The following is a 144,179-nucleotide window of genomic DNA, read 5'->3' as shown; positions in this document are numbered from 1 at the left end:
CTGAAGACAGCTACACCACCCGCAACATAAGTAATTATCTCATTTTAATGTTGGTACCTATAAATCCATTATCTAGTTGTTATTTTTTCTATATAGGTTAATACATGTGAAAAAATAGCATTCAATGCAACGATATATTTGTTTTTAAATTATGGAACTAAAAACATTATTAATAATAACTTGGTTTAGTGGTGCAATGATTTGGCAGACAAGGCTTTATTTAATATTTTGTGCTTTTGTCTCAAATTCACAATGCATATCCTTACACCTTCAGCTATCCAATAGTGCCATCTACAGGTATAAAGAGAATTAAGATTCTCATCTGTACACTAAAATAGTTGCCTTTATTTTGTAAGTATTCATTTTTGTTTCTTTGAACAAGTATTACTAGGTCAAAATATGAGCACCGATAGTTAAGCATCCAAATAGATTACATTTCAGATATGTTATGAAGCATATATCATGCCATAAGGAGTTTTCCACTGGGATATCCTAAAGCCCAGGTGCTATATATAAATAATATTAATTGTGACATATTGGGATTGCTGAAAATAAGAAAAATGTCAAAAGTAGGTATGTTTTTGGTATCCCATGCATCTTCCCTATCCAAACATGCTGGCAGTTATAAACTCTACGTACAACTGGAAATATAATCTATTTTATTTATTGTGTCCTATGATAATAGGTGAGGTTAAAGGCAAGTGAATAAAACACTATTTGGCATTTGTTGGCTTAGAACCTCTACTTTGCATCATCCAGACTACCAGAAAAACATTTTGAGCAAAGGACATTAAAGGAGGCAAATATAATTTTATGAGATAAATTTGTACATGTTGTTTGCCAACTAACTGATTACCATATAATAAATCTATGGAGTATAGCCTATCATTAGTTTTATGGCCAATCTCCATTTTAATATGCTAAAGCTCTTGAGCTGGACGCTGCAGCTTATTGGTTAACACTAAAACACTATATTGTAAAACCAAATGTAAAATTACAGTGATTTAGATAAAAATAACATTGGTAAAATAAAATAGCCTACAGTGTACCCACTAAACTCAAATGGATACACTGTATAGGTGTGTTAAACATAACATAGTATAATTTATGCACAGAAATGTTAATTTTCAGCATTGGATTATATATTTTACTGTTTATGCATTGTTCTAATTTTAGACCGTTTTTTCATACTTTTCTGGAGCTAGTTTTTCTTTTTATTAACTATCTTTTCATTTTCACTATCATTTGGAGCCCATCATGTAAGCAATGGGAACACAGTACCTTATTTTATTCTAAACTGCAGCTCATGAATGCAGTATTTATTATTATTTTTATTATTAATGCTTGTATTTTAATATTATAGCTTTATTTATTATTAACTTCATATATAATTATCTCTAATTATCTCACAAATCTCTAATATTTAAAAAAAAAGAAAAAAAAATGCATATGTATATTTGTTATCTTTAACTTTCCATAGAACCATTTCGTCCCAACAGTAAAAACTTAATATCTATTTTTAAAACATTTTTAATTGTGGTGTTGCATACCTTAAACATGTATTATCTCTTTTTGGTTTTCTTTTAATAATTTTCACTTACATGTCCCTTTTGCAAACTGCTGTTTTGGTGCATTTTCCCTACTAGACTCAGAGGTTATTGTATGAAAGCTAGAGATGTGTTTGGTGGTTATTCTAACCTTTTCATATTATTACCTTATGAAACTTGTTCCACCAAGCAATTTGCTAATGACTTTCAGAGAACAAAATGACCATAATGGCATTCACTGACTATGCATGAGAATATATTTTACTGGGTAATTTCATTCAGACAAATATATGTACATACAAAAATAACTATGTCTTTAAAGTTCATATTATTTATGTTTTTTAATTTCAGAGGGGATCAGTAGCATGTAATTTACAGTCAGTATGCAACATTAATCTTTTTAGTTCATTTAAAATAAGCACTGCATAAAAAAATGAACTACCCTAATGAATGAAATTTGTTTTGGCAGGATACTTAACACGCTAAGTTTTATTTATTTGAGAATGTACTTTTTGAATAAAACCTAGAGGACATTAAATGTAGTTCTTATAATAGATAGATTCCACCATAAAATATTATCTGTGAGAAATATAAAACCGATGCCTTATTTTATTATGTTTTTACTAGCATTTATACGACTGTAGCGGGAACAGAACAAGTTGAAGAGCAAAACAAAATGTAAAATAATCACGAGTAGCAATGGGTAAAGATGTAAACAGATATAAGAACTATGTTGCAATTTCAAATGTTATTGCTGTCCCGGAATACACTATGAATAATTCTGTAAGAATCTAAAATGGGTCAAAGGTAGATTAGGAATGTGAAGTTGTATATTGTGAATTAAGGCTAAAAAACCTTCTTCAGGAGATGGTGATTATTTTCTAGGGAAGAGCTGGTACCTTTTAAGCTGCAAGGCAAATGCAACCACTAAAGCCAAATCACATAACACTGTGTTTCTTGACCCCAAATAAACGTATGCCTGCATGAGCTGACATGACAGTTCTGTTAATATATTAAAGCTTATTCTATATTATTCTTGGTTAAAAAACTTCAAGGTTAATCTGCAAGTAGAAGAACATAAACAGTTTGGATAACTTTAGAATTTGGAAACAAAATGGTTTCTCAAATAGGTGTGAGCTATAACTCATTTGCAAGCAGAGAAGTTTGATTCTGGTTGAATCAGGTAGTTAAAAAAACTAAGATGACAATAAAAGTGAGGTCATCATTCTGGGGGGGTAATCTTCCTAAACACTGCACTCATGACATCACATGCACCGTAGCATAAAATGCAATCAAAAAACTGTAGATGCTTTAGATATGTAATCCATGCTTTAAAAAAAAAATAGCCGCTTTATCATGAGGTGGCTTCACGTATGAGTTGTCTGATGTCAGATCAGGCCAGGATTGTATTACTAATACTGAGAGTGTGCTTTGTGTTGCAACTTAAAATACCTTTTTATTTTTCTTTAATATTAAAATTCTTCTACAAATACAGATTACTTGAGCTTTTTATGGTTTATTTACCAATGTTTAGTGAAATTACAGATCCAGAAAATTATACTGTGCTTAAAAAGGTATCGACTATAACTAAATATAGGAGTTTTTCAATATAACAAAGATCCAAAAAACTAAATTGCCACAAATATGTCCATAGTTGATTTGTTCATTGTATTTTTGGACATGTTCTTCTGTGCATAGAATAAAATTGATAATTCATGTTTTTTTATTTGATAATATATGCACCTGAGTCTGCCTAAGAGAATGTACAGGTCTCATTAACCCCTTAACGACAATTGCCGGTCCTGGCACGACACGGAAAAGCATGTGCTTTACGCCAATTGACGTGCCAGGACCGGCACGTCTTTAAACAGGTGCAGAAAGCGATCTGTTTTCGCTTTCTGCACCCAAAAAACGTTGCTGAATGCCTCGACCTCGAGGCATTCAGCAACGCCGCGATCGGAACGAAGGGGCCATCTCTGGCCCCTCCACGGGGCGTCAACATCCGCCATACTTTGTATGGCGGCGGACGCCCGTTTTAAAAGCGTTTAGGAGGCGATCGACGATCGCCTCCTAAACTTAAATGGTGTCGCTGGAATGCCTCGATCAGGAGGCATCCAGCGACACCAAACACTTACCTTTCGATGGGCTGTGACCGCTCCGGAGAGCCATCAAGCAAGATGGCCGCTGCCCTGTAACAGGAACCAACAAATTTTAAAAGTTCGCTAGATGGTCCAGACCATCTAGAGAACTTTGGCTCCACTTGCAGGTTGAATACAGGTACTGCATCAAGCAAGATGGCCGCTGCCCTGTAACAGGAACCAACAAATTTTAAAAGTTCGCTAGATGGTCCAGACCATCTAGAGAACTTTGGCTCCACTTGCAGGTTGAATACAGGTACTGCATTCACCATGCAAGTCAATGGAACCCAGCTTTCTAATCACAGTGTGATTAGTAAAAATAAATTAAAAAATAAAATAAAATTAATAATAATTAGAAAAAAAATAGTAAAAAACTAGTAAAATGTAAAAATCATTTCCCACTGATGTCACTATCAGGGGAACCTCCAAGCTGAAAAAAAATGTTAAAATAAAAAATATATATATATATAAAAAATATATTTTTGTGAGCAAGTCCTAAAATTAGCATATTAGCTTAAAACAATTCTCGCATGGAAAGAGTTAAAATACTGGCATATTAAATGCCCGTGGGGTGTCTACTTTTAAAAAAGGTATGATTTGATGGGGTAAATTGAATTGGCCAGGTTCAACAACGTCCCAATTAACACCGGGGGAAGGATGGCCACACACCTAATTTCCAATTAGAAAAATGCACACGTACCAAATGTGGCCTTTTAGTTCCCACAAAAATGACAAACCCATGCATGTGGGGTATCACTGTACTCAGGAGATGTTGCTGAACACATTATGGGGTGTCGTGTGACAGCGGCATATACCAGGAGCTGTAAATTCATACATAAAGTAGGTGTGTGTGGGAAAAATACACACACAAAAATACTACTGCAAACTTTGAAAACATGCTGGTGGTAAAATGTGTGCATGCAAAGAGTTAAAATACCAGCATTTAAAATACCCTGTGGTGTCTAGTTTTGAAAAATATATGGTTTTGTTGGGCACACTGAAATGGCCCGGCTCAAAGATGTACCAAATAGGGCATGGGCAGTGGATCCCCAAATGCCAAAGTTCAACATTGAAAAATGCGCATGCCCCAAATGTGGCCCTTTTGCCCCCAAACGGCCAGGCAAAATCATTCATGTGAGGTATCGCTGTACTCAGGAGATGTTGCTGAACACATATTGGGGTGTTTTGTGATAGTGACATATACGAGAACTTTTTAATTCATACCTGAAGTAAAATGTGTGTGGAAAACCAAATGCAAAAAAATGACTACCACAAAGTTTGACAAAGACTGGTGGTAGATATGGTGCATGGAAAGAGTTAAAATACTAGCATTTGAAATACCCTGGGGTGTCTAGTTTTCAAAAATATATGGGTTTATTGGGCACACTGAAATGGCCCGACTCAAAGATGTACCAAATAGGGCATAGGCAGTGGATCCCCAAATGCCAAAGTTCAACATTGAAAAATGCGCATGCCCCAAATGTGGCCCTTTTGCCCCCAAACAGCCAGGCAAAATCATTCATGTGAGGTATCGCTGTACTCAGGAGATGTTGCTGAACATATATTGGGGTGTTTTGTGATAGTGACATAAACGAGAACCTTTTAATTCATACCTGAAGTAAAATGTGTGTGACAAAACAAATGCAAAAAAATGACTACCACAAAGTTTGACAAAAACTGGTGGTAGATATGGTGCATGGAAATAGTTAAAATGCTAGCATTTGGAATACCCTGGGCTGTCTAGTTTTCAAAAATATATGATTTGATGGGGTAAATTGCATTGGCCGGGTTCAAAGATACCCGAAATGGCACATGGGGGGAAGAATTACCAGATTTGGAAAAAATGGCTTTGAAATAGCAAAACGCTACCTGTACTTATTGCCCCATAATGTGTAGAAAAAAGCAAAAAAACATAAAAACATTGGGTATTTCTAAACTCAGGACAAATAGTAGAATCTATTTAGCAGGTTTTTTCATTACCTTTTATAGATGAGTAAAAGATTTTTCAACTAAAAGTTAGAAACAGTCATTTTTTTCTAAATTTTTCACCATATTTTATACTTTTTTTAGTAGTAAATAATATGATACAATCAAAACAATGTCATCTAAAGAAAGCCCTTCTTGTCCTGAAAAAAACAATATCTAATGTGTGTGGGTTCAGTAAACGGGAAAGAAGAAAATTACAGCTAAACACAAGCAGCGCAGAAATGTTAAAAAGGCCATTGTCACGAAGGGTACAAAAAGTAAAATCAGCCTTTGTCACGAAGGGGTTAAAGCAGCAACTTACTGGAGATAGCACTGTAACTTGCAGTTTGGAACACTAGAAAGACCTTGGTTCATTTGTTGCACAAAGGCAACATGATTAAATGGTAGTACCGAGGACAGGGGCCTTACATGTCACTACTGCTATCCAACACTATCTTCTGTCTATCCGACAGTATCACTATATTTTGCCAAAAGTGTTTGATACCTGATAGCGGACCAGCATTCATATGGAAAGTAACTTACCCTGGGTTCCATTATGACTTGGTGCCTGGGTTTGTCAATCCCTAACATAAGTACGTATATGTGTGTGGATTTGTGGAGCGTATATGTCATCTGTCATGCGCATAAATAGAATACATACACTTTTATGTAATTCCCTTCATTTGGTATATACCTTAAACTAGACCACGATCTACTATTACAGAATGAGTACAACGACTGCTGTACTGTCAGTGTCACAGGGTAATTGTATAATAATGAAAAAATTGTTGTAATTACAGCTAACTAAATGAAGTGACAGAATTCCATTTCTAATAGATATACAAATTAGCAATGATGTTTTCTATAATATGAAAAGCTCATATTGCCACTGGAGGTTAATTAGCATTAACCCATTCTGCCCTGCCAATTAAATGCTAACAGAATGGAGGAACAAGCTTAATGTCAATCTTTTGTGTGTTAACAACCAATAGGTTAATAACTTTAAATGTGGGAAGTTCTAATGAGTTAAGTTTCCCTGTGTGACTGCTAAATGTGTAAATTGAAACCTATATACAACAATTAATGTCATTTCATGGAACCTCATAAGCTACAGGTACCCTTGGAAGTCCTTTTTATACAAACCAAGGCAAGTAAGGTTAAAAATGGCCAGAAATGGTACACTTACAGACTTCTCTTTTGTGTCTGATAGAGGTGGGGTCCCTCTCTGACAAACTCTGCAACCTGTACTCAAAGAAACAGAAATCCCAAGCATATGCTCTCATGTAATGAGCAGGCCTTTAAACTGATCTTTTATTGAAAGATGTGTTATAATATTAAATAGTGAGAAAATAGTCATTATTTGGTTAAGTTAATTAAAAATAATACTCATAATTTCCCACTGTCTATTGTAGAGTGAGTGGCGAAAATAAGGGACAAAAAAATATATATGTATCTGTTGGTTAGTGTAACCCTTATGGTATTCAGATGAAAATATCCAATGCCATTTACACTCATCTAGAGTTTATACCAGACCTATCACAGACCTACCTGATCTCACAAATGAGTAGCACAATTTTCTGGAAATCCTGACAATTTTCAGCAGAATAATTCCACAATTCTTTATTATGAGCTGGCCTTAGACAGGATTGATCACATATTCACTATTTGCATGATTACTAATATATTGCTGTACAAGTATTTTCCTGATTGATCATGTCTACACAAAAATAGTTAATAATTACTTTAATATTAATAAGAATATTGTCACATTGATTTAACTATGTAGCAATTATAGCAAATATAAAATATGAGTACAAATATGAAGCCTGCATTTATTAACGATAATTTTGTTCTAAAGGCTGTTATTTAAAATGTATTAAGCCAGAACAGTTATGATAAATGTGTTATGTGAGAAAGCAACTTAAAAACGGAGTCAGTATTTGCATTTAATGGTGATTAGTTTTTTTAGCAGAATGTTTTTGTGTTTTTTTTAAATCCATTGAAAATGTTTCGCCCCTCCTCTTATGGGGGACACCTCTCTTGAGCCGAAAGCCTCCCGGGAGCTCTTGAGTAAATCTGCAGAACCTTCAGAGTGGCAAGCGCAGATATCTGGGAGAAGTAAATAACACACACAAGGTGTTCGTTCTCAGTCACTTCTCAATTTATTCATTGTTGCGAGCGGGTTTAAATACTATTACAGGGGGACTGCTACAAAACCATTCACAAAGAAAAATGTAACACTCAGCATATAGTGGGTACAACTAATCCACATCAAACATAGACTAAGGTAAAAAGTTCTTATTTACACAAGAGTAAATATCTTCCTAGCATCCAGACAGGTAAACATATGTTATCGCGTTACTTAAGGACGAGAAAGAAATCATTAACAAGACTCGTCGACGTTGGCAAAAGTGTCTACAACAACATGTATATTTAATACAAAATGGTGTTCATTTAAATTTCATATTTACATCCTTTAAAAGCAAAAAGGGTCAAACATAATGTTAAATATTATATCTCTCAACATCTATGCTGCTAGACAAAAAGGGTACACCATGTCTTGGAATTTTCCCAGTTTGGCCAGAGGCTCCAGTTTCATAACTTGTTACCAGGCCTTTTCTAGCCAGCCAGCCCTGTACATAGACACATTTTTTTACCCCCTGCAGGGCAAGGATTTGACCACGGTGCATAAGCCAGCCACACATGCATGCACAGTATATGGTGTTAGCAGAATACCACACTAGCAGCGTAATCTTTATTTTTCAATATTATCCCAGAAAACTTAGAAATTACCCACGGCAATGTAACTTTGATTGTGTATCAGAGCTGCAGGATCTGAGAAACTTGCTAAGTATTTAAGGAACCCCTGGACTTGATTTTTGCCTCTGCTGGGTTGGTAATATCTATACCAGCACCTGTATATCTTATTTTTCTGATCATCCATGCCGACCATGGATAGAAAAGGGGTTGCGGTAAATAATAAATCAACCTAATATAAACTATTGTAAACAAGTAAATAATAAATCAAAATAAATATGCATATTTATTTTGATTTATTATTGTATACTAGTGTATTCTTTCATTTTTAATATTTCTTTATAAATACCTATTAGCTTTGAATTTTAGTGATCATTTAAAATATGTGGGTGATTCTTTTAATTAGCAGTTTACATTTCTTACCCAGGTGAGCGATCCCTTAGTCTGAGGATCCAACAAGGTAACCTTACATTTTGTTTATTTTCCTAGATTTAATTATGTAACTGACCTGAGCTTTTTGGATATAAATCTACATCTCAATTCTGCTTAAAATGACAGTTATTCAGATGATGTGTCAAAATTGAGGTTTTAACATTACATTTCTGAGAATATTAACTTGCATCCCACAGGGAGAATGAATGCATTGTACAGTCAGCAATCAAAGGTGCATCTGACTGGGGTCCTGAGGCATCAACATCAGATAAGGATTAAAAGACATACATCCACTATCTTAAAGCATAGGTCTGACAACCTCTTTGAAATATTAGGTGCCAGAGGATATTACAGAAATATTTTTTCACAAAATTAGCTATTTTAGGAGAATTCTGTAGCATTCCTTTAGTGACGCAAAATGATGAAAGTAATGACATGCAGAAAAGTGGAATAAATTACTGCCTCACACTGGAAACATATTTAAAGTTTTGTAAGCTTTGAAGACACTTTTTCCATGCATGAAATGCAAATCATAATAGGAATTAAGACAAAAAAATCCATTCTATCCCCCAACCTAAACACGTTAACTTTATGCTGGTTTCCATTTTTAAAAAGGTGGAGAACAATGATTTAGTGAATTAAGGAATTCATCTTAAATAAGAGAATAAAAATCATGTTTAAGTCATTCTTTATAGTACAAGCTGATTCATTTCTTAACAATTAACTTTCAAGTAGGATACCATTGGCTAGTAGTATTAAAACACTGCATCTTTATGCATTAAACTTCTACATGATAATACCTTTAACTATACAGAAAGGGGAGCACCCAAACAATTTAAAGCCTTCTCTGAACACCATTGAGGTACCTGCGGGCTACTCAACCTTAAAGTTTGGCCAGAAACTGCAAATATGCACAGCAGAAAAATATATAGATAAAGTGGAGCACACAACCTAAAAGACATACACATTCAGGTTCTCGGGTTGCTGCAGGAATAATAAGGACCAATAAATATACGAAACAATGAAATAATTCAGCAAATACTATTCAAAGAACATATGAGGCACAAATATGAGCAATATATGGCCATCTAGTGTGACAACATCCCCGATATATGTGCCTTAGAAGTTAGGGGTTTTTTTTAATGGTATTCACTGGGTATGCACAGAATGTGGTGGCTTTTCCTTTTCCTACTGCATTTACTCGCTTACTCATATATGATAGAGTTCCCTCGGTAACCTAGGCAGAAGTCTATCCATCCTGTATGGTGGGAGCCCTTAAAGAGCAATGGTTACTTAGTAGTTAGATTTTACAGGTCAACACATATCTAGAAACAGCTAATTTAAGATATGATAGAAGGTCAAAATTGTCATACATTGGTTATTTAATACCAATGCCTTGAAATCTGGCTTTAAAATGTAGGTTAAAGCCTACTCCATGAGTTACTAATAGTAGCCTAATATTTGTATTGTAATGAAAGTGTTTATATTTGTTCCATAGCACTGATAGAAGGTCAACATGAAACTTACGTTTTCAGCTTTGCAAGGTCTTTGTGATTATGATTGAAAAGTTATGCATTATTAAAGATGTGGTTGCACTGCCATCACATGTCTGTCTGTCATTGTCTGCTACTGCTTGATATTGCATAATTATTTATGCGCTCACCCCCTGATGCTTTGCCAGCTGTTGAAATTACCCTGATTGTTTTATTGTTATAATGCTAAGTTATGATTCATAGTCAATTACTTACTTCTCTTTGTATATTTAGTCTTGCAGTGTTTGTTGCAATAGCATGTGCATTTAGATGATAAAATAATGCATTTTGTTCAATAATAAATATGGCTTTTATTTGTAGTTGTGTTACAATAATAAGATATAATAAAATAAATAAACAACATACATATGTATATAACATGTGAAAATATCTTAGTTTTATAGTTTACAATATATAAAACCCTAGGTATCTAGTGTCCTAGCTGTCTTTGCTGCCCATTCTACACTGCAATCCAAGAATGCTGTGCATTTTTGTGAGTAGGAATAAACAGAAAACTCTTCTACTCACGTAGACATGATGATTAATTTAAGACTTAAGTAAGAACTGTTAAAATATGTACTATTGTGGTGGGCCAATTCAAACAATGTATAAAAGGTAGAGGTAACATTGTAGCTTTCATAGCAGATTTTCCATAACATAGTTTTGTAAGAATTAAATCACATTGATGTTTCTAATATGAGTTTAGAATTATTGCTTACCATGGTATTCCCTAACTCAAATAGCCTCTCACATCAGTAAATGTGTTCTCAGAATTTCCATAAGTCCATATATTTTAATAAAATAGGTTAGTACAGGGACATAACCTAAACTTGCATGGAAAAGGAGCTAGGTCAAGTAAAGACCAAAGTCCTGGACTTCAAGTAGATAAATGGTCCAAACTATATATGGATTGAATGGCTCTTATCTGCTATCAAATGCTACCTTTCATTGTTTTCAAATTGCAGTAGTATATTCAGCCAAATGGATACCAACAGTTGCACTACCATACAGTCTACTACAAAATGGATGTACGTGTTAATTTGTTGTGAGGCAACTTGGATGAAGTTGTTTTGTCTACAGATGTTTCTGTGAGGTTGAAAGCAAGTACATATGTCGTATCACTCATTGTTCTACCCTGCCAGCCATCTTTCATTTACCGGTATATTCGGTTGACATGCCCAACAGTTTGAATAAAACCTATGAATTCCAAAATACTAATCCTTTAGTTGTCCTTGTAAAATAATGTGTGCATTCAGTCCAAGTCCAACCTCTGCATGTGTTTGTACTAATGTTTTCATTCTATTGAATAAACAGTAAAATGACATCTAATGAAACTGTGCAGCATTACCCCTGGATACGCTAAGCACATTGATATTCTATAAACAATCTAGCATGAAATCTCATTCACTGGTATGGAAATATTAAACATATTTTAACATGCCTTTAGAATATTTTTAAAACTGCAGATGACCCTAGGCATTAGAAATGTCATTAAATTCCTGTGCACTGATAGGGCCATCTGTTGCTTCCGAAGCCAGCTATTCATTAACCTTATTAGTGCCTGCCCTGACAGTCTTGAATTGACATTTCCCTGGTTAATAAGACTTGCTTCCTATCACACACCGAAAAACTGATTAAAGCATTTATACGAATTGTCTAATAACTTCTGTGGTAGCAAGTAACAGCTGCCAGTCAATGCATATGAGATCCTATTTACGGAATGCTTGCTTTCAGTGTGCTCAGATCTACCACAGACAAATCCTTCAAATAATAATTCACTGCAATTACCCATTGCACAGGATAACACAGATTATTATTTATGTATTTATTTATTTAGAAAGTGTTTCACCGGGAAGAATAAGTTGAGATTTCTAGTTTTCAAGTATGTCCTGGGGAATGGTACCGATTCTCAGGCATAGGATTTATAATTAACTGAACGCAACTTGGAAAAATGCAGTGCGCTATGTGGCAGTGTGTAATAAAATATATATATGGCCAAATACAAACTTCAAATAATTGGAACACATATAAATGTATGTGCGTCAAAAATAGGCAGAGTCACTTAGATGCAAACAAAGGTAAAACATTTAATACGAACAAAAATAGACGAAGAATATAAAAAGTAGATAACAAAAATACGAAACAAGTCTTACAAAAACTCGGAGAGGAATTTAGTTCATGACATCTGTCCTATGCATTCCTGAGGATGGAGGGAGGGAGTGTTGGGACGTGAAGAGTCCGTGGATGGCAAGTACATCTTCTCTCGACCTCTCTTCCCATGCCTCTCCATGTCTTACAAAAGCCTAGCTTATATGTGGATTGGATAGTGATGTCAGGGTATTGGTCTTCACCTAATTGGGTAAACATGCTCACTAAGATCTTTGTACGTCGAAACCCTATTTTAGGTGGTCACTCTACGTATACTGTAATGCCCTTTTAGAGTTACAACTATACCATGCATTAGCAAGCTTCTATCCTATCTATAGAACGCCTGTTCAGCAAATCCTTCATTCTACATTTAAGGTCAAGGAAACCTTGAAGCCTATCATTGAAACATATTAATATATCTTAATAATCATTTATTTATGAACAATGATTACATATCTTTGACTATTGCCTATACCAATAATTATATATGGTCCATTTCATATTACTAGGGTTAAAATAGATGTTAAATGTGTTAGAATCTTTTACAATTCCCCCTGATGATAGGATAATATCCTTATCATATATTTTCAAATACACATTTACTCACCATTCGTATCACATTCGTATCACATTTATACTACAATCACATCATACTTTAACTGGGACCATATGATAATCATTAGCATGAGACACCCTTTTCTCTACATTTGTTATGGAATGAGAGGATTGTGCTCTTTTTATCATTTCCCTTAATATTCCATCTCCCTTATCTACTTCATACTTAACTTGTTTATACATCTTACTTACTATACATAAGAAAACTTTGATAAACAATACATAATAAAACAAGTATAGCTATAATAACAATCGGATTTGACAATATATTACCAGCTGCGGATTTTACCGAAGATTGTGACCACATATTTACTGATTTTTTTAAAATTTGACCAACAATTAACTCCAGACATATCATTCCATTGATGTTGAATTTGTTCTAATTCACCTTGTTTATGTTGGAAAACAATTTCTGCATCTTTCAATTGTTGCTTTAATATGGCCAATAATCCCTTATCTTTCTTTATTTCCTCTGTCCATGTTTTCCAAGGAAAATGGTCTATCTGTGTCAGATTAAATTGCTGAGGTAGTGTTCTTAAACGCTCTGTACCTATAGTGGAGACATTAAACTTTTTCCCATCTATCTCCAACTTTTTCAAATCACCTTCTATGCAATATAATCCTCTGTGAAGAGTATCATTATGCATACAATTTGAAAAGAATGCTCTGACCAATGACTCCTCCTTCATTACATGAAAACAAACTTTCCCTATCTTTACTTGAGTCATTAATTCATGCATAGATGTAACACTTTCAATCCTGGCCTCACATGATGAATGATTGTGAAAACAAGAATGATAGACAACCTTTTCTTGCCCTGGAAGACATATTACTTTAGAAACAAAATGAAGACAAGCTGAAACATCTAATTGTTCCAGATTTTCCCCATCAAATACAAAATCTGTATGTCTTAAATTATAACGAATCTAATTTGTCCAACAATGTCTCTTGATGTATCAATGTCCAATATCAGGAGTTGATCCACCCGAACTTCTCTTATCTTATGCAATAACAATATCTTCTGTGGTAAATCCTTTGTCTGATCATCAATTTCAATTGGCTTTTGGTACTGTTCAAACAACACAGCTATCAAAAAACTATGCTATCTTGATGTCACGATTCTTGTATTGCTGTTTCTCTGGAGGTTCTCCTTTCAATAGTTAACTGCTTTGTTTCTCCATTTTCTTGCAGAACTGTGTTCCTGCAAGAACAGAATTTAGTTAGAAACATATAATTTACACTGGTCAACATGTACCCACAGCTTCTGCTGCCTACGGGTATTTTTCACAGTCTTTTCTGTTTTTGAACAAGGATCATAACTTGACCCATAGTGTCGATTATTTCAAACGGTCCTTCCCAATTACTTTCCCAAGGTCCTGCCTTCCTAAAAGTCTTAATCATTACTGATGCTCCTCTCACAAATTTAGAAGAGTGAGGCGGTACCATACGCTGCATTCTAGATGCTGCATGGGGAAGAATTGTTTTTAAATTCTCTTGAAGTACCTGTAACCACTTAGTTCTTGCAATGGCATCTTTCTGTGGAGTAGACAAAAATGGTTCATAAGGAAAGATCAATGGCATTTTCCTTCCTGTCATTAATTCAAAAGGTGTATACTGGGTAGTTGAGGAGCTCGTTCCCCTAATACTCGTCAATACTAGAGGTACTGCATCAACCCAACTATTTCCTTTATCAAGTAACATTTTTGCAATTCTAGACTTAATCGTTCTGTTCATTCTTTCTACAATACCTGCGGACTGAGGATGGTATGGAACATGGAATTGTTGACGTACCCCCAGGATTGCGCAAACAGCCTGCATGACTTTGCCAGTAAAATGGCTCCTTCTGTCAGAAGCAATCATCCTTGGGATTCCCCAAGTACAACATGATTCCTTAATGCTTTTGCCGTAGACAAAGCATCATCATTCCTGACAGGCTACAATTCTACCCACTTATAAAATACATTTACCACAACCAATGCATACCTGAGACCTTGGTTACCTGAAGTAGGAGACCTATGTAGTCAATCTGCAGTATAGACCACGAACCATCTGCAGGTGCAATTCTTAGAAGTGGAGACTTTTGTCCTTTAGGCCTGGGGTTTACTTGAGCACAAATGAGACATGACTGAACAACATTTTGTACAGAGTCCACCTTTTTGTCCCAATAAAACTTATCTTTGAAGTTTTCCAGCAACTTTTGCTGACCCACATGACCTAATCTTTACATCTTATAGCGGGTGAATTCCGTCTGCAAGTGTTTAGGCACAACTGGAAGTAAATTACCTTGCATCTCATAACACACCACTCCGTTCTCACAAACAAAGGGAGGTGTTATTTTATTCTTACATTCTATAATGAACGCATCTTTCATCTTTATCGATGAATGAAGGTAAATTTGCTTCCTTACTCTTTACTGGTAGTACTTCCAACCGTTCTAGTTCCATCACTATCTCTTCTGTCAAAGCTGCTTCCTTTACTAGAGAATCTGCTTTCTCATTTCTCAAAGCTAAATCACTAGTCCCTCTGCTATGGCCTGGTACCTTGACAATAGCATATCGGTTAGGATTTTTAGAAGCAAGCTCAAAAATAGTCTGCAATGTATCAACATGATTTAAGATTTTGTTAGATGAATCCACAAAACCTCGTTTTTTCCACACAGGTAAGTAGTCTGTTAGTGATCATACGACATATGAACTATCGCTATAGATTACCAAAGGATCATTGCTTTCTTTCTCGTTAATTTCCAATACTGTTTTAACAGCTTCAACTTCTGCTCTCTGGGCAGAAAAATGTAGTGGTAGTCTATGCTGAATAGCTCGACCTTTCAAGCAAAATCTAGAACAATCTACAAATACAGGTTCATCAGTTTCCTCTACTTCTTTTCTAAAAAGAGATGGATAATCCCCCTGAAATATCTCAACACATGTGATTTGGATTTATCAAAACTCCCAAGTACTGAACCTCTTGTTTCAGTAATTGGACCTTCCTTGGATTTAATTTCAATCCTGACTCATACAACAGATCAAACAATTCTGCTAACAAGATGAGGTGTTCCTCTCTACTCTCTGTTGCCAACAAGATATCATCAACATACTGTAGAATACAATCTTGCCTTGAGAATTTTGATAATACTTTTGCCAATGCCTGATGAAACAGACTAGGTGACATGTGTGCCCCTTGTGGTAATCTGCAAAATACATATCGCTCATTCAGAAAAGTAAAAGTAAATTTGTATTAACAACTCCTCTCTATCTGAATACTGAAAAAACCATTACTGATATCCAGTACCGAGAAAAACTTCGCTTTAGCATTCAATCAAGACATGAAGTCAGGGGTATCTGCTACAATTGGTGCCACATTTGGGGTACATTTATTAAACATACGCAGATCTAGAAGCATTCTATAAGAATTATCTGGTTTCTTAACTGCCCATAACGGATAGTTTGTCACCGAATTTGATTTGCGTATGACGCCTTGTTGAAGTAGTTCTTCAATAATTTTGGACAAAGGCTCAATTGAATCTGGAGGCAATCGGTACTGTTTCTGAGCTATGGGATCTGTTCCTTCCACTTTGACAACAACATCTTTCATCATCCCTACCTCATTCTTAGATTGAGCCCATAACGAGGGATGTTTCTGCACAATTTCTACAAGAGTCAAGTCATTACAATCCATTTGTGGCCATACATGATTTGGGGATACCTCCTCAATTAAATTGATGACGGCCACTACACTGTAGTCACTTGGATCAATTACTACAGGCCCTTTAAGGTTATTACTTCTCCAAATCACTTGATTCCCTAAGTCAATGACCCAGCCTCGTTCTCTCATTACATCAGCCCCTAAGATATTTTCTGAGCTAGGACAATGCCAGATATCAATTTCAGTACACAAATAGCCAGGAATCTCAAACAAAACACCAGTAACCAAAGTTGCTGAAGTATTACATTTTCCACTAAAACCTACAATTGTGCAAACAGGTGAGTTAGATATTATAGGCAAAGCTTGATTAGTCACACTTAATTAAGCTTCTGTATCAACCTTTGGTTAGTAGTATCAATTTATTCAGAATTAGTAGGATTAGTTTGTGGCTTGTGACAGTCATTCTGAGTTAATTCTAGCCGTTTGTCTGTCCATATCTCTCTCCAAGTTCTCTAATTGCTGAGCTAAAACAAAACAGTCGGGACAGCTGTTAAAGTCGTCAGTACTGTCATCAGGGTTAGATTCTGGTACAACTTTGTTAATCGTGCAAATACTTTGTCTAGGTTGTAAATCCTCCACAATCAATTCATTAAACGTTTTAAACATGCTTAGGACATTTTGCAGTTTCTTCTTAAGTTTATCAATACATAACAATTTCTTATCCAATTTCATATTCTCTAGCTCACATTGTTTGTACATACTAGCCCATAACTGTGCATTAGTAGGACAATTATCAAATTGAAAAGTTATTTTACTTTTGTTAGCATAAGTTTTTATAAAATCCATGACTTACCCTGTTTAGTGAACTCTCCGTGAGTGGCTGTTGTTTCACGCTGTATGGCTGTCTTGCGTCTGCCGTCAATAGCGTCTCTTAGCACTTGTTTTTCCAATAAAATCTGGAAGTCTGTATCCTCAAAGGTTCTTTTCTTAATTATCTCCCGACAGTTTGCAAAAAGTGTACAGATATATCTGCCCTTCCCCCTGAGCAAGCTGGAGGGCAAAGGTCAGGAAGAAATACGCAGGGCTGGCACGCCAGATATGTAATAAAATATATATATGGCCAAATACAAACTTCAAATAATTGGAACACATATAAATGTATGTGCGTCAAAAATAGGCAGAGTCACTTAGATGCAAACAAAGGTAAAACATTTAATACGAACAAAAATAGACGAAGAATATAAAAAGTAGATAACAAAAATACGAAACAAGTCTTACAAAAACTCGGAGAGGAATTTAGTTCATGACATCTGTCCTATGCATTCCTGAGGATGGAGGGAGGGAGTGTTGGGACGTGAAGAGTCCGTGGATGGCAAGTACATCTTCTCTCGACCTCTCTTCCCATGCCTCTCCATGTCTTACAAAAGCCTAGCTTATATGTGGATTGGATAGTGATGTCAGGGTATTGGTCTTCACCTAATTGGGTAAACATGCTCACTAAGATCTTTGTACGTCGAAACCCTATTTTAGGTGGTCACTCTACGTATACTGTAATGCCCTTTTAGAGTTACAACTATACCATGCATTAGCAAGCTTCTATCCTATCTATAGAACGCCTGTTCAGCAAATCCTTCATTCTACATTTAAGGTCAAGGAAACCTTGAAGCCTATCATTGAAACATATTAATATATCTTAATAATCATTTATTTATGAACAATGATTACATATCTTTGACTATTGCCTATACCAATAATTATATATGGTCCATTTCATATTACTAGGGTTAAAATAGATGTTAAATGTGTTAGAATCTTTTACACAGTGTATTCAGAATTTCTATAGAAATTGCTTAATAAAAATGTAATGTTATGGTAAATTCTAAAGCATGGCATACCTCATTTCTCTAAATGCATGTAACACAAAATCTGCAGAGACCAAATGTGTATGTAAAAGCAATTAAATCCGAAAATATATATGAGGCATCAAAGTTAAAAATGCATAACTACTCTTGTTATCATTCTTTTTAATTATGTAGTGGCAATGCATAAAGTTGAGGTTGTCATCTTCAAAAAATTTGAAATTAATCAAGAGGTCATAAAAAACAACTAGCAAAATGTGTTTGGGGCTAGATTTACTCTTGTGCCTCTCAGCTTGATTTGGCTTTTTACGAGCAGCACAAATATACAATAGGCAAACTATGATTAAAAATGGGTGGTGATCTGTCAAAAAAAGGAGATATTATGTGGAAGTAGGTGTCTAATGTTAAGATCTATTCCTTTTCGCAACCTAAGGTACATATAAAACCAAGGCTCTAAGGGCTAATGGCTTATTTTCCTAGTGGGAAAGATAATGAATCAATTAAAATAAGCTGCTGCTGATCGCGCGCCCTTCCAGGGTAGGAACTTCTGAAGGTCCTGAGTCAGGGGGCAACACAAGCATTGCTTGGGTGCTCCTGACATTATTCCATAAGAACATGCAAATAAATGCTCATGAAAAAGCTTGTACTTAGCAATGTGTATCACATTCAGAAAATACATTTAAATATATAAATACTACTGTAAGCTAATCTTGCAAATAGTTAGTTGAAAAGGTCCTCACCTAAATGGGCTATGTAGGAGCAATGTCTTCTACTGCAAGAGATGTAAATACATTTTGTATTTGTTGTTGTCCTTATTATCTTGTCTTGTATGAAGTTCCAATGATTGTAAGTTATGTTTGTAAGTATGTTTTAATGTGTGGTAACATAATTGTCATTTTAAATTGTCTGTTAACATTTTCACTGTCTACTATTGTAGTAGTTCTTTTCTTTATTTCTGAAAACACCGACCGGTTTTGGCGGGAACAAACGTCCTTGATAAGGGCGTTTGTTCACGCCGAAACCGGTCTGTGTTTTCAGGAATATAGAAAAGAACTGCTTTGACTATTATCCTGTCTGATGTTTCTACTTTTTCCTCATTCATGATTGAGAGTGATACATTTGTATCCAGTGAGTACCTACTCCTCCGTTTCCCCTGTCTCTCTCACTGAGAGCTTTTTGTATATTCATTGTTGCTACCTACCGAGTGGAGTCCATGTTATAAGCAGCTCCGGTGATCCTTTGCTATACTATTGTAGCAGTGCCATGGAATATGTTGGCACTATATAACTAAATGTAACAGCATATCATTGTAAATGAACTCACCCTACATCGCCACAAAATAGTTTGACATATAGCCTTTACTCACCATGAAAAGTCTTTTTAATCTATTGGGCTATTTAGTGTTTCTCACCTCAATAATATTTTACAAAATTAAACTTGAAGAGGTTGCATTTTTTGCTAGAAGCAGTAAATAACAGAACACTGATGTCACAGGCTTAACACTTTATTAAGCCTTTCCTAAAAATAACATCACTTAAGGTTATAATGAATGTTATCTGATGAATGTTGACTTGTATTACAATTAATGAGGTATTAGAAAACATGTGGCACTATTCTTTTATATATCTATAGCAAACAACGGGAAACCTAGTACCCTTATCATATATGCACCAGTCCACTGTATAGTAATAGACTCTGCTATCAAATTGGTGTGACAGAATTACATTCTACAAGACAAGCTTGACAACTGAATGGGAAAGTGACTCAAATCTATATTGATGTTTCATGAAAATCACTAAACCTGTGTAATCTGGAATACATATTTGTAGCTGCCGTTTAAAAGATTATTCCTGTTTTAGAATACTTATACCTTTGTTCCATTGTGTAAACTACTTAATTATCCTTGCTGATTGGCAAGTTTTATGGGCAATGCAATTAGGTTGCAATGTAAAAATAGAAGACATCTAAACTAAAAAAAAAACATGAGATAGGTGTGGGTTTGTGCTTGTGTGTATGTCTTTCAGTCACTCTAAAATTATTTAATATTATTGTATTTGGTCATGTTTACTTACAGTGAACATATTAATGGATATTCCTTAAAGAAACTGAATATGACAATTTTAAACTAGGGTTCATATGCTCTTTGGTTGTTTTGTAAGGTAAAATGAATCGGGGATAAATAATGATGCCATTGAGGACCTTTTTGTATACTGTTCAGTAATCAGTAAACTGTTCAACAACCTCAGTGTTCATAACAGTACATATAACCTGCTTCATTATTGGACTTTTCTCAGAAGCTTTTCCCTTTTCATACATTTGACTGCATATTAATAGCGAGATAGAATTCTATTAACATTAAAAGATTTTGCCTCTAATGGCAGCTTATATTCTAGCACTCACTGCATATCCAGCTACATTATTAAATATTCACATAAATCTTTGTAATTAAAACATGTTAAAATACCATATTTTGTTTAAAAAGAAATGTTGTTTAACTTAGGCTAGGTTTCCACTTGGGTTTTTGTCCTGCGTTATTTTCTTGATGTAAAACGCCAGGAAAAACGCCAGGAAAACTGCCACTGCATTTACCTGAGTTTTGGCGTTTTTTCTGGAGTTTTTTCTGGCGTTTTAGCCTTTCTGTGGAAATTGCTTTTTTGACCTTAGGCAGTTTTTCCAGCTTTTACACGTTAGATTTTTCACCCAGCTAAAAGGGATTAGAATAAATGGCAAGTATCTGCCCCCTCCTGATGTCATGTCCTTGGTAGAGTTCTACTTAAACACGCCCCGGCGGACCCTTTTGTCTCTTTTCTGTGGTTTGTAAGGCATGCTTTATTCCGAATGTCTGCTCCTCTAGGAAGATTGGCCCCAAATGATGGTGCAAATTGTTTGCTGTTGCTTTTGGCACGCAGGATCCAGTTGGGTATGTTTATTTGTAATGGCATGTTTGTTCCAAATGGTGTAAAATTCAATATGAACTTTATTTTGTGTGAAACTGTTTGTTTCCAGCCTATTTCTCGTAGGGCACACAGATACTGGGTCCATCCTCTGCATTGTAACTGTGGAAAAAAACGCCATAAAAAACGCCAAGGCAAAACCCACATGGCTTTTTCATGGCGTTTTTTCTCTCCCATAGACTTCTATTGGAGAAAAACGCCAAGATTTCCTTGCAAAAAACGCCAGAGTGTCAACATGCTGCGATTTTGAAAAACTGCCACAGAGCCCAAAAAAGCAGAAAAACGCCAAAGAGGACTGGAAAAAACGCCAAACAGAAAAACGCCAAGTGGATATGGCATTGTGCGATTTCCTATTGAAGAACAGCTAACATCTGGCAGTGTGGCTGAATTGGTGTTGTTATGGGCGTTTTTAGCAAAAAAACCCAAGTGGAAACCTAGCCTTATACATATAATACAACAGCTCGACCATGATAAGCTATCATAACATAAACATCCATATAACAATTATTATTATTTTCATCATCTCATAATGATTTGAGTACAAAATAACCCCTTTCTAAAGGAGTGACTTTATATTTTAATACGGATTCATTTGCATAGCACTTCTCTCTATGTAATATATAAACACATAAACGTATGTTAATGAGTGGCTATTGAGAAAATATGTTGCAGGATTGAACAATAGGAAGCAAGCGCTTTAGTGCCTAGCAAGAAAGGTGAGTTTACTTTGTCAAAGGCAAAAGAGGTATCCAATAACATGCCAAAGCTCTATGTAAACAAAGTTATGTAAATTACACATGCCCTCAGAGTCAGCAGGTATAAATAATTTCTTAGAAGATAGACAACTGTGTTAATCTCCTTCCAGCTTAATCCCTGTGTATCTACAAATCATCATGTTGGCAATTTAAGCATTTTTAGATGTGACTGAAATCAAGAAAAGGGGATCTTGGGATGCTGAGAGTGATGCTGGTAATTCTGTTTGTGGGGAGAAAGTAAATCTTACATATCTAACAAAAGGAGCCCTCTGGCCCAGCCCTGAGGATCAAATCCAATTCTACCAAGATACACATTAAGCCCTGTCTATCACAGCATCGCCCTTGAAAAGACGAATAATGACGAGATTCACCTGACTCTTTCTGTCTCCAGAGAGTTGGGGGAAAAAAACATTTAAATAACCTACAGCACAACAAAGCCTGAAATAAAAATCTGTATTTGTCAAAGCTTCCATAAGCAAAGACATATAAATTATACCACTGTAAACAAAAGCATATTTTAACACATCAAAATACTGTGCAGATATTTAAAATATTTTTTCCCCTAGTATAATAGGTGTGTGATTAAAAAAAACGAAAAAAAAGACCAGATGATTTACAAAATAATTGTAATATGAAATGTATTATATTATCTATATACTGTGATGATCACAAAGATCATGATGTTTCTTTACAATGTGCATGCATTGCACGATAGAATGTAAAATAAATTGGTTACAATGTTTTGGGATTATCGTTTTTTTTTTATCTTATACAAACTTTAAAAAAAAAAAAACAATGAAATGTTCTATTTTAGCCACATGACCTTTAGTTACAGCAAATACCTCATGCAGAATCGCATTAAAAAAATTGATGCATAATTTCAAACATAACTATTTTTTTAACAGCAGGATATTGACAAGACGAAAAAAAGCTGCCTAAATATAAATATAATGTTAAATATAACAAAGGGGACATGAATATTAACAGTTATGTAAATATTTCTATAAATCAATTATAATGAAAATATATTTATAAAAATATCATTTTAACTGGGTAGCACCATTTAGTAAAATATTTAGGTTTGAAATTGTTAAACAATAGTAAACACTAAATAAAAAATAAAACCTAGTTTTAAATTACCATTCATAACTGATGTTAAATTTAACTAACCATATTATTTTTTCGATTATTTAAATCATTTGTATCACTCATTGCATAACTAAATATATTTTAATTTCATTGTTTTGTGTTTGTTTTTTTATTATCCAGTACAGTTATTTTGCAAAAAACGTTAAATATAGATTTTTCTTGCCTATCCCAATTTATGGCAGGAAATGAGCCCCCACAAACCCCCTGCTGTGAGCACACCATACTATCTGCACAAAATCGTGTTTGTCATAATAATACATATGGACATTTAAATTCTCATGAGCTTTTGCGTCTCATATTCCCCATCTGTGTTAAAATGTCCATCTATTTTTATGTGGCGAGTCTGCACATTCCCATGTGAATACAAGAACAGATTTATTATTCAGCATAATTTCTGAAAAAGTGACTGCAATCATTTTATCTATTTTTATCAAGTTTTAAACGATATTGAACCACGTTTTTAATCTCTGTTAGACACATAAGAAATGTTTATAAGACCATATTTTAGAAGCTGGAGAAATTGTTTACTGAGGATATTTATGGAGTGTTATGAAAAAAAAATAAGCAGAAACCAAATATAAGGCAAAAGAAAATAAGATGTGGAACACAGAGATGAGTTAGGTTCTCAAATGTTAATAACATTGGTTAATAACTATAGTGGTTAATGTGGTTAAAACAAATGCCTAGTTTAATTTTATTCTAAATGTCGGTTTACATTATGTTTATTGATGCTATATTTGTTGTGTCATTTTTTCCCTATTGTGTGTCATATCCATAGGCATGCCTTTATATGCCTGTGTGTTATGCCTCACTACTGAAGGTATGTCAGTCATACCAAAGAATTTCTTAGGGTAGTCCCCCAAGACCACTCCCTTCTCTTAGGGAAGTGTGGTGCTAGTCACATGTTGGGGCAGGGCTAGCCACATGTTGGGGCAGGGCTAGCCACATGTTGGGGCAGGGCTAGCCACGTGTTGGAGGCAGGGTAAGCTGTGCCCTTGGTAAAGGCTAGGCCCAGGCAGCTTTAAGTAGGTTGAGAGTAGGAGGGGAAGTGAGAATGCCATTTGCTACTCCCCTTCCCAGAGAAAGATGAAAGTGACACAGAGACTGAGGAAAGCAGTGCTTCACCCAGAGACTTCTTCTTCATGCCATAGTGCTCTGTCTCCGACTTGGTACACTCAATCCCCACACAATTCCTTTCTTACAATCATGTAGTTTTAAGCTATCTGGGGATAGCCCAGCAACTCGAATTTCTAATCCTGCCCATATTTGTGGGTAAACCTGTGCCTCACTAAGCCACTCCCCCACTAATGGAGGGCTCTGGGTAGCCTATCCTGATGACAATATATTATTTTATTAATATATATATATATATATATATACAGAGCTGGCCCAAGACAAAATGGTGCCTGGGGCGAAGTTTAAAATGCCGCCCCGCCCCCCCATTATCTACCCTTCCTCCCCCCCCCCCGTACTTACCTTTCAGCAGTCCCGTGGTGAGTCTCCCTGCTCGGTGCCGGCTTGTAATGTTGAGCGCCGGAAATTACGTCATCTTCCGGCGTTCAACATTAAAAGCCGGTACCGAGATCGAGCTAGAGGGCTCGCAGAGGAGAGAGAGAGAGGGGCGCCGAGCGGGTACTGACGACTTGGTAAGATAAAACCACTCGGCGCCCTCTCTCTCTCTCTTCTCGGCTTTAAAAAAAAAAAGAAAGGGCTTGGGGCTTGGAGCGGTTGCCCCACTCGGCTCCATTGTCGGGCCGGCCCTATATATATATATATATATATATATATATATATATATATATGTATATATATATATATATATAATCCGCATTATTCTGGCCCCTCTGTGCACTTCTGTGTGTGCCCGGAGGCTTCTCTTTTCTGTGGACGTTTACCAGGAGGCCATGTCCTCGGAGGACAGGACAAAAAAAGAAGATACGAGCAGTAGACGGAGATAAAAGAGAGACGAACAAGAAGATTCAAGAGAAGAGGCGGAGCTGCACTGCAAGGAGACAAGGACATAGAAGTGAACAGCAAAAAAAATAGGCAGACATTCAGAGACAGCATGAGAGTGTATGAGAGTGAGAGTGCATGAGTGAGATTAAAAAGAGTGAAAGAACCAATAAAATCAAAATTAAAATTTAGAGCTCTTTGCTTTGGTTTTGTTGGTTTTTTGTTGGGGGGGGTCCTCATTTTTGTAGATTCCTATGAATTGACGAGATTGGGAAATTTCATTAAAATTGGGCTGGGTTTCTCACTGCCAATGTGAAATGGTTTGCACTGGACTCACTTTGTCCTTATATGTCCAAAAGGAGAGTTTGTGTTAAATAAGCAAATCTGATATATTGCTACTGATGAAAATGCTAGAGAAGCAAAAGACTTTTCAAAATGCATATATAAAGTAAAACAAAATCAGGAATGAAAGGCAATGCTATAAGAATATTGCTGGTCAAAAAATGGTGTATTCTATCTACTGAACCAATTTCCATTAAAACAGTTAATTGAGGTCATTTCAATAATTGCATCTTCGCAAAATGAATACCATGCTTCTGCAAAGGCAAGGTTGTAGATTGACTTTTTCAGTGAATGGGTAGGAGAAGAAGTGTAATAATAGCCTGCAGGATGGACTCTGTTGTTAATAAGTCTTCACATTTAAGTTCCACCCATTTAGAAAAAAAGCTTTCTGTGGCAGTTCAGTTAATCATTAACCTATATAAAATGAGAATTCTTCCTTTTGCATTAAAAATTTGATTTTTTATTCTTGAAATAGTGAGTGTTGGAAAGGTGGAGTGGGGGTTGCTCCTATGATCTGCTCTTAAAGGGAGTGCTCCTAATCTCAGCTTGTTACCTAGCTGTCCAAGGATGTAAGGGACAAGATTGTAGACCTACACAAGGCTGGAATGGGCTACAAGACCATCGCCAAGCATCTTGATGATAAGGTGACAACAGTTGGTGAGATTATTCACAAATTGAAAAAGAAACACAAAATAACTGTCCCTTGGTCTGGGGCTCCATGCAAGATCTCACCTCTTGGAGTTTCAATGATCGCGAGAATGGTGAGGAATCAGCCCAGAACTACACGGGAGGATCTTGTCAATGATCTTAAGGCAGCTGGGACCATAGTCACCATGTCAGACACCACTAGGTGTCTGTGTTCCGTTCAGAGAAGGAGCCCAATATGCAGGACGACCAAAGGAATAGGGAAGCAAAAACAGGTGAAGTTCAGACTCACTTTACTAGGTACAGTCCAGGGTCTGGATCAAGCACAGGTGCAGGTGATGGTACAGGTAACGATACAGTGCAGGCACAGGTATAGGCGCAGGCACAGGTATAGGCACAGGTATAGGCACAGGCACAGGTAACGGTACAGGTGCAGGCACAGGTTTAGGCGCAGGCACAGGTGCGGTAACGATACCAGTTCAGGCACAGGTTCAGGCAAGGGTTCAAGCACAGCTTCAGGCACAGGTTCAGGCACAAAATAGGGCAAGGAGCACAGCACTTGGGACGCTATGTAGCATACAGAGCGTCTCAGAATCTCTGAGCACTGCTGAGAGGGAGCTTGGGGCTTTTATAGGGATCACAGGTGTGACGAATGGTGTCACGCCTGTAGATCCAGCCCTAGTACCGCCTCTCACACAAACTCTAGAGGGAGACGGTGTTGGAAGTGCCGCCCCTCTAGCAATAGCCTCCTCAGTCTCACCTCCCACCCTCTCCTGCACACAGACGGCAGAAGAAGGAGGTGCCGGAGCGGCATGTAGAAGCGCCGCCCCTCTCTTGGCACCCGACGCAATCCGTCGCTATCTTCCCCAGCTCCCCGCGTGGATGTGGGGAGCGAAGAAGCAGCCGACCGAGACGACGCCGGCACCAGGGATCCGGGAGAAAGCCGGCGCCGACCCTGCGTGCCGGTACGAGCGTGACACACCAAGAAAACAATTGGTAACACACTACGCCATAAAGGATTGAAATCCTGCAGCACCCGCAAGGTCCCCCTGCTCAAGAAAGCACATGTACAGGCTCGTCTGAAGTTTGCCATTGAACATCTGAATGATTCAGAGGAGACCAAAATCTAGCTATTTAGCATCAACTCAACTCGCCGTGTTTGGAGGAGGTTGAATGCTGCCTATGACACCAAGAACACCATCCACACTGTCAAACATGGGGGTGGAAACATCTGTTAAGGGGACAGGACAACTTTACCGCATCAAAGGGACAATGGATGGGGCCATGTACTCAAATCTTGGGTAAGAACCTTCTTCCCTCAGCCAGGGCATTGAAAAATGGGTCGTGGATGGGTATTCCAGCATGACAATAACCCAAAACACACAGCCAAGGCAACAAAGGAGTGGCTCAAGAAAAAGCACATTAAGGTCCTGGAGTGGCCTAGCCAGTCTCCAGACCTTAATCCCATAGAAAATCTGTGGAGGGAGCTGACGGTTCGAGTTGCCAAACATCAGCCTCGAAACCTTAATGACTTGGAAAGGATCGGTAAAGAGGAGTGGAACAAAATCCCTCCTGAGATGTGTGCAAACCTGCTGGCCGACTACAAAAAAACATCTGACCTCTGTGATTGCCAACAAGGGTTTTGCCACCAAGTACTAAGTCATGTTTTGCAAAAGGGTCAAATACTTCTTTCACTAATTAAATGCAAATCAATTTATAACTTATTTGAAATGAGTTATTCTGGGTTTTTTTGTTGTTAATCTGTCTCTCACTGTTCAAATAAAGCTACCATTTAAATTATAGACTGATCATGTCTTTGTCAGTGGGCAAACGTACAAAATCAGCAGGGGATCAAATACGTTTTTCCTTCACTGTAGTTAGTACTTCAGCAACAGGGCAGAGCCTCTGAGCACAACATGAGGATTGCGTATACAATAAACAAAAACTGTGCGCTTCTCACCCTAATTGGGGGTTGGCAACAAATATATAAACATAATATAAAGGAGAGGTTTTGATTATATGAATTGGCCAAAGCATAATTAAGCTCACCTACCTATTCACGGGCACGCTGGGCAGGGGGACAATGTTAACATTTAGGCCACCCTAAATGTTAATAAAACAACCTTTAATGCAGGACAAAAGCCCGCATTAATAGTGATCGCAGGGGTCACAACCCCCGCGATCACTTCCACAGAGGCCCTGACACTTACCTGTGCGTTGCTCGCTGTGCGTTGCTCGCTGTGCGAGCAGAGTCTCTTGTTCCACCCAAGACAAGCAGGAAACCAGCGGAGTCAGATGACTTTATGTCACATCGCATGACTCCATCCCTGCTTTCCCGGGCGGTACAAGAGAAGAACGCAGAGGGATGCAGTGGCTCCAGTTCAGGTAAGGGAGTGGGGGAGGTGGTATGAATGAGTATGCGTGATTGAGGAAATGAATGAGTATCTGCCAATGAGTGAATGAATGAGTATCTGTAAATGATTGGTATCTGTAAATGAGGAAATGAATATATGAATGAGTGGATAAATGTGAATAATAAATGAATGAATGAATACGTGTGTGATTGCATGGATGTGTAAGTAGGGGGAAAACATTGCAAAGGCAGGCTGTTTGAGGATACCACAGGCAGGTTGTTTGGGGGCAAAGGTGGGAAGTCCTATGTTTCCATTCTGGGTGTTGGGCAGATCGTGTGAGTGAAATCTGGGTGCTAAAGGGGGAGGTGCATTAATTCACAAGAGGGTGCTGGCTGGAAGCATCACATAAATTAATATTAAAGGGGGGCTGGGCGGTGGGATAAATATACAATGTGGGGCTAGCTGGGGGTAATACACAAGAGTGGGCGCATTCGGGTGACTGCATTGGCCATGTTTTCCAGGATACATATAGCTTTTACATTCTGCTGACCAGCGCAGATAAAATTCTGCCCTGCAGTATGGCGGATTTATAGACTCATGGAACAAAATAGTCAGATATACATCCCCCATACTGCAAGGCTGCATTTTATCTATGCTGGTGGCATCAATACACAAGGGTAGCAACTGGGGCCATTACACAAAAGGGGGCAAAAACACTAAAAGGGGGTCAACGACAAAGCAGTGTGGAAAATACTTTTTTATTATTGTTGTAGCTTAGCCCCTCTGTGCCTTATCAAGGCACACTCTCAATAGGGTAAGAACCTACTCTCACCTCCTACATAGTGGGCACACAAAGCAGTTTATACTGCCACCAAAACCTTATTAATGTTGCAGAGCTACTACATCAGGCCAGGATAATGCTGCAGAGAGCCAGGCCAAATTGACCACCAGAGAAGACAGGAGAAAGAAGAAACAGAGAAGCAGAGTGAAGGAGAAGCGGAGACACAGAGAAGATAGAGAGACATTTACAATGTGTGTAGGAGAGTGAGAGCGTGTAAGAGAGGGAGACTGAAAAAAACAAATGAACATTTGGAGCTCTCTGCTTCATTTTCGTGTGTTTCATTGGAGCCCCTCCACATTTACGGACATTTGTACGAATTAATAAATTTGGATTCATAGAATTTCTAATCTTAACAAATGTCATAACCATATGGACCTCAAATCTTGCGTAACAAGGGAAATAAACCTCACATTTGCACTGTATCCCTACTGTGCAACCTATTGTAGCTTTATACAGTACCTCTAAATTAAAGTGTGTTGGACTGAACTGGATAGTGCAAACTCTGTGTACCCATGAGCTTAACCTCTGGGAAAGGAGCCCCAGTGACCATAGATTATCTCTGGAGAAAGTGACTATAAATAGTTAGTTCTCAGTTGTGTTCTCCTGTCTGTAAATCCAGTGTATAGTGTAAATTATTAAAAATCCATTTGTTGCCAATTATAGCTGAATTATAAACAAAAAGGGTTTGTATAGATAACCTAGTTATTTAAACCTCTAGTCTAGTAGAAGGAACATTTTTTGGTGGATTATTGATATGTAAATTAAAAGTCATAAAGTATAAATATTAGCCCATTAATGGGTATCGCTTGCATTGCATGTTATAGTAAATATTAACCAAAAGTTTAAGTAACAAGAACTTTTCCTAGATGCGCTGAAGTAGGGAGAATTCACGGCACAGTGACAAGGACTTAACACAACCTAAGTGAGGGGCTTGCCTCCTACACTTCTACTGAGGCTCTATGATGATCCTGATACATAACGTTTAATGTTTCTTGCTGAATTGTTGTTCCACTTTTATTTCATAACAAGCTATATTATTTTATGTAAAAGTGTCTTGTGAAAACAAGCTGCTCTAACTATAGTATTGTAGTCCAAGTAGATAGTTGTATTTGTAATGGGAATTCCTTTACATTTTGTATTAAAAAAAGGATGAGTTCTATAAATTTTTTGGTTTAGGAAAATGTTTAGTACCTAGTTCCCTAATGAAAACCTAATTATGTTAATTGTTTTATCAAATGATTGTAGTAATTAATTATGCTCCTTTTTTAGGTAAATTGTGTTTGCATCTTGTTAAATGACAAAAATAAACTTTTAATATGTCTATTTTGAAAGAATTGTTACTTTGCGCAGTACTGTATGTATACACCGATCATCTTGTTTTCATAGCAGCTGTCAGTGGGTCGGATATATTAGGCAGCAAGTGAACATTTCGTCCTCAAAGTTGATGTTTAAGAAGCAGGAAAAATGGACAAGCGTAAGGATCTGAGCGACTTTGACAAGGGCCAAATTGTGATGGCTAGATGACTGGGTCAAAGTATTTCCAGAACTGCAGCTCTTGTGGGTTGTTTCCAGTCTAGAGTGGTCAACACCTATCAAAAGTGCTCCAAGGAAGGAAAATCAGTGACAGGGTCATGGGTGGCCAAGGCTCATTGATGCACGTTGGGGGACGAAGGCTGACCCATGTGGTTAAATCCAAAAGATGAGCTGCTGTAGTTCAAATTGCTGAAAGGGTTAATGCTGGTTCTGATAGAAAGGTGTCAGAACACAAACTGCATCGCAGTTTCTTGCCTATAAGGCTGTGTACCTGAAGAGCAGTCAGTGCCCCCATGCTGACCCCTCTTTACTGCAGAAAGCACCAACAATAGGCACGTGAGCATAAGAACTGGACCACGGATCCATGGAAGAAGGTGGCCTGGTCTGAATCACATTTTTTTTTAACATCACGTGGATGGCTGGGTGTGTGTGCGTTGCTTGCCTGGAGAACACATGGCATCAGGATGCATCCATGGAGGCCACACTTTGCAACTTACAGAACTTAATGGATTGGCTGCTAACCTCTTGGTGCCAGATACCACAGAACACCTTCAGAGGTCTAGTGGAGTCCATGCCTCGATGGGTCAGGGCTTTTTGATGGCAAAATGAGGACCTACACGATATTAGGCAGCTGGTCATAATGTTATGGCTAATCGGTGTGTGAATACAGTATACAGTATACTCAGGGCCGGACCTACAATGGAGCCGACTGGGGCAATTGCCCCAGGCGGCACTTCAGAAGGGGCGGCACTTTGCCGCCCCAAGCGTTTTTTTTTTGTTTTTTTGAAGCGGAGGAGAGAGAGAGGGGCACCGAGTGGTTTTCGCTTACCCGCTCGGCGCCCCTCTCTCTCTCCTCTGCGGCGAGTTTCCCTGTTCGGTCTCGGTGCCGGCTTGTAATGCAGAGCGCCGGAAGTGACGTGAATTTCCGGCGCTCAGCATTACAAGCCGGCACCGTGGCAGCACAGGGAGACTCGCCGCAGGACTGTTTAAGGGTAAGTACCGGTGGGGGGGTAGATAATGCCGCCCCCTCCCCGGCGTTGGCGGGGGGCGGCATTTTAAACTTCGCCCCGGGCGGCGTTAAGTCTTCGGCCGGCCCTGAGTATACTGTATACATATATATAGATAGATAGATATATATACACACACACACATTTGTTTTTCCGGAACAGTTAATCCATAAAAGATAATTTGCCCATATAACATCGTTTAAGTGCACTGCAGAATTCTAGTATATAGATTTAATAAGTAGATTTAATGGTCATGGTTACTTTAATTGAAATGTCGCTGATTTTAATATTGTTTTCTACAATAATAACTAGACTGTTTGACTATTATCAGAAAAATATAAGGTTTGGAGCATTTGGCTGTATAGTCTAATGCTGGTTCTTTGTGCGCATGAGACCAATGAATATTCTGTATTATTTTCTTTAGTACAACATCTGCCTACAGACACCTGATGCTATATTGAATTACAACTTCCATGAATGTCCCTGCCATGATCAATTTATCAGCATTTCTTTAAAGCTAAAGGATGTGCCATTAATTTCTCAAAGGAGCAACCACATTTATATACTGTAGGCTATAATCTTGTGCTTAAGTATCATAGGTTTCATACAGTACATTTCTGATCACCTTATTTCCATTTTATTACTTTGAACATTTCCTTTCCCACTGAGAGGCTTTTTTGTTAGCACATACTATTAAATAGCAGTGACAATGGGGAATAACAACACCTCGCTTTCCCTTTTGAACTTTCAGCTATAGAAAGCTCTTAGTTTTCGAAGAGACTGGTACATATTCTCAGTAGCTCAAAGTCCCAGGAATACCAGCCTTCCATTTTAGTTATAACTTTGAAGTCTAGACCTTCTTAAAAGGTTGCATGACCCAGACACTTGCAACTCAAAGCACCTATGATGATTGCCATGATCCGTATTCTGTGCCCTCCAGAAGGAACATTAAATAATTCCCACTGTGAAAGAAATTGGCTTTTTACGTCGACTTTAGATCTCAACTACCTATTCGGAAAATAACAAACAAAACATTTCATAACTTGAAAGGATAATTCAAATGTTACTAATGCAACATGTTATTATTTTGGATCGTTGATGTCCAGGTCAGTTCACATTAAATTCACATATCCTTTCTGACACTTACAAACATGCAAAACGATGCCAGATGCCCTGTCTTGGGTGCCATAAAACCTTATAGGGGGCCAGGCATTGGGGTTACACAGGGGATGCAGCACCTACCATCTACAGAATTATGATTTAAGAAAAATTGTTACATTTCGATAGTAGAATCACATGAAGATATTGTGTGCTGACGGTGCGACCTTCAGAATGAGTAGGAAACATGGCAGGAGGGGGTTAAACAGAGCCTAAGACGTAACAATGAGGAACCTAGCTGACAGGGAGTGTTTGGTACCTGTACAAGCGTAATAACATCGGGGACAAGATCACCCCAGAGGTATTAACATAAAAGGTACTTTACCACCAAAATATGGCATACTATAATATCAGGCAGGAGTTTGTTGCCAATTTCTATGACCCAGCTCATTAGGAATGTCGTAAAAGTGCCTGGACTACACACATCCCTCTCCATGTGACACCAAAGGGGTGTCTCCCACAGAGAGAAAGGTGGAGATTCCTATAAGAATGGGACTGGTAATTGTATGTAAGAATTTCCGATTAAATGTTCAATTAATCAGCTCTGGTCTTTGCTCTCTAATATGAATTTACTACTCTGAAGAAAGCCCAGTGAGAACACATTACAATAAGGGTTAATTAAATATATGGATTATTAAGGTGATTACTTTTATACTGTACTGGCAGTGATGACAAACACAAACTATAAAATACAAAAAATATTCAAATAATAAACAGCTGAACAGAAATGTAATTATATTTTATATTTATATTTTTGTTTGTTTCGTTGGGGGTCCCTCCTGTTTTCATTGATTCATAGCAATTCATGAATTAGGCAAAATGCATTCTGAATGCACAAGTTCTGTACATTAACATACACACACTCTAATACCATATGCTGACACACTCACACCATTCACTTACTCTAACCTCACACAGTAACACTTGTTACATTCTAACAGCATCACAACACACATGCTAATACCAAACAATCACAAATGCTAACGCTATACAATAGCATATACACACTCTGACACACACTCACGGTAGCCAATACTATAATCCAATAAAATGTACTAAATCTGCTATTTTTATATGTTTAAATGCATATATCTCCTAGATATTATAATTGTTTTGGCTCCTGGACTATGAACTATTTGAGGATTATAAAATACGCCTGCAAAAAATACGCAAAACATAACTGGAAATTATCATCCTCCAAAAATACAGTGCAAAGGATGAGTTATGCTTGCAAATGGTTGCACTGCATTGCACAGGTCTGTGTCGTTCTGAGGGTTAAATACTACAGATAGAATGGTTTAAGTTGTCTCCTTAGCAGAATGTTTTGTCATTATTGGATTTCCACACAGTGCATGTATCACTGAGTTACTCTCACTCATGAGGGCTGAAGCACATCAATACTCAATCATGCACACCGGCCCTCCATCACCCAAATAAAGATCACTCACAGACATTAACAATACAAGTGTATATATCATTCTAAACAGCTCACATTCATCTGGAGCAAATGTCAAGTGTACCTAAAAACCTTGAAAAACAGCGAGAAGTGACAGTGGTGTGATGACTTCTCGTTGCTAACAGCCAAAAAAAATGTATGAAACATATTTTATACTTGTCCATATCTAAAATTCAATAATACTAATGAGGAACCTTGACTAATATCTAAGAGATACTAGAATTTGCATGCAGGTAGTACCTTTTTCGACATTTAGAGGGAATATTCAGATGAGCAGAAGATTGCAAGAGGGTCTCCATTTCAACTCACTGACAAGTCAAAAATTGGTCACAATGCATTTTAGGGCAAATCCCTGTGGCTGTCTTCTATATGAAAAGCTGAACTATTTAATACACTGTTAAATCAGTGATATTTCTTTGAAATGCCTACATTAAATTGTGCATTATGCAGGGTCAACTCAGCACCGCATGCAAGAGAAACCTTTCAGCTTTAGCCTTTCATAATGAAGTCAGGGAGACGGCATTGATGTCTAGCATCAAGTCCTTTCCAAAAATGCACGTACAGAAAAAAAATGCATTATAAACCCATAAAAGGAGAACAGAATGGACCCAGTCAATTATGTAAAAGCTGCCTTTGTTACTGAATACTCAAGATGGGCTGGTATGTGGAAAAGCAAGTATAATGCATTAAAAAAAAAGCTGAGGCAGTGGTTCAAACTAGCACACCTTATGTCCGAGACACATTTATTTCCCAGTTGTATAAAACATTGGCAAAACAAGGGTCTTTTAAATGATAAAATGTGTATAACAATAAAAGCTTTTCTCCAATATAAACCATCATTTATTGTATTTTAACAAGAATTTTATGCCTCTTTTTTACATAAATGGAGAACTGCAACAATATACACCTTTTTAACTAATTAAAGTTCAGCTTGTTATACTGCACAGTTTTGCCCTGTATGACATTGCAGAGTCCACCTGCACATTCACATACTTCTATAGCCATGTGTCAAACTTTGTAGAGTTGTGGAAGTCTGAAAAAAACAATTGTACTGTTTTTCATAGTGATTATAATATATATTGCAAAAAAAATGGCTGGATTTCATTACTGAAAAGCTCTATTTCAAAGTCTACTCGGGAGTTTACATTGAAGTGTGTGCTCCAGGGCAAGGTTGCCATCTTGTGGATTTGTATGGGCACTGCACATGTGGAGCAATTGTACGGGGAGAGAGAGAGGGGAGAGAGATGGGAGGGAGAGAGAGAGAGAGGGGAGAGAGAGAGATAAAATTTTGATTTGTACAAATCTTATGAACACGTAGTGGTTCATACATATAGATCCTGGAATACATACGTTGTTCTCTTTCTGTCAGTGGAACAGATTACACAACCACTTTTTTTTTTTATCACGTTTACTATTTACAACAATGCTCTATTTTGGTGATGTGGGCTTGAAATGATAAACCTTAGGGCTGGAGGGTCTAGGAATTCTATGACATAACCATCTTATAGTTTGAATTGCCCACTTGTCTGATGTTGTAGTTTCTGAGGGGTGACTTCTTCCTCTTTCTGGTGAATGAAAATTCTGGTGTCAGAAACATCTAGTTTGATCCTGGAATGCACCATTAAAAAAGGGAATGTTTTTTTTGTTGTTCTGTTCAGTTTTTCACATTGAGGTATCTTTTTCAGTAGTAGTCTCAATATGACCCATACAATGCTCCCCTTCTTGTTACAAAAGCTGGTTTTGGAAGTTGGATCAAATGCCCAGGGTTTTAGCCATAATGTCCTTCCGGCAAGTGTAGACAACCTCATGCTTTTTTTCTGCAAGTCTCAATGGTTCTGGAGATGTATTACACAGAAAATCAGAAGATGTGTTGATGTTAGGCAACAAATGCTTTATTATCTTGGAGATTATTAGTTCTTTTGTCTTCAAAATAAGACCCAAAGTCTCTGTACTAGGAAAATTTCTGTTGCTGCCAATAAGGCTTTACATTGAGACCCTGATGCCAAGTATGCTCTTCGTATAGAACCTTAAACCTTTCTATCCATAGAATCTTTAAGACCCACCAGGTCCTTCAGCAGGAAAGTAGACTGCTTTGCCAAGCAAACTATAGCCACATAAACCATGAGTGGGAAATTCTGCTATTCCTCCTCCTTCTCTAATGGAATGCCTGAATCATTTAGATATTTGAGGCTTTTCATCAGGAGAGTTCCACTCCTGGGTCATAAATTTAATGTACAGCAAATGTTTCTGCCTCGTATGTAAAGTGTTTCAGACTCCATAACACCCTTGCCTGCTTTAATTATATTGGCCACTTCCTCAACAGGGAATACAGCCAATTAATTCTGAGGAACTTTATCCTTTGAGGATCCAATACAATCCAACATAACGTATATATCCTCATCACTATCAGAAGCAGATGAGCCTTCCAAGATTCTAGAGAATTTCATAGGGGAAGGTATGGCCAATAGCTTGGCAGACAAGGTGTGTAGCTTTAATCAATTTCTTTCCTTTGGGTTCAGCATTAAGAAAACCAACAGGTAAAAAAGTAATAATAAACACCAGGTAGTGAATGAGTGAAAAATAAAATAAAATAAAGTTACTTCCGCGGTACTGCAGCAACCCAAACAACACTCCTTTTCACTTCAGCCGAATTTACTGATTTTCTCCTGAGGAAGCCGCGAGGCGAAACGCGTTGAGAAGCACCCGAAAATCATTCAACTTAAGCAGTGTTGCTTTATGGACAATCTCCGGACTTTTACTAATTGAAGTGCCTGGCAAAATCTACTATCCTGTAAGTGTATTCCAAATTGCTTATACCACAACAGGAGGATTCTGCACCATTGGCTTTTTCTCTTTTTATATTTATTTTAGAAATAGAAGAAATAAAGAATATTTTATTTGGAAGAGCCTGTATATCATCGCTATTTTGTGAGTGCATTCACTACACATTCACACTTTATCATTATTGTTTTGAGATATTGCACTATTATTTTTACTTTCTTCCCTACATGTACATGCGCCCCTATACCTGTGTCTTTTTCGGTTCAGCATTAAGCCCAGGAGGGAGCTCAGTAGCCTGTGACATTCTACGAGAGAAGTCAAATACCAAAGTAAATACACACAGAAAACCCTGCATGTACAACAATCTACAACAATTTAAACAATCTAGAGGTGAAATATATCAGTCATATCTGCTCCATATGTTTACCAAAGAGCATAAAAAAATAAAATAAAAACAATTGAAATTTAGACCTGTGTCACACCAATAAATCAAGTCTGTGGAGACCAGGATCCTTCAGAGAGACCGGTTCTTCAAGAAAAAAAAGTGCGTTTTACTCACTAGGAAACCAACAGGAAAGCAGATGGTATTATGTTCCACTTTGATTGGCTCATATTTACTTGTCCGTTGATTATAGATATTAGAGAGGCTGCCCTGCTATTAGAACCATGATCCATAAATGGTTGGAATGCCCTTGCATTTAAATGATTTAGGTCACTTATTCAATAATTTTTTAACAAATCCTGTTGACCCTTTTCCTTTATTTTTACTGGACACTTTGCCAAGCAATGTTATTAATTTATATAGCAGGAAAATTAGTATAGCATATATTGCTGCAGGTGATATTAAAACAAAATCAGGCTTTAGGGCATGCAGCCAATTTAGCCACAACTTTGGTCCTTTAAACACCCAAAATAGAGAAGCTATGGTAATTATATGTCAAGACCAGTAAATATTCAAGAGCAGCAGGGTAGACTCCTTGAACTTAACATATATTTTAAAGGGCCAACCTAATGGGTTTCTGCTTCAGAAAGAGCTTGGCTGGCCGTAAATGCATTGTTAAACCAGTAAGCATTTTCCAGTCACCTCGCCCATTGAATTACGCAGAGCCAACTCAATCTTTCACTCTGGAGAAACGTCCTAGTTTTGGTCCCTGATTTTTAATGCATTCAGAGTTGGAACCACAACCTGCAAATACATCTGTCATCTTTAAGTGAATAGATCCCTGGATTTGCTACCCTGACTGCATCAAATATCATTCACTTGTCACGTACAGTATCATTGACATTCTGAGGTGGCTGTGTTTTCTATTCTTTGCAAATATGGCAGCAATGTTTGTATATGTTAGTATGAGCTCTCATAGGTCTCTGGTGTATGTCAACTATTGTGTATGTCTTAGAGTTGACAGGTAGCTCTACTACAGTCTATGAACTATTAAGTGTTCAGTGATTTCGGTCTTGTTTGGTTTATACAGAATTCAATGAAAAGCCAGAATATACTTAAATTATTATGGCACCAGAATGCTTCAGTACATCAAAATCTCAATTTTTTATTTTATATAAAAATGCAGCTTTGGAAACCCACCATACATATATATTATATATAGAATCCCTAACATAATGCTTTAAGTCTTAAAAATAAAAATAGTACTAATTCTATATACATGACATGTACCATACAAAATGTATCCAAAGGTCTATTGCTACCAAGCATTTCTAAATAGGTTACATAAATCCCCCTCTTTTTTTTTTTTTATAGAGATAAAGAAAAAAAAAAAAAGTAAAACCCCACTCAAATGTAATTTCATATTTCATAACTGATTTTGATGCATATAAGTGTTGTATGTATGTGCCTTCAATAAAACATTAATATTAATTCGACAAAATTCTCAATTTAAAGCAAATTAACACTATTTAAACAAACCGCTCAGACACATATACAATTACATTTATATATATTTATATATATGTATATAAAAAAAATAAAATCTCTGGGGAAAAGGTAGTGGGATTTTTTTTTTTTTTTTTTTAAGAGAACAATGTGCTCAAAACCCTTTTCTCCAAAAGATGAACCAAAAACAAAAAGTCACTTAAAAAATGTAAAAAAAAAAAAATCAACTTTGGGCAGAAAGTGAGTGCAACAATGAAAAATCTGAAAAGTTCTGATGCATTATCATGCTTTTTTTTAAGCAAATTAAGATTCTATACTGGATATGCTGTTAGAATATAATATTGTAGAAAAAAATCTACAAAAATGTTCAATAAGTATATGGTGTAAAATCCTGTAGTTATGTAAAATATGTTTGGAGAACTTTAAACAAAGCATGATAAGTAACAAATACAATATTTAACATTTAAATGCCAGGTACATTAAAATAAATTCATATTTAATAGCACATTGCACCCTTTTCAATGGAAATTTCATCCTTTAAAATACTCCTTTAAATACAGTAGTCAAAATATGACAAATGGACACACTAGGTAGCAGTACTTCTTTAAATATATTTTAAACATTGCTATTTTCCCCAATCCAGCAGTTTTACAAAACCATTTCATGTAAAGTGGTGCTAAGGCTCAACCCAATGTTTTACATTTTAAAACAAAATCACTGAGAAATAAGAAAAAAATATTCAACAGGAATTTAAGAACTAGCTCAAAATCAAAATAAGTTAAGTGTTTCCCAATATACATTATGTACAGATTATGAACACTATAAACATGACATTTAATAACTTTAGTGGAAGCTCCTCTGAACTACAAGAAATAGATAAAATCAATAGAATGGCAGCAAAAGTCATGCTCCGCAATAGAACATATTCATCCATTCAGTGATTCGGAATTGTATCTTCAATACATTCTTTCAGAGGAAGAGGTTAGAAGTAAAGCTTAGAGTACATGAGGCATGTTGTTTCTTTGTAGCACCTTCATTAGTCAATGTCGCTGAAGTCACTAACAGATTCTCCTTGAACCCTGCTCAAGTGGTTAAGGGCTCGATCATAAGCCACTCTCACAGCTTTGCGAATGCTTGAATTTCGCCCTTCCATCATTTTCAACTTGTCTATGGTTTCATCGATCCCAAGTGGAACCATCTTTGATTTAGGAAGCCATTGCCTAAAGTAACATGGGAAAAAATGACATTGATTATTCTAATTATTTTGAACACTGAGGATTTTAAGAATGTAATATGTACTTTTAAAATTACAAACTACTTTGTCTGAAATTACTTATCATAAGCCGCATAGAACTATTGCAATAAGTACATTTTTTAATATAATATAAGTCAATCAGATCCATCTCTACCTGCCCAAGATGAAATGTTTCTCATTGAAAGTACAGTGAGAGAACATAACTTTTTACTTTTCTTAATTTTTTGTATTTATTTTTTTTTACTATTTACGTTGCCATGAATTAAACATTTGGATACACATGAGTTTCAGGGAGAGCAAGAATTCAGGAAAGCATAGTGAAAATCATTGTTTCTACAACACAACCCTAATTTAATGTGCAGCCATGTGAAAAAGAAAGCACACCCTCTTTCACAATCATCTGTTCCTTAGCAGGTCAAATAATTCGGTAAATACAACATCAGATGTACACCTTATGATTCGCTTGTAGAACCACCTTTAGCAGCAATAAGGTGTTCAGTACAACAGTCTCACATCATTGTGGCTAAAATTAAGCACACTTTTCTTTACAGTGTTGCTTCAATTCATTGTTTATCACAGCTCTCAAAGTCCCGATGCAGAATTTCAATCGGGTTGATGGGCAGCAGCAATTGCTTCTCTAAGATCTTTGCTAATGCCTTTCCTCCTTGGCATTGTGTCAACACATACCTGAACGTTCCAAAAGAGCAAACTGCTAAAACTTCGGCTTTTACAGAGGCTGTCATACTTGCCGATCACCAATTTATCAGGTTAATTTATCTCTGCCGATGTGTAAAAGGCCAGGGTGTGGTACTACATCCTTCGGCATCAAATACCAGAATTCTGACACAAAGCATTAAGGGCTAGCGAAGGGGCTAATGAAGATTAGAATTTATTGATACTTACTGGAATTATGAAATACACTAACATATTACTATAATACAACAGAAAGAGGTTATTATATAATCTTAAGGTCTTACCAGCTTCTTTTATTGTCAAAGAACAAAACCAAAAACAACTTTTCTTCAGCCCTTGTTTGCATTTGTTCTCCAGTTTTCAATACATCCAACGGTGGTACTGGTATTGCAACACCATTGTGATGACAGCCAACCCGTGGCATTTTAGGGTCAATTATCTATAAAGAAAATACAACCCACCCAAATTAGTTAGAAGAAGCAAAAATAACTGCAAATTACTGGCATTGTAACAAACATTTGAACATGGATTAGCCCTTCAAAATGGAAAAAAAAGACTGCCAAACACTTCAAAAAGCAGGTCTTATATTCCAAACGAACACTATTTAAACCAGTCTAAACTACAAGAAATCAAGAGTCCTCTAGATGGAGCTATTGCAAAACCTATAAACTTTACAAACCAGTTAAAATGTAGACACTGCTTTCCAATCTGATGAAAGAGAAAATATTGTTCTATAGTTATTTTATGATTTCTATTTCCTAATCTTTTAGTACCAAAAAAAGCCGCAAGGTTAAGCCGAAACAGTCAAAGCAGCGATTATAGAACGGATACACGCTCTCCTTCAGAGTTTCCCTGCTCCCCTTAATAAATGTATCCAACATGTGGCTGTACACATGCTGATTGCACCATAAAGGTGAAAGTACACAACGCAGCACAGTTTAGGCACACATACCGGTGTTACATCCCATAACTGGAAATAAAATAGAACTAGAAAATAAACATGTCAAATTATGGCACTTTTAGCACCTCTGGTGCACCTGGTTCTGAGGGTTACAGCACCCATCATGATTACGACTGTGATGAGAACTATAATACACAAAAGGTCAACGGTGCATTAACAGACATTTACTTTTTCTTTTATAAAAAGGACCCTACTGTGCAACCACATATGAAACATGGTTGGCCACCAGTGTTCCCTCTAAGCTGTGCGCTTGTGCGCGCGCACATAGCTTTTTTAGAGAGCGCACAAGTCCAAAAATTGTGCGCACAACAGTTTTTCCCAAAAAAAGAAAAAAAAACAAAACATTTTTTTGAAACTTTATGCGGTGCGGATATTGTGCGCACAAAATTTTTGCACAAGAGAAATTTTCTGCGCACGCCAACTAAGAAAAATTAGATGGAACATTGTTGGCCACTGGAGTCCTTTTGACTATATGTGGTTGGCAACGATAACACAGAACATGTAGTAGTACAATAAAATAGAAGCTTTGAGTTGTATCCTGAACCTGCAAAGCCGTTTTATTGCACACTTTAGTGTCTTTAGCAAATAAACCTTAGCAGATTAGAAGGTTTATTTTTTTATAAAAAGTACAGACTTGTTAGTAACTTAAGTGTTACTGATGAAAATATGAATGAGTCAAGATATTTCTTGATTAAGGATTTAGCTACATAATTGTTAAATTGAGGAGAATAGGTGAAAAAAGTACCATTACTAGCAATATACCATAATTGCAACTAAAATAAGGTGGGTCAGGAATGTTAGATTTGATGGTCTCAACACCAGCAATTTATTAATTATCTAAAAAAATGTATCTAAAACACACTCAGTTTGCTCATTTTATTCCGCATGAACATTTTATGTGATCATGGTCTTTGGAAGGTATGGTTAATATATGGGTGTTATAAGCACTATGATGTTAAATGCATCATATTTCTAGTGTACATAATTTACGTTAGGTTGCGAATAAGGCTGCTCTAACAAAAGTATGCTTTCACTTGGATTACTCTTACATATACACATATATTAGTATATATCATAATACTTACCAGTGCTGGATAAGAAGGATAACCACTGCACTTAGCCCACACAACTTTTAAAGGTTCAAGAAATGATGCAGTTGCACTTGCAGACACCCACATGTTTGTCTGTCCAACTTCTGAAAACAAATAAAATTTTCCAGTTTCCAGGATATTCAGAAGTGTTACTGTTCTACTTTCATGCTTATATGATGATCTAAAACAATTGGCTTAAATGTTTTTCATTCTACTTTTTTCCCTCCTTATTCTTTCATATGATTTATTCATGCACAAAAAAAATCATATAGTGTATGTTGCACTTACTTAGAAATCAGATATAAATCATTCAAAGCCAAGTTTGCAAAAAAGTGCAGTGCAATAGTTATTGAAGAAAAAATGGTTGTATGGTTTTCTACAGGGTCTTTCATAGAATACCGGTTCATGAAAATGAGTTGTCACGCAAGTGATGACAATCAGTAATAAGTACAATGTTCCACATTTAATAATGCAGAGAATGGGTTGTTAAAGTGACAATTGCTTTTCCCTATTTTGCAAAAAAAACCACTAAGGGTTAAAATAATACGCTCAAGGCTTTTACAGAATATTCTAATTTTTAAATAGGTTTCACCAAATGACACGCCAAAGTAAAAAGCAAATGAAAGATTAAGTACCTGCTGCAATTCTTGCTGCTCTTGCGTAGTTGCCATTTTCAATGCATGATATTAATTCACTTCTGTCTTCTATGGTGTGGCGCCGTATAAGAGCAGGTTTGCCCTTACCGCACTTGGGCAAACTAAAACTAGCACACAAATACAAGTATTAAACACTAGGTTCTTTAAGTATAAAATAAGCTATCACTCTATATTATGAAAAATAAACAATCCAGAGCTATTTGTCATTTTCATTCTATGGACACTAAAAAGTAAGCAAGTCACTTCTAGAGAAGATGTAGTGAAATTGGATGGCTAGGTAATTGTGGGGTAGTTAGTGAAATATATATATATATATGAAGCTACGCTGTACAGCATATATGAATAAAATACGCAAAGCTCAGTAAAAGAGACTATAATGAATAATATAGGGGCTTTCAAGGCTCTAATCATGGAAGGGAAAGCACTACATAACATTTCACTGTATCTCTGAATAAAACCTCTGAAAATAGTAATCATTAAATTTATTATACAGTTGCTTGAGTTGGCAGCTGTTTCTCTAACCGTTTTAAAAAATAATGGCCTCCACGCCCTAAGCAAGAAAAGTATCCTAGGGTTTTTGCAAATTAACTTCATAACCAGTATGATTATTTTGATACCAGAAATGCTACAAACAGAAACAGCCAAAGTAAAACATCCTCACCTTGGTGGAGTGCACATCAGGCTGCTATTTGAAGAGATACTTGATTCTGAAGCACATCTTCTCCGAGGCTCAACCTTCCGTCCTCGTGGCAGATCAAAGTCTTTTTCTTTTTCTCCTTCTCCGAAGCCATTTGAGAGACCTGCAGAATAAGCAGATACACGCAATTACATTTAACTATTACAGAAAGCCAGCGCCAATCTTAAGAGTTTTTTTCCAATTTGACTTGGAATTATACACAAGTTACAGCTCATTAAAAATTCCAAAAGCAACAACAAGCATTTTCTACCATCAGTTTATCTTATGGTTGGTTGACTTCTGCTTTCTAGAGGTTTGGATGCCCAGATTAATGCCCTACCCTCTCTCTGTGCATCAGTGTTACAATGATTATGATGAACACAGAGGTGAACTTTACAAAACACAAGTTACCATGTAACATGTTTTAAAGTCTATGGAGGAAAATATTTAATTTTACAAGCAGGATTTCATTAGCACTGGCATAAATTCCTCTTTTTTTGGTGTCAATGCTAACCTAAACCACTGAATGCAGCTGCTTGTTACACTCAAGAAGATCCATTTTTCCCATGGGACTTCCCCATTACCAAAATGGGAATCACGTAAAAAGAGTAACTATGAAAAGTGGCAAAGGTGATTTAAAGGTGATTAGTGTTGTGCCGACCTCTACATAATCCTTTGCCATTGCCTGTATATGTTGATTACCCACCATCCCAACCAGTTCCTGTTACACTAGTGGCAGCAGTGGGGGGCCTCCACTTGTTCTAGCAGTGTCCGTTTGCACAGGCTTTGTTCAGAGCCCTGGAGTTGGAACTCAAGGACTCTATCAAGAGAAAGTACCTGTCCTACCACTCTGTACTTTACAGACTTTTTCCAGGAACACACAGAGCACCATTGATGATGCTTGGCGTCTCATGTGCTGTGTAAAGGATGCTCTATGGTTTGCCAGATTCCGCCTGGTGTTGAGGAGGGAGCACAGCCTGCTGAGAGACCACTCTCTTAAGGACAGTGTAGAGGCCGAGGACTAGCCCCATTTCTCTCAACCCCTTTCACTCTCCCCCTCACCCACCCCGATTATCCCATTTCCACCAGGCTTCCACTAATGTGCTAGCCACAAGTGCCATGTCTGGAATTGTAAATGTACACCGCTTTTCCTGTATTATTGAGCTTTCTGTTAACTGAAGTTGTACTGTAACGTGTGTCGCCCTGCGCTGCGTCTCCGTACTGCTTATCGTCTTTCTGATTTTTAAAATCTTCTAAAAACAGGCATCACCACCTGTTTTATCGTTTCCAGTTTGTATTAAATAAAATTAAATACAAAAACTAGTGGTACAAGTGGGATCTGAAACTCCACATAGATGGTCCAAACTACAACCTGGACACCAACATAGTGTGGATGGACCACCAGTATCTCCATTACTATTATGGAACAGGTGACTGACCCTTTTGTGGGTTACTAGAATGTAACATCATTGGGGCTGAGTCCTCAAGATGGTGGGCTTTGTTATAAAGGAATGCAGAGGAGAATAGGTAGAGGTTCAGAGATGCAGTACAAGAGAAACTACTGCTTTTGAACGAGCCAGGATGCAAAGCATCAAAGCCTCATCCACTTCAGCAAATTAAAGTACAGATGTGCGGGACAGTTGAGTCAAAAGTGTTGGGATGTGGAATGCCAAAACCTCATTCACAGAGGCAGTTGGGATGCAGGGCACCAGAGATTCATCCCCAGGTGCAGCAGCAGTTGGACATACAGTGGAAGAATTTTTATAAAGGAAGCACACACTACATGGTTAGGAAGGCAGCATCGATGGTCAGAGATGCCCAAGTCACCCCTGTGGTCCTCTTAAGCCAGTGTAACCAATCACAACCTGAGGATATTGTTAAGTTATAAGACAGTTGCCTGTAGAGTTTTGTTTTCTATTTAGAGGTGCTTGCAATTGGAGGTAGCGAGACATTTTCTGATACCTATTTAGAGTAAAAAAATCATTTCACACAAATTGTGTTGATGGGTGGAAACATTAACCCCTTAACGTCCATTGCCGGGTCAGGCACGTCATGCAAAACGGTCACTTAACGACCTATGACGTGCCTGACACGTCATGAGACTTAAACAAGCTATGAAAGTGATCAACGATCACTTTCTAAGCTTAAACGGTGTTGCTGTAATGCCTCTAAGTCGAGGCATTCAGCAACACCGAGATCGGCATCATGGGAAATGTCTGGCCCCTCCCCGGGGCGGACGCCCGTTTTAAAAGCATTTAGGAGGCGATCAACGATCACCTCCTAAACTTCAATGGTGTCGCTGGAATGCCTCGATCAGGAGGCATTCAGCGACACCAAACACTTACCTCAGGACGGGCTGTGACCGAAATCAGGACACCTGAACTGATACATTTGGAGGGGATTTTTCATCTCTTTACCTAATTTTGTGATGATTCAGAGAGGAAAATATATATAAAAAATTAGGTTTTTTTCTAATTTTTGCTAGTTTTTACTAAATGTCTCACCCTAAATTTTCAGGTAATTATTTAACTATGGTATGAAAAGAAAGACCCCTCTCCTTCAAAAAAAAACAACCCAATATATAGCTTATATGGGTACACTATTCACTATGGGACGTGTACGTACGTTTAACAATTCTCATACTAGTTAATGTCAGAAGAGTTTGCATAAGCTAACACAATGAACAAATTGGAAGTAAATGCAAGGCATCATGCACAAGGTAGTGAGTGCAGCTAATCGGTTAGAGACTGTAAAGTGAAAAACTTGCCATCAAACTGTACACACATGGTAACACCCTATACTGAAAACACTGTTGAAATACACTCATGCTAATGCCATACTGTAACAAACACCATACACACTAGCACCACACTCAAACGCACACTGGCTAACAATATACATATATAACGAAACACTAACGCTATGGACACACACTGACTGACCGACACTAGTATACACACGCACAGGCTATACTATAGTACACATACACACCAACTCTGACACCACAGTATACATACACTCTAGCATTATATATTTTATATTAGATATACACACACTCACATACAATACTCTCCCTCCCACCTTGTGGAAATCAGCCCAAAGCTGTCTATCTTCTGCCATCGTGAATCCAGCACCCTATGCTGTGCTGTGGGGAAGCAGTCAGGCGGAGGCCCTGAGGCACACGGCATAGGGTCCCGGATTCATGATTATAGCCCTGCAAAATCCTGGGTGCCAGAAAGGGGTTTGTTGAGCCCTGCCAAAGAACACAAACTTTATATGACCTGGAACCTTTATTTTTCAAGAATCGCTGCATGAGCAAGAAATGTTTAAATTACTCTGGCAGACCTCACAATCAGTAAGGAATACAAAGTATTGATGCACACAAGCTGTATAAGCAGCAGCAACCTTATTGAGTCTCCAAACAGAATTTTCACCTAGCCTATAGGTTCACCACATACTTGTAACCGGTAACCAAAAGAACTATGGTTTAGAAAAGATGTACTATTTACTTAACAATACAGGGATTTGAGTAAAGTATGAGAAGTTCCATTAGTTGATCGTATACGGAAATGTGTCAATGCACCTTTAATTCCTCAGATCTCACTTAGTTTTTCCCATTATTTCACCTTAAATAGGTAACTACACTACTACTTCAGTGTTTAATATAATCTGGGTTATTGTTTTTGAATATATCTACATTAATCCTTTGAGAACACATTTTCCCCTCGGAAGGCTGGACCAATTTTCACATAATATCTATAACATAGGGATGTGGTCCCCCCCCCCCCAGGATAAGTTAAAATGCCTAGTTTAAGCACATGACATAACAGAAAAAGAAAATCAGTTATTTCCTAGTATATGCCATACACAAAAGTGAAATGTACCCACCCCTTAGCAAACTATCCCATATACACCGATCAACCATAATACTGACCACTGACCGGTGAAGTGAATAACACTGATGATCTTGTTATAGCAACTGTCCGTGGGTGGCATATATTAGGCAGCAAGTGAACATTTCGCCCTCAAAGTTGATGTGTTAGAAGCAGGAAAAATGGATAAGCGTAAGAATCTGAGCAACTCTGACAGGGCCAAATTGTGATGGATAGACTGTATCATAGTATCTTTAAAACTGCAGCTCTCGTGGGCTATTCCTGGTCTGTAGTGGTCACAGCATATCCTAAAAGTGGTCCAAGGAAGGAAAATGCGATGAATCGGTGACAAGGTCATGGGCGGCCAAGGCTTATTGATGCACGTGGGGTGCAAAGGCTGGCCCGTGTAGCTCAAATTGCTGAAAAAGTTAATGCTGGTTCTCAAAGAAAAGTTGTCAGAAAATTGTCACACAGTGCATCGTAGTTTGTTGCGTATGGGGCTGCATTGCTGCAAACCAGTCAGGGTGCCCATGCTGACCCGTCAACAGCCGAAAGCGCTTACAAATGGGCACGTGAGCGTACAAATTGGACCACGGAGCAATGGCAGAAGGTGGTCTGATGAATCACGTTGTCTTTTAACTCCATGTGGATGGCCAGGTGCGTGTTCGTCGCTTATCTGGAGAACACATGGCACCAGTATGCACTATGGGAAGAAGGCGAGCTGGCGGAGGCAGTGTGATGCTTTGGGGAATGTTCTGCTGGGAAAGCTTGGGTCCTGCCATTCATGTGGATGTTACTTTGACACATACCACCTACCTAAGCGTTGTTGCAGAACATGTACACCCTTTCATGAACACGGTATTGCCTGATGGCATTGGCCTCTTTCAGCATGATAATGTGTCTAAAAATGGTTCAGACATGGTTTCAGAAGCGTGAATTGAAGGTGTTTAGCTTGGCCTCCAAATTCCCCAAATCTCAATCCAATGGAGCATCTGTGAGATGTGCTGGACAAACAAATCCAATCCATGGAGGCCCAACGTCACAATTTACAGGACTTAAAGGATCTGTTGCCTTGGTATCAGATAACGGAACAACCTTCAGAGGTCTAGTGCAGTCCACGCCTCGGCAGGTCAGGGCTGTTTTGGTGGCAAAAGGGGGACCTACACAATATTAAGCAGGTGATCATAATGTTAAGGCTGATTGATGTATGTAGTTCATACATGCAGATCAACCTCAAAATGTACCTAACCATACACCATATGACAGTGTACGCACAAATAAGATGAAACCCACGTGTCACAATTTTACCAATCTAGGCATCTATATATTGTCCCCCAATTATGCAAACACCAACCTTTGCGGGTTACAGCTCCAATGATCTTCAGCAACTTTCTGAATGTGTCATGAGAATTGTAGTACAGAGGGGCTCAGGTAACTTATACCGTATTTGCGAGATTATAAAATGACCCTGATTATATGACGACCCTCCCAAAATCTGAATATTAATTTATGAAAAAAAGAAAAAGCCTGAATATAAGACGACCCTATAGGAAAAAAGTTTTACCAGTAAATGTTAATTCATGTAAACTATGTGAACAGTTTTTTGTTTGTTTTTTTAATAAAAGCTATGATTGAGAAAAATATTTTGTTTTTATTTCCTTTTTTTTTTTTTCAACCTGCCCCCCCGTTATGCACATCTGCCCCCTGGCTTGCCACTCTGCCCCAGAAATGCCTTATACCCCCTATATGCCACTGGGCCCCATGATATGCCTTTTAACCCCCTATGTGCCACTCTGCCTCCAGAATCGCCTTATACCCCTATATGCCACTCTGGCATTTAGGGGGTTAAAAGGCATATTATGGGGCAGAGTGGCATATAGGGAGGTATAAGGCATTTCTGGAGGCAGAGTGGCGTATAGAGGGTTAAAAGGCATTTCTTGAGCACTCTGCCTCAAGAAATGCCTTATGCCCCCCATGTAACATCAGCTAGAAGCATAAAGAGATCTTTACATATTTTGTTACATGGAAACAGAACAGCCACAATAAACTACTGGTTCCTGTACGTCATATACAAGACATATGCATGGTCTTCTATTTTATTTTTCAGTCAAGATACTAATGATCAAATGTGACCCACTCCATATGCAGGATGGGGAAAGTGTCACTGACTGACAACCCTACTACACTACAGAAAGGTTATTTTAGTTAGATGGGACCAGAGTGCCAGTATGAGATTTTGACTGGCCATTATTATCTGAATCAATTTCCTCCCAATCTATCCTAACAAAGCAGACTGTATCAAACCATTTTAATAACATTTGTGTGGTTCCTTGTAGCAAGTGATAATATTTTCCACATACACATTGCTGGTTTGTATTTGGTATATATTGCTCTTACATATGTTTTAATCTGTAAGCACAATACTTAAATAGTATATATTTGATTGTTGCTCATACTCAAGTGGTGGTGGGCTATCTATAGGTAATTTTCCTAATGCTGTGACCATCACATTTTATTCAAATACATACACAGGAAGTTCAAATGCTGGCAACTTTTAATAGTTGTGGAATAGTTGCAATTTAAAAAGGGGCCAAGTTATTTTTGGTGTTCTATGCTATTTGATGAGTACTTACCATTTGTTTTTTCTTACTCCAGTTCTGCTGCAGTTTATCAGATAAAATATCTTGTGCCATTCTAATCCTTATAACTGTTGCTTCTAGTGTGAGTAGCAGTTTCCACCAAGGACAGAAAATAGAAGTACAGAAAGCTGTTTTATCTGCTAAACTGCAGATGCTCAGTGTTCTGGTTTGGAATAAAGGTGAGGTGTTTATATCAGTATTTCCTCTACCCTCAATCAAAAAGGGATATAAAAAGAGTCTACACAGCCCTGTTAAAATGCCATGTTCTTGCAACGTTAAAGAACGAGAAAGAGATAAATCACGTCAGAACTTTTTCCACCTTTAATGTGACCTATAACGTGAACAATTCAATTGCAAAACAAACTGAAATCTTTGAGGGGGGACTCACTATGACCTGGTTGCATACGATTGCACACCCTCTTATAACTGGGGCTGTGGCTGTGTTTGGAATTAACCAATCAAATTCAAACTCATGTTAAAAATAAAGTGACTGATTAATCACAAATAAAGTTCAGTTGTTCTAGTAGGATTTATCCGACATTTGCTTAGTTGCATCTCAGAGCTAAAGCCATGGTCCACAGAGCTTCCAAAGCATTAGAGTAGGGCTGCAACTAACGATTATTTTCATAATCGATTAGTTGGCCGATTATTTTTTCGATTAATCGGATAAAAAAATGAATGTACATTTTTCATTTATTTAAAATAATTTAATAAACAAATGATGTTAAATACAAACAGCAGAATAAAAAAAACCTGATAAAATACATTTCTTGTCTTTATTTCCCAACCAGCCCCCCCCCCCCAATTTATGAACATTTGAGCCCAGGCTTGCCACGCTGCCTCCCACATATGCCACTCCACGCTGCCCCCCCACATATGCCACTCCACGCTGCCTCCCACATATGCCACTCCACGCTGCCCCCCACATATGCCACTCCACGCTGCCCCCCACATATGCCACTCCACGCTGCCCCCCACATATGCCACTCCACGCTGCCTCCCACATATGCCACTCCACGCTGCCTCCCACATATGCCACTCCACGCTGCCTCCCACATATGCCACTCCACGCTGCCTCCCACATATGCCACTCCACGCTGCCTCCCACATATGCCACTCCACGCTGCCTCCCACATATGCCACTCCACCCCCACATATGCCACTGTGCCTGATACGCCTTATACCCCCTGATACACCACTCCATCCTCCCCAGACATGCCACGCTGCCCTCCCCACATATGCCACTCCAGTCTACCCCCAGATATGCCACTGTGGCCCCAGATATGCCTTATACACCCTGATACACCACTCCGTCCTCCCCAGACATGCCACACTGCCCTCCCCACATATGCCTTATTTAATGTATATGCCTTATACCCCCAGATATGTCACTCCGTCCTCCCCTGATATGCCTTATACCCCCCAGATATCTCATAGTCCCCTCATAGAGTCACAGACCTGTTTGCATCACACTGACACCATACTTTTTTAAATAAGTACTGGGTTAATCTTCACTGCCCCCAGGATTTAGATTCCCCTTAGTTTGGCCCCCCTTTATCTCTAACTGCACCTTAAGTTAACTTTATTAAATTAATCAAATTAACCCTCAGTCTCCATCATTAAATTAACCCTAAACACCCCATTAACCATAGCTGCTCCTAAATTAACTCTAAATACCCCATCAAAACAACTACCCTAAATTAACCCTAAACACCCCATTAACCATAACTGCCCCTAAATTAACCCTAAACACCCCATTAACCATAACTGCCCCTAAATTAACCCCCACCTCCCCTAACTTTCAGCAGCCCAAATATTAATGTTATACTTACAGTTAGATGAGTGTCACAGCCATGTGGTTCTGGCCTTCTGGGAGAAGGAAGGGGGCGGGGCCAGTTGTCACAGTGATTACAGGGAGGGGCTGGTAAGTAGGAGCTGCTGCTGCTGTGAGTCACTAAAACGGATTATATAATGAGGGGTATTTTTCAGAGCGTTTGCTCTGAAAAAACCCTCATTTTATAATCGATAAAAATCGATTCAACTAATCGATAATGAAATTCGTTGGCAACGAATTTCATTATCGATTATTATCGATTTTATCGATTAGTTGTTGCAGCCCTACATTAGAGGGATCTCATTGTTGAAATATATCAGTCAGGAGAAGGGTACAAAAGAATTTCCAAAGCATTAGAAATACCATGGAACACAGTGAAGACATCATCATCAAGTGGAGACAATATGGCACAACAGAGACTTTACCAAGAACTGGACGTCCCTCCAAAATTGATGAAAAGACGAGAAGAAAACTGGTCAGGGAGGCTTACAAGAGGCCTACTGCAACATTAAAGGAATTTCTGACAAGTACTAGCTGTGTGCTATATGCGACAACAATCTCCTGTATTCTTCATATGAAGTGGCTATGGGATAGGGTGGCAAGATGGAAGCCTTTTCTTACAAAGAAAAACATCCAAGCCCGGCTGAAGTTTGAAAAAACACATGGGAAAATGTGTTATGGTCTGATGAAACCAAGGTTGCACCATTTGGCCATATGTATGGTAGGTATGTTTGGCACAAAAACACTGCAGCATAATGCTTTGGGGCTGGAACCTGGGGCCTTAATCAAGGTGGAGGGAATTATGAACAGTTACAAATACAAGGTAATTTTGGCACAAAACCTTCAGGCGTCCATTAGGAAGCTGAAGTTCACCTTTCAGCATGACAACGACCCAAAGCTCAATCCAAATCCACAAAAGCATGGCTTCACCAGAAGAAGATTAACGTTTTGGAGTGGCCCAGCCAGAGCCCAGACCTGAATCCAATTGACCATCAGGAGATGTCCTCGCAACCTGACAGATTTGGAGTGCTTTTGCATAGAAGAGTGGGCAAATATTGTCACATCAAGATGTGCCATGCTAATAGACTCCTACCCAAAAAGACTGTTCAAATCAAAAAGGTGCTTCAACAAAGTATTAGTTTAAGGGTATCCACACTTATGCAACCAGGTGATGGTGAGTCCCCCCTCAAATATTTCAGTTTGTTTTGCAATTCAATTGTTCACGTTATAGGTCACATTAAAGGTAGAAAAAGTTCTGACATGATTTATCTTTGTCTCATTCTTTAACATCACAAGAACCTGGCATTTTAACAGGGGTGTGTGGACTTTTTATATCCACTGTATGTATATTTGTTTTTATATTTGATACATAATAGGATACATTTATGTGCTGTACTTATACAGAATAAAAGATACATCTTAAATATATTTAGGTGATTTAATGTGTGTGTTATGATTTGCAGTTACCTTATTCAATACAGCCCTAGTTGACCAATCAGAAGCCCTATCAATTACATCTGTATAAAGACCTGTTATATTAAGGCTCTGATCCATAATACATTTGGAAAATATTTGAACTATGTTAGAATATTAGCTAAGTGACATTTAATGTATATGATTTATATTAATTTTTATTTAGTTCTAGATAAATCTGTTGAGTCACTACTCCTTGGTTGGGGAATTGGTAGCATTACTAATTACTAAATGCACAGTGACATTTAAGTTAAATAAAAATGGTATGCAAATGAAATATTATGAATGATGTAATTGATTTAAATGTCTCTTAAAAGGTAATGGAAGCAAAATACTGGTGCCTGGAAACATCCATCTACGTTATCACTTTAATAATGTATAACTAACAAATGCAGAAAAAAATGAGCAACATCACAGACAGTCTTTTTTAAAAATAAATAAAAAAAAGCATATGAATAAAATTTTGTGGGCTGATAAATACATATTGAAAGGATAAAATATCCATCAGTTTAAGACTACAGTATCCATGATATTGTTCTTAACTTATGTATATGAGAGAAATAAATGAACGTGTTTACCTGAGTCCAAACGTTTCACTGGGGACTCCTCATCCACTTCTGAATCTCCACATGTACTCCGTGATCTTTTTCTTGGCTGCAGAAGTGTCTCCAGCCTTGGAAGGACTACAGACAAAAATGTTTTGGTCCCTAGCTGTGGAGAACTCGGCTGGGTTTCAGTGTTCTTTGCAGGCTTTTGGGGGCTTACACTTTTTGATTTGCGGAAGAGAATGGATGTGCGTCTGTTAACATCAGTTGATGATTCCGCTACTTCAGAATCTGACGACTCACTGAGATTACTGTCCTTAAGTAAATGTTCTGGGTTGTGTCCATTTACCATTTCAGTCTGTAATGTAGTACTACGTAATTCGTTATCAAATGTGACTCTTTTGTATAGCTTACTCTGCTCTGGATTGAGTTCTATTGGTTTGAGAGTTGGCGGTTCTGAATTAGTCTCCGAGTTTGAAGGTAGAGGTAATGCATCAGATGGTTCAAGTTTAGGGGGAGATTTATCTCCTGAAAAATTATAAATAAAGTTCCATTTTTAAAAACTGTATAAAATTATATAAAAAAAAAAAAGTATCTATGAAACAAAAGTATTCTATAAAATATATTTTAAATGAAAAACAAACATTTAAACATTTTAGGTATATGCTCCAATTTCTGTTTTAGCATAAACAAATTCGGCTTAGTCTGCTTATCTCTAAAAGCATTATAAAAAGACCTATGTGAAACATATCTAGTAAATTAAGTAGAAATTATTTTACGTAAAATTAGTGGTTAAACAAGACCTTAATACTTTTCAATAGATTTCACAGCATATAGTTGCATTTTATCATTGAAAAGCTTAAGTTAGATTGGCTGTGTAACTATAAATGCTATACTTCACAATAGCTGTGGTATCAATGTCTTTCAGGAAACTAACTTGAAATGCTTCTTTACAGGTATACATGTTTTTTCTAGAGGACCAAGCACAGTCTATTTGCTTTAAAAACTGCCAATAAACATTTTGAATAGAATTTCTTTCAATTTTGTGGCTTAGAACCCATAGCAAGGCATTGGGACTTATTTACTAAAGCAGTAGAGCTGTGATTTAAACTCGTTTAATTTCTTATGAACGGTCATTCTGGTTAATTCCGACTGCACGAATGGCTCGGCTGGACTTCACTTTCCATACTACAAGCAGTGAGGCAACTAATTTATTTAGATATGCATTACACTGGGCCAAAGCTATTTTTGGAGTTGAAACTCAAGGTTGATGCTTCATAATCAAAAATGAAGTCAGGAAAGTGAAACCACATCTTGTGTACAAACTCACACTCACAGTATAGCGATATAGTATATAAATAAAAAACACAATAATAAACCTGTCCAGGGAATGAATCCCTCCGTCTCCAAGCAATTTTAAAGGGGAATCCACATTTTTAATCGATAGGAAGTGTCCAGCTATTTTGTTTTTAAATAAACATTTCTACTTCTTGCATTAATACAAAATTTGCATGATGGTGCATTGTTAGTTTCTTTAGCCTAGTCTAATAAAACACTAGCTTATTATATTACATTTCCTATGAAACAATATCACAGACACAAATTATAGATGTTAACAGGATGGGCAACCAAACAGGGAGGATTGATGCATGCTGGGGATATTTAGTTCCAAACAAGGCGACACATAACTTTTGCATCCAAGCATTACAAGAAAAAAAAAAAAATAAAAGAAGATTTACAGGTTGACTATGGTAAGAAGGCAGTATGTAGTCGGAGTATGCAGAGGATACAAAAAATAGTCCATCAACCAATGTGGTGCTAGTAGTAGAAGAATGCATTAAATATCCGTCTATTAGATGGCAGTTGAATAGCCAAGAATCAGATTTTAACGGAATACATTATAAAGATATTGCTCCCCAACACACAATTCAGACGTATTGGGTCAAACTCCCTTTTCCCCCACAATATTCACTGGTAATTTATCAGGTAAAACAAACTTGTGATTTCAAATGTACTGAAAAAGCCTCTGTTATTAGGCTACAATTAACAGATGGAGATACATCACCAATGTGTAGGCACATATTAAATAAAACATGCTTTGAAAATAACTCCTTATCTCTGAGTTCTGCTTGGCTTTTGCAGTTGCATTTAGCTTGGACACACAAGCGAATCCTGAGCTGGGGCGAATCTCCTAAGTGACATCTCTAAGTGAGGAGTTACAAGCAAAGAAGGAGTTAAAAAGCAAGAAGGAGGGTAAAGTATACATCCTTGTGATTCCATATATTTATATATATATATTGCACCTTACTGTCTGTTTTTGCCAGTTATTTGAGCTATCCCCATTGCCAAGATGTCCTCCATGTTTGACAATGCGGTCAGGTGTACATCTTGCTCAATGTATGCAATCCTTGATCAGCGCTTCGAGGGTGCATATTGCTGTGCGAGATTTGTGCGGGTTGCTCATTTGGAAGCACAAATCCTGAGTCTAGAGGAGCAACTGGCAACACTGAGATCTATTGACAACTTGTATTCACAGAGGAAAATGAAATGCCAGGTAATATACAGCAGGATGAGATAACTGCCCCAGTACATGTCGCCTGTCTAACCCAGGAAGAAGTGCAGTGCCGCCTAAACAAAATCAAAATAGACAAATCACCAGGTCCAGATGGCATTCACCCCCGCGTTCTAAGGGAGTTAAGTAATGTAATAGACAGACCCATATTTCTAATATTCAAGGACTCTATAGTGACAGGGTCTGTTCCCCAGGACTGGCGCATAGCAAATGTTGTGCCAATATTCAAAAAGGGGACAAAAAGTGACCCGGGGAATTATAGGCCATGTTAGTTTAACTTCTGTTGTGTGTAAACTGTTTGAGGGTTTCCTAAGAGATGCTATTTTGGAGTATCTCAATGAAAATAAGTGTATGACTCCATATCAGCATGGGTTTACAAGGGATCGGTCCTGTCAAACTAACCTGATCAGCTTTTATGAGGAGGTGAGCTCAAGACTGGATCGGGGTGAATCGCTGGATGTCGTATATCTTGATTTTTCCAAAGCATTTGATACGGTGCCACATAAAAGGCTGGTACATAAAATGAGAATGCTTGGGCTGGGGGAGAATGTGTGTATGTGGGTAAGTAACTGGCTCAGTGATAGGAAACAGAGGGTGGTTATTAATGGTACATACTCTGAGTGGGTTACTGTTGCTAGTGGGGTACCACAGGGGTCAGTTTTGGGTCCTATTCTTTTTAATATATTTATTAATGACCTTGTAGAGGGATTGTATAGTAAAGTATCAATCTTTGCAGACGATACTAAGCTCTGTAACGTGGTTAACACAATAGAGGACAGTGCACGATTACAAATGGATCTGCATAGGTTGGAGGCTTGGGCTGGGATGTGGCAGATGAGGTTCAACACAGATAAATGTAAGGTTATGCACATGGGGAAGAAAAATCCAGGCTGGGAATATGTATTAAATGGGAAAACACTGGGGACGACTGACATGGAAAAGGACTTAGGAGTTTTAGTTAACAGTAAATTTACCTGTAGCGACCAGTGTCAGGCAGCTGCTGCCAAGGCAAATAAAATCATGGGGTGCATCAAAAGGGGCATAGATGCCCACGACAAGGAAATAATTCTACCACTGTACAAGTCACTAGTCAGACCACACATGGAATACTGTGTACAGTACTGGGCACCAGTGTACAAGAAAGATATAGTGGAGCTGGAGAGGGTTCAAAGACGGGCAACCAGAGTAATAAGGGGAATGGGAGGACTACAGTACCCAGAAAGATTATCAGAATTAGGGTTATTTAGTTTGGGGAAAAAGACGGCATGCAAAGAGTTAAAATACCAGCATTTGAAATACCCTGGGGTGTCTAGTTTTCAAAAATATATGTGGATTTATTCAGCACACTGAATGTGAAAGGCTCAAAGATGTACCAAATAGGGCATGGGCAGTGGATGACCAAATGCCAAAGTTCAACAATAAAAAGTCTGCATGCCCCAAATGCAGCCCTTTTGCCCCCCCAAACAGCCAGGCAAAACCATGCATGGGGGTATCACTGTACTTGAGAGATGTTGCTGAACACATATCGTGGTGTTGCGTGACAGTGGCATATATCAGGAGCTATAAATTTATACATACATCTTCAATATAGAAAATAGCTGGGGGCAAGTTACTTAGACCCCCCTTTTTCCCTCAACTGAGATGCTTAAGTGTCGCATATGCAAATGACACATTAATCATGGGTTGCAAGCATATAGTTTCCTAAACCATTCCTAAGAATTAACAAACCAAAGTCTAAAGTTAAGAACCAGAATACCATAAATTATGGAAATCTGTAATAATCCTGGAAGCCTACAAGGTGCATTTGTAGAATGTATCCATTTACTGATATCAATATAGAAGAAATAGGATAAATAGGATACAAGTAATTCAGGTTCTTGTTTTTGCACAAGTATTTATATTACAAATCTAAATTTTAAAAGAGACACCTTATAAAGAGAAATGGAAAAAAGGACACTTGACCGATATGAATGGAATAGTATAGCATATGGCATTCATTCATAGCTTAAGAACAGAAAACTGAATAAGATGCCAGGGAACAGCTGTTAAATGCAGGCTTTGTATTACCCAAGAACAAAGAACGCAATATGTTTTGTTAACAGATTCTATGGGACTGTGTTTTGATGTCTAGAATGAATTAGTATGTTTCAAGCAAGAGAAAATCCCCCCCATATGCCTCTCCAACCCATAACTTTCCTATTTAGTCTCTGAAAATACACTGCTATACAATAAAAAACAAAGATTTTTGGAAATGTTTATATGTAAATGCTAATTCCACATTTTATATGTTTATATGGAAATTTAAAAAAAAACATACCAGAAGAATGGAAGCTGTCTAGGACATACCTTGGCTTTGGAAGAGCACCAGTATAAAAAAGAACGCTAAAACTGCCACAGGATTATCTAGAATATAAATCCTAATCATATATATTTTTTAAGTAACAGTTCTAGGTGCAGCATATGGTTTCAGATACATATTAGCCATTTGTATGTTGTCTTATCACCAGTTGTCTTACCAATACATGAGTTGGTCAGGCCCCCGGCAAGCACAAGGCTAAACTCGGTATGTATATATTTTGTAGTCCTTGATCCATGGGCATAAAGGATATTCTTTTATCAGTCCATTGCGAAGTTAACACCAGGCCTGGGCCTTAAATTCAATGAGCAGATATCAGACAGAGTGTCAAAAACTGGGGCATCTGCTCTGAGGTGGGTTACCCAGGGGGCAGCAAGATAACATCAAATAGGAGAACGTGCCAGATTTTGTTTGGTAAGAAAGTATAGATTAAATACATGTTCAGAACACCCAGGTTTTATTCTTTTGGTAGATACCAAACATGCCCAGGGTGAGGTGTTCCTGTTATGCGATACAAGAAGGGCTATGTTGCAAGCAGTTACAGCCATCGTATTTTAAGATTAGAATAAAATAAGGGGGTGGGCTGTAAAGGCTTCCTAAAACACGCAGTTAAGTTGTTTCATATAAACCCTTCACTGGTGTCCTTGACAGGTCTTGAGTGGGTCATCACCTGTTAGGCTAAACCTCAGTCTCCCCGCTCAGTCTGGCCTCTGGTTTATCTATAAAATATGGGTCTCTAGTAATGAGAATCTTTTTAACAACTTCATGTAGAACCTTGCCATCTAAACCCCTCACAAGGACTTGCATATCGGTAATTATACATGTATTAAGTCAATGACTTTATATTGTGATTGTGTTGTTTGAGGTAACCTAAGATGCCCACATATAAGGCCTTCCATCTGACGGCAGCAAGTTGTGTACCGGGGTGATGGTGTAGGAGGTATTTCTGGGGGTCGATTTGTTAGTTACTGCAAAAAGAAACAGGTAATCAGGGATCTGGTGTTAACCCTTGCACTCCCGTATACTCCTCACTGTCTCTGCTGGGCCCATAGTCTTCGCTCATGACACCAATCTACCAAATACCCCGACTTCTCACTCTGCTTGTGATAAACATTGCATTGGTCACTGCCTAATAATTCTGACTAATAAAAGTCTACAAAGCAACGGACTTCTTTAGTGTTGTCAGCGAGGATAAATATTTTCTCTTTGGAAATAAAGAACAGTGCTGTATAGAACCTAACACTGACAAAAGCCTGGCTTTATCTCCTCCTGTGTCAATAAGCTGCCTTTATCTGCAAACCTGCCATCCAAAATGAGAGGAGCCCCAAAAAAAAGGATTTTGTCAAGGCTAAACTGTATTACTATATACAGCACAGTATTAAAACAATCATGGGAACAAATTCTCAGTTTGGAACGTCTCCTTTAAGTAAAATGAGCGAACATATATGCTTACGACATAGGTGAGTGACATATAAGTGCATATAATAGCCAACTATGGATCCTGATATTACACCTATATTTATAGCACCAGCACATTTTGTGGTGCTGTTACAATAGAGTCAATCACATAATTTAAAAATAAACTGGTACACAAGGAGAAAAAGTGTTTTAAGTTTATCTACTCTTTCCCTACGAGTAAACCAATCAGGCTGAATATAATGTAATGGTGCAGTAAGAGAGCGCTGTTACATTCAATGGGGATTTAAATGCCAGAACTGTTCGGCCATTCCCATTCTGGAACCAATAAAAAGAAAAGAAAAGCATCCCCCCTCCCCAAACAAAAAAAACCCACACTGCCACACTGTTTTAGAGACGACAAAAGTATTTCAACACTTTACACATACTAATACTACCATCAGCCTTTGTCAAAGTAAATTTGTTTGGGTAATTATGTTACTACCACAACCTTTTGACAAAGGCTAGCAGTAGAATTAGTGTATGGAAAGAGTTAAAATGTCAGCATTTAAGATATCATGGGGTGTCTACTTCTCAAAAATAATGTTAAACAAATCTGGTTTGGATCTAGGAGCCAGTCAAAAAGACTTAGGAGCCAACTTTTGTTCTTCCCCAACAATGGTTTTATTTTAATTACCCCCTGGTATGCAGTTAAAGGCAATACAGCATAAAACATCTTTCTTTATTGCTGCACCACTTTGTACAGTATTGTGGTTAACCCTTTCATGACAAGGGGTATTTTACACCATAAAGACACAAGCTTGTATGTTTATCCATTATTCTTACACACACTAAACACCATAGAGTAACACACACGCTATACTATACTCATGTCAACGCCATACACTATTAACCCCACTACATGCCAACATATCACATACGCTGACACTCATGCTAATGCCATACTGTAATACACCACCACACATGGTAACGCTACACTCTTATACACATGCACACACTAACCAACAACACACACACTAGCTAACACTGCTGCCTATCTTCTGCCATTGCGAATCCAGCACATTAGGCACATTATGTGACCCTGCTGGGCACCTCACAGCACCCTCTTCACCACACACCCGCAGGAAAGTATAGGGTGCAGGATATACCCCGCAGCCAGTTTTTACCCCATTGCCCCGCATAACCCTGGGCGCCAGGAAGAGGTTTCTAGTCACCATGGCACTCGGATTTTGTCAAGGCCTAACTTAAGGGCTAAATTAAAAGATGTGTATGAGCCCTTGTGGACCACCTTCAAAACCATCAGCCTGACTGTTGATGCTTATTGGAGCTGTAATCCATGAATGCAGATACATACCTGCAAAAAAGTGGAATCATTGAAAATGTATATTTGCTTAGATTGTGTTAATTTTGTAAAATGACAACATAATCCCCAGTTTGTCAGTGCCTACTCTGCAATATATGTTTACATTGTGCATAAATGGGATATATGTTCAGTCTACATGCATATGGAACCATACATTGGATAAACATTAAAAGGAAGTGGGGCTTCTAAGAAAAAAAGATTCAGGTTTCATTACTTTTATTTGGTTTGCCATATGTGACAAATTAAATAAAGATCTGAGAATAAAATACAGCGCCGTATACTGTAAGGACATTTTAATTTAAAAAAACAAACTTCCTTCATCTGCAGAAATGGATGATATCACTTGTCAGTCATACGATTGTGGGTTACTCTTTTCCTGATCAAACTGAGCCGATTCTTTATGGCAGTATTTTGTATAAATGAAATCCTTCCCTTGGCAGATTTCATTTATCTGAGTGTCAGGCCACTGTTTACCAGAAGCCAGAATGATAAGTCACTATGTTCCCTTACGTGCAAAACCTAGAATGGTTTCCAATAAATTGTGCTGGCTCTCAGTGACTTTGAGGGGTGCATGGGTGTGAAAGGATTGATTGAAAATCCAGCCCACATGCTCACTTAACACTCTCCTCCCCACAGGGCTCAGAACAACTACACCTTAACCAAAAGCCTGTTCACCCTACGACTCAAAACTTTACTCGCTGCCACGAGAAAGAATCGTGAGTCGCGTCAAAACGAGGTTCCAGGAAATACAATGTTTTTCTCTCCTTGTCTCTAGATGGTCATTTGGTGTTGTCAGAGGAGTGTGAAGCCAGTGATCTGGGCCCAAAAAGCTGGCAGCGACCTCCTGTCTGATATTTTAATGTCATATTTTGTTGTTGTGGTACTTTGTACATTAATAGCTCTAGGGTGATATTTGTTATCACAAATCACAGGTATGAAACACCCCTAGCTACCTGATAGCAAGTCACCCATTGTTATTTCTGGGGCCCTGTTTAAGCCCCTTCTGTCTTGTTTCCTATCATTCTGAGGGTCGCACCGCCAGCACATAACATCCTCATGAGATTCTACTATGGAAATGTAACAGTTTTTCTTAAATCATAACTCTGAAGATGCTAGGCGCTGCATCCCCCTGTGTGACCCCAATGCTTGGTGCCCTGTAAGGTTTTAAGGCACCCAAAGTCAGTGTATATGGCATCCTTTCAAGATGCCCTGTTTGGGTGCTCCTCATGTTCCCCTATCTTTTTGTTGGAGTCTATCGAGGATTCTAGATAAAGTTTATGGCAGGATCTGCCCTAAGAAAATGGTTACAATTTTTGGTATTAGTGCAAGACGCCTTCCTAACCCTTAAACAGTCATTATTATGCATGAAAAAATTATACTATTTTAGTCTGATTGTAGACGCAAATGTTATAGAAAGTTTTTATAATGTGCTAAGAAACTCAAATCCACATTGCTGGACGAGGCTTTGAGGGGCTGTAATTGTAGTGTTACAGATATCATTAGCTAGAAATTTGCTATGTTTGTTTTGTAATGTTATTTATTATAATAAAATTATGTCAGGCATGAGAGAGTGTCCTCTACAGCACCGGCACTTACAAATACCATGTATTACTTTTGCATGGCTGATATGTACTGTCTGCAATTGGAGGAAATCTAAGATGTGAAGAACATTCTGCGTGGTCTTTGCATTTCTATGTAAATCACTTTGTTCTGTTGCTTATTCCGTAGCTTGAGAAAAAAAAAAAAAGAAACTCAGAAAATGCAACGGGCAATAATGCACCTACTGTTAAATCTTTTAAGGAATTCACTCTGCCTGCTGAGGTCAGAAGACCCAAAACATTGGTGAAAAGGTCTTAAAACGCACAGGATCGTTCTTCAAAAAGGAGACTTAGATCAGATCTAAAGCTCTAATTGTTAAAACTTCTCAGTCCATAAACTGCAACCAGGATGCATTTAAATACAGCCTAAGCTGTAGCGAGCACCCTAACCAATGATTCACACAACTAAAATTAACCATTAAACAACTATATTGTAAAAGAAAATGAAATTGGACATCTTAAGTGACAACCCAGCCTGCATCAATAACAAATCAACACATCAAGCCACAAAAGTAACATACAAACCTTTTACATCTGACACACAGATTCCACTAAAGTTATCAAAGCAGAAGTCCTCAAGTCAGGCTGCTGAAAGCTCAACACTAAGAAATAGGTTCACAAAGTGGAAAAACTGAACATGTTGTTGTAAGTTTGTTACAGGCTAAAATATTCCATGTATGTATTTGCCAACTGATTGCTGTGAAATCATGGCAAAGTAAAATCTGCAAATGGTTTAGATTTAAAAGAATTGAAGGCAGTTACAAAACCTGCAACATTTGCGACAGAGATAAGGACACTCTGAAATGTCGATGCTCGTTTATACAACATGCAAAGTCTAAACAATGCAGCAAACCATCCTTGATTAGTAAAGATATGTTATATATAGTCTAAATATTGTATTAACTGAACTAAAAACACTTGACATACATTACAAAACGTGTGCTTAGGTGCATATAGCTAAAGAAAAGGTGCCTGTTTTTAATACACAATGATACTGACAAAACATTTTCTTACCATCCTCTTCACCATCGTTTTCTATTATTGATCCATTCTCCTCTTCAAAGCTTCCAATACCAGATTCTATTTGCGGAGGCTGGACGTGTTGCTGCGACAGCATTTGACGTATGTTATTAATTTCTTTTTTAAGCAACTTTAATCGTTTACTTCTTGATCCACTTGATTTCATTGCAAATGTCATGTCTAATTTTTCCAGGAGCTCTTTCAGTTGTTCCTCCAAGGACATGTGCACTCTGTTGTCAGGGTTCAGTAGCTTGTCAACTGAAAATAAAATAAAACAACATTTCAAATTGGTGTGTGGAATAAGGGGTTTTGTACTTTAAAAAGAGCTTACAGTAGCCAGTATGCTCCATCTCATTAACTTTAAAGCAACTTGATTCAGAATTATTGCCAGTTTAGACTCCACACATTTGGGAGCTTTGTACTAGCCAGAACCCTTACTTACCAACATGAAATGCGAACAAAAGAAATGTACAAGTGTTCTACCAGAAATGTATGTTTTTAAAGGAAGTGTCAGGACACAAATTGGAAACCCATAGTATATTTACCAATTGGGAATACAGTAAATGAGAAAAAAAGTCCTTAAAAGGGAAGTGTGAGCAATGTTACATACCGGATCTGTCTTTTCTTTGACTACAAAAAGAACATAGTGGCAGGTATGATATGTAAACGGATTACACCACACCAGAGAAAATATGCTAGTGACTTACCATCATCCCATGTAAACTGCTGTGGTGGTTCGGTTTTTGGTCTTTCGGGTAAATGCATGCCTGTTTCATCATCAAAGCCAATGGCATTAACATCCCGTCTCGCTTGCCGCAATAAAACACCCCCCTGATCTCGTAATCTCACAGCAGCTCTAAAGAAAATGGTGTCCTTTGCATTGTATTTCATACAGTTCTCAATGATCAAATTAAAGTCCTCTTCAAATTCATTGAGGTTCTTATATCTCTGATCTTCTAACCGTTTTTTCATGGTAGAAAAATCCATGGGATGCTTAATGTGGTCTAAGTAATCGGGCACCTGTAATATTAAAAAATGACATTTAACCATTTTATACAGACACACAAAAAGAAACTAATCACGACAGGAACTCTCCCAACAAAACTATACTTATTTATACAAGCATTTATACACAAGCATACCTGCATGACTGTTATATTGTGTGAGTGTATTGTTGGAAGAGCGTTTTGATATGAAACGCAAAATGTACTTTAACAAATCTAATAAACATAAATCAGGGTACTAAGAAAAAGCAACTGACCTCTGTGAGACTAACAGGATGAGCGAATATTCGAGCAGGATCTTTTTCCTGTAGCTGTTCAAGAAGAGATCGCAGCAATACAGTCAACGGTGTCAGCTGGAGCTCCATAGCAACCTGTTCCACTTTAACCTAAAACATCCAAAAATATCTTTCTAGCCGTTTCCAAACAAGTCATAAGGAAAGCAGTTTTTTTGGGTTGTTTTTTTTTGTTTGTTTTTTTTTGGAGGGGGGGAAAAACTTGACACAGAACTTGCCTGTTCACGCTTTAGCTTTTCCCGTTTACGTATGAGTTCGATTAATAACCTCGCTCTTTCAAGATCATGTCTTAACCGCTGCCAATATTTTAATTTCTTTTTCAAGGACTGTACTTCTTCGTCATCTTCCCTCTAGGAAAAAAAAAGAAAAAAAACTACAATTATAGTTCAAACCATGATTTTTAAAGAACACTAAGAAAAGGGACAGAAGACTACTGGAAAACACTTTCAATACTACGGTATAGTTAATATCCAATATACATTCAATAACAGCCCATACATTAAAAAAGTGTCCTTGCTTAAGCCTAAAATTGTTAGTAAATATACAGATAAAATGATAATCTAACAGTGTAATGGAAAATTGATTGTATTGAGGACTGGTTAAGAACAAAGACAGGTTACCTGTTGAATATTTCTCTGTGATTGTAAACTGGACTGGAGCCTCCTCAATAAGGGAATGCCATTCCTAGAAATTCGTTTCAGGAGCCAGTAACTGTGTACTTTCTCAACAAACTGTTTTTTCCGTTGAACAGATACTTGGTTCATTATTTTATTAATTCTAAAACAAATGCAAACAAATACATGTTCTTACTCTGGAGAAATTATTTTTCATTTAGATATGTCAATTACAACAAAGTTATATATCACACACACACAAATATATAATTAAATAAACATAAGAATACATAAAGGTTTGTAACAATCATTTAGAGATGACAAGTTATAGTGCTGCATTGCCCCAGGAAGAAGCTTTCGATGAATCTTATACACTAACAAATCAATTTTTCATACAAGTAGTATCCAAACGCTATAATTGACATGCTATCCTTTTAGAGATATATACCTAGGAAGAGCTGTTTGTTCAGCATATGTTGAAGAATTGGGAAGAAAATTATTTACCAAGACAGAGGGGAGAGAAAAAAAACACAACATGATTGCAGACTTTTATAAAAGATATTAGATTTATAAAAAATCATAAAATACTGCATTGTAAGCATATAGAATTCCTCAGCAGATAATACCCATTGGTCCCACCTTGTCTGCCAGTCTTTCCTATCAAACCTTAATCAGCATTTGGGCTCGTCTTAAATTCAGGAGCCATATGTCTATCCTATGCACTTAAATTCTTCCATTTCTGCTGAGAGGCTGTTCCACTTAACTACCAGCCTCTCAGTAAAGTACATTTTTTACATTCCATCTAAGATGAAGATGCACTAGTTTTAGATTACGACCTATGGTTCTAAAGGTGTGAAGTGTAATAAGTTTAGAATGCAATACACCTCAGGACTCACTGCCCCACAAACACACACTTTCCAGTGAAATGATCACAGAAAAGCATTAAAAGGTGCATAGAAAGTTGGTTAAAGTACATGCTAGAATGAACTGCTCACTTATATCTAATACACACACTCTCGAAAGAACTTCCGTGTGCAGTAATGCACTTAAAACTGCTCTTACTGGTAAGTTACATAACAAGTCTATTTACAAATAATTGTTTTGACAGAAGTGCCTTTTTTTTTTTTTAAATCCCTTTTCTTTACCACTTTCACTTCATTCTGTGTGCCATCTTTAACCGATTCGAAGAATTGAGAAGCACACTGACTTTTACTTCAGTATCCTTGAGATGCCAGAACAGCCCTCTGGCATTTCACATTATAAATACAAATTATAATCTGTACTATAACTGCACAAGTTTGTATTCAGTCTCTATTTGTGAACTTGTGTTTGCAGAATAGTTTGAATTGTTAATATGCTACAAATTGGAGAAGAGCTGCCAATAGGTTCCCAAAACACATGCTTTATTACTCTCAAATCACTTTACTCAACTATATATTCTAACATTTACACCCATTTCCAGCTGACAACACTATCTGCAACAGTATTCTGATGTACAAGCTACTGTAACAGCACCTATTTGCTTAATTTAAAAACTGACTTTATGTAGTAATTCTATGTTACCATCTTAGCTTTTGTGGACCAGTTCTGTAAATTTTTGTCCTTTGGCAGATTTTATTGAAACTTTTCAACTGGGTGGTGTAACCTTGCTAGATACCAGTGAATCTTATTCTACACTTCACCATATAGATTTTCATATTTAAGATAAAGGGGTTGACTCATAGATGAAGCAGCGGCGCAATCATAAAAAAAAAATAAAAAAATAAAAATACCACGACTGGCCACTTAGTCTTGCTAACCATGTGCTTCACCTACTCAACACATGAGCAGCATTTCTCAAAGAAACACTGTTTGTGTAATAATCGCCTCCAAAAGCATCAGTTCAGTGAACGAAATTAGGCAAGAGATGTGCTAACATGCACCCTTAGTATATTCTCTCCTGGCCAACGTGTTCACTACAGAGGCTCCCTTCCAATGCCACCTGCATGGAACCATGCCAAACAGGCTATCGTGCCAATATCAACAAAGGGAAAGCCTCGCTTCATTGTATAGTGTTTCTTCTGGAAGAGGGGGGAAACCTATACTGCCAAAAGTATAAGTAGCAATTTAAACATGATCTATAAATAAATGACATGAGCAACTCGTCTGTCAGGTTGCATTTGCATAACAAACTATACAAAGACATATACTATAACGATGCAATCATGACAACGTATGGTATACCAAAAAGATTTGTTTCTGATCTGTGATCCGCACTTGAACAGAACCAAAAAAAGAACCATGTAAAACCTCCAATGGAGGACTTAGAGTCAAGTGGTTTTAGTTATATCCGTCTAGTGCAGGGGTGGGCAATTAATTTTCCCATGGGGCCACATGAGAAATTGGAATGGTTTTAGAGGGCCAGACCTCTACAAACTACAAACTCCGAAGCCTTGTCCATTTTGTTAACTTATGTGCTGTTTAATAAAGTTATTCAAGCCTACGTCATTGGTAGAGGTGCTTGAATAAGTAAGGCCTGAATAACTATTAGCACAGCACAGAAGTGAACAAAATGAACAAGGCTTCGGAGTGCATACCGTATTTTTCGCTCTATAAGACGCACCTGCTGATAAGACGCACCTAGATTTTAGAGGAGAAAAAAAAGGAAAAAATATTTTGAGCTAAAAAATGGGCTAAAATATTTATTACAATAACTGAATAAGCTATGAACACAGTAAGACACACGCAGTAAGACACACACAGACACAGTAAGACACAGTAAGATACACACAGACACAGTGAGACACACACAGACACAGTAAGACACACACAGACACAGTGAGACACACACAGACACAGTGAGACACACACAGACACAGTGAGACACACACAGACACAGTGAGACACACACAGACACAGTGAGACACACACAGACACAGTAAGACACACACAGACACAGTAAGACACACACAGACACAGTAAGACACACACAGACACAGTGAGACACACACAGACACAGTAAGATACACACACACAGACACAGTAAGATACACACACACAGACACAGTAAGATACACACACACACAGTAAGACACACACACACAAACACAGTAAGACCTCCCTCCCTAACCCCCCTTCTCAGTATCTCCCCTCTAACTCCCTAACCCCCCCTTCTCAGTATCTCCCCTCTAACTCCCTAACCCCCCCTTCTCAGGATCTCCCCCCCCCCCGCCCCGGTCACTTACCTTAAACTCCTGTGTTGGAAGCGTGAGGCGTTTGTCTCGGGTGCCGGCGCTTCACTGCTGATCGCCGGCGTCTGACGTCATATGCCGGCGCCCAGCGTAAAGCGCCGGCACCCGAGACAAACGCTTCCAACACAGGAGTTTAAGGTAAGTGACCGGGGCGGGGGGGGGACACCGGACTCATTGGTGAGTCACCAGGACACTCTTTGCGGGCCGGTCCGAGCTATTCAGCGGGCCGGATGTGGCCCGCGGGCCGTGCTTTGCCCAGGTCTGGTCTAGTGTCTGGTGAAGGTTTATATAATATGTAGGGCAGCACTAGAGTGAACAAATGATATATTTTAAACTAAATTTGTAGCAACCCCATATGCCATATTTCTTCACCAAGATATACAAGGATGTACTGTAAAACTCTTGCAAGACACGTTCTTAAATAGATTTTTGTCAGCACAAAGTGTCGCTTTAGGCTCCTACTATATATATTTTGTAAATTGGAATCCCCTGTAGAGCATTACTGATATTTGCCAACTTACGTTTGCGGTGGAATATCTGGTACTGTGACTGTTGGGAGAATGGCGCAAGTCTCAGTTTCTTCTTTTTTTGCTTTCTGAGCTTTTTTCCTCACTTTTGACGATGACCTGACTGATCTGTCACTACTTCTTCTACAAATGCCATTTTTGGAATCTGGCTCTTCATAAATATTTAATGGCCTCCTCACACATCCTGATGGAGTGTGGGCATCACAGTAGGCAGTCTTTTTAACAGAGAAAGTTGTGCTGCTTCCAGTCACTTCTTTAACTGGTTCCATCTTCATGTACAGTCCAGCCTTCTGAGCACAGGTGACATGGAACGCAGTATAGCAGTTGGCCTTATGGCACTGGATGCAGGCACCTATACCTTTTTGCTTGCAGAGGTAGCAAGTTAGTTTCCATCTCGCGGGGGGGATGTTACTTACACCATCTATGGGCTCAATAAAAACTGTATTTGCAAACCCAACTTCAGGTATCCAGAGAGCACAGACAACATGTCCCCATTGATCATCATCAGTCTTTTTGAAGGCACCTCCCTTGTTTGGGCACAACACACACTCAATAGGTATATTACGGGCCTGAAGACAATGCCTACAAAGCCACTGCCCTTCAGGTATGTATGGCACCCCGTAACACTCCTGATGTACTGCTAAGTTACACATATCACAAAACAAAATAACATTACTGTTTTGACATTCCCCATCCATGCATATACAACAAACAGCATCTTCGTCAATCAGTGACTGCTGGTCACCCTGTTTTTGATTTTCACAGTAAGATTCTTTCTCAAACCTGTCCATGAGGAACTCAAATATGTCTTGAGAAACTACAGAAAGTGCTTCGCTTTTGCGTCTCTCGTTTATTATTTCCAACCATGCATAATCTTCTTCATCCATGTCGTATTCTACTTCTTTATCTAGCTCTTCTGATGATTTTTCTTGAAATTTATAGTAGGCAGCAGGTCTGTTGGGAGCAGAGGGGGGACTACATTCAATGACACGTACTTTGGGCTCCGGGAGAACGCTTGTGGTAGAATTTCCATGTGCGACTGGAAGAACTTCACTTTTCTTTTTACCATTACAAGCTTTATGCCTCTTTGACCGTAGACAAACTTGTGGCGGTTGCTCACTATTCTCTTTATTGCTGTTGCATTCAGTCATTTCTTGAGCAGTGAGATCATCGTCAGAAATTATAGCCAAAGGATCAAAAATACTGATCCTGTGCAGACGGCCTTCAATTTCTATCTCGACCATTCTCTGGGCTTGCGCATATGTCAAGGTTTCCCTGGTGGGGGAATGTTTAACACTGCATGGAGATGTAGATGTTCTGGGTGGTGCAGAAACCCTGTGCCAACGTCCTTTTCGCCTCATTTTGACAGACCTGCAAGACATTAAAAATGGACATATATTACTGTGTATTTGATGAAAGGAAAACATTGCAAACAAGAAAAAAATGAAAGGCAGTTCAGCAGCAATGAAAGTATGAAAAACAGCACACACAAAAAAAAAAAAAGCCTAAAATTAATTTTAAAGTACATAACTGCTTTTATATATAGCCACATGGTTAGTGTTTAATGGTAGAACTGATTAATATAAAATTAAAAAAAAATGGTTTATGCTATGTAATAAATTGAAAATGCAAATACAATTATGCAAACGACTAAAAGCTAAAATTTTACTTCTAGATTGTAAGCTCTTTTGAGCAGGCCCCTCTGTTTCCTTAAGTTCAAGTTCGTATGCACTGCTTGTTAAGTCCTGTTTACCCATTGTACAGTGCTGCATAATAGGATAGCTCTATATAAAATGCCAACATACCTAGTGCTCTACAATATAAAACATTATTTCTATGTTTGCAGTATGTGTTACATTAAACTATCTATACATCTATAATGCTTCACTTAAAGGCTGGCACAAGCTAAAAGTGTTCAGGCTATTTCAACAGTCAACTGCTTATTATGTTCATTATAGGGTTTTACCTTGAAGACTACATCAAAGTGTGTCAAATTTAAATGGGGGGGGACACAACACTGTTCAGTATGAAAATGTTTATGTAAACAAGAGAAGGCTAATGGGGATTTCTGGACAGTGGGTCTAACTTAAATGGCCATTCAGAAATAATAGAAATCAGCAGAAGAGAGGATAGAACAAAGGCCAAGTATCAAAGTATTAATGAGCCTGTATACAGACAGCCCACTTACTTGCTCTCAAGAAAAACGTGCTGGGTCTTAAATGTTTCTGTTGGATTAACACATTCTTCAAGTTTATCAACACAGTCATTAAAGATTGAATTATTTCTTGCGTGTAAAGTGTAAAAGTGCAAAGTTTGAAAAGTGGTGTTACCACTTCAGCAACCAATAAAAAAGTTGTACAGATTGGCTTACTACATTTCTGTTTATGTTAATAAGACCACTCACTTCAAAACAGAATCACTTTTGTATATAACATCCAAAGATATCGGGGCTGAACTTAGTCTTGGCTCCAAAAAAATATTGCTGACAATTATCAGCTATATACACCATTGATCACATCAGCATATAACAAGCACTATTATGTAAAAAAAAAAACAAATTACAAAAATAAATAAATAAATATATATATATATATATAATTTATGGTACTTCTTGTGAAAAAGCAATTACTGGGTATTAAAGATAAAAATTCCTGCAGTTAGCTTATAACAACTACAGGATCCCAATCCTTTGATATAATATTGTATTATTACGCATATTGATGAGATAACTGGAACACGCATAAAAGTAGTGCAAGGAATAGTTGTTTGGAGCAGAGGGCTGGGAATATGCATTGGAATCCTTATTGACAATAGAATTTCGGGGCACTTTGTAATAAGGATTCCTGGCCTATTTGGCTTTTTTATTTTATTAAATTTAGCATTAAGTGTGTAAAACACAGGTGGAAAGAAAAGAGTAAGACATGGAAATAGAACTGTATAACTGGTGATAGAAAAGAAGATAGCCATCAATGGCAACATGTCTAATTTCACTCCTGCTTCAATTCACCAACATAACCGGGTTTATTCACTAACGTGAAAGCAGATAAGATAGGCGTGTTTTAGCTCTCATTGACCTTTCCCTGCCGTAAGAGCTTGGCTGACACTGTATGATGTATAATTAAATCAGCCCATCCAACTATACATCGGAAGAAGAACCCATCTAGTATTGGTCCTTCTGAATGAATTGTGCGTGAGTTAAAGCACAAACAAATCTGCAAACTTTCCTGACAGCTCCTGGACTTCGATATGTCCATATCATGTATGATAAAACATAAGGAGATATATATATATATATATATATATATATATATATAACCAAATAGTTTATTCACTAACCACTCAGTCATAATAAAGGTGATGTAGCACTGAGGACATGAGAAAAGGTTTGTCTAACTGCAGCTCACTGTGGTTAATGAATTAACCACTGAATGCATCAATTATAATCCAAAATTTCTCTTGCCTAAACCACATGTATTTTAAGACCGTGTGTTTTATGCTACAGAGCAGATATTTCGGGTGTCCTTCTGCTACTCCTCACATGAGTATAGAATAGATCTGACACAAACATTGTTAGTTGTATCTGGGATCACCTGAGGCGACGTCTGCACATGGCCTTATGTACTGTTAAGAAAAGCTCTTCTTGACAAACTGTATCACAGTGTATTCAAACAGCATTAAATTAAATATGCTCTGTGAAAACTGTTTATGTGGGGCAGGTGTTTTGTTTATAAAAAGGAAAAAGAAAAAAAAAAAGTAAATAGTATACAGCTGTTTATTTTCCAAAATTGACAGGAAAATTTGAAATTCGAGACGTTTGTACCCTTTAAAATATTGACCCGGACAGTGAGAATACTACTTAGTATTATTCTTACTGAAACTATCAAAAATTATTTAAAATTAGGAAAAAATTTAGTATAATGGCCCTTTTTTTGTCTTTGAAAGAAAACCGGAACTGAATTATTACCAGGAATATTAAATGTGACACAGATACAGTTGTACTTAGAAAACACAGCGGTGACATATACTATTAATAGAAAACATAGTATATATCTATGGCCTGAATTTCACAGAGGGGAGCCAATCTCATAGAGAGCGCCCATGCATGCAATGTACATGCAAAGCAGCGGTTAGGAAGCGGAGAGTAAAAGGAAGGGGCTGGTGAAACAGTTTGATGTAGGGAACTGGTTTCTGTGGTAAGTACGGAGCGTGATATTACTGCCAGGCTGCTGTAAAAAACAATGACTGATAACTCCCAGGGACGCCAAGCTTAAAAGTAGCAATTCGGTTACAAAAACACACATAGCAACACGTTGGTGAGCCACGGCATAACCGTGCGAATCCACACGGGCAGATAGGTGTAGTGAGTTTACCACAGGTTACCTTTTGGACTAGCGCACGGAGCTACCCGCCAGATTTAAACAGCACGTGACGCCGCATACTATCATAACACGGACCAAAACAACTACACCAAAGTGACAAGTTAACAGAGAGGGGAATGGGGGGAGAAACTCTAGAATGTATACATTAGAACATCCCTCACTGGTTTACACTGCACGGAAGTGTGTATGTACAAGTAGCCGCCGCATGGGCTCCACAGCCGAGAACCCCAAAGAGCTCTTGGGCGCATCTTCTCAGTAAGCTGCGATTTGTGAGTAGACGTGAATACACCAAGAGTTATGAAAATTAAATCGCAGCGTGAGTCACACAGAACCAAAGCCAACGAGAAGGGTTACCCGTAACTTACAAGCTGCCTTTGCTGCGGCCGCCCCAGCTCGCTCTATAACTGGAGTTAGGAGGTGTCTGGTGCCTGCCACTATTTTTGACCCCCTGGCAGCTGAAGAGTTAAGGTCCCCCCAATGCTGGGGTTGCAGCCAGTGCCGTGACGTCACTGCACCAAACACTTTCCCGGGCCCGTTCAAATCAATGGGTGGCCGTTACAGGGACCACGGAGAGGGTTCTGACGAGCCAAACCAAACTCCGCTTTCCCCGCAGCTCAATCCCCGGCTAAAGGCCGAATCAAGACAGGATTCCACAAACATGGCGTCTGGCAAAACAACTGCACAAAGCAGAGTACACACACAGCAGAAACAAGGAGCGATCCTCCTTCCACTGACGCCGGCAGCGGACAAGAGAAGGAGGAGGGAAGAGCTCGGCTCTGCGCAGGCAAAAGGGCCGGGGACGATTTTCAGAGTTTAGCATTAGACAACAATATTCCCAGCCATTACCTGTGTGAAGCGGACAGTTGACAGGCTCGTTAGCGGCTAATGGCGACCGATCGCTCTCTCGAGCCTCCCTCCGACGGCGGATACCGCCGCGAACGAGCCGCGGCCCCGCTCACAAAAGATTTCACGACTCTCCAGCGCTTCTAGCCTACGATTCCTGCCCTGGTGCAGCAGCCGTTAATAAGAAACGGATAAATAGTCGCCAAACCGCCACCTTTCCCCGAGATCCGTGTGATCACCCTAGCTCGCCCCAGGTCTCTGCTCGGCGGCCACGGCTCGGCCCAGATTCCTCCTTTGAAACAAACAATGCGGTTTCACCAGAGCGCGTACCGCCCCTCTCCGCTGAATAGCACGTAACTACGTCAAGACTTCAACGTGCCGCCATGATAGGTGAGGCAACAAAACTAGCTAGCATGAGCGGTTACCATGGTGACACGAAGGCAGAGGTAATGTATGTTTTTGCAATATGTAAAATGTTACACATGCGGTTTGCTTGTAGTCCCATCCAGATTAAAAGGGCTAGTTTGCAGCATATCGGGACGCCCAACCGGTGGATTTTTAATACTACAGCGAACGCCATCAATGTCATTTATACATCATTCATTCCTGTGGCAATCGTAGTTTGTAAGTAACATTGGAAACCTCAAAATTCATCAGAACCACGCTAGTTTTACTCTACTTAACCAAAGGAAATGTAAATTAAAATGTGGTGTTTGCAGTGTGTTCGGAAACTATTGTACTTTTTATATCTTACCTTTGACATCACTAGGCTCCTATAATAATAACAATAAAAAACAATGGGAGGGGGACTCCGTACAAACGGTATTCAAGTATCTAAATGACACTCACATCCAGCCCTATTATACTGTCTCTGGCACAAATCTAGTCTCAAAATGCATACATGAGATTACATACATACATAACCAGATGGGGAGGAAGGGGATTAGGGCGGCCATACAAATGAATACCTGACACAAACATGAATGAAGCAGTGGTTTGTCTTTTATCACAACAAAGTATACAATCTAACCACCTTTTATATACTTAGTTGCAAGAACTGTTTTCTACTGAAACAGCCAACCATCATGTACGTGGGAAGACTGACTGTACCTTTACCAGGTCACTACCTTTAATACGGTTACCTCAATGAAAGCCATGGCAACCAATGAAATAAACACAGGAATTGACATTCTGCGTTATTATATGACGAAAATTACATTAATGAACAAGTATGGGGGGGAAGGAGGACACTTCACAGTTCATGTCGGTCACTGACTGATTGTACTTCACTCCCCATATTTATATTCAAAATTCCTGCTGAAAACATGGCACAAGTGCACCGTAGAACATTCCGCGCTGCATGTGTGACCTCGTCACCTTAGCGTCAGATGTATTAACTCTAGCATATCCTATCACCTATCACCTGTTCCATAGCCCAAGGCTTGCTCATTTTACCCAATGGAGCTAGCAAGACATCTTGAACCAAAGTTTGTTTTTCTTCTTCATATTTACGACATTCTTACCAATGTTCAAGTGTCTCTGTCCAGACACACACACAAGCACAAGATGATGTGGTGTCATGGATGGACATTCCCCAGTATTTGAGTGGAGATCAGTTGTTGGTCCACTGTCTGGTGTTGGTATTCTCTGTGCCCAATTCAGCATTTGTGCCTGCAGTTCCATTAGCTGGGGCCATTACAAAGACATTATGTTGTCCCTTTCAGCCCCACCAACTAAGAATGCATGCTATTTAAGGGGTAAATACTTTCATAACTGACGAGAGGGCTTATTTGTATGGTCTTTTAAAATCATAGAAATACATAACATAATTACTGTATTTGCTTGATTATAACATGACCCCACCCCCAGTTTGAATCTTCATGAACGAAAAAAAAGCCAGAATATAAAGAGGGAATATATCAAAACCACCATTTTTGCCAACCACTCATATGCACACTAAAAGAAAAGAAGATAGCCATCAATGGCAACATGTCTAATTTCACTCCTGCTTCAATTCACCAACATAACCGGTTTATTCACTGACACAAAAGCAAGTGATAAAAAAAAAATATATATATATATATATAACCAAATAGTTTATTCACTAACCACTCAGTTATAATAAAGGTGATGTAGCACGGAGGACGTGAGAAAAGGTTTGTCTAACTGCAGCTCACTGTTAAGTGAATTTACCACTGAATGCATCAATTATAATCCAAGATTTTTCTTGCCTAAATCACATGAATTTTAAGGCTTTCTTCCATAAAATAATGAAATTCTTTCATTCCATAAAATAATGGTTGATCCAGGTCTGCCTAACTCTTAACCCTTAAGGACCAAACTGTTTTTCATTTTTTGTACCCTTCATGACCAAGGCTGTTTTTGCTGTGCTCGTGTTTAGCAGTAATTTCCTCCTCTCCTATTAAGTGTACACACACACTTTTTCCCCCCACAAAAAATGGCATTTATTTGATAATATCTTCTAAATTTCCCATAAATAAAATGATGAAAATCTGAAAGAAAACAAATTCTCACTTTTATTTGAAAAATCTTTTACTCATCTGCAAAAGCACCTGCTAAATAGATTTTACTATTTGTCCTGAGCTTAGAAATACCCAATGTTTTCATGTTTTGGTTTTTTTTTGCAAGTTATAGGGAAATAAGTATATTTAATAATAAGTGCTATTTGTGACATCTTTGAAGCCAGCTAATGCAGTTTCCCAATTTAATAAAACCATATATTTTTGAAGAATAAACACCCTGCGGTATTTCAAATGCTGGCATTTTAACCCATTCCATGCACTAGTTCTACTACCACCCCTTGTCAAATGTTGTGGTAGTAATTTGTTTATCACACAAATTGTACTTCAGGTGTGAATTTACAGCTCCTGGTATACATCACTGTCGAACAACTCGACCCAATATGTGTGCATAGGTTTGTCGGGCTTTTTTGGGATGTAAAATGCCACATTTGGGAGTGCACATTTTTTAACTTCGAACTTTGATGTAGTCCTTCTGCTACCTTTTCCTATTTGTGGCATCTTTGAAGCCAGTCAATCTAGACACCCCAGGGTATTTTACATGGCGGTATTTTTACCCTTTGCATACACTAATTTTACCACCAGGCTTTATCAAAATTTGCTGTATTTTATTTTGTGTTTTGTTTTTTTTTATCACACAAATTGTACTTCAGTTGTGAATTTACAGCTCCTGGTATACGTCACTGTCAGACACCCCAATATGTGTTCAGCAGTATCTTTTGAGTACAGCAATACAACCCATGCATGAGTTTGTGTGGTTGTTTGGGGGCTAAAAGGCCACTTTTGGGAACAGCGTTTTTTTCCCCATTTTTTCCCCATAGGGGCCTATGCCCTATTTGTGACATGGGTATCTGCCCCTAGGTAAATACCCTGTTTTTTTCCCCCAATTTTCTCAAATATATTGTTTTCATTAATTAAATTGACATGTGGGGCCACTGTACTGCTTCAAATGAGGCATGGACCCAGTAATTGATCAGTAAAAATGTTGTACAATGTTTTTCAATGTTCTAATCTAGATTTTGCAATTTCCCATTACCATGCCAAACCTATACATGTTAGATATTGTAGAATTCAGCAGATGTTGCAGAAAATTATGTTTTTTGTTAATGCACATATCCTATTAGAGAAAAACACTTTGAAAAAAAGATTTTTCTCACCAACTTTAGTCGGTGTGAAATCAGATGTGTAAACCACATCCTTATACCCCTAGGCAAGTACCTTGTTTTGTCTAGTTTTTGAAAAGTTTGTTTTTTGGGGGGTTAAATTGAAATATGGAATCAGCACACTGCCTCAAATGAGACATGGGCCCAGCAAATCCCTCAGGATTTCCTATACCCAGGAAAACAGGCATGCGTAACGATCAGAGCAACTTTGATGAGGGCCAAATTGTGATGGCTAGATGACTGGGTCAAAGGATATTTTAAACTGCAGCTCTTGTGGGGCTCTGCAGCCATCAGTACTTATTAAAAGTTGTCCAAGGAATAAAAACAGTGAACTGTCGACAGGGTCATGGACGGCCAAGGTTCATTGATGCACATGGGGAAAATGCTGGCCAGTGTGGTCTGATCCAATAGACTAGCTACTGTTGCTCAAATTGAAGAAGTTAATGCTGATTCTGATAGAAAGGTGTCAGAACACACAATGCATCAAAGTTTGTTGCCTATAGGCCCATGCTGACCTACATTCACTGCAAAACCGAGCATAAGAACTGGTCTGATGAATCACGTTTTCTTCTACATCGCATGGATGGCCGGGTGTGTCGCTTACCTGGAGAACACATGGCACCAGGATGCACTATGGGAAGAAGGCGAGCTGGCGGAGGCAGTGTGATGCTTTGGGGAATGTTCTGCTGGGAAACCTTGGGTCCTGCCATTCATGTGGATGTTACTTTGACATATACCACATACCTAAGCATTTGTTGCAGATCATGTACACCCTTTCATGGATGCAGTACACCCTGATGCCATTGGCCGCTTTCAACAGGATAATGGGCCCTGCCACAATGCAAAAATAGAACACAAGTTCAAGGTGTTGAATTGGCCTCCAAATTGCCCAGATCTCAATCCAACCATGCATCTGTGGTATGTACTGGACAAACAAGTCCGATTCATACAGGCCCCACCGCTCAACTTACCGTATCTGCTTCTGACGTCCTAGTTCCAGATACCACAGCACACCTTCAGAGACCTAGTGACGGGTCAGGGTTATTTTGGAGGCAAAAGGGGGACCTACACAATATTAGGTGTGTGTGTATATATATATATATATATAATATATACATTTTACACACATACTGTGTGGACAAAACTATTGGGACACCTGACCATGATACCAACAAGGACTTCTAGGACATCGCATTCTAAATAGATAGACATTAATATGAAGCTGGTCCTCGCTTTGCAACTAGAACTTCCACTTTTTTGGGAAGGCTTTCCACAAGAGTTTGGAATGCTTCTGTGGGATTTTGTGCCCATTCATCCAGTAGTGCATTTGCGAGGTCAGGTTAGATTGAGGAGGCCTGGCCCGCAATCTACTTTTCAGCTCATCCCAAAGGTGTTCGTTGGAGTTGAGGTCAGGGCACTGTGTGGGCCTGTCAAATTCCCACCTGGTTTTGTGCATTACTATATGGATGAAGGTATTGGGAACACCTATTAATTATTGAAATCAGGGTTTGGCCCAGTGAAGGAAAATCTAAATGCTTCAGCATACAAAGATACTTTGGACCAGGGCTTGACAAATTTGTTGTGAATCTAGGCGCCAGATAAAAAAAGTTAGGAGCCAGGATTTTTTTAAACTAACAGTTGGCTAGGAGTGATCGGATCATCATCAGCCCACTTATTAAACTCACAGCGTTTGACCTGGAAGCACCCTGGACTTTCAGGTCAGTGCTGGTTTTTTTTTATTATTAATTATTCTTTTTTTTAACTCTTTCGATGCTGATGTTCCATTGGAGCACAGCATTGACTGATATTTAGTCCCCACAAGCTTGTGGGGAAAAATGTTAACCCCTGCAATGCCACGAATGTGTCATACACAAGTGTGGCATTGAAGGGGTTAACGCTGCACTGTCGCTCTCATGGAGCGATCAGGCAGCAGGGGGTGTTGGGGCTGGTCTCCACACTCATGTGGAGACCAAAGAACCCTCTCCCCTGTCCCTGAAGCTGCCTCTGGCAGCTGGGACTCAATTGCTGGTCTATAGACCAGCCATTGCAGGGAGGGGAGTCTTTGATGACTGCTGTAGGCTTCCATGCCTACAGGAATCAAAGGGCTTGTGGGGGCTCGTTTTTGCTGTTGCTGGTCTGCCTGGGCTTCCAGGCAGACCACCAGCAGCAGAGCCCCGTACAAAACGGGAATTAACCCCTAAATGCAGCGATCGCGGCATTGAAGGGGTTAACGCTGCACTGTCGCTCTCATGGAGCGATCAGGCAGCAGGGGGGTGTTGGGTCAGGTCCCCACACTTGTGTGGGGAACCAATCAACACACAACCCCCTTCCCTGAAGCTGCCTGTGGCAGCTGATAACACGATTGCTGGTTTTGCAGCAACCGCGGTTTCAGCCTACAGGATCACTCCGTGGGAGTGACCTCAGGCTCGGGGGCGGGCTCTGAGTGGCTGTGCTGTCTGCCCAGACTCCTGGGCAGACAGCAGCAGCGCCCCCATGTGGTTACTCAGCCTCTTACATCCACAATTTTTTCTGGATGTAAGAGGCTGACAAAACCTAGGCGCCAGGACAAAATTCTCTGTCGCCATGGCGACCTGGCGCCTGGGATTTGTCGAGCCCTGCTTTGGACAATGCTATGCTTCCAACTTTTCTAGACTCTTTTCTATTCCAGCATGACTGTTCCCCAGTGCACAAAGCAAGGTCCATAAAGACATGGTTGGATGAGTTTGATATGGAAGAAATTGACTTGTATATAAACCACTGGACATGAATTTAAAAAAAAAAAAACAGACTGCCAAACAGAGAAGTAGGATTCGTCACTCCACAGAACACATTTCCACTGCTCCAGAGTCCTGTGCCAGCGTGCTTTACACCACTCGATCCAACACCTGCCATTGTACTTGGTGATGTGAAGCTTGCATGTAGCTCCTTGGCCACAGAATCTCATTCCATGAAGCTCCCGCCACACAATTTTTGTGCTGATATTAATGTCAGTGGACGTTTCGAACGCTTCAGCTATGGAATCAGCAGAGCGTTGGCAACTTTAACACACCATGCTCCTCAGCACTCGGTGACTCCGCTCTGTGACTTTACGTGGTCTTCCGTTCCATGGAGTTGCTGCCGTTTCTAAACACTTCCACGTACATTCAAAACTATCTACAGCTTGCTAGTTTTGTTACTGTAATGGTTTGAAGATTTAAAGTTGACAAATTCAACTCAGATTTACGGGAATTTGTTTACATATGCGAGTGTCAGCAAATACATAATCTCAAAATATAAAACAAAACTACTCGACTAAAGGCACGTTACACAAGCTTTCGGAGCCTCGGGGGTCTCTTCTCCAGATTCTAGCCTTTTGTTAATATATACATACACCAGGAGTGTTATCAAAATAACAAGCACTTGACGTAAACATTTTCTCTGGCGCAGATGTCTGAGATATTCGGTGCAGAGGAAATAATTCAAAAGCATTCATAGACACACGAAAATAGTGGCATAAAAAGAATAGTATAGAGCGCATTTTGAGTCAACTTTTGACATTATAAAACACAAAGCATGCCACTTATATCAACACGTTGCCACACACTTAAAGAAGCGCATTCCATACATATAAAAGTCCCCTCTAAATTCACCAGGCCGTTAGGTATCGTGACTCACAAGCACCTGTAGAAAAATGGCTGTTCATTTTATGTCACCTGACTCTCGGTCTTGCATTACACAGGCCAACGGCACAGACCTCATCAATTTACCTACTGTCTGCTCGTATTCAGCTTCATATTCATTAGTTGCCCGCCCCTCCCAGGCCGCCAGTACTGTGGAAACCCCGTGCTGCTTAACAGCCACGGGCCAAAACAAACTCCTCACTTACGAGGGAGGTGCGGTGTAGTAAAGTATGCGTATGGGAGAGGGGCGGTAATCCGATAAGTGTGCGGCTCCATTTTCCTGGCAAAAGTCCACCTCCTAATCACACGACTTGGGCAAACTATTGGCCGCGCTGATGGCGGCCATTTTGAGAACCTTTGACTCCATGACGTCGCAGCGTACAGGCCGCGCCCCGCCCCCATCCTCATCTCGCCGTCGGACAGAGCGTCGCGGGAACGGGAGGGCAGACAAAGCATTAAACTAATGAATGGGGGGCCGAGTGGCGATTATTTGGCCTGCGACCACTGAAAGCCTGCCGAGCCCTGTCAGGGACGTACGGATAAGCAGGTGAGTGTTGGGTCCCGTACGGGGCTGTTAGGGAGGCACGAACATTCAACACGAAAGGGAAACAAGGACTGTTGTACCCGACACACTCAAGTTCCGGTTTGGGCAAGATGAGCAAGGGCCTGCTAGCACCCCACACACAGCGTGTCACGTAGCGAGTGTAACAGTAGGCTGCATGTTGGTATGGCAGTGGAGTGCGAGGGTTACACAAACGCGCGTCCCCTTTCGCGCATGCAGTCTTGTTGCAAAATAAGCGTAACTAACGCAAGCATGTGAGTCCCACGGTCTCTGGCCGATTCGCAGTTTCCCCGGAAGAGGTTTAACGAACAGATGAATGCGCAGTGGCTGTGTCCGTATGGCGTTCAAGCGAGCCACCGTATTATAGTAACCGCAAACTGTTCATGTGTAAGATTCAGAAAGCTCGTTTGTTCACAAACACAGGTCCCCATTTCAGCTCATCAGCTTTGTAGCCGTGATCTTCCAGCGTATCCGTGCTAAAGTACAGTATCACTCGCGCATACTCGTCCTAGTGATGATGGACAAACGAAGTGTGTAGTAGATGTGTAGAATTGGTAGAAAAGTGTACTTGTGTTGCTATGCACGTTTATCACACGCTGATAATACTATGCTGGGTAAAGCATGGTGTAACAAGTTCTAAAGTGCGAACTTGCAGGCAGAGCTCTCTTTACGGCACTTTTTGTTGGATTTATTCAGCCCGTAGACATCTTTTTCAGTAATTTGGCCGAGTGCGCTTGGTAGGCCGGGACAACTAAGATGCAACATCTCCAAAAAAAAAATAATAATCTTTTTTTTAGATTATTTTTTTTTGTACACATTTGAGCATGGCGGCAGAAAACCAGAATCCAAATTAAACTGTACCCCCAAAAAGATAGTAATTACCCGGAAGTATTTCCACACTTAAGCAAAGTTCAACAAATGCACCCCTTCAAAGTGGGTCACAAAGCAGAACATATACTATCCATAAATAGGATGAATGCACACATTCTTATCTATCTGGGCAAAAACAAAAGCCAGGAGGATCTAATGCCTATAGATAAGAACAATATGGAACAAAAAGGTGAGCACTGGCATATTTAAATTGGGAGGGAAATTGCTAAATTCTACCAACCAGCACCCAGTGATTAGGATAAGGAATATATTTTTTTGGATTTCTTCCTTATCTCAGATGAGTGGTCTAGTAGAAATGCAGTTTGTGAAATGGTTACCTATGTTCAGAAGTTTAACCATGACCTCTGTCTAAAATATGTTGTCCTCAGTCCTCCCTCCATGGATTTAACCGTCTGGATTGGGAAGAAGTGTTATGATGTTATAACCCAGTGCTGCTTCTCTAACTCCCCGTTCAGCCTTTAGGTATCAGTGTCACAAGGGTTACAGGGTGGTCAGGCTGCTTGGGACTCTAGACCAAGTCATTGCTGGACCCCATGTGGTTAAGTCCCCTTCTAACCACACTGTGCTAAATTAAGGTGTGGTATGTTTACTGTTCAATGAATAGTCATGTGTGTTCCTGAGTAAATTTTATCAAGTAGATGATGTGTAAATGGTATGTCAGCAGGGTTATTCCATTAAAAATACAAATCACCCTATCTAAGTTTAGTATACTTGGTGTGTGTGGTTCATCTTGGTATGGAGACAAGGAGCAAGTTCGAGTCTAGCTGGCTAATATCTTCTGCTCCTTGCAGGAGGACTCTTTATTTATAAGAGGACACAGGGCTTGGGAAGCCACAGGCAACGCCTGGCATACATTGCGCTGCCCAAGGTCAGCTTGCCCAAATCGGCCTTGGTTTTATTATTTGGTTTGTGGAATTATAGCTGAAGGGTTGCTACTTAAGTCACTTTGTTTTTCGTTAGAGTAATAGTCTGCATGATTCCCTTTGATCACTTCAGGTATGCGTTTAGTCTTCTGGTTTGGTTTGAACCAGTCTTTTCTATTGTTTTACTTAACGGGAAGGAGGGGCTGGACAACACTTGTCAAGAAATGTCTTCATGTTCGGCTGGATCACCAGCAACGTCTTTTGAAAGGAAATAACTGAAAAGGGGTGGAGATTTCTGTTCAGCTGCCTCTCCTTCAGCTAACCTGTTTTTAAGTTAGAAGCCATATGAGGTTACCTCCAAATGTCTTTTATATGTATATGAATGCTATTGGGCTTTGATGCCCATTGTAAAGCATTTTTTATATACTGTTGATCAATACAAAACCAATGTATTTAATAGCCAGAGCACCAAATAAATTCTGCAATAATATGAAATACAGCATGAAAAATCAAGAAAATATCAAAGTGGTGGAATGTGATTAATGAACAGAAGCTTATTTTAGTATTTAAGTTTAACATCTTATCAGATATGTATTGGATTTTGTCTTAACAATATTTTTAATATATTTTGGTTTTGATCTTTATGTGGTGGCTTAGTGCATCACTTGGCAAGTAGAGAATATAATATTTGACGTATACTTAATTGGCATTTTCTCAGTGTCACGTCTCATTATCTGTTGCTTGAAATCTGTGTAATTTAGCACCTGTGGCTTGAGACCCTGTGTTAGCTTGTGCATAAGAAAAGATGAGTCTAATATCTATTGTGTATGTGGTGTCTGAAGTGGGAGTTAGGCCATTTTATGTTTTAACCCCTTCGCGACCTTTGCCGGTCCTGAACCGGACAAAAATTTAATAAGCTTAGAAAGTGATCAACGCTTAAACGGCGTTACTGTAATGCCTCGATGTCGAGGCATTCAGTAACGCCGAGATCGGCATCGGGGGCCATGTCTGGCCCCTCCCCGGGGCGTTAACAGCCGCCATACATTGTATGGCGGCGGACGCCCGTTTTAAAGCATTTAGGAGGCGATCAACGATCACCTCTTAAACTTAAATGGTGTGGCTGGAATGCCTCGATCAGGAGGCATCCAGCGACACCAAACACTTACCTTTGGATGGCCGCCATCTTGCTGATGGCGAAGATCACCGGCAGCTGCGGCTGTGATCGCTCTCCGGAGCGGTCACAGCCGCAGCTGCCGGTGATCTTCGCCATCAGCAAGATGGCGGCGACCCGGGGAAGAAAAACAATAAAGAAAGAGTTCGCTAGATGGTCTCCAGACCCTCTAGAGAACTCTGGCTCCACTTGCAGGTTGAATACAGGTACTGCATTCAACCAAGCAAGTCAATGGAACCCAGCTTTCTAATCACAATGTGATTAGTAAAATATAAAATGGAAAAAAAAAATAATTATGCAGTGATGTCACTTGATGAACCATCCAGTACCAGCAAAATGTGTAAAAAAAATATAAAAAAAGTATTAATAAAATAAAAAAATAGTTTATTATTTTGAGCAAGTGCTAAAATTTCTCAAAAATCTCAACAAAGAGTTAAAATAAAAGCACTTCAAATACCCAAGGGGTGTCTAATATATAAAAAAAATGGCTGATGGGGTAAATTGGAGTGGCCGAGCTCAAAGATAGGGCATAGGTACAGACTGACCAAAATGGAGAAAAAAAGCGCACTTCCCAAATGTGGCATTTTAAATCTCAAACAACCCGACATGTCGGGTATCACTGCACTCAGGAGATGTTCCTGAACACATATTGGGGTGTTGTTTGACAGTGACATATACCAGAACCTGTATATCTATAACTAAAGTACAATTTGTGTGGAAAAAATAAAAAATTACTATTACAAAGTTTGACAAAGTGTAGTTCTATAATTGGTGCATGGAAAGGGTTAAAATAACAGCATTTGGAATACCCTGGGGTGTCTAGTTTTCAAAAATATATGGTTTGAATGGGTTAAATTGAGTTAACCGGCTTCAAAGAAATTCCAAAGAGGAGATGGAGGCAGACTGACCAGATTTGTTAAAAAAGATTTGGGAATCATAAAACGCTGCTTGTACTTATTGCCCTATAACTTACAAAAAACAGCAAAAAAACATAAAAACATTGGGTATTTCTAAACTCAGGACAAGTAGTAGAATCTATTTAGCTAGTTTTTTTACTTGCTTTTTTAGGTGAGTAAAAGATTTTTCAAATAAAAGTCATAAAATGTTTTTTTTTTTTTCAATTTTTCACCATGTTTTTTTTTATTTTTTTATAGTAAATAAGATGATACGATCAAAATAATGGTATCTGAAGAAAGCCCATCTTGTCCTGAAAAAAACAATATATAACTTGTGTGGGTACACTAAATGGGTGAGGAGAAAATTACAGCTGAACACAAGCACCACAAAAGTGTCAAAACAGCCTTGGTCCCACAGGGTACAAAACGAAAAATGAGCCCGGTCCTTAAGGGGTTAAGGAAGTGGAGCAAAAACGTTTACCTCTCTGATTTCCGTCCTTTAGTAATAAGATCAGTGTTCCGCTAAAAACACTGCTTGTTTCTTGGGTCTTCCCTGGCTTCTGGGAGGCAGCACCTGGATTTATTACAAATTCACACTCTCCCGATGCTTTGTGAACTGGACTGTGTGGGCATCAAGCTGGCATCATATCAGGCTAAGATGGACAAGCAGCTCCGCAATGTTCTCTGTGCCTCTTTCTACTGATCTTTTCAAATACATATCTTTTAATAATCCACCATAGACTTGATACTAGTGCCCTGCGCGGGACTGCTTTTTTAATCCCGCTCCCGCTGTTTTTAATCCCGCTCCCGCAATGTGGGTGTTCCGCTCCCGCCACATTTGTGGCCAATCCCGCCCGCTCCCGCTACATTTGTGGCCAATCACGCCCGCCTCCTTACCTGATTTCCCATGCAGTCCCGCGAGTTGTTCCCTCACAGCGTCTCTTCTCTTGCTCCGCCCAGGAACAAGGCGGAGTCACAGGAAGTAACGTCACATCACGTGACTCCGCCTTGTTCCTGGGCGGAGCAAGATAGGAGACACTGTAATGGAGCAGCGAGAAGACAGCCTTGCAGGACTGCGCGGGATTACCGGGACCCGCAGGTACAGTGCCTGACCGCCCGCAGCCCCAGCAAGACCGCCCGCAAGTTTTTTGGCGGGACCCGCCTCCCAATGCAGTCCTCTACTTGATACCCTAGCATAAGATCAAAAATGGCACAGTTCTGTGATTGCGTAGTTCAGAATAAGTGCAGTCAAATGGGGTTTGGTGCTAGTCTCTGTAAATGCAAAAGACATTAATTCCTGTGGATTGTACTCTAAAGCAAGATGTTTACTGCAGTGAGGGTCAGAGGTCTTTAGAGCTGATGTCACATTATACCTTGTACTATGAATTTGTTGGTATTAAATAGCTACAGATTCTGTTTCTGTGAGACTAGTATGTCGATATGTTTTCCTTAAAGGTTTGTGATTGATGTGACCAGTATTTAACCCCTTGATGACAATTGCCGGTCCGGGCACGTCACGGAAAAACATGTCGTTAACGACAAATGACGTGTCAGGACCGTCATTTGTTAAAACGGGTAAAAAAAATCGATCCGTGATCGTTTTTTTTTTGTGTTTTTTTTTTTTTACCCAAACGGCGCTGCTGTAATGCCTCGACCTCGAGGCATTCAGCAACGCCATGATCGGAATCGGGGGCCATGTCTGGCCCCTCCCCGGGGCGTCAACATCCGCCATACAATGTATGGCGGCGGACGCCAGTTTTAAAAGCGTTTAGGCGGCGATCAACGATCACCTCCTAAACTTAAATGGTGTCGCTAGAATGCCTCGATCAGGAGGCATCCAGCGACACCAAACACTTACCTCTTGATGGACTGTGACCGCTCCGGAGAGCGGTCACAGCCGCAGCTGCCGGTGATCTTCGCCATCAGCAAGATGGCGGCGACCCGGGAAAAAAAATAATAAAGACGAAAAAGTTTGCTAGACGGTCTCCTGACCTAGAGAACTCTGGCTCCACTTGCAGGTTGAATACAGGTACTGCATTCAACCATGCAAGTCAATGGAGCTCAGCTTTCTAATCACAGTGTGATTAGAAAAAAATAAATTAAAAATAAAATAAAATTAATAATCATTAGAAAAAAAAATAGTAAAAAAACAGTAAAATGTAAAAATAATTTCCCTCTGATGTCACTATCAGGGGAACCTTCAAGTTGAAAAAAAATCTTAAAAATGTTAATTAGCACATTAGCTTAAAACAATTCTCGCATGGAAAGAGTTAAAATACTGGCATATTAAATGCCCATGGGGTGTCTACTTTAAAAAAATGTATGATTTGATGGGGTAAATTGAATTGGCCAGATTCAACAATGTCCCAAATAACACGGGGGGAAGGATGGCCACACATCTAATTTCCAATTAGAAAAATGCATACGTACCAAATGTGGCCTTTTAGTTCCCCCCAAAAATGACAAACCCATGCATGTGGGGTATCACTGTACTCAGGAGATGTTGCTGAACACATATTGGGGTGTCGTGTGACCGCGGCATATACCAGAACCTGTTTATTCATACCTAAAGTAAAGTGTGTGAAAAAACAAATGCAAAAAAAATGACTACCATAAAGTTTGACAAAGGCTGATGGTAGAATTAGTGCTTGGAAAGGGTTAAAATACTAGCACTTGGAATACCCTGGGCTGTCTAGTTTTCAAAAATATATGACTTGATGGGGTAAATTGCATTGGCCGGCTTCAAAGATACCCGAAATGGCACATGGGGGGAAGAATTACCAGATTTGGAAAAAAATGCTTTGAAATAGCAAAACGCTACCTGTACTTTTTGCCCCATAATGTGTAGAAAAAAGCAAAAAAACATAAAAACATTGGGTATTTCTAAACTCAGGACAAATAGTAGAATCTATTTAGCAGGTTTTTTCATTACCTTTTATAGATGAGTAAAAGATTTTTCAACTAAAAGTTAGAAACAGTCATTTTTTTCTAAATTTTTCACCATATTTTATACTTTTTTTTTTAATAGTAAATAATATGATACAATCAAAACAATGTCATCTAAAGAAAGCCCTTGTCCTGAAAAAAACAATATCTAATGTGTGTGGGTTCAGTAAACGGGAAAGAAGAAAATTACAACTAAAAACGAGCAGCGCAGAAATGGTAAAACGGCCATTGTCACGAAGGGTACAAAAAGTAAAATCAGCCTTTGTCACGAAGGGGTTAAAGAAAGTGCACCAGCCATTAATAACTGTGTAAATATGGCACATTTTACCTAAATATACTTTTGTAGCAATTCTGTAGACATTTTTTTTTAAAATGTTACAATATGCTTACTTGTATAGATTTACTAGGGCAACTATAAAATGTCATGCTTAATATCGTTTTAAGTAACTCATTTTGCCAGTCTACTGTTCAGTATGAATATGGTCATTACTTGGATTGGGCATGTTAATAAAACCAACGCCTTTTCTGATGGATTCCATAAGTCTTGTGTTTCGCCCCGGTAGCAAGCTGATTAATAAGCAGCTGCGCCCAAAGCTCATGCACAATATTGAAATGACCGATCATTGGGTAAATTATTCTGTTTTTCTTACTGGTCATTGAATATTTGATCAGTTGGAGGGCCGGTTCAATTTCTTTCTGTAGCAAGGGGTTGTTTATATGATGTTTCATGTGTTGTGATCATATCTTTGTGGTAGGTACATCATTGTAACACTTGACTTATATTTACATGTCACTAAGAAAAGTCTGTTTTGTGGGTGGCACATGTACCACTCGTGCAGTGGTCTCACTGGAAAGTCACCCCCCCCATGGTAAAGTTGGAGGATCTGCTTTTCAGAAAACTGTACAGTTATCCTTAAAAATGTCTCCTTAGCTGTCAGCTAGAGAGGTGGCTTTTTAGATATTTCTCAGTTTTATTTGTGGTTGTGGAAGAAATACAAACGGGAACTTGTGAACTGAAGAATTTCCTTTTATAAAATGCTTTGCTGAATATTTCTAATTTACCCCTGTTATATATGGTGTATCCTGGAACTGTTGAATTAAGGCAGCACTACCTTGAATTCGTGAATGAATTGGCTGTTGCTTGCTACCATGCACTGCAAGAACAACCGGTTTACATATTACTACCTAAGCAATATTTGTTATATTTTGTTATTCCTCAAAATCATTTAAAGGTACACGCCTAAAGGAAAAGAAATAAACACCAGATAGTGAACGTGGAAATAAAATATTAAAAAGGTACTTCCTCACTGTACTGCCGCAGCCCGCAATAACACTCCTCTTAGTGTTCAACCACAAGCAACCCAAAAGTAGGCGCGCATGTACATATGTGGAAAGAAAAAATAAACGAAGATAGTGCAAATAATGTGGGATTCAAAGTGCTATGTGTGCGTGTAGTGTATGCACTCACAAAATTATAGATGATCAAGGCTCTTCAGAATAAAATTCTTTCTTTATTTCTTCTTATAACTAAAAGATTAATAAAAAAGAGAACGGCCAATAGTGCAATATATTCCTGTAGTTCTTATAGGAAAATAAAAATGCACTTACAAGATGATCGGTATTTTCAGGCACTTCAACTATAAGTCCGAAGTTCAGAGTAATAAAGTCCAAAAACAATAGATAGTCCTCGTGGGTAGTCCTCAACGCGTTTCGCCTGTCGGCTTCCTCAGGAGAACAATTTCTTTTGCCTTACAGACTACTGGCGATAGACACAGTGTGGATTTGGATTTCCAGTCATGCAGTTATGTTATAAACTGCAAAAAAACCCTCAAGATTTAATTTATATCTTAAAAAAAAAACAAAAAAAAAAAAACGGGCTTAGGTAGGCATTGGACAAACACCTCAACATTGCGCAGGTGTAATTTTTTCCCCTTGAAATTCAAACATGAAATTATTTCAGAAAAACATACCTATTGATCATCCTGTGTGCATTTATCAACACTGCAGTGCCCTGAATACATTTGTTATACTGTTTCTGAACCTTGTGGTTATGGTTTGTCTTAAGCTAGACACAAGAAGATGGCTATAACTGCTGCTAGTGTCGCCCTTTGCCGCAGATCTTCGTTTAACTGGGGCAAAATGTTCCTTTTGAAAGGACTAATCCTTTGTTTACCAAGATGCTAAATCAATGGCCCTACATTTCTTTTTTTTAAACGCAGAGATTCTTCTGCAATTTTATAGCCCTCTTTGGGCACCATTAGTAAGGCATGAGTGTTGAAAGGAGTAGCAGCCCAGAAATCGTGTGAGTGGTGCCGGGATATGAGATCATACAGGACAATTTGCCTGTGGCTTTGTGGCAGGAATTGTCTCCTTCAGACTTGCCGCCGCTGGATCTAATGCATTAACCTGCAAGCAAATTAAGTCAGTGTGTTCTTAGAGTTAAAAAAAAAAAAAAGAAACCTCTGCCTTATCTAACTCATTCTCAGGCTGCGTTAACTGAAACCAGCAAGTCTATGCAGGAATTATACATGTGTGCATGCTTTCTAGCATTCCCATTGTGTCAGCAGTATGTATTTTACATTGGAAGTGGTCTGAAGTGGTCTTTTAAAATGCAATATTTATTTGAAAATGCTATATTTTAGTTTTGTTGTGCTAAAACCTTTTTTAGCGTAGTTTCAAACTCTGCTGACCTGTTGAAGATTTGGTAATGTTAGCATTCATCCACATGTCTGCGTTTTTTGGTTTTTTTTTTTTGGTTCGTTCAGGTATTACATTTGGACCAACATGAAAACTATGGCAGTTTGTGTTTAATGCATTTTCAGATGCAACAGTGGAGTAACTTATCATTTTTAACCAAGTAGTCTCTTAGCAACTGGTACATATACTAAACAATGAATGACGAAATAAAAAGAACGGTCGAAAATGATTGTCCGCAGGGGCCGGGCTGCTTATTTGTGTGTTGGTCGCCAGGAGAAGCAGAACCCAGCAGTCACGTGAATGCATGTCACATGACTCTGCTCCGTTCCTCCTATCACTGCTCGCACAGCAACACAGAGGGAAGCAGCAGGGCCCCTGCAGAAGTCTGCGAGTGAGAGATGTGCAGTTCAGGTAAGGGGGTGGGGGAGGGTATATGAAAGAGTCAATGAATGTGTGTGTGTGTGTGTGGATGGATGTAGCATGGCATAGGGAGCCTGTAATCACACTCCTATCATGACCAGGTTCTAGCATGTACTTGCAGCCTGGGCATGATAGGAGTGTGATTGCTGTTAGTGTGTGTGTATATATGTGTGTGTGTGTATATATATCACACACACAATCAGCAATCACACTCCTATCATACCCAGGCAACCAGTACATGCCAATTTTGGTGCGTTACTTACTTTTAATAAGTGGGGGGAGGTTTGTTCTTGTTTTTTAAGGTGAGGTTCATTTTCGGATGCATTTTCATTCTGTAATTATACAGTTTTTAGTAAGGGAAAACATTTTTTTCCTTGTATGTTTATATACTGTTTTTTTACTTTTTCCTTAGGTGGGCTAACCAAAATTATCAGAATGACTTCAACCATACTCCTTCTATAAACTAATTTTTAAATGATTCGTCACTTTGCAAAGAACACTTTTTTACATATGGACCAGTCTACTGCGATATGCATATTTTTTCACAAAGACTAAATATTGCAGCACTCAAAATTCTTTCTATTATCTATTAGAACGTGTACAAGAAATCTTCAGTTCTAAAGTAAATCATGGATAAAAAGAAACCCATTTTGAAAGCTGAAAGTGACCTTTCTGTAGAAAAAGCAAGCAATGTCAAAGATGAACAGGAGGATGAATTAAATTGTAATACAGATGATACTCCATTTAAGGTGGAAGCTGATGAAACAAAGCATACTGAAAGCAGCGATGAACAAGAAGATAAAGAACAACACTGTGCTGATACCTCAAATACCTTTTCATCCACTGAAAATGAGGATGACTATGGTGTTCTGTTTTCACAGTACACTACTACACTCTATGATGCAGCAATGGAGGCTGTTACTCAAAGCATTCTCACCAATAAAAACATTAGTAATCGGAAAAAATCTCCAGCTTGGAATCATTTTTTTATTTCTCCTAGGGACAGTACCAAAGCAATATGCATGTACTGTATGAAAGAGTTTAGCAGGGGAAAAAATGAAAAAGACCTCAGTACTAGTTGTCTGATGAGACATGTAAGAAGGGCACACCCCAGGGTTCTTGTCTCAGAAAATGGAAATATGCCAAGTATATCTTACTCTCCCCCGACATTACTTCTAACTCCGCAGACTCCAGATGTTGGGGAAACCAATGTAACACCTACAAAAACTAGGAAGCGTTCTTCAAAAATATCTCTTACTGAGAAGATAGCAGAAGAGCCAATGTCAGTGATATCATCAGATGAGATGTCTTCAGACTTTTCGGTCTCTGAAAAAAATAGCAAAGAGGATGTTGCTGTAACTTCTCCTGTATCTTTACCAAACAACCAGAGTGATGAAACTGTGGAAAATATAATGGAAAAACATAATCCAATTCAAAGAAATGCATCTGGTTCCAGAAGGCGGTCTGCAGTGTGGAAGCATTTTTATTTATCTCCACTGGATAATTCAAAAGCAGTGTGTATTCACTGTATGAACGAATTCAGCAGAGGAAAAAATGGGAAGGACCTTGGGACAAGTTGCTTAATAAGGCATATGTGGAGAGCACATCGTTCAATTGTTTTGCAAGAGAATGGTGGAGGGACAACCTTGCCACCTCCTTATTCTGTGCCACCAACACTGTTACCATCTCTTCTACCTGCAGAAGGTGGCGAGACCAATTCAGTTACTGTCTCTCCTGGGAAAATGGTGAATGAATCTACTTCTGTACCTCCATCTCCAGATAGAGTTTCTGAGGATACACAGTGCACTGTTCCTAATGGTGATCTATCGATTAGTGATGGAGCAACAGTTTTGCATTCCTCTGAGGATATTGCTGACCAATCTTCACCCGAAAAGCTAAATAAGTGTAGGAGTTCCTTTGAATGTGAGCCACCCATAATTTTTCAACAAAACAAAAAAGTTATGAAACGTTTGAAGTCTGAGGTTTGGCACCATTTTTCATTGTCTCCTACTGATAACTTAAAGGCAATTTGCAGATATTGTAATTGTATGATAAGCAGAGGTAAAAAGGGGGATTTAGGAACCAGTTGTTTAATGAGACATCTTTATCGACGGCACCCAGAAATACTGTTGAATCAAAAAAGCTTTATTGATGTTGGTTTGGCCAATTCTCCGTATGCTACCTTAGCCTCTGCAGAATGCTCATCTTCAAAAATTACAGCATCATCAACAGTAGTTAGCAATGATAATCAAGTGGTAGTCCCCTCAAACAGCAAGAAAACCTCAAAACTGTGGAATCACTTCTCAATATGTTCTGCAGATTCTACAAAGGTTATATGTATGCACTGTGGACGCACAATAAGCAGAGGGAAAAAACCAACAAATTTGGGTACCAGCTGCCTCCTAAGACACTTACAGCGCTTCCACAACAATGTGCTGCAAAACAATGTTCCAGAAACTTTAGCACCTGCAGGTGGGCAAATGCCAATAAATTCAGAGTCAACAGCCTCTTCCTCTTTTGATGAAACCAATGACAAATTTTGTGACTCTCACCCAGTTGCCAAAAAAATCACAAGTCTTGTAGCTGAAATGATAGCACTAGATCTTCAGCCATACTCGTTTGTGAATAATGTTGGCTTTAACAGACTGCTTGAATACCTCCAACCTCAGTACGTATTGCCACCTGCTTCTTACTTTTCTACAACAGCAATTCCAGATATGTATGAAAATGTGAAACACATAATTGTCTCGCACTTAAAAGAAGCTGAAGGTGGCGTTATCCATTTTACAGCCGGGATCTGGATGAGCAGCCAGACACGGGAATATTTAACACTTACTGCTCATTGGGTAACATTTGACTCTTCATTCAGACCACACAGCGACGATTACCACTGTTCAGCACTTTTACATGTGTCTCAGATCGATTGTGATTATAATGGTGTCAGTGTTCAGAAACATCTAGAATATTTATGGGAATCCTGGATAACCTCAATAGGCCTCACAATGGGCATCACTGTAACAGATAATCACAGTATAGGCAAAACATTAAATGAAAGCGAACATTCAAGTGTTCAGTGCTTTGGACACACTATAGATCTAATTGTAAACGAGGCTATTAAGAGTCAAAGAATGGTTCAAAATCTGCTGAGTATTGCCAGGAAAATCTGTGAACGTGTGCACCGGTCAACAAAAGCTAAGGAGAAGTTAGCTGAGCTACAAAAGGAATATGGGCTGCCTCCACACCAGCTGATTCAAGATGTCCCGTCAAAATGGAGTACTTCATTTCATATGTTAGAACGTCTTATTGAACAGAAAAGGGCCATTGATGAGATGTCAATAGAGTGTAACTTTAGAGAAGTAATTAGCTGTGACCAGTGGGAGGTGATGCAGTCTGTGTGCCATGCTCTAAAACCTTTTGAGGCAGCCAGTAGGGAAATGAGCATGCACATGGCCACTTTAAGTCAGGTGATTCCAATGATACACATACTTAACAGAAAGATAGAAATGCTGTTTGAAGAAACAATGGGAATAGACACCATGCTGAAATCACTCAAGGAAGCCATGGTTTGTAGACTGTCTTCAACACTTCATGACCCAAGGTACATTTTTGCAACTCTCTTGGATCCCCGGTACAAGGCTTCCTTATTTGCAGAGGAGGAGGCCGAGGAATACAAACAAGGATTAATCAGGGAACTGGAACTATTAAGCTCTACCTCAGATGATGCACCCGTCCTTAATGGGTGTAGCAAAATTTCACCAACTAAAACCAAGGGTGAGGAGAATATATGGTCGCTTATGGACAATTTAAAAAAAACAAAGAACTTAAAGGAAAAATTACCTGAAGATATTGTGTTTGCTTATTTGGAGGAGGAAGTGCTTGAACATAACTGTGATCCCCTAACATACTGGAACTTGAAGAAATCATCTTGGCCAGCTTTATCAAAGCTGGCTGTCAGATTCCTCGGGTGTCCCCCTAGCATTGTTCCTTCTGAGCGACTTTTTAACACCTCAAATGAAAATAGCAATTTTAACCAAACTAGGCTAATGATGGAACATTTTGAGCAGCTAATCTTTTTAAAAGTAAATCTCCCCTTAATTTACTTTCAGTATTGAAACAAAGTTGCCAGGTAAAAAAATCACTAAATCAATTGTTTTGTTTGGGGTTTTTTTTTTCCTTAAACTGCTCCACAAGGGGCCATGTAGGACATCTGATCAGTAACTGTAATTTTCTACTGCATTCTAATGTCTCGCTTTAAATATGGTCTACATGTGCCTTACTCATTTCTTCAGGCGGCCAGATTCTGTGTATATATACTTTTTCCTGTTTACCTTTTAGTGTCATAATTTGAATTACAAACGTCAGTCTTCTTATTTGTAAATACATATGTAAAAAGTGATTCCTTTTGTTAGAATACAAAGAAGATGTAATCAATTTTATTCTCTAGTTTCTCTTGAATTACGTACAAAAATGAAAGGTACTGTATTTTAGTCAAACATTGCTTTTTTTTTTTTTTGTTAGTCTGTGTTTTTAATAAAGCTGCGTAATAAGGTTCAGGTCATGTTTCATCCAAGGTGGTAATTGTAGTATAGCACCCAGAAGCTAATTGCTTTGTAAATGGCCAAAAAATCCTTGTAAGAATGTTTTGGTCCGCTACACTGCAATTGGGTACTAAAGACTATATTGCCTTACCTCTTTTAGTCTCTTGTATATGAAGAGAGGTAATGTTTACAGTTTGTCAGTAGTCTCTAGAGTACATTTGTCAGTCTGTTACAACAGATTCCAGGTAGGTGATCAGCACAAAGTGTAACACTGCAGACACACAGTATATATATTGTGTGTAAACGAGACTTGTGATAACTGTTTTTAATGTTTTACTTTATTGTATTGGGTAATTGTAATGTTATATTTAATCTTAGAGGCTTTATTTTCTTTTAATGTTCTAAGTTAGATTACAAATGTAGCTGTTCCAGCGAGCATTGCAAATTCAAATTTTTAGAAAATAAATTCACCTGCATATTTTAAACCTAGGCTTTTTTTAATTTTATATATAAGTGCAGTGTGAATTTTCCAGAAATGTGATTCATCTCTAAAAGTTTAGGGTGATTTTTATTTGATTTTAATATTAACTTATTTCCAGAGGCTGTTTTATTTCATACACAAGTGTAAAACTATAAACTAGTTGCTTAGATTTTTTTTTTTTTTATATATACATGAGTTCCTTATATCAAAAGAAAACATACATGCTGACATTTCAAAAATGTTGCAGTTCAAATGCTCAGTTTTCTATTTCATTTTATATTGTAAATTATATGCTGTACTTTGTCAATTTTTTGTTAAATGTACTGCAATCTGACCTAATTTTTCATCTCTGTATCTGTATTTATAAATGGTCATCAAATGTTTCTGAAATTAAACAATTTTATTTACAATATCCCTGCAATTTTATTTGGTTTACTTACCATTAGCCTATTTAAAATGTTTAGTACTCTCATGACATGGCCATACATGTGTTCTATTTTTGTACAGAAACACTAATTTGATAGGCTGAAGTTACTATTAGCAAGAAACAACTTCGATATTACAATATGACAGTAGTAGTTATGAAGCTAATATTTAATTAGCCAAGGGAAGTGATGGAGAAGAAACTCAAAGGGGGACGCTGCTTGATTTATGGATTCCAACCCCCCATTCATGAAGGGTACTGATACCGGACAATATACTGTACTGCATCTTTTCAGGAGGTTGTGGGGCATTTCATTTTAGCCTGTCAAACTTTGTTTGTACAGTCTGTTTTGGGGTTCCTGATTGAAAATACATATTTCTACATAGTACAGTCAGTGTATAGAATAAAACATTACTACTGTCATATTAATAAACACTATTTTGTATATCAAGTGTATTTACTTAGATACACAGGAGTACACAATTGCAAACGTAAATCTATATCATTTTCTTTACCCCTTTATGTTTATGTAATGATCCATTTTATGAAGCCTGGTTCTGTTTAGGCATTGCTCTGTAAAAGTGGTTCCCAGTATATACTGAAAAATACTCAGGACTGATGCAACCAATTCTTGCCATCAATTCGAGAAAATGCAATATTGCACCCACCTGAACCCCTTCGCCAAAAAGACTAGCTCCTTTTTTTTTTCCCCAATTTCAGCCATATGTGTAAATATCATTTTTTCCTTTTTGGGTGTAGTATGCATATATTTTTCTTCCCTCTTTTTCAAACCTTAACTTGTACAATTAAAAAAAAAAAACTGTATAAGCCATTAAAAATCCCTTCCCATTAGAAATAAACATTCTACCCACCAATAAGTACCTGTGCTGTCGTATTCCTGAGCAATATAGTTTTAACTTTAGTTCTATTCACAATTATTACTTAGGTATACCACATAGCTATCCCTAAGACAAAGGAATCATGGTTGAATAAACATATAGTTAAAATGGTCTTTGGGGTGCAAATTATCTTTGTCAGCTACTGAAGTATTCATGATGCAGAGCCAACCCAGGAAAATAAACTTTGTCAGGGAGTTGCAACTGCAATATAGATCATCCCATGTAAAGCTATAAATATATTGTTTGTATAGGGGTCGTGGTGAAACGCCACCTTTATAAATTCACATCGCTTTTTTTTTTGTTGAAGTACAGCAACCGTCGGCAAAATATCCTAATTAAGTTATTGAACGGTGTGACAGAATGACCTGTCATACAGGGGCCCAAGGTAATCAGAGATGGCTCCAGCCTGGCTCCCAAACAGGCAGGAACTCCATTGTGTAAACTAATCCCATTAACAGGATGCTATCAGGGGGATATTCAGTAGCTAAAGGGGGATTAAATGTTGGGTTGTCTACCTGTTTATCAATGTTAATTTATGTTAATGTTCTGTGGCTATATCAGTCTATGTCTTACAACAATAAACTGTTCATTCCTGCTGTACTCAATTCAAGGTAGTTGTGTCTACTTATTTGGTACACATAGCAGGGTTCCAAGGTGCGCATGCTGACTGGTGCTGGAAGTGATTCCGAGGACAACAGGAGGATACATGTGGGTGATCTCTGGGAGTTACTACAGCTCTCTTGGTGAACCCGTTACAAACATTGTTTAACATGTTTATGTATTCAGTAATATGAAAAGCCAGTATTCCAGATGCATTTTACAGATATTACATAGAAGCACCATTTAAAGTCGAAATAACGAAAACCTGAGGTCTTGCGTACAATTTATAACCTGTCCGGAACTTTCTCTAAAATTACAAGTTTTGTTAGTAAGTTCATAGACGCAGGAGGATAAGAAGCGATGTTAAATCTGATTCCGCCAACGGCCTGTATGTTCCTTAGTATTTTGTGTGTATCCTTAAACTGAGACATAGACAGAGTGTCATACTCCATGATAAGGTGGGTGTAGGAAAGCATTGTATTATCTCCTGGTGTGAGGTCTTCCCTTTTATCATACCTTTAAAGAGAGAGAGATACAATCAGTTTGTGTAATAAAGTACAAAGATCTGAATAGTACATTGTAAACACAGTGACAGCTCATGTTCCACATAACTATAGATTTATTTAAGCCAGCCTGTTGCGTTATTAAGGCTTTAATAATTTTCCGTGAAAGAGCTGACATGAAATTTTCTTACCTATGCAACCATGTATTACGCATTGCTTTCTAGGGTTCACCCATGTGAGTTGTACTTTTTAAATATAACCACTTTTTTTATATTCTATTAATTGTGGCTATTCAGAGTTCCCCTGATGGAAGGTTCATTACAATTTAAGAAGGGCTCCTAGAACAGGTACTGCCATTCATACTCTGTTTTCATCTGAGCCAAAGAGATCCAATAATTACACATCTGAGACATTTTAAGACACCAATTAATTTGCCTTTATCCAGAAGATAGTTCCATTTAATTGCACAAGTGTCTGCAAGTTCTTTGAATTAATCAAAAGCAATGATTGATTAGTGTGCAAGTCTAGCATTTAAAAGTCTACATATACAATTTTGATAGACAACTATTCAGTCATACCTCCAATGGGGGTGGATTTGTAAAAATCTTGAGACTCCTGTTTGAGCTGCAGCCACATCTATGTGTACAGACACATCTGAATAATAATGAAAACATATTTGAAGTGTTACAAGATATTATATAGTGTTACAATTTAGAAAGATAAAAAAAAAATCCACCTGTTGATGCATCCACCATGCTATGTAAGGACCGCATGGCTACGCCTCCAGGGTAGTTGAAATGGGACACGTATAGTGATGCTCCAGAGTAGATGGCATTTCCAAGAAGATGTACTATTGTAATGAAAGCCCCAAATTTAAATAGCAGTGACTTCCTGTAGTTACTTAGTCTGAAAACAGAGCAAGAACCAATTTACAGATAGATTGTGAAAGTAGATTAAATATTTTGTAAATAAAGGGGACTTTGACATTTCAGGTTTCCATGCTTTTATGATGGGTGCAACCCTACCGAACTTTGGCAGTAGCAGCTTGGGTGGTCCTGTATAATGCATAGTTAAATCGGTGATAACCCAACTATGCATTATGCAGGGTCCCTTGCTCCTTGTAAAACCAAGTGTTGGGTTACTCCTCCAAAGTGCTTAATTAACTTGAGTAAGTCTCCTTCAAACTCAACTTTAAACTCATGCAAGTATGGCTCATAGTATATACTTATTATAGTTCTTTACAAAAAAATAAGCCATGTTCCAAATGTTTTTGTGTGATGTTTAAATGACATTACTTTCACTTTTTTGTGGCACAAGCATCTCTCAATAATAAAATTAAGTAAACGTATTTAAAAAGTAAAAAAAAAAAAGTTGACCAATATTGCAATCAATAGGTAACATTTTCAGTACTTACATATAAGAACATCCTTTAGCAGCCACTATGTTAAAGACAGGAAATGTATAAATGATAAAGCGTAGCTCTTTGTGAGGTAGAAAAGAATATAAGAATATAAAGCCTACAGCTGGTGCGATGAGCAGATGAGTCCTTCTGTCAACGAGTCCAAAGGGTAAAAGAAAAACGCTAAACCCCAGTGAGCGTGGCAAAGCCGAATAAAAATACCAGAAAAAAGGCGATGTCTTTTTTAATATATATATAAGAAATGGTTAAGGAGAATACGGCTGTATTACCAAGAACCAAAATACACCCAGGGATTTTTTTTATTTTTTTTACCCCTTTTCCATGCACAGACCCCCACTTATGTTATTCCAGTTATTGACCCATCAGTAGCCATCTCCTATCTGTTGGAGCCTCAACACTGAAACATTGGTTGTTTAAAGAAGTCTCGTGTGCTCTTATACATGCAATATTCATCTACGAAAAAGGTCCCACGCTACACTAAAGAAAACATTTCATAGAAATTTGCGGAGGAGGAAAGAGCGATATATATGCAGTTATTCTATGTCCACATATCTCCTATTTGATTAAATATGTGCACAAACATGCTATCAGTGTGGTTCATTCCCTATCCATACAGATCACCTACCTGCATGCCTTTTACCATCTGCCCCTGCCTCTTGCACAATGGCCTCACTGAAGTGTTCATCAAGGTTTTTTGTGACCCAGTGTGGCAGATTACATACAGTCACTCACAACTCTATTAATGCACTTACAGGAGAGGGCAAGTCAAATTAACCCAAGGGGCAAGCCCAGTAACATAGTTGTGTATAAAAACACAGTAATCCATCAAAAAGAAGCATATCCTAGCCTTACTAGCCTAGAAAAAAAAAGATTTAAATAGTTGATATGTTTAACGTACAGTTGAAACGCATTGTGTATTAAAAATTATTAAGATTAAATTGTAGCGTTAAATTCTGTTCCATGGAAGACGTAGCTCGGCATAGACTGTAACATGTAAGGATACACCCCAGTTTGAGCTTTTATTCAACACAGTGTTGTACCAGAGTACCTCTCCTTCTGGCCAAAGCAGGCGTTTCCAAAAAAAGGAATCTACTGCAACAGTTAACCCTGGAAAACAAATCAATAAATATTATTGATTTTACAAAATAAAAACCATTTTAATAACTTAGGCAAGAACACAATTGTCTCTTATTGGTCCCATTCTGCTTAATGTATTTATTTATGATCTGGAATAGGGCAACATCTCGGTACTTGTAGAAGACATAAAATTATGTAAGGTAATTAAATCAGAACATATTGCAGATTATTGGGGGAAAACCTCTAGAGGGAAGCATTGGGGAGTCCTTAAAAATATGGAAATTTTAATATAACAACACATTTTGGGTCTATTCACTAATAGGAAATATATGGTTTTGATTCCTTGACTTCACTTAAATAAATGAAGGTCCAAACCCAGTAGCTTCTACTGCAGGAAGAGCTTGGTGGACCTTGTATAATGCATAGTAAAAAATAAGTGAATGTATTATACAGAGCCAGCTCGTTCCTTCACGATTGAGAAACATGTCAGTTTTGAACCTTCATAACAACTAGTGAAATGAGAGAGAATTTAAAAAAAAACAAAACTCTCCAGCCAACTCTCCCTTTATGGACACTTCCACATTAGCCTAACCAGCTTCTCAGCATCCGATATGGATAGACCGTTGTGTTCATTTAAAATTAAATGTTGTGGTATGAGATGCTTTTTGAAACACAGTAGCCTGGTGCTTGACTGAATGGGATCTTTCATTGAAACATGGCAAAGCCACCGCAAGGTTCATTTTCTAGAAACTGTTACTTGTAGACACACGCAATGCGTAACTCAGGTAAACCAGAAGAATGAAGCATCACAGATTCCATTTTTACAAAGGTCCAACAATATCCAACTAAGAAGTGTGTTATCAAACTTGTTTTGAATACATGTAAACATAAAAAAAACCCAGAAGTGAAACTCACCCAACCAAACAATTCCAGCCGGAATTGCATGCAAGATGACTTTTAGAACTGAAATCCTTTTCCTTGCGAGCGTTAGTAGCAGCATAAGTCCCATCAATAGAGATAGTTCAGATCTGAACACAAGGATGGCTAGTGCAGAAAGCCAAATAAATGGACCTGTCTTATACTTTATCCATGACGTTATTGCCAAAAGAACTAAAAAAATAAAAGTTAGGCAATATATTCAGCAACACAGTTTTCAGCCTGCAACAGCCATCAGACTTAATCTTATCACAGTTTAAAGTGTTCAATAGAAGGATTGATAATGGCTTTCAAATCAACATGAGTATCACATACCAAAATATTCATATATATATATATATATATATATATATATATATATATATATATATATATATATATATATTTTTTTTTTATTTTTTTTTTAAATATATATAGAATACGTTCTATTCTTACTTACCAATAGGAAGTGCGAATACATTTGGAAGAGTCCGTGTGCAGTAGAACATGAAATGGAATTGAGAGGCTGTTATCAAGCAGAAAAGAGTAGCTGTAGTAGATCCAAACTGCTTCCGGACTTCTTTCTGTAGTTTCCATAGCGCAAAAAGAACGGTCAGACCCAAGAAGCCTCTCACTGTTTAGAGCAAATTAAAAAAAATAAAAAAAAAAATAAGAAAACTTTCACACATGCAGATGTTTCTGTTCTAACACAAATAAGTTGGCCCCCAATTGTGCCCATCAGAGGAGATACTTATAATATGCATATTAACAGAGATGGTAACAGGGTGGTAGATAAGTGGACCAGTATCCCAGAAGCAGCGGTAGAGGTTAACACAGTGAGGGAATTTAAACATGCATTGGAAAGGTACAAAGCTATCCTGAATCTGTTCATCTAGGATATCAATGCGTACTCGAAAAGCTTGCATGCAGAGCTATGCGATCACTTACCGATCAATTGGCAATAAAACTTTGACACTTCCAGCAGAGACAACATGCACACTGCGGGAGAAGACAGCAGTGCAATAAACAGTGGGCCGAGGAAGGTCCTGGGCACTACCCCGGGGAACTCATGATGATCGTACTGTGATGAGAAGCATAAAGACACATATGCATAAGATCGACATTCCACCAGCTTCTCTGAGTCTTAAACATATATCGCTGGGAACGGCAGTTACCTTGTCTACATCGAGCCTGTAGTAGGCAAGATCGTGAATAGCTTGCAAATTGAAACTTTCTTCCACCTTAGTAAACGGGCACGCAATTAAATGTAGACAAGCCACCGCGATCAGAAGCACAAGCAGCAGACCGTGTCTCCGGCCGCCCTTACTGGCAGCCATGTTGGACAGCGAGGCCACGCCCCCAGAGGAGCGTCATCAGGAATTCCATCGGTTTCCCTGCCTTGCGGAAGACATATGAGACACGAATCATAACAGAAATTCACGTGTAAATAATTGGTTTTAGAATAATTGATATTTGATAATTGTATTATTACACATAGTGTGAAGTTAATATTGCAATCGAACAGCAACATGTCAGTGCTTGTTTAGGTGACATGTACGTAATGGCCTGTTATAGCTGCAGTACTTGTTATTAGTGACCTTTAACCACTGACTAGAAAAGGAATAGAGTTACAAAACAAAGAATGTACATCATTTCCCCTGTTTTTTCCCCCCATTCCAAAATCACCATAATGCAGCACCCATGCGTTGCTGAAGCCAGTCATCACGTATACCATATGCATGCTGTATTTTCCTGAATATTATCAAGGATTATTTTGAGGGCTATCGTTAATGATAATGAGGTCCTGTGCGTTAAGGGTAACAAATGTTGTGCATAAAAAAGGGAGGCTGCGACACATTTTTAAAAGTGGCGCTATCACCATGGCAACTGGTAGATTCTTCCAATCATCAGCAAACATTGATTATAAGAGCATTATAAGAGGTCACACGGTCCAGATATAAGGTAATGTTCAGCTTGGTGACTTGAGTTAAAGCCCTACTGGGTTTGTACGCTCCTGATAACATATACGTTACTCAGACATCTATCCGTAGAACATTACGGATACTTAACCGTGTGTGGTTTAGTGTTCACTGTTTAGCTACAGCGGGATTGGATACATCAGCGCTCGTTCACGTCTCCATCACTTTGGTCCCTTCCTGCGAATGAACCACACACACACACCGGTCCTATTCAGTACGCGTGTGGAGCGGATTGGTCCGCGCGTGGCGATCTCCTATTGGTCCACATCCTGACTGATTGTCACACACGGCCTATAGGATGTGCTCCCGAGAACAGGGGGCTGATACGGAAACAAGTGGTTTCTCAAGTTGCGTTCGATGACAATGATAGAAATGAATCAAAGGCATGGGCGATAGTGTCGGCTCGGCACCTGAAGGCAGCTTTCGCGGGATTCAGCTTCGGAAGGGCCTGTTTACCGCTCGTTAGTAAGTGACAGCTGGTATCTGTACGGTCGTTATCTCCCAGTATGGTAATGAGATCTTGGATCGTGCTCTTGCACTTGGCCGCCTGGCTGCTGCTTCTGCTCGTGGATTGCCCCCCTCCAGCTGTTGCAGCTGCAAACAAGGACTCGTGTGGAACGTGTAGGAAGTTGGTGGACAGGTTCCACAAGGTGAGCATCTTCTATTTAAGCACGTGGGAGGGGACTGAAAACCAAGTGGAAATATATTTTAGGAAATGAAAACATATGTCTTGGTCAAGCTACATATTGATTGCTGTTGTGTTTATTAAAGAGATCATCTCATAATGTTATTCCTTACTCTGTGTATTATTTATTATTACTAACAATGTCCCTTTGCAGTGTATTGAGTGTCTCCCTGTAGGAATGGACAGTTAGTTTCAATATTGTGGCAGATGGCTACTCATGCCATGTATCACATTATGTCATGATATCTCTGGCATCTGCTCCCTTTGGCAAGTGTTATTGTACTGCACAAACACTTTTGTACTTGTATGTACATCACTCGCATACATGTCAGGCTTAATTGTTTAAGATGCATCTAAATAATGACAGCTAGCAGTTCACCTGCTGGAAACAATGGTCTAACTTTGTTGCAATGTTTTTTTTTTTTCGCTTCAATGCTTTTCAAAATATAAACAAAACTCAGAGAATTTAGCGTTTTTTCGCTGACCGGGGCCTGTAAAGCGTGGCAGAGTATATATGTATATGTATGTGTGTATATATATATATATATTTTTTTTTTCTACACTGGTACTTTCTCTCCAGCCTCTGTAGACAGAATAGGAACAGCAAAGAAGGGGTTTTCCCATGTAAACCTTTACACATATTGGTGCCCAAAATTATCTACATGAATTCTGCTTTGAAAAAAAAGAAATGTAGGTACCTCCGCTTTTACAAAGTTTCTAAAACTAGTATACAGTCTTTTGCATTTAATGAAACTTAATGGAAAAGGTTACCTCTGGGACAACTTGGTGTGTCCATATTAAATTAATATAATGATTTTAATGTTCTCTGTTTCCCTACAGGGTTTAAAAGATACAGCAAAAAATAATTTTGGAGGAGGAAATACTGCCTGGGAAGAGAAGACTTTATCAAAATATGAATCCAGGTATCTTAATTCACAAATATTTGTTGGTCAACACCACAGCAACTCTTAAATAAAAAATAAAACAAAATAATAATTTTAACATGGAATAAAAACTGTCAGTGTGCTTTGTTACAATATTTTGTCATATTTGGAAACCGTTTTAGACTACCTATGAAACCCTATGAAGTCATTCCATCTCTCGCAAAGAAGCAAAGATGATCATCAGTTGGTGCTAGATTTTTGAATGTTTTATGCACCGGAAAGTTGATCAGCTGTAGGAGTTAGCGATGCTCCTAACCTGAATTTTAGTCAGTCAACTAAAGTGGTACAGATTATTAGACAACATGAGGGGAGAAGGTTGAAGTAGGAGTGCTGTGACTATGGATTGATTTTTGTTATAGGATTTCAGCTTCTATAGCACTTATACATAAAAATCACTAATGTAATCATTTTAATCATTAGAGTTAGCAATTAATAATATGTCATTTGCCTTAATTAATGATTACTTGTTTGTTTTCCACTAATAGTGAAATTCGCCTTGTAGAGATTATAGAAAATCTGTGCGACAGCAGTGACTTTGAATGTAACCAGATGTTAGAGGAGCATGAAGAACAGGTTGAAAAATGGTGGTTCAAAATGTAAGTTCTGTGGGTTTATTTTGGGTTAGATTTGTGATCTGCAAAAAAAATGTTTTTGTCTCTCATTAGAAAAGAAAAGGGTTATCAGGATTCTGTGTAGTCCGCGTTGTGTGTGGTGCTAACTCAACCAGTGAAGGGGACCGATATCAACCCAAAATTATTCCTAAGAGTTCCATTTTCCAGGGCATACCTTGTATGTTATACTCTGCATTAAAGCTACCTGTGGGAAAAACTATAGAGCCTTGGTATATAAACCTCTCTATTTCTGGAGATGGTGTAATCTTCAAGAAGGAACACATGGTAGCCCCATTGTCTAAAAAAATCTACATTCATTTAGTAGTACATAACCATATGTATATTATTTTTTTATTTTTCTTTACAGTTTTTGTGTCATACATTCTGATGTGTTTCCTAATAATATAATAATAACCATAGTTCCAACTTCATAAGTATAAATTAAATGATAATCTGCATTAGAATAAAATATCAGATAAAGATAAATCATATGTTGGTGTTTTGACAGGAGGAAGAAGTATCCAGATTTACTAAAATGGTTTTGCATTGACACTATTGAAGTTTGCTGCCCCTCCGGAACATATGGACCTGACTGTTTAGGTAAACAGTTTATTTATTTGCAAGTTACAGTACTCATGGGTAGCATTGCTACCTAAAAGTCTGGCTAGTAATACCCCCTTGAAAAAAAGAAGAAAAAAAACACTAGGTTACTAGAGATGGCAGAGAGCAGATAATAGGACAGACATGGAAAACAAGTTGCTTCTACCATACAATTATGTATTATTTAGTGTATACGGAAATGTATTTAACAGCCTCAAGAAACAAAATTTCAACCGAAGACTTTATTTTACTACCTCCCTATAATGTAGATTAACTTGTAGCACATACATGCCCTTCACGTGTTTCATCCCTTCTGTTTCCTAAAGCTTGTCTGGGCGGTTCTGAACGGCCATGCCACGGGAATGGCTTTTGCAGTGGTGATGGTACGAGAAGTGGTGACGGATCTTGTCGCTGTAATGTGGAGTACACAGGACCGTTTTGTCTAGAATGTGCAGATGGATACTTCAATTCTGAACGAAATGATACTCATTCAGTTTGCAATGGTAATTTCCAAAATCCTAATGTTTATATATAGTTTCATTGCCGTGTCCCAGCCATTAAACCCAAACTGATCAATTTGCTTTCAAAAACTATATATTGTCCCCAACTTTTCCACCTTCATAGTTTGGATTAGCGTGCAGTCCATATGGTATAGGAGAGAAGCTACTTTTTCTCTTGGCAGAACACTTTTGGGTGTATCATTTTACCGCCCTACTTATTTGCCTAAGCCAAAGAATATTGCAGTTCACATGCTGCTGTTCTTGAGCATTATCTAAGACTATTGGCATGTTCAATGTTCTGTAAGCCTCCGATATTATATCATTTTTAGCGTAGATTAAAGCATGACCCTAAATACACAGCTAAAACTACTTTGTTTGGCATTTTTGTAGCATGTCATGCTGCTTGTAAAACATGCCACGGGCCATCTAATAAGGATTGCAAAGACTGTAAAGATGGATGGACCAAACAAGATGAAAGCTGTGTAGGTAAGGATTTGGTAAGAAACATCTAAATTATTGCTATTTTAAAACAAACTAATCACCCCTCTTAAACTAATCTATATAGTATTAGTATTACTACTATTATTTAAGTTTAAACAAAGTAAAGTTGCTTAAGCATATACAATTATACTTCTCTGTTTCCATAGCAACAAATGAAATGTACTATTGCGTCAGCAAGCTGACTTAGTCATAAGGTAATTCAAGTAGAACTTACATGTAATATAAGAAAGTTTTACTTTACAGAGAGGGTTTTAAAGAAAAATGGAAGTGAAGAAATTTAAACACGCGTGGGATAGGCATAAATGTGTATCTAACACAAGACCAAGGGCTGATTAAGCTCAGGATAAATGGGCTAGATTGACGAAATGGTTGTTACATGTGGTCAGATTCTATCTTTCTGGGAGGTGATGCAGTTAGATGGTGTTTTGGCTTTCTTTTGTTTTCTTGTTTTCTATGTAGATGTTGATGAGTGTGGAGCAGAAGAATCTCCCTGCAAAGAGGACAAATATTGTTTAAATACAGAAGGCTCATATTCGTGTAAAGGTGAGCGGATCTATTATTAATCTGTGCTGGCTGTGCAGATACTTCTAGCATTCTGTGTGAAGACTTTATCCTTTCACCTAAAAAACATCAAACTGTCTCCAGTTGCACCGTATAACTCATTCTTTATTGTGATATACACACTGCACACTGTTTATGACTTCTGTTTCAAATATTGTATTGCCCACTTACAAAAACAAGATGCTTTGGCAAAGATGCACAAAAGCAGGGGAGGGCTGGCACCTTTTGTTGGAGGGGGAGGGAGTAAAGTCAAGTGGCCCCTTGCCCCTCCAACATACGCTCTTGCACACATATGTACACACTTACGCTAACACACATACAGATACATACACTTACTCATACTTCCTCACAAACAGGTATGCACTCATGCTAACACACACTTCCTCTCACACCACATACACATTCATGCCCACACACTTACACACTCCCTCTTACACCAGCTACACATACTCATCCGTTATAACACACAAACACATACACATTCATGCTCACTTACTCACTCACTCCCTCTCATCACCGGCAGCTTTCTGACTTACCAATGTAATTATCAATTTTTACCGTAGGTACCACTGTGTTCCTGCCTCCCTGTGCTGGTCCAAAATTGTTTTCAAAAGGCCAGTTTGAACATTTTTGAACAGGCCTGGGGACATCTGCCCACCCATGCACAAATGTAAAATATCACTGAGTTATGGTTAATAGGAATTTAGAAGGACTTGTAAACTTTCTATTTTGGGCTTTTTTTGCCTTGTAGGCTTGTAGGTAGATAATTGGACTCTCTTAAAAATGTTTTTCCTTTTTTTTAAATCACTTTAGCTAAAATAGGTTATTTTTGGAAACAACAATTTTTCACCCAGCCTTTATAGAGCCAGAGGATGGGGGTTAGTTTTTGTAGTTTTGTGACACTTAGTTTAGAGCAAAGTGTGCATCCCATCATATGATATAATCATAAAAGTATCAAACCCAGTAGTGACAGTAATGGAAATTAAATATTTGTCTTAAAAGCCTTCTTAATAAATGCACGTGGGCTGCATGTGCCATCGACATTTGCGTACAACCAACCACTATCGGATAAATTTGCTAAGGTGGTGGGGAATGTTAAGAAAATATAACCCAATTTAGGCAGACATAAATGTGTAAAATCTTATAACTGTAACTAAATATAGGCTTCCCCGGATCCCCACCTGATCTTGTTGCACCTCTGCGTTCTCTTCTTCCTCAGGGGAAGCCTTGCGGTTAACAGTAAACGTGGTTTTGCCCCTTTAATGGAAGTCTCGCACATGGTGTTATACATACAAAGATTCTACAGGAAAGATGGCTGCTAGTCCGCTCAGGGGCTGATCAGCAGCCTCCACTATACTATAGAAATGCCTTTTCCAGGACCTGTAGGGGATCATTCAGTGCCACCACCAGACACAAGGTTGGCCCTTAGGGTCCACTTTGCTGACGACACATCGCATGTGTGATTGATAGCGAAAGGCTTAATGTAAGCTTGTGCTGCTCTGGTGGTGTAGGGTGTCACAAAGTTTGTTTGAATGCAAGAGTAACTTTTACTTTGATCATGAGGTTTTTTGCACACCAGATTTCTATATGCTTGTGGCAAATACATTACTGCAGCTTGTTCCTTGGTAATCGGTTGCCTTTTAATTTTCTTCAGCATGTGATAGAAGCTGTATAGGTTGCACTGGGGAAGGCCCTGAAAACTGCAAAAACTGCACATCAGGATATGTGTTACAGGACAGCAAATGTACAGGTGAGCGCTATAAAATTCTGTGTACAGTCATCCATTTATGATGCAAACAAACCTAAATTAAACACAATTAAAGATTGTGTTGCTTATGTGTAAACATGTTCTAGTCTTTTATTACCCAACACAGGATTTCATGTTTAAATATCCTCATCTTCTTTGCTAATGTACTTTTTTGCCTTTTATAAAGCTTGCGAACAGCCAGTCATAGCGTTCTGTGATGCTGCACTCTTTTGAGTAGTATGAATAGAAAGCAAATACATACTTTTTTTTATCATTTGAACACTGCTGTTCATTTCTGGGTTTTTTTTTCCCATGTATTATGTGCACAGTGCTTGCGGGTAAATTTTTTTTATTTTGCTATAGATATAAATGAGTGTGATGGAGAGGAGAAAGTCTGCTTGCGTGACAATGAAAACTGTACGAACACTCCAGGAAGCTACACGTGTAGTTGTGCTGATGGTTTTGAAGACAAGCATGGGGAATGTGTGGAAGTTGTGAAAAAGGGTAAGGCTTTAGAGACCCTTCAGCTTGGTGTGTTGTTGCCCTACTATTAAAAACAGCTGGCAGACTTAGAAATCGGTAGGTGGAGGCAAAAGATATCTTCTTTTCTGTGCTCTTCTACTTTTTACGGTCCAGTATTTCAATATATGTAAGAAACTTATGTCATCTGTTCTTTAGTTAATACACAAAAATAGTCCTTCCCACCTCACATGTCTATACACAATACAGAGCTACTAAATCCCTCGCAGTTGGCGATTTTGGTACCCCAGCATCTCCGACAAGCTGACTACAGTCCTAAAGTGGATCTGAGAAGTAACTTAAGAAACATTTTTACTGGTTTGCTTAACTGATTCCTGAAACAAAAATTATTATTAGTAAACATTAAATGGTAGATGGTGTGGATTGTTTTTCCCCCAGTAAAGCTTTTAATCTAGAGAGGATGTGGTAAGTGGAAAGAAGGCTGATATGATTTAAAGTAATTTTAATTTACTCTGAGAAGCTGCCGATCCGCCAAAGACCAATCAGTAGGTTCTCTTCTCTGCCACACAGTGGCTCGCATTTAGCAGTAAACACAGCGCATTTATCATGTATGGAAGTCTCATGTGTAGTCTAAAAAAAATATTTCCTACATAGCTGGCAGTTTGGTTACTTGCCCATTCTGACATTTTGAAAAACATGATGACTCTTCTGATGTGTGTGATCAGGTAAGCAAGGCTGCAGAGCCCTGCTTCATGATCACTGTTTGATCAGTAGGCACAGTGATCAAAGTGAGAAGAAAAAGCAGTTTATTCCTCTTCAAAAAGGGGTACATGCCTGCTGTAGGAGAAATCCCTGAGGGCTGTTAGGATGCCTAGAGAATGATTAGTCACATTTTTATTGTTCTTTGGAAAGGACAGTACAAAATATAGTATAACAAAGAGTCAAGAAAAAATCCTTTAGTGCCTCATACTGCTTCCCAGTAACAGTATTTTAGTTATAAATAACTAAAATAAAAATGGTATTAGTTTTAGTCCTAAAAAATAAGTAAAAACCCTTGCATTTGCTGAACATAGATATCTGTTCACCTATCCCAAGGAATAAATTCTCATCAAATTTAACCCCTTCGTGACAAAGGCTGATTTTACTTTTTGTACCCTTCGTGACAATGGCCGTTTTAACATTTCTGCGCTGCTCGTGTTTAGCTGAAATTTTCTTCTTTCCCGTTTACTGAACCCACACACATTAGATATTGTTTTTTTCAGGACAAGAAGGGCTTTCTTTAGATGACATTGTTTTGATTGTATAATATTATTTACTATTAAAAAAAGTATAAAATATGGTGAAAAATTTAGAAAAAATGACTTTAGTTGAAAAATCTTTTACTCCTCTATAAAAGGTAATGAAAAAACCTGCTAAATAGATTCTACTATTTGTCCTGAGTTTAGAAATACCCAATGTTTTTATGTTTTTTTGCTTTTTTCTACACATTATGGGGCAATAAGTACAGGTAGCGTTTTGCTATTTCAAAGCCATTTTTTCCGAATCTGGTAATTCTTCCCCCCATGTGCCATTTCGGGTATATTTGAAGCCAGCCAATGCAATTTACCCCATCAAGTCATATATTTTTGAAAACTAGACAGCCCAGGGTATTCCACTATAAATCAAATCGGTATTTTATCTTTTTTGGGGAGCATCCAAGGACTGACATATATATATTTAACTTTCTAGGGGATGCAGAGGACGAAAATGAAGCAGCAACTTCAGGCGAAGATAAAGACTCGGCCAATGTCCATGAGGACCTTTAATGTTCATGGGTACATAAAATGTTGTTAAGTTATTAACATCTAAGTCCTTGTCCCTTGAATCAATGTACTGTGGCCACCATGTGTTTGTTATTGTGAATAACAATTTTGCCAGCAAGTGTTAACAAATACCTGTTTGTGTGGTATTCAGATTGTGAGAGACTTGGATTTGCCCTAAGAGCTGCCCATTTCTGTACAATGTAAAAACAAAACAAAATGTATCATATTTTGATACAATACTTTCTAATAAACGTAGATCATTCTGGTAAATTTGTACCATTTCATATTTTGTGGTAAGTGTACATTTCTTTACCCACCGAGAGATTTTTTGGGAGAAATTAGCTAAAATAAAACAGGGGCGGGTTATAGTTTACGGTGACTTTAACTTTGTTCATGGAGTGGCAGGGCCGCCATCAGAAGTTTTAGGGCCCTCTACAGAACAAACGGTCTGGGCCCCCTCCACAGACAACCTTCCCTCCACACCACTAGAATTTTCTCTTCTACTCATGTTTTTTGGTGGCAAAGATGGCTCAGGCAAAGCCTGTTGGGCGCAAGGGTGGCTCAGGCAAAGCCTGTTGGGCGCAAGGATGGCTCAGGCAAAGCCTGTTGGGCGCAAGGATGGCACAGGCAAAGCCTGTTGGGCGCAAGGATGGCACAGGCAAAGCCTGTTGGGCGCAAGGGTGGCACAGGCAAAGCAGTTTGGAGTAGATGAGATTTTACACACAGGCATATTTAATAATATATATATATATATCACATTCACACTGATTCACATATGCATACACATAAATACATTTTATACTATAGAAATTAGTAGGAAGCCTTGGGAACTATGTTGATTTCAGATTTAATAATATATTTATATTATAATATACAAAGTCATTACCAGACAGGAGCAGTCTCAGACAATTAACCCCCTCCATTATCATAGCAATTTAAAGCCTATATCACTACTAAACACAGACACTAAACTCTATACCAGAATGTTAGTGTACAGATTAAGCAAATTTTGCCTCAGTACTGTACATTTATAAATCTGATATCAATAGCAAATCAATCAAAACTAAGTTACTTCTTCTCTCACTGAAAACGTGTTTGACCTCCTATACTAAAAAATTTATGATTGAGGCTTTGCGTAAATATGGTCTACCAGAATAATATGTACATGCAATTCTAGCATTTAATTCCACTCCATCTATCAAACTATTATATTCAGGTTTTTACAAACACAACAGACAACTACAGAATAAACAAAACCACAAAGTGAATATAAATGTGCAAATAGATACAAAATATAGTATTACTCCCCTACTATAAATGCTGGAACCTAGGCATGATGGGACTGTGATTGCTGTTAGCAGATTGCTGTAAGCAATCACACTCCTGTCATCCCAAATCAGCCAGTACATGCTGGTACAGGGTGGCTGTAAGTGCAGACCCCATACTGCTGGCAGCATCAATACACAAGGGGGCAGCTAGCCAGGTTTCAGCATGTACTGGCTGACTTGGCATGATAGAAGTGTGATTGCTAACAGCAATCACAGTCCCATCATGCCTAGGTTCCAGCACTTACACATCCGTGCTATCACACACACACACTAATTCATTCATTCACAGATTCATTTCTTCAATCACGCATACTCATTCAAACACCCTCCCCACCCCCTTACCTTCACTACAGCTCTCGATGCCGCTCACAGACTTCAGCAGGGGGCGCGGCCTCCCTCGTTCTCCCCAAGGAGGAAGCAGGACTGGAGCAGAGTCATGTGATATCACACACATTCACGTGACTCCGCTTCCTCTGTGCAGTACAAAAGACCCTCCCACAAGTAAGCAGCAGGGCTCTTGTGATCCTGGCTGCCGATCTCACGCGGGCCGCACCTCGAGGCCGCCCCTGTTCTAAAGGTAGTTCTTTGTTAAAAACGTATAAAACAGATTCTTAAAAGTTCATAAAATAGAGCAGTAGCCCACTTGGTTTCCTCTTCTTGGCTTGATTGATTGTAGAAATTCACAAAGGAGGTAGTGGTTGCGCTTCAACAATATAAAATAGAAAAAAGAAAAGCACCACAGTGGTGTGGTATGTTTGTACTGCAGGTATATATAAAAAGAGCTAAAAATTTGTTTTTTGAGCTATCCATTGCTGCTATTTCATCCTTAGGCAAGGATTGTATCCGCTAGTGCTTCTATGACATGACCATCATAGCTCCATCATAGAAGCTCCAGGGGAAGTGCTGGCCAGCAGCAGCGGAGGTTGTCTGCGCACAGGCATTCACTGGTGGACAAAGAGGAGGATCCCCCGCAGAGCTGCAGGGGATCTGGTTCCTTCTCTCTGGCAGCCAGTGAACGTCTGTGCAATGCGCACAGACAACCTCTGCTGCTGCCTGACACTTCTGCCAGGGCTTCTGTGACGGAGTGCCTGCGTGACATGACCTTCCAGTGCTCGGTCATAGAAGCCCCGGCAGAAGCGGGGTAGCAGCGGAGGTTGACCGGGGGAGGGCATTCCAGAGGATAGGGGCAGCCCTAGAGAAATCTTGTAATCATGAGAGCTAGAAATCAGAGGAGAGGCTAGCAGGAGATCATTGGAAGAGCGGAGAGACCGGTTAGGAGTGTATTTAGAGATGAGTGAGGAGATGTAGGAAGGGGAACTGCTGTGAAGGGCTTTGAAAGTAAGAGTCAGGATTTTGAAATTAATCCTGAAGTGCACAGGCAGCCAGTGAAGAGACTGACAGAGGGGAGAGACATTAGTAAAGCGATGGGAGAGGACGATAAGTCTGGCAGCAGCATTCATGGTGGATTGTAGAGGGGTGAGACGATTAAGAGGGAGACCAGCTAAGACAGAGTTACAATAATCAAGACGGGAGATGATAAGGGCATGGACAAGAGCCTTAGTGGCATGCTGTGTTAGGAAGGGACGGATGCGGGCAATGTTTTTTAGATGGAGACAACAGTTTTTGGAGACAACAGTTTTTAGAGACAGACTGAATGTGGGGGGTGAACGAAAGGTCGGAGTCAAGGGTGACACCAAGACAGCGAGCACGAGGAGACGGGGAGATGATCGCACCATTAACATTGAGGGAAATTGATGGGGGAATCTTAGCATTGGAGGAAGGGAAGATGAGAGGTTCGGTTTTGGTTGCGTTTCAGGAAATGTGCAGACATCCAGGTAGAGACAGATGCAAGGTAGTTAGTTACACAACCTAAGACAGAGGGAGAGAGATCAGGGGAGGATAGATAGATCTGGGTGTCATCAGCAAACATGTGGTATTGAAAGCCAAAGGATGAGATCAGTTTGCCAAGGGAGGAAGTGTAAAGAGAGAACAGAAGGGGTCCTAGAACTGAGCCTTGGGGTACCCAAACTGAGAGAGGGAGGGGAGGGGAAGTGGTACTGGAGATGGGGACGCTGAAGGTAGGAAGTGAACCAGGAAAGAGCAGTGTCACGGAGACCAAGATCATGAAGCGTTTGAAGAGGGTGGTCCACAGTGTCAAAAGCAGCAGAAAGGTCCAGTAGGATTAGCATGGAGTAGTGGGGCCCTTTGATTTAGCAGTCATTAGTAACTTTAGTAAGGGTGGTCTCAGTAGAGTGTCGAGGACGAAAACCAGATTGAAGAGGGTCAAGCAGGGAGCTGGAATCAAGAAAGTTCATTTATTCACACCAAGCTGCTTGCCTATTGCAGATTCAGTCTTCCCAGCCTGGTGCAGGTCTACAATTTTGTTTCTGGTGTCCTTCGACAGCTCTTTGGTCTTGGCCATAGTGGGGTTTGGAGTGTGACTGTTTGAGGTTGTGGACAGGTGTCTTTTATACTGATAACAAGTTCAAACAGGTGCCATTAATACAGGTAACGAGTGGAGGACAGAGGAGACTCTTAAAGAAGATGTTACAGGTCTGTGAGAGCCAGATATCTTGCTTGTTTGTAGGTGACCAAATACTTATTTTACCGAGGAATTTACCAATGAATTCATTAGAAATCCTACAATGTGATTTCCTGTATTCTTTCCCCCCATTCTGTCTCTCATAGTTGAAGTGTACCTATGGTGAAAATTACAGGCCTCTCTCATCTTTTTAAGTGGGAGAACTTTCACAATTGCTGGCTGACTAAATACTTTTTTGCCCCACTGTAGTTAATTGGGTATAAACAATTATTTCAAGAAGCTTGGAGGTGAGAGGAAGTAAAGAGATAGGACGGTAATTGGAGAGATCAGTCGGGCCAAGGGAGGTGTAAGGCACCTACCTCAAACAGCTCCCGGTCGTCCTCTTCTCACCCCCGGCAGAAACGCCGGCACCGCTCGTTGGAACTTGAAGCAGCCGCTCGCGCGCGCGGCCGCTTCATGAATATTTATGAGGCTGACCCTGGTCTGCTTAACGGTTCCGTGTACTGGCATCCTGACTCTGGCTATCTCACGACTCTGTGTATCTCTGGCATCCTGACCCCGGCTCTCCCTACGACTTCGTGTACCTCTGGCATCCTGACCCTGGCTATCCATACCGACTACGTGTACCTCTGGCTTCCTGACCCCGGCTATCTCAACGGTTCCTGTGTACCTCTGGCATCCCGACCCTGGTCTACTAAATGGCTTCCTTCTGACCACCCGTGCTTACAGTTACACTGCCAAGCGCCCTGTTCCCCTCACCAGGCCCCTTGTGCGTGTTCTGTTCTGAGCAAGTGTGTTCCATTCCTGCATTCCGGATTCCTCCTGGTAAGACGAACCTCACAGAATAACTGAGCCTCAACATGGAATCCGCAGGAATTGTTGATGCTCTCTCAGCGATCTCTGGACAGATTACTGCACTAACACGTTCATTCCAGGACCTCCAAACCAGCCATACGCATATGCAGCACCAGCTTCATGAACTTCAGACTAATCCCCCTGCCCCTGGGGGATTATCTTCTGGTACTGCTCCACTTCCACCAATGGAGGGGGCCTTTGCTGCTGCTGCTCCTGAACCCAAGGTACTTCTTCCCGAACGTTTCTCAGGAGACAGAACTTGTTATCGTACCTTCATGACATCCTGCCAAATTTTGTTCTCACTCCAACCCAGAACCTATGCCTCTGATCACGTGAAGGTACGAACTGTTATTTCCCTACTATCAGGTGAACCACAAATCTGGGCCCATCATTTACTAATAATCCTGTTCTGAACTCATGGGCCGATTTCAGTCATGCCATGGACACTTTGTTTGATGATCCTTTTCGCACTACCTCTGCACATACTGCCATACATGCCTTACGTCAAGGGAAAAGGCCAGTGGAGGAATATGTGACTGAGTTTCGAAGCCTGGCTCTGGAAAGCAAGTGGAACGAACCAGCACTTTTGGATCAGTTTTGTCTGGGTCTGGCCGAGGGATTGAACTGGCCCGCGTGGGCATTCCTGACTCATTGGAAGACCTTATATATTTGGTCATACAGCTAGACCGCAGACTTCGGGAGAGACGCCTGGAACGCGCGGGTTCAGCCTTTCCTCCCCCGAGACGCCACTTCCTTCCTGCTATTCCTACCATCCAGCCTCCAGTGACCATACCCGCGGAAGAACCAATGCAGATCGGATTGGCACGTGGTCCATTGTCAGAGACCGAGAAAGCTCGTTGTAAAAGAACAATCTGTGCTTATACTGTGGTCAACCTGGGCATCTGATCTACGCCTGTCCATGACGCCCTCCTAAGGGTAAGCTCACACATGATAAAGTTTGCCTAAGTTCCTTCCCTAAAGACGGTTCTCCTCACCTATACATCTCCTTGTTTTTACAGTGGACCAAAAACTCCACTACCGTTTCCGCTATCATCGACTCTGGAGCCAGCAGTTGCTTCATGGATCAGGACTTCGCCAAGCAACTGCACACACCAACTTTAATCAAGTCGGCTCCTATACATATCCAAGTGGTTGACGGGTCTCCCCTATCTACCGGACCCGTTACACAAGAAACATCACCATTCCATGCACTTTTGGGGAATAATCATACAGAATATTTGAACTTTGACCTTATCCCATCGCCCATGTTTCCGGTGATTCTTGGCCTACCCTGGCTATGACTCCATAATCCTACGATTGACTGGTCCAAGGGCACCCTCTCCTTCCAATCTCTGTTTTGTCGCAATCAGTGCCTGGCAAATCACCCAACACTCCTGTTGCTTCCCGATTGTTCGTCCTCTCCTCCTGATCCTCGTCTTCCTAAACAATATACAGGTTTTAGTGACGTATTCGACAAGAAGGGAGCTGACACACTTCCTCCGCAAAGGACTTATGATTGTCCCATTGATCTCCTCCCGGGCGCTCCCATTCCTTTCGGCAGGATATTTCCATTATCAGAACCCGAATTACATCACCTTAAGGACTATATTCAAGAAAATATAGCTAAAGGGTTCAACCGACCATCCACTTCTCCAGCAGGTGCAGGAATCTTTTTCGTGGAAAAGAAAGATGGGAGTCTGCGACCCTGTATAGACTATCGGGAATTAAATAAAAAACAGGTATCCACTACCCCTCATTCCAGAACTCCTGGATCGACTCAAAAACGCTACAATTTGGTCCCCATTCGCAAAGGGGATGAGTGGAAGACCGCCTTTCGAAGTCGATATGGACATTTTGAATACCTCGTAATGCCCTTTGGGCTGTGCAATGCCCCTGCTACATTCCAACACTTTTTAAATGACGTCTTTCGAGATTATCTGGATAACTTTTTGGTGGTTTATTTGGATGATATCCTCATATTTTCATCAACCCTATCTGATCATCGTGACCAAGTCAAATTGGTTCTGGAACGCCTACGCACACATCACCTTTACGCTAAGCTGGAGAAATGTAAATTCGAAGCCGATCGGGTAGAATTCCTGGGGTTCATCATCATGCCTGGAAACCTGCAGATGGACCCTAAGAAGGTGTCAGCTATCTTGGAGTGGCCGGTGTCTCCTGATAAGAAAGGGGTTCAACGTTTTATTGGCTTTGCGAACTACTATCGCAAATTTATTCGGAATTTGTCTCACGTTATTGCACCCATCACCAAATTAACCCGTCAATTCTCTCGTTTTGCATGGACACCGGAAGCACAGGATGCTTTTGACGCTCTGAAAAAGCACTTTACTACTGCTCCTATCCTCATTCAACCCAAGGTGGCTGAACCTTTTCAGTTAGAGGTAATCTAGCGGTAGGAGCAGTCCTATCTCAAAGACACGGGGAGAAACAAAGATTACACCCTATGGCTTACTACTTGCGTAAACTCACCCCGTCCGAGATGAACTATAGTGTGGAGGACAGAGAATTACTGGCCATAAAACAGGCTCTGGACGCTTGGCGTCATCTGCTGGAAGGGACCAAACATCCAGTAACGGTATATACTGACCACCGGAACCTTGAGTATCTTCACTCCGCACGGCGACTATGCCCGAGGCAAGCTCGGTGGGCTCTCTTCTTCACCAGATTCAACCTACACATCAGGTACCGTCCTGGATCCCGTAATACCAAAGCGGATGCCTTGTCCCGGTTACCACCCGTATTGAGTCGTCCGGAGACCCTGCCAGATACTATTCTTCCCTCCAGTCTGTTTCTCACCCACCAGCCATCTCTCATGGACACAGGAGGGCTTTTTCAAGACTGGAGTAATTGTAGCATACTTGAAGGAGGATGGGACAGATCCAGTAGTGAGGGAGAGGTTGAAGATGCAAGCTAGAGTAGGGACAAGGGTAGATGAAAGAGACTGGGTGAGATGGGAAGGGATCGGGTCAAGGGGGGATGTGGTTGCACAAGAGGAAAGAAGAAGAGCATGTACTTCCTCTTCAGTGACAACAGAGAAATGAGTTAATGTAGTGAAGGGGGAGAGGTCAGTGGGTAGGAGGGCACATAGTCAGAGGGAGGGTGAGGGCAGGGTGGTGACTGTGTAGATATGTCATGTCTGAAAGTTTCAATTTTATTATTGAAGTATGTGGCAAAGTCAGAGGCATTAAGGTTAGTGGAAGGGGTAGTAGGGATAGGTCGAAGAAGGGAATTGAAAGTATTAAAGAGTAATTTAGGGTTGTAAGACAGGGTGGAGATGAGGGAGGTGAAATAGGTTTCTTTAGCAAGGTTGAGAGCAGAGTAGTAGGAACGTAGCATTTATAGTGCAGAAAGTCAGACATGGAATGAGACTTTCGCCAACTACGTTCAGCAGTGCAGGAACATCGTCGTAGGTGTTGGGTTACAGTCGTGTGCCAGGTTTGGAAACATGAATGTCTTGAAGAGCAAGTAGTAACTGGTGCTATATCCTCAAGAGCAGATGTGAGAGTAGAGTTATAGAGAGAGGTGGCGTTGTTAGGGCACGACACGTTTGAGATAGGAGAGGGAGTAAATTGATTGAGAAGTTCTGAAGGTTAATAGAGCTGAGGTCTCTGGTTGGGTGAGGTTGGGGTGCAAGGGCGCGAGTAGCTACCCTTAGCTTGAGCTTTTTTTTGTTTTGCTTAGCAGAGTAATTAGGGTAGGACTAGGGATGACCAGTTGACATAAATGTGGCTGCGTATACATGAACTCATAAATGAGAATGATAGTGTGTTTGACGCAATTAAATGGTGCTTGTTTTTCCTTATTGCAACACATGATGGCGCCAAAATATCAGTACTTTACATTTCTGCACCACTAGAATCAAAGCACTTGTTGAGAGGTAGAAGCCATACACACTGATTTAACTATTTACTAAATAGACTAAAAGTCCTTTAATGTTACAGTTCTAACATTTTTAAATTCCAATTCAAGTGATTCTTTTAATGAGAAACACAGTTTTAGTGTGCGCTTTAGGTACATTGTGCATAAAAGCTGGCTTCACAATTGAACTTTCCTGAATAAAGTTTTTTGGGGGAACTGTTATTAAACAACATTTACAATAAAATCATTTGGTGTAGCAATCACAAATGAAGATGAGGGTTTCAAGTAACATTTTTCCAGGATACATACATACATCTAACGTACTGCTGACAGTACATTTGTAGTGCTTCCCTGCAGTAGCGTACCTAGCAGGGGGCGGGGGGACGGTCCGCACCGGGTGCCGCTCATCAGAGGGGTGCCAATTTGCCGGCACCCGGCACCCCTCCAGAGACAGACAGTAATGTCCGCCGCTGGAGGAGCAGGCTCGCAAGGGAGCGGTATCGGAGGTCTTTAACAGACCTCCGGCTCCCTTGAGTGATTTTAAAACGGTGGCTTAAAATCACTCAAGGGAGCCGGAGGTCTGTTAAAGACCTCCGATACCGCTCCCTTGCGATCCCCGCGGCAACAGCTGCTGTGCGCCGGGGTTTGTTGTCAGATCCCGGCGCACAACACTGAAGCCGTGCCCATCGCCGTCCGTGCCCTCTGAACCGGAAGAAGACAGAAGAACTGAAGAAGAGGAGCAAAGAGGAGGAAAAGGAGCTGTAAGGAGAAAAGAGGAAAGGTAGGAAAGCATTAAGTGAGAGTGAGAGTGGATTGGTATATGTGTGGATTAGTATATATATATGTGTGGATTGGTATATATGTGTGGATTGGTATATCTGTGTGGATTGGTATATCTGTGTGGATTGGTATATATGTGTGGATTAGTATATGTGTGGATTAGTATATGTGTGGATTAGTATATGTGTGGATTGATATATGTGTGGATTGATATATGTGTGGATTGATATATGTGGATTAGTATATATGTGTGGATTAATATATATGTGTGGATTAGTATATATGTGTGGATTGGTATATATGTGTGGATTAGTATATATGTGCGGATTAGTGCATGTGTGGATTGGTATATGTGTGGATTGGTATATGTGTGGATTAGTGTATGTGTGGATTGGTAAGTGTGTGAGAGTGATGGGTGTTATGCTGTACCATTTCCAATGTATTTTTCATTATATAATTATGCTCTAAAGTACATCATAACTCCCATCACTCTATACTGTTCCATACAGTGGCAGAGCTGGGAGACAGAGGCCTTGCACCCCCACCGCAGGACTCCTGAAAGGTAAGCGAACTTCAAAGAGGGAGAGGGTAGATAGTTAGGAGGGGGTAGATAGGGAGAAGGGGGTGAGACGGGGGATAGGGGGTAGATAGGGAGAAGGGAGTGAGAAGGGGTAGATAGGGCAGAAGGGAGTGAGAAGGGGTAGATAGGGAAATCATACTCCTATCATGACAAGTCTGCGAGTATATCCTGGAATATGGGTATGCCTGGGCATGATAGGAATGTGATTGCTGTTAACAATCATATATATATATATATATATTAATATTGTTATTTAATTGTTTTGTCCTATTTTGGTGTGTTACTTACTTTAAATAAAAGTGTTAGATTTTTTTTATGGTGTGGGGGGGTCATATTCCGTTTCGGCCAGGTAAATGCTGCATTTTCGGTTTCAGTCCAGAATTCGTTTTGGGGCATCCCTAAGCCAGACAATGAAGTGGTAGGCCTACAACACATCAATGTTTGGCTTAGTATATAGTGATAGGAGTTATGCTGCGCTATTGTCAATGTCTGGCTCAATGTATAGTGATAGGGATTATGCTGTACCACCGTCAATGTGTGCCTCAGTATATAGTGATAGGTGTTATGCTGTACCACCGTCAATGTCTGCCCCAGTATATAGTGATAGGTGTTATGCTGTACCACCGTCAATGTCTGCCTCAGTATATAATGATAACAGTAATGCTGTACCACCTTCAGTGTCTGCGCCGGTATATAACGGTAGAAGCTATGGAGTTTTAAAGTGTATGTGGGGGGGTGCCACATTCAGGATCCGCCCCGGGTGCCAAATACTCTAGGTACGCCCCTGCTTCCCTGCAGAAATTACTTTCAGTGATGCATTTTCGGTGTTCTTCAATAATGGAGGATTCTGGCAACACTATACATATTTTTATTTGTTGAAACAGCGGCATGTTCTGACTTAAGACCCTGGTGTCTGCTATTTTGTCTGTTCTAGTTTGTGTAATCTTTACTAATTGTCACTGAGCACTGTTTTATAGAGGCTTCTTTGCTAGAGGGTTTATATACCTATTGTTGGGACCTGGTACACTTAAGAGTACTTGTAGTGACTTTGTACATACTGTGGGTACCTACCAGGTCACTTACACTGGACTGGCCCCAATGGGCCATTATTAACTTGGTCCTGTCCATGGCATCAAAAAAACATTTGAATTTGTGTGTTAGTTTGACTCTCTTAGTAAGTTAGTGTGTGGGGGGGGGATTGTGTATTAGTGCGTGTGCATGTGTGTATGTTAATGTGAGTGTCTGGATGCTTCAGTATCTGGTTGTTAACATGAGTGGCCTTCCTGAGGCCAGGCTATATAAGACAATAAATAATAATAATAACGTCACAATTTTCTTTGGATATAAAAAAATGTAAAAGATGAAGAAGCACACAAAGACAATTCAATAGTAACATATTATATGTGTCTATGAAAGTGTTAAGTAAGCTGTGGGAATGTATCTTGATCATTGCATAAATATAGCATGTATGCCCCCAAAGGTTTTTGAATTACTTTCAGCCTTTCCATCCCATCATGTATAGGGTGGGGAATGAAGGAGAAACATAGGTGGGTTATTTTTATATATGATAAGTTGTTATTGAAAAGTTTTGATTAAATATTTTTTTGCATGTATATCAAACAAAGGAACACCAAGATAATTTAATTCTATGTGAACTCGATATGAAAATTGTGTCAACGTCCAAATATTTCCGGACCTAACTGTAAACTTACAAAATCTAAAGTTGAATGCGTTTGCAAATAACTTGTATGTTAATGAACATGTGTTAGAATGGAAGTCCATGCAATCTTAGTTAAGTCTGATTAACTGATCACTTGACTTCTTAGTTAGTTGACTCATTTGTCAAATCTTACAACCTGGCATGCGCCTAAAACCTTTCAACAAATGTCATTGTAACACGTGCTATCTCCATCTTAACCAAATTAGTAAAACTTTGTAATAAACCGAGCAGCTAAACTCTTTGCTAATGTCGTATTAATTATGCCATTTTCTTTATTCTAACTATATCAAATCACTCTGTACTTTACATAAACAACGTGTGAGCATTAAGGCAAACACCAAAGTTCATCTATTTCATTAGACTTGAAGCTCTCTGATTTTGCGGTGATGCACTAAAGCTTTTAAAATATTTAGTATAATCAGTGACAATTTACTTTGCTTACTTGCATAATTCTCATGATACTTTATTGATAGCAAATGGCAAGCTATTGCATGAATAATGAAGTCAGAGGTATCCTGGGCAGACTTTTGAGAAAGAAAAGTAATGAATGACGCATTCATATGTATGCATAAAACCTTTATGAATTGCTCTATACTTTGAGATTACAAATATAAAATCATCAATGCTGATTTTCTCATTTTGATTCTTTTTATATTACATTAGTTAAAATGTATGTATATACATACTACAACAAAAAATATTATGTACTGACATTCAAAGAGAGCTTGAGGCATGTTAAACTGTAGGATACCACAGACAGCAAATGTTTTCAGCTGTGGTTTTTTTAGACCCCTTCAATGCTAAGGGTGAAGTTTGTAGACACTGGTTCCATTTATCATTCTTTGAGACCTTCACCAATTTCTTTGAAAAATAAACTTTTTTGAAAATCATTTATGTGATATCATTTGTTTGTTCTGAACGCTCCACTATCCATTCAAATATCCCTTTAGAAAGCTTTTACTTGACCACCTTGTACACTTGCCTTTAATCTTCTGTATGTTTCTTTTAATGAATATGTTTCCTTTGGATTTCTGTCTTCCTGTCTGACACATAATTAAACATTACTTGTCATTATACTGCAGAAAGTAAAATAAATCCATACGTAATGTGCTTTGTTATTGCAATGTATAACGTATACTGGTTTTATAAGAATACCTGAGAAAAAACAGCAGGGGCTTTGAAAATTATAGGAAAAGGCTCACTTCTGCCTCTTGTGAGTGGAGATTATCCTACTTTTTGGACACTATTATCATCCGGAGAAGGGTTTGTAAACTTTGTATACTTTATTCAACATACAATGCTGTGAAAAAGTATTTGCCCCTTTCCTGATTTCTTCTATTTTGTATGTATTTTGCATTTTAAGTCTGAAACTTAAATGTGATAAAGATACTACAATAACAAAGATACTGTACAGAAATGGCAGTCATGGAAGAAATGTAAGGTGAAAACCACTGCTAACCAAAAAAGAACACAAAGGTTCTTCTCACATTTGCCAAAAAATATTTTGATGACCTCCAGGACATTTTTGCGATAATATTACATGAGGAACGATGAGTCAAGAGTGGAACTTTTCGGAAGACATGGGTCCTGTTACATCTAGCACAAAGCTAACATGCCCTTGCTCTGCTCATTTATGGGTAGTGCAAGGGTATTTGGGGGCATTAGACCTGCAAAGTTCCTAGACAAACGGGTGGAAAATGTTTTCGGTTTGTGACTCCTCTCTAACTAGATACAGTAAGAACAGACTTAGCTAACAGGTAGCTGTCTTGAAAGCTAAGTAATGCCAACACATGCACTAGAAGCAGAAGGGCCCATCAGAGGACTTTGTACTATGCTTTACACCGTTATTGCTCAAGTGTCCAGTCTACAACAACCAATCAGAGTGAGGACAATAGTAGTAGTAGTCCAATTCCAGCTATACAATTCAGTATGCCTGATTCTGCTAAAATATCTCTATCTTTTATATAATAATGTTTGATGGCTTCATATTACTTTCCCTGTAGCGTACAGGCTGTACTGGACTAAAGAACACGCTTTGTTTCTTTCAATGTTGTCTAATGATAATGACTCTACCTGTAATTTGCAAGTTGAAGAATTATAAATCAAATGGTTGTGATAAAATCATTGCTAGGAGAAATTATTGTTTTATGTGTTATCAATGATATCTTCATCAGTACCCTGAAAGAAACTTTGCGATAAAGGAACAAAATGGCTTTTGCAATAATACACAAATAACAGAAAAGGACACTGGGGTTGTATTTAGCAAGCTCTCTGTTATATAAGGTTGCTGACAGAATAACTGCCTTACACTATTCTGAGAACACTGTGTTCCAGTGCTGGGCATACTATGAGAAACATTGATATCATTTAATGCACCTTACATTAGACTTTCATGGGAATATTTTCCAAAACCAAGTTAACTGATTCCAGGAAATATTAATGCTGTGAGAAACTTGACATTTTCCCTGGGGACATTTATGTATTTGTCCTACTGGAATAGCGATCATAAAACAATTACAGTTCCGTACTTGGAGAACTTAATTCCACATTCCCACCAAGAGCTGAATTCTTCTGACTGAAATACGAATGTTAGAAGGCATGGAAAACTTTAGTGACGCTGGGACTAAACTAACAAAATAATCGTAAAGAAATGAAAAACAAAAACAATACAACTTGTAGTAGGCTATTAGTGATTCTGTGTACACCAAATACTATGTAGGCCTTTAGCGTACTTATACAGAAGGAGCCATCAATCTTTGGATTTATGTTTACACAGTTGTAGAGCAAATGGTGGGCCATACAAAAAAACATACATATACATCTCATTAGCTAAGGTGTTAATCTTAAATGGGTGACTGGAAAAAAATATTATTAAGGTATCAGTGACCTTCACTTGATGGTTCTTTAGAAGCTCAATGAGGGTAATGCAAAGCTTCTTCTTTTAAAATGGTATATGTACCGTTGTAATAATATGACGTAGCCCTTAAAGGAAATGGAGAAAAACTAATTAATTTGTTTTTCTTTTTAGTTCTATGGAAGAAATTATTCTAGATGTATTCTGGAAGCTTGTTGTTAACTACTCAGGGATTTGCCAAAGCTAGCTAGCAATTTAATTTATCTAGGGTACAAACATACTGTGCAGACATAGCATATAAATAACCACAAGTCACACGTCTTATCTAAGAGCTTAGCACAATTCAAGATTCTAATCTGGTTACACAAATCCCTTTAAAATGTTCTGTACACTTTTCAAAATCTTATTTTAATTTACTTTAAATTATTTTAAATTTATTTTAATGGTATCCTTCGTGTGTACTGAAAGTTATGCAGGACCCTGTGTCTAGTTTACTATGAAATTTTAATTAATAACAAAAAAAAATATATGTTACTGAAACGTTTGTACTTCATGAGCAACAGAAAAGTATTACTTGGAAATCCATTATTTCTCTATAAGTATTCTTTCTGTGGAACAATTTATAGTGCAATATTTTCTGCCACAGAATAAGTCAGTTGGGTCTTTTCATTAACATGACAGTGTATGGAAGCTGGCACTTCGCAGAGTATGAATTAATACAAGATGCACTAAATGTTTAGGTTGAATATAGCAAGGTGAAGACAGAAGAGAATATAAGAGAAGAGAAGGGAGAAGATAAAAGATAGAAGATGCAGAAGAAGACGAAGTGGAATTGATTAGCAAAAGCGGAAGTGGTCGGTAGAGAAGGTAGGGAAACATTTAGAGAGCGTGAGAGAGAATGAACGAGAATGAGAGCGTGAGAGAGTAAGTGGGAATGTAAAAGTGTGTGAGTGAATGTGGATCCACAAATTTCGGATGAAAATTATAAGCTTTAATTCTAGTGGGTAGTTGGGGGAATGTATGTATTGTATTATGTTTGGTAGCAATTACTATATTGTGTTAACAATTTGCCTGTGTTTGTATGTTTTTATTTAGATGGGGGTTGTGGTGTATGGAAATCCCGGCCCACAAAATTGATGATGCCACAGTCAAGTCTGGACGGGTGAAATAACTCTTAACTGGGCTAGAAAGTTTCTTTTTTTAGTAAATCTACTCCCTTTTCTTTGTGAACTGTGAATAAGATTAAACCAAGCAGATATGTCAGATTAAATTAAAGTACACTAAACAGGAAATTATAATAATATCTGAGGTGCTAACAAAAAATTTATTAAATTTATTGCTACTAATACACATTAGAATTAAGCAATAACTTGATAATTCTGAAAGAATGTGTTTGTGCAAAATATCACTTTATAGCCTTTTTTTAACTTTCATTTTGAGTATTGCAATTAGGTGAAATATTAAAATGGGTGTTATGGTGATCATGCCACTTTTTTTTCCAGTTGACCCATAATTGCTCCTTGTATATATTAATTTCATTGTGTTTAACTGATTGTCCAGGTAAAACTGGAGACATTATGTAACAAGCTCTTTTGAAACCAATGTAATGATCATATGTATTATAAAATTCTGGCACCCCAATCTCACAATATTGATATTTAGGCATCAAAAATCTTGGCAAAAACAAAATGCAGTGGCTCTCACATAGGATGAAAAAAGTATTTTTGGTTTGAGCTCCCTAGTTTTGTGCAAATTCTGCCATCTTATTTATCACGCTCATAAGATTTTGAAGCCCATTTTGTTTAGTGACACTGTTTTTCTTTTAGAGCTCTTCTCTCACGGGGGAAGCAATAATGAATGAATTAACTTATTCGCTTTGGCCATAATACAATACTAAAACTTCATCTTAATTGAAATTATGGATTTGTAGGTTTGGATTTGAGCTCTAGTAATTTGATCTTGTATATTTAAATACGTGTATCTTGTATAAAATCTTTATACATATGTATCAATAATGAAAATCAATAAGATATCCGCCAGTTTATCAGATGCCTAACTTTATCACAGTGACACTGTAGATACTTCATAACAACAAAAAGAGATGGTTGGCATCTTAAGGTGAGGCCTTTATAACCAATGGGCAAGATAATTGGAGACTTTTTTAAACATCGTCTGATCCTTTCCTCTCTATGTTATGTTTGTCTCTGGTATGTCTATGGTTGACAGGTTTCAGGAGGGTCAGCTCTTATGCTGGGAAAATAAAAAATGTCGGTGCGCTAAGCTAGTCTCAGGCTCAAATAATACAAATGTGTAATATGAGGCCTACCAAACAGGTGTGAGCATGCTGCAAATGCAGTGTATTGGCTGTACAATGTATACAAAAAACAAAAACTGTCTGCGCTTCTCACCCTAATAAAGTTGGCAACAAATATATAACCATAATATAAATGAGAGGTTTTGAGTATATGAATTGGCCAAAGTATAATTAAGCTCACCCGCCACGTCAAGGCAAACTCACAATAGGGTGAGAACCTACTCTCACCTCTACTTTTACCTGGTTGTAAGTGAAAAATATAAAAAAAAAATGTGAATAAATTACCCCACCTGTTGAAATGCAGCCTCCATTCTATACTCTTTTGGGTATGCCATATACTAAAACATTAGTGGAGCTGGACCATACAAAGGAGGAAAAAAGAAGATCTTATAGTATAGTATTCTCAGCCTCTCACACTTAGCACCAGTAGAGTTTTTTATTGCTTCTTCTGTGATTCAGATTCCCAGATTGAAGCACACACTCAAAAAAAGGAGAGACACAAAACTCCATAGTGTAAAACCATACAAACTGTAATTAGGAAATTGTATTGCATTTGCGTTGGACTTGCTACTTCCTCCTGTTTTGGACAAGTCTAAATGACAATGGCTGGCATAAGTGAAAGTAGGTTTATCCTAAACCCTGGTCTGCTATGAATACAAATTAACTATGGATGTCTTCTTTTGGATAGAGGCATCAGGCTTATGTATGTAGTTTTGTGATACTATAACTAAACCATGTATGCAATCCAGTAGATGTCACTCCTTTTACACACTGAAAAGTGTAGGGAAAAAAGCAACTGCCGACAGTTAATTACAGTCTGGTGGGAAAAGCTCAGTGACTTGCCAAAAATATTTGAGCAGGTCAGAGTACTTTCTTTGTTTGCTGTGTTTTATCTCTCTGCTGAGAGATTTGAGATGGCTGAATTTTATCAAGCCTAAAACCAGTCTGCTGACACAGTATGGATGATCTGCAAGCTGAATGTCACTGTCACCATGACCTATTGTCTGAGCTGTCATTTACTTTCTTAGTACTGATCATTTGGATAAACAGCAGCAACTGAGATGTAGATGGGTAAATATATGCTAAAGAAATTCAGTTAGATGATTCAGACAAATACATGGATATGCATTGTTATACTAACAGTGTAAAAGAAAAATATTACGCCAACCAACACCTATGCTGATTTGCTTTCAACAGCAAAAGCTAATAGGTAGTTATTCTCATGTCATAAATACCAGCCCCACCCAACGCTGAGGTATAATCACAACCATGTCTTCCATCTCGAATGAACCGAACTACAATGGGAGACAATTAAAATAAAGTCCCCAATGGTGAAACAAAACATCATAACCATTACTAACCACAGTAGGATTAAACCGCAGCTTAAGTAGTCTTTGTCTACAAATCTAGTAATGAGTAAGCATAACGTCATCATAAACAAATTATTTTGGTTAATATGAGCCAAATATGAAATGCTATGATGTCCAAAATCCATAGCTGAAAAGCTATTCAAATACAGTTTATATAATTTGTTAATGTTATACATGTTAACAATTATCTTTTTTTTTTATTTTTATTACCAAAGACAACACTTTAGCAAGAAGATATAAACTTATATGAGAATGTCCTACTGCTAAAATACTATGAGAATGTCCTGCTTGTAACACAGGCATGAGAGAGCTTGCACCATTCACCCAAGCGGACAAGCCCAAACTAAGGACCTAGTACTATAGTTTCCCAAATAATTTGGCAAATTATGACAAAGACAACAATGCACAATGTGTACAACCCAGACCTGCACAAAACATATTTGCAAAATAAAGAGTGCCTTCATAGTCCTTAACAGGAGCACACATTCCTAAATATTTGTTATTTAGGAAAACTTACAAGTTCCACAGTAGTTTTTCCCTGTGAATTGGAGACCAAATTCCCTTAGGTCTGTTGTGGTTATGTTTGTCTAGAGGTGCTCACAGAACAGCAGAAAAAAACAAATACAACATATATATGCTCTCAGAAGAATAACAGAGCACATGTCCTGCATCACCTCCTGTTCTCCTGGAGGAAGTGTAGATCTGTGGCTCTCTGGCACAGACCTCTAGAACTTGCTTCCTTGCACAACTGGATATTGATTAGTGTTAAGATGATATAATAACCTGGCACTCTGCATGGTGCTGTGGCCCAAGAGAACTCATAATATACAGGCATGACCAACCTAGGTCCAAACAGGGCCACTGGATGAGTGACAAAGTAACTGAGGAGCATTTGGGTTTAGGCACTTTTCTACTGGCAAGCATTTTGAAATAATAGACATTTCACTTAAATTACCATAACATAACATAGATCCCACGTGTTATCACTGGGTGAAAAAATAGCCTATTGTGCCAAAACATTACTACTACTACTAAGACATATGTATCCCAGTCTATCACTAGACTATGTATATATCTATAGATATTAAATCAGTAGAGTATTTTACAGTTGACAAGACAATCTGCATAACAATATATATTGTTATATATAAGCTTAGCCACACCCCCCATGGATATGCTGCCGACCAGAGGACAGGTAAGCGATTCCCTCTGGGGACTCCTTTGCAGATGGGCAACCCTTAATTTGCCCATCGTGGAATCGTGTTTTCCCCCTCAAAGATTTCAGTTTGTTTTGCAATTGAATTGTTCACATTAAAGGTGGAAAAAGTTCTGACATGATTTATCTTTGTCTCATTCTTTAACATCAAAAGAACCTGGCAGAACAGGGGTGTGTAGACTTTTTATATACACTGTATATACTGTATTTGCCCGAATATAGGCCTCACTTTTCAGGAACACAACGAACTGAATGCAGCATAAGACCCCAACAGGATGCCTGAGAGTATCATTTCCAGGTTTTTATTTCCGGCGTCCATCAAACCCACGGCTTCAGCCGTGAAGCTTAGCCGCACCCCCCATGGATCTGCTGCCGACTGGAGGACAGGTAAGCGATTCCCTCTGGGGACTCCTTTGCATATGGGCAACCCTTAATTTGCCCATCGTGGAATCCCCAGACCTGACCTCCCTTTTCCTGTGCCGACGGTAGGACTGCCGACCGCCGGTGGGGAAAGCTCGTGATGGAGTCTCAGGTACCCGTGAACCGCGAAAGGACGCCTGGCATATTGACATATTGGTTTTCCAAATTTCTGTTTATATATAACATATGATGACTAACTGCATAATAGATACAAAAAATGTTAAAATACATGTATTCCTTTGTATTAGGTAAAATACTCTTTTACCGTTCCACTAATGTGTATTTTTTCTTTAAAAATAAATTTTTCTTTATAAAAGCACCAAACTTTTAGGGTGCGGCCTATAATCTGGTGCAGCCTATATTTGAGCCAATACGGTATATGCAGAGGTGGCATAATTTCAGGATTTCAAGATATCTTAATTATTTAAAGATAGTCTTTAAGATTAAGTAGCTTGACCTGTTAATTTGAGCTATCTTAAATTAATTATAAAATAATACAGAAAATCCATTCTTTCTTGTATTTTGCTGAGTAAATGTAATTAAAAGCTTTAACTGCTTATTTGAACCAATCAGAACCCAAGGGTTAGGTTTACCCAAGGCCATCCACAATACAACTGGTTTTGGGTAATTCACTGACATTTGTTTTAAATTCTTAGCTTATTAAGTATTGCATGAATAGGTAGCAGATATGAGTAACGTCATGGGAACCTGTGTGTTTGTAATACATTTTGTAAACATATATGGCTTAGCTGGTCAACAGAGATTTAAACACATTTTGAGTTAAAATCTTGTCATTCATTAAAGGAGAGCAAAAGATATACACGATAATATATTAAATATAGAATTGCATAGCACAACACATACTTCAGTAATGTGTGAGGTCTATATCATGCCCCCAACATTTCAGGTGCTTAAATTTGGACACCTGTGTTTGGGGTGTGGCTACAGGCAGGAGTGGGTGAAAAAAGAGGATAGAGTGGGTGTGATGGGGATCTGTGGAGTGGAGTCTCACCCTTGAAGGAGAGCCACCTCATGGTGAACAGCTCTAGAATGTGGACTGCAACAACACAGACCTCCATTAAGTTTACAGCTCCCTGTCCTGATTTGGAGAGATCACAGAATCTCCCCAACTGACCCCTGATCCCTACAATGCAGGACATCAAAACATTGTCCAAAATCAGGAATGTCACTTGGAAGGTTTGCTATATAATATATAATAATCAGGGCTGGCCCTACCATGGAGCAGAGTGGGACAATTGCCCAAGGTGGCCCCAAGCGCCGTTTTTGGGGGGTGGGGGCATCAAATAAATCAATAGACAGGGGTGTGTTGGGGCAAAATGTACAAAGGGGCCTGGCTGGGGGCACAGATACACAAAGGGGGCAAACACACAACAAGCCGCAATGTACTCTTAGTAGCATATCCTGTCTTGATGTGGCTGAGCCTGTCCTGGTGTGTGTCTTTGGGTGTCAGTGTGGCAGAGCCTGTCCTGGTGTGTGTGTTTGGGATTCAGTGTGGCAGAGCCTGTGCTGGTGTGTGTGTCTGGGTGTCAGTATGGCAGAGTCTGTCCTGGTGTGTTTGTCTGGGTGTCAGTGTGACAGAGCCTGTCCTGGTGTGTGTGTTTGGGTGTCAGTGTGGCAGAGCCTGTTCTGATGTGTGTGTGTGTTTGGCTGTTGGTGAGACAGAGCCTGTCCTGGTGTGTGTGTGTTTGGGTGTTGGTGGCAGAGCCTGTCCTGGTGTGTTTGTCTGGGTGTCAGTGTGGCAGAGCCTGTCCTAGTGTGTGTGTTTGGGTGTCGGTGGCAGAGCCTGTCCTGGTGTGTGTGTTTGGGTGTCAGTGTGGCAGAGCCTGTCCTGGTTTGTGTGTTTGGGTGTCGGTGTGGCACAGCCTGTCCTGGTGTGTATTTGGTTATCTGTTTCCTGGCACTTTACTTACTGTAGGGATAAATAGAACTTTGTAATTTTTATTTATCCAGAGATAAAACGCCTTCCTGAATTTCTAGTCACTTCAAAGGACAAAACTCCAGAAATCAGTGTAAGGAAAAGTGAAGGTATCATGTTATTTACTCTATTTCAATCTGAATATATTATGAAAAAGGAAACTTAAATTGGTTCTTCGGAGTTTGTGAAACACAATTGCTGATTTCATTATAGAGGGGACTATACACCACATATTTCGCCTTACTATATTACACTATCTTTGTTTTGTTTTTCTCCTTATATATTTGCGTCCCATGCGGAGGAGTATGTAAATTCTCAATTCCTAATTTTAGTTTTAACTATCATGATATAACATAATGGATGTAGGACGGTTTTTGCTGCACTTTTTTCCCCGGAGGGGGGGCAGCATTTCACACTTCGCCCCAGGCAGCACAATGTCTTGGGCCGGCCCTGATAATAATAAAAATTGCTATGGCGGGAGTTTAAGGGAGGTGTGCATAAACAAATACCTGCAAACCTCAATGAACTAAAGTTATTGTAATTGCTGCTAAAGATAGCTCTACAAACTATTGAATCAAGGTGTACTTAGTTGTTGAATGAATATATCATATTATTTTGGTGAATGACAACATTAACAGTGCAATAAGTATTGAATGTATCTGTCACAATCAACAATTAACTCAGCGGCGAGGAACCGCCGGCCTGCGGTATCCAACGAGGTCCTCAAGTCATCCCTCACTCGAAGCATCAAGTTGGAAGGGTCCCTCGATTAACCATTTCGTACTGATTAACCATTACTGACCTGGCCTGCCTTCTGTCTACGCTGTATTGTGAATTGACTAACTGGACTTGCTTTTCCACCTGTGAACCCGCCTTCATTCTGAATCTGCATGTGCCAGTCCTGTGGTCCACCCTTCAGCAGCGCCTGTTCCAGTCCTGTCTCTGTGCTCAATTTGGCTACTCTTGTCCACGGTTCCACCATCACCAACAGTATCAGTCAATTTTGATAATTTATTTCCTTTGAAAAATACTTTTCTCTTGCCAATTTCCTCTTTCTGTATCCTGTAACTCAACAAAAGTCCTATCTGAGATTTACTGTATGGTAGCATTTAACTTTACCAAATCTTACACAGTTCTGTCTTTACAATAGCACAAAAGGGGCATTTGCTCATGTCCCAAACAACCTTGGAGTCCCATCTAGAGCTGCCAGTTTCACCATTGATTATTTTTAAGTGCCTCATCCTCCCTTTCTCGATTGGTTTATGCCTGTCTGGAGTGCAAGTAAAACGTGCTTCCTGTGCCAGACATTGGGTCTCAGAGGTGCCCCTTTTGTGTGTTCATATGCAGGTGAGTGGGTGCAATATACTTATTACTCAGGCTTCCAACACTTCAGGCTTCCAAATCAAGACACCTGTGTTGGGGGCTTGACTGTTTCTAGCAAAGTGACAAAGCCTTCTACTTTACAGGATAACCCACCTTGAGGCTTTCAGCTTAGTGAGGTGGCAGCATGGGAGCTCCAATGAAGGTATGTGCTGCAACAGCACAGATCTCCAATGCTTTTATAGCTCCCTTCACAAAGCATGGGATATCAGAGGATCTCCCCAACTGGCCTGTCATTCTCACTGACAGCAATAGTGTGAGGCAGTTCACCTGTGACAGCAGGAGAGTGGACATAAACCTTGACGTTTATGAAAATGTCTGTTTAGGATGAGCTAAGACTTATGGTGGCTAGGTTACAGATTGTAATGTACGTACACAGTAACATATACACACACACAGTACATACTTACACATAACTTTTTTACATACAGTAACATTAACACTAACTTACATACATAAACAGTAATATACTCACTAACATACTAATATACCAACACACACACAGCAACATAACTACAAACTCGTTTTTACATACTTACACACAGCAACATAGTAATATACTTGCACACAGTAACATACTTACACATACTACCATACTAACATACACTAACATTAACACACATACACACACACACAGGAACATAACATACTTCCACACATTCTTAAACACACGCTACCATATCATACCTACACACACACACTAACTTAACACACACACTAACAACACAGAGTAACATACATGCTTACACACACAGTAACTTACTTACACACACTAACATACTCAAATATTTTTTGTAGACTTGTGCATTCGGATTCATCTGAATTGCAAATGTAAAAATTGTTGCTGATTTCATCAATTCGTATGAATCTCCCAAACTAAGGAAAAAGCTAGAATTTTTTGTCAGAAGCTTATGGGACCACTCACACTCTCTCACACTCTCTGAATGTCTCCCTACCTTCTCTATTGACCACTTCTGTTTCCATGTTGGAGAATCTGGGAGAGGATGTCACCAGGAGCTCCATCATTTTGCGCTATGTGAACTTCCACCAATATGGTTGGTTTCTGGTGACGTCCTCTCCCTTGATTTGAGGAATGGGGGGGAGGTCACTGGAAGCTCTGCCATTTTGGCAGAAGTTCACTGGAGGTTATGTCTGCAGAGATGCAGACAAAGAGATAAAATGCAGAACAAGAACATGAGAGACATGGAAGCAGAGCTGCGAGACACGGAAGCGGACGGTCAGCAGAGAAGGTAGGGAGCCATTCAGACAGCATGAGAGAGTGAACAAAAATGAGAGTGTGAGCGAGAGTCTGAGAGAGTGTGAGAGAGCAAGAATAAATGTTAGTGTCCGGCTATGAAATGCCCACCCCCCCATTTATTATCCGAAACGGGCAGAAAACAACAGAAAACAAAATGAATGGGCCAAAAACGAACATTTGTCCGAAATCTTTTTGGCCCATTTGCACATACTACTATTAGTATTTACATGCTCACCAACTCACACACACACACTTGTGAGCATAACCGAGGTTTGCCCAAGGCATTATTACAATAAAAGACAATCATGTTCTTATATTGTTGTTTGTCACATTGTACTTCCTATCCTAGCCAAAGTCAGGTTATTTTCACTATTGTTAAATTATGATGTATTTGTTCTTATCCCACACCTGGCATAATTATTAAATAAAATCCTTGCTGTGAGAAATACATGTGGAAACCAAAGATGTTTCACAGTAATATTAATTTCTACTTTAGATAAAATAAAACGTTCAATTAAATATCTCAATTTCATTGTTAATCTGGATCAAATTGGATTTACTTGGCTGCAAAAAAGCTTTAGATAATATGATACAAAAAGATTTTTCATTTAGCACATTTTTAATTACTTTAGGACAATGTCGCTCTTGTGCTGACTCCAAGAAAGGGGTTTGAACAGGTTTAATTCACATATGAATCACATGTTTCTTTATGAAGGCATTGCATTTTAGATCCTGTTTATTATTGGGTTATATGGTTCATATAAAACCATTTAATCTTGAAGGCATCTCTATGTAATATGAAGGACCAATTCATTATGTCTAAGCACCATTGTTGGGGGCGAAGAACCTAAGGCATTAATCTACTGGGTGTTGAGTCTTCCGGTGTTGTGAACCCAAATACTACTCTGATATTTAAGCATTGTTAGCGTTGGAAGTACCTAGTGGTTACACAATGCAGAAGTATATGATAATACACGCTGTGAATGGAGGTGCAATGTTTTCCCCTTTTAGACATATGAAATGTGTCCCTTGATAACGTATGTTAAATTGGCAAAGGCATTTCATCATATGACTTTTATTTTTGATCTTCAGAAATCCTGAGTTATTTATGTAGCTTGTGTCAGAAAACAAATATATATTTTTTCCACTAGTGGTAATTATTTTAACATTACATGTAATGATAAACTACATATGAAGTCTCATGGTGACTTCCACCCTTGACTATATTTTTTCTTTCAGTCTACGTTAAATAAAAATATTTATTCTCTTTCATGCAAAATGTGTTTTCAAAATAAAACATGCTTTATTTGTTTCTAAAAATAATTTTAAGTAAATGCTTATATCAATCATTGACTATGTGGATAGACTTGCCAATAGGTCAAGTGGACTTGGATTCTGGCCAGGGAATTAATGATGCCCAAATTGTTATTAGTTTTGTGTAGAGTGAAGCTGTTTATAGCAGAAATTTGTGAATTGTGCATATTTCACCTTGGCCTTCATGTAACGGTTCCCCATGAGCTATAGCTACTCTTGGCAGTTGATGCTTCCTTCAGTTCCCCAATAATCACGATAGAATAGATAGGACTTAGTATATAGAGACACAAACAGTCCTTTCTTGTTTCAGCAGACGAATGCTTTATTAGTCCCAACAACAGTATATTTATACAGTACATTTATCTTGAAAACACAGCTCACACAAAGGGACTTTAATGGGATTAACTGTAACACAATGGAAACTTTAATTGAATTTGGTGCCAGCACCCCTGGCACCAATCACTGCAGCCTATGGTAAGGGGGCGACCAATAACTTTAGAGGCGGCAGGTATTTTTATTCATGGCCGTCCCTTTAAACTCCTCGCCAATCAGGTAGGGAGCTACCCGACACACCATATATGGAGTTCCAGAGGCGCAGACTTAGCGACCAATGAAAATAGGAGCTATGTCCCACTCCCTATAGGGTGATCCGAGCGACCAATCCCGGATGTGACTACCTCGCTCGATCTAAGAACGTACTCCAGCTGCCGGGCTTAACCTTTATTGTATGCGGCAGCTGGGGATACGTTCCTGGGCAAGGGACCTAGTGATTTTAGCCTCTATCTCCCGGTAACATATTTTAAGTGGTCGGGGAAAGATAAGGGTTCTTGACTGCTAGCCACGGAGCTTCCGTGACACCAAGCATATAAACATCTTTTATCAATCCAACACTTAGTAGTTTGCCAAAATTAAAACATGTCTTAATATGACTGCATTACTACTAGCTACCCTCCATGGTGTTAGGGTATACATATAGTGTGTAATTATGATACATGCAGTACTTTCTGTTATACCTGTTGTACAGTGCTATGGATGGTAGGATGTTGCTATATAAAACAATAACTAATAACAATAATACTCACAAATTCACCATTATATCACTTCAAAATCCCTCCTTGGCACAACTATGTTACAATACTCACACTTTCCACTTTCTCTTATTGCTACTTAATAAAATAATAAACATCATTTCTCCATCATAAATTCCAATTCTGAAAAAAATAAGTAAAATTATATAAAAGCTGGAGAAGGCTCTGATCTCCTTTCATTATCTTTAACTGGCCTTTTTAATTCAAGCTTTTATGGTTTTCTCTTCTCTGGGTTTTCCTACTCAACTTCTTTCTCATCTAATACATTCACATCTTCCTTAACAAAACTGCTTGTAGCTAAAATCAAAGGATAATTATTTGTAATTAAGTGTTTTGATCTCCCAGTGGCTTCAGATAGAGTGAATATTTAATTAAATCTCTCCATGCCCTTTGTGACATAGTAAACGCTCATTGTCCAGTTGTTGCTTTAGTGAATCCTACCCATGCTTTCTCTTTATGTTCCTCTTCCCACTTTCTTTCTTAAGAACATATGTAGAATGATAAAGCCATTTAGTTTCTGTCACCCAGGTGTAGCTATGGAACATTGTAAACTTTTCATTTGTAATGCCTTGTGAGTTCCTCATGCCTTTGTTCTAGCATTTCCAACAGGGACGGCCACAAAGGCTATTGAGCTTTGGACATATGAGGATGTTTCAAACACGGTACATTAGCATTGCTAATGCTTGGGCATTAAATATATTATGTATTACATTGTGTCTCTCCTTAATATCTAATAGAAGCCAATGGAAATGCCATTAGTGTCCAAAAGCAATATTAACTTGTGGTTCTTGAAGAACTCTGTTACAAATCTGCAATTTATAATCCTTGCATGGCTTTACGGAACATTGATAAAACACTCTCCATCCATTGTTTCTTGTAAAAAGTTTGAGGCTTATTCATTGTGGAACAGCAGTTGCAAAACACTACTACACTCCCAATCGGCTTTGGTGACCATGCACAAGTTTCAATGTGAGCAGCAGCATTCAGCGAACATTAGAGTTTTATACACCAATGTCCAATGTAATGACATTCAAAAACAATTAAGCAATTAACAAAACAAGAGACCAATTATAGACATGCTGACCAATACAGTTCTCTATTAATTTAAAGCCCCAAGATCTAAATTCCAAAATGCTTCTCTAGCCAAAAATTTCTGTTTCCTGCTTTTAAGCCAACAAAAATGTAAAGTAGAGGGAGATCCATGCCCTGCCTCTTGAAAATGTACAGCTATGGGGTTAAGTTTTTCCTTATCTGTACGTTCAATTTTCTCTATATGGCAGATGGCTCATTTGTGTTTAGCTATTCTCTCTCTCTCCATGTTCTACTAGTTCACCTTGTGTGGAACTTAGAACAAGGATGAAACAGTATATAGACAACAAACTTTGAAAAGTAATGTATGAATTGATCCTCCCAGTATAATGGTGATTTATGTATTTACCTTGTACCATGTACAATATTATTTATGTTACCCGGTGAAAACACAGACATAACTCTAATATTATGATAACTGGTTTCCTTTATGACACAGATTTATTTGTCCCCGAATCATTTTGCATCTAGCACTTAGATGTGGTGGATGACAGGAGGTGTAATGAAGTAATTAATTCACTGCCATGGGTTTTCAATACAGTTTAGTAGCTAAACTACCATAATCCAGGAATACTTGTATTGATGTGATGTACCCAGGTATACATATCAGACAGTGGTGGTTGAGACCAAATACCAGAAATAACAGAGATTTGTTCTGGAGTTTATTTGTATTCAAGGATTCTATATCCATAGTACATTAAAAAATATATATTTTTTTCTGTAACCCTTATTTTAGCAAATAAAGCCTTTGCATAAGTGCTTAGGGGGGATTTAATAACTATGTATAAATATATAAGGGGGCAGTACAGAGATCACTCCC

General features: G+C 38.8%; 4 protein-coding genes across 9 annotated transcripts; 2 read left to right on the top strand and 2 right to left on the bottom strand.

Moving 5' to 3' along the window:
- Positions 1–40,487: 40,487 nt before the first annotated feature.
- LOC149302859 (bromodomain-containing protein 1-like) lies at positions 40,488–72,500 on the bottom strand. 6 transcript variants are annotated; one of them, XM_089482035.1, is made up of 12 exons: positions 71,134–72,500; positions 67,389–67,545; positions 66,983–67,118; positions 66,733–66,854; positions 66,179–66,491; positions 65,466–65,729; positions 55,180–55,671; positions 44,769–44,907; positions 44,087–44,214; positions 43,446–43,555; positions 41,684–41,838; positions 40,488–40,671 (listed from the first exon to the last, which is right to left on the bottom strand). In XM_089482035.1, exons 1-12 carry the CDS (start codon positions 72,498–72,500, stop codon positions 40,488–40,490), a joined length of 3,567 nt encoding a protein of 1,188 aa, XP_089338161.1. The 6 variants fall into 6 exon arrangements, with proteins under 6 accessions (XP_089338161.1, XP_089338163.1, XP_089338159.1 ...); XM_089482037.1 differs by having other exon boundaries at positions 66,748–66,854; XM_089482033.1 differs by having other exon boundaries at positions 55,180–55,674; positions 66,733–66,861; positions 66,987–67,118.
- Positions 72,501–94,798: 22,298 nt separating this feature from the next.
- Positions 94,799–98,281, top strand: LOC149302858 (zinc finger BED domain-containing protein 4-like). Its single transcript, XM_089482074.1, has one exon. The coding sequence runs from the start codon at positions 94,799–94,801 to the stop codon at positions 98,279–98,281; it is 3,483 nt and encodes a 1,160-aa protein (XP_089338200.1).
- A 3,114-nt stretch (positions 98,282–101,395) lies between these two features.
- Positions 101,396–106,363, bottom strand: LOC149302857 (dol-P-Man:Man(7)GlcNAc(2)-PP-Dol alpha-1,6-mannosyltransferase-like). The gene is made up of 9 exons (XM_089482072.1): positions 106,202–106,363; positions 105,975–106,107; positions 105,487–105,660; positions 105,027–105,221; positions 104,038–104,141; positions 103,029–103,252; positions 102,351–102,520; positions 102,193–102,268; positions 101,396–101,627 (listed from the first exon to the last, which is right to left on the bottom strand). Exons 1-9 carry the CDS (start codon positions 106,361–106,363, stop codon positions 101,396–101,398), a joined length of 1,470 nt encoding a protein of 489 aa, XP_089338198.1.
- A 1,148-nt stretch (positions 106,364–107,511) lies between these two features.
- Positions 107,512–115,439, top strand: LOC149302856 (cysteine-rich with EGF-like domain protein 2-A). Its single transcript, XM_089482071.1, has 10 exons — positions 107,512–107,655; positions 108,531–108,613; positions 109,120–109,230; positions 109,754–109,845; positions 110,172–110,348; positions 110,736–110,831; positions 111,306–111,389; positions 113,062–113,157; positions 113,518–113,658; positions 115,363–115,439. Exons 1-10 carry the CDS (start codon positions 107,512–107,514, stop codon positions 115,437–115,439), a joined length of 1,101 nt encoding a protein of 366 aa, XP_089338197.1.
- Positions 115,440–144,179: the final 28,740 nt, after the last annotated feature.

This window comes from Sceloporus occidentalis, unplaced genomic scaffold, assembly GCF_023333645.1.
Source record: "Sceloporus occidentalis isolate IW3139 unplaced genomic scaffold, rSceOcc1.0.p SCAF_17, whole genome shotgun sequence".
Taxonomy (NCBI): domain Eukaryota; kingdom Metazoa; phylum Chordata; class Lepidosauria; order Squamata; family Phrynosomatidae; genus Sceloporus; species Sceloporus occidentalis.
Note: the sequence above shows the minus strand (reverse complement) of the source record. Positions and strands in the feature narration are given on the sequence as shown.

Coding starts and splice junctions, on each gene's coding strand:
- LOC149302859 (XM_089482033.1), bottom strand. CDS start 72,500: ATGAGGCGAAAAGGACGTTGGCACAGGGTTTCTGCACCACCCAGAACA. Junction 67,546..71,133: donor CCAGATATTCCACCGCAAAC/GTAAGTTGGCAA, acceptor CATTTGTTTTAG/AATTAATAAAATAATGAACC. Junction 55,675..65,465: donor AAACGATGGTGAAGAGGATG/GTAAGAAAATGT, acceptor ATAATTTTTCAG/GAGATAAATCTCCCCCTAAA.
- LOC149302858 (XM_089482074.1), top strand. CDS start 94,799: ATGGATAAAAAGAAACCCATTTTGAAAGCTGAAAGTGACCTTTCTGTA.
- LOC149302857 (XM_089482072.1), bottom strand. CDS start 106,363: ATGGCTGCCAGTAAGGGCGGCCGGAGACACGGTCTGCTGCTTGTGCTT. Junction 104,142..105,026: donor GGCTGGAATTGTTTGGTTGG/GTGAGTTTCACT, acceptor TTTGTTTTCCAG/GGTTAACTGTTGCAGTAGAT. Junction 103,253..104,037: donor ATAAAAGCTCAAACTGGGGT/GTATCCTTACAT, acceptor ATATTAAAAAAG/ACATCGCCTTTTTTCTGGTA.
- LOC149302856 (XM_089482071.1), top strand. CDS start 107,512: ATGGTAATGAGATCTTGGATCGTGCTCTTGCACTTGGCCGCCTGGCTG. Junction 111,390..113,061: donor AGGCTCATATTCGTGTAAAG/GTGAGCGGATCT, acceptor AATTTTCTTCAG/CATGTGATAGAAGCTGTATA. Junction 113,659..115,362: donor TGTGGAAGTTGTGAAAAAGG/GTAAGGCTTTAG, acceptor TTAACTTTCTAG/GGGATGCAGAGGACGAAAAT.